The 144,179-nt window shown below is 44.1% G+C and overlaps 2 protein-coding genes across 2 annotated transcripts; both read right to left on the bottom strand.

Moving 5' to 3' along the window:
- Positions 1–7,971: 7,971 nt before the first annotated feature.
- LOC139421080 (neurabin-2-like) lies at positions 7,972–71,017 on the bottom strand. The gene is made up of 11 exons (XM_071171604.1): positions 70,839–71,017; positions 66,593–68,119; positions 24,191–24,323; positions 19,185–19,305; positions 18,967–19,071; positions 16,388–16,523; positions 14,485–14,628; positions 14,267–14,320; positions 13,621–13,850; positions 8,511–8,607; positions 7,972–8,334 (listed from the first exon to the last, which is right to left on the bottom strand). Exons 2-11 carry the CDS (start codon positions 68,054–68,056, stop codon positions 8,281–8,283), a joined length of 2,538 nt encoding a protein of 845 aa, XP_071027705.1. The 5' UTR covers positions 68,057–68,119; positions 70,839–71,017; the 3' UTR covers positions 7,972–8,280.
- A 10,248-nt stretch (positions 71,018–81,265) lies between these two features.
- Positions 81,266–103,823, bottom strand: LOC139421079 (collagen alpha-1(I) chain-like). Its single transcript, XM_071171603.1, has 47 exons — positions 103,510–103,823; positions 101,227–101,418; positions 100,686–100,708; positions 100,419–100,454; positions 99,161–99,253; positions 98,429–98,500; positions 97,872–97,916; positions 97,317–97,370; positions 96,701–96,754; positions 96,468–96,521; positions 96,224–96,277; positions 95,911–95,964; positions 95,751–95,795; positions 95,547–95,600; positions 94,915–94,959; positions 94,724–94,777; positions 94,086–94,184; positions 93,916–93,960; positions 93,640–93,738; positions 93,424–93,477; positions 93,147–93,254; positions 91,590–91,643; positions 91,321–91,419; positions 91,100–91,153; positions 90,860–90,958; positions 90,406–90,513; positions 89,500–89,553; positions 89,331–89,384; positions 89,097–89,141; positions 88,648–88,854; positions 88,269–88,430; positions 88,005–88,058; positions 87,540–87,647; positions 87,107–87,160; positions 86,920–86,973; positions 86,380–86,541; positions 86,081–86,188; positions 85,615–85,776; positions 85,296–85,403; positions 84,915–84,968; positions 84,690–84,797; positions 84,443–84,496; positions 84,197–84,304; positions 83,809–84,091; positions 83,369–83,559; positions 83,009–83,251; positions 81,266–82,602 (listed from the first exon to the last, which is right to left on the bottom strand). Exons 1-47 carry the CDS (start codon positions 103,589–103,591, stop codon positions 82,456–82,458), a joined length of 4,350 nt encoding a protein of 1,449 aa, XP_071027704.1. The 5' UTR covers positions 103,592–103,823; the 3' UTR covers positions 81,266–82,455.
- Between the last annotated feature and the right edge of the window lie 40,356 nt (positions 103,824–144,179).

The following is a 144,179-nucleotide window of genomic DNA, read 5'->3' on the forward strand; positions in this document are numbered from 1 at the left end:
GAAATCCTCTGAGACCAGGTTGGGAAAGAAGGTAAGTTAAAATGACAATAAATACTAGTTCCTTCCTGCACTGTAATATAATAATATGAATATGAATTCAATCTTAACATTTGAGTTGACTCATTATTGGAAATAGCACATTTACCCTCCTCTAATGCTCCACAATTTCAACAGGACCTATTATATCCAAGTATTTTAATGAATGTTAGTCCTGCATGGATGGCTGTCATAAAGTGAGATTTGTTTTCTTCTAGGCGACAGGAAAGTCAATTGTCAGGAAGCGCTCGGCTGAGTAGCATGGCACAAATAGGCATTTATTTATTTATTTTATTTAACCTTTTTTTAACCAGGTAGGCAAGTTGAGAACAAGTTCTCATTTACAATTGCGACCTGGCCAAGATAAAGCAAAGTAGTTCAACACATACAACAACACAGAGTCTTCACTATTATTCTACAATGTAGAATTGGTGTTAAATTATGTGTTATTTCATAGTTCATAGTTATCCAAACTTTTGACTGCTACTGTATATACAATACCGGTCAAAAGTTTTAGAATACCTACTCATTCAAGGGTTTTCTTTATTTTAACTATTTCCTACATTGTAGAGTAATAGTGAAGACATCAAAACTATGAAATAACACATATGGAATCATGTAGTAACCAAAAAGTCACGTGGCTTGATCTGTGTCTCACAAAGACACAGTGGTCGGAACCAAAAATCTCCAATTTGGACTCCAGAACAAAGGACAGATTTCCACCGGCCCAAGAAAGTCTCTTCTTCTTATTGGTGTCATTTAGAAGTGGTTTCTTTGTAGCGATTCGACCATGAAGGCCTGATTCACACGGTCTCCTCTGAACAGTTGATGTTGAGATGGGTCTGTTAGTTGAACTCTGTGAAGCATTTATTTGGGCTGCAATTTCTTAGGCTAGTAACTCTAATGAACTTATCCTCTGCAGAAGAGGTAACTCTGGGTCTTTCATTCCTGTGGCGGTCCTCATTAGTGCCAGTTTCATCATAGCTCTTGATGGTTTTTGCGACTGCACTTGAAGAAACTTCCAAAGTTCTTGAAATGTTCTGTATTGACTGACCTTCATGTCTTAAAGTAATGATGGACTGTCCTTTCTCTTTGCTTATTTGAGCTGTTCTTGCCATAATATGGACTTGGTCTTTTACCAAATAGGGCATTCTTTGGTATACCCCCCCCCCCCAACCTTGTCACAACACAACTGATTGGCTCAAATATATATTAATATATATATATATATATATATATTTTGTCAATGCTGATTCTGATGGTAGATGGTATACATTATAATACTTTCTTCTGTCAAACTGCTAATCTGTAGTTGTGTGGATTTAAAACTGTCTTGAATCTCTAACCTGATTCTGTAGGCCTATTTGTGCCATGCTACTCAGCCGAGCGCTTCCTGCCAGTTGACTTTCTTGTCGCCTAGAAGAAAACAAATCTCACTTTATGACAGACAGCCATGCAGGACTAACATCCATTCAAATACTTGGATATAATAGGTCCTGTTGAAATTGTGGACCATTAGTGTAATGTCTGGGGTGTAGTGGAGGAAGGAGTCAGACGCAAGAGACAGAGAGTTCAGAGTAGGCACGTCTTTAATACACCGACCAGGTGAAAAAGCAGACGCCACTCAACACAAATACCCCAAACCACAGGGGAACTAAACTGTATCCAAAAAACAGCTCACGTACACGAAACAGCCGTGACATACATGCGTGCACGACAAGTACACATAGAACAATCCTGCACAAAGAGCAGGCGGGCCGGCTGGCTAATAAAGCCCAACTAATAACCAAATTAACAACAGGTGTAACCAATAAACAGACAAGGAGGGGGAGGAAAAAATCAGTGGTAGGCCGGTGCGACTACCTCCGAGCCACCTTCGGTAGGAGTCGTGACAATTAGAGGAGGGTGGATGTGCTATTTCCAATAATGAGCCAACTCAAATGTTGAGATTGAGTTCATATTCATATTATTATATTACAGTGCTGGAAGGATCCAGTATTTGTTGTCATTTTAACTTAACCTCTGAGACCAGGTTGGGAAAGAAGGTAAGGTTAGGGTTTTTATTTTTATTAAAAAATGTTTTTGGTAAGGTTACAGTCAGGTGAAGGTTTAGCTAAAAGGGTTAAGGTTAGGGTTAGGGGAAGGGTTACCTAAAATGCTCAGTAGTTGCAAAGTAGCTCAAAATAGTACATTGTTGAAAAGTTGCTAATTAGCTAAAATGCTAAGGTTGTCCATGATGAGATTTGAATTCACAACATTTGGGTTGCTAGACGTTTGCGTTATACCCCCGACCAACCACCCTACTAAGTAACCACCTGTCTTATATAACCATACCAAACTTAACACATCATACTGTCAGGATTCACCTTGGGGTCATGATTTGGGGCTGTACAAATGTTTGATGTATTAGAATAATTCATTATGCTTATGTTATATTAATAGAAGAGGAGGGGTTATCAGACCACTCCCTCCTTACATTTATAGGGTCCTGAACTACAGATTAACAATAAATATTCATTATATAGTTTTAGAATTGTTCCACAGTGTCACGCCCTGACCTGAGTATTCTTTGTTTTCTTTATTGTTTTGGTTAGGTCAGGGTGTGACATGGGTGATGTATGTGTTTTTTGTACTGTCTAGGGGTTTTGTAGGTTTTTAGGGTTGTTTAATATTGGTTCTCAATTAGAGGCAGGTGTGTATCGTTGTCTCTGATTAGAAACCATATTAAGTTAGCCATCTTTTTTGGGGTATTTCGTGGGTTATTGTCTATGTTTAGTTGCCTGTGTCTGCACTATCGTTTATAGCTTCACGTTCTGTTTGTTGTTTTGTATAGTTTGTTAAGTGTTCTTCGTTTCATTAAAAGGTATGTATTGATCTCACGCTGCGCCTTGGTCTCCTCCATACATCGAACGTGACAGAATAACCCACCTTAAAAGGACCATGCAGCGTGATTGGGAGGAACAGCGCGTAATGGAGAGATGGACCTGGGAGAAGGACGAATGGGTAACAACCTGGGAGGAGATTGAGAGTTGGTAAATCGATCCAGGGAGAGTGCCAGAGCCTGCATGGGATTCTTTGGAACAGTGCGAGGAGGGATACAGGAGAATGGAGGAATGGCGAAGATATAAGGGTACACGGCCAGCACGGAAGCCCGAAAGGCAGCCCCAATATTTTTTTTTTTGGGGGGGGGGGGGGGCACAAGAGGAGATTGGCTAAGTCAGGTAGGAGACCTGAGCCAACTCCTCGTGCTTACCGTGGGGAGCGTGTAACTGGTCAGGCACCGTGTTATGCAGAGATGCACAGCATTTCTAGCCCAGTGCGCTATATTCCAGCTCCTCGCATTGGCCGGGCTAGAATGAGCATCCCGCCAGGACAGGTTGTGTCAGCTTTACACTCCAGACCTCCAGTACGCCTCCACAGCGCAGTACATCCTGTGCCTGCTAATGACGTAGTTAAAAATGTAGTCACAGGTTAATGACATAATAGGCCCACTGCTGATTATAGAATGTTATAAACTGCGTGGTTCGAGCCATGAATGCTGATTGGCTGACAGCAGTGGTATATCAGACCGTATACCACAGGTATGACAAAACATTTATTACCACTCCGCGTTGCGTCGTGCATAAAGAACAGCCCTTAGCCGTGGTATATTGGCCATACACCACACCCCCCTGTGCCTTATTGCTTAAATAGCTTACCGATTGAGGCTATAGAGGTCTAACAGTCCTTAAAACATTTGAATTATGTTCGTAAACGCTTTGCTCCACCACGATGAGAATATATAGCTAAATATGAATGATTCATGGTTTTTTATCAGCGGTCTCACTGTTAGACACAAGATGATGCCGTAAATGAATCCTGCTCTGCAATGGGCTGAGGGAGCTCGTCCCTGCCCCTGATTGTTTTAGCTACAAAACAGGAATTTGAGAAGAGAACTTATCCAAGTAAAAACAATCCAAAGGCTACAAGCCAGTAACCATACCGCTATTGCAATAGTTTAAGGCATAACAACTTATTTCCAATGCAGTCAGTCAGATTCATCTGTCATGTAGGCAACTTTTGAAATCCCTGGCCTACGTGTATTTCAAGGACTAAGCCTGTCTTTGTCATCCATAAGTGATCCACTTGAAGTGTCTGTCCTTGTACGTGTCAGCTCCACAGAAGAACAGTAATTACTAATGATGACTGACGAAAAGTAACAGACTTTATAACGGTATTATGTCACACAACCTAATGTTGTGTATGACCTCATCAAGGTAGTTTTGTTCGTGAGGAGTGCGGGGGCTGGGAACAACATGGGGGGGGTGGGGGGGGTGGTGGTGTGTGTGGTGTATAGGCATGGTGCTGTAATAAGAGCAATAATTCAAGGATGTGTTGGCTATGTTCCTTGTTATACCTTTAGGCCAACTATTAGCCTAAAGCTCCTAGAAGACACTGAGGAAATCATTTAAAAGTGAAATAGCCTCTAATCTTTAAGAACCTCTTGACTTTTGACACTAACGTTACGATACCTTTCATTTATGAAAATGATACCCCTTTCAGTGCATACAAAACAAGCCAACGTGACCCTTGAACTCTTGTTCAACACATCTGCATTTATTAACAATGACAGTAAATTATGTGAGACAAACATGATGAATTTCAGGACTTTTTCCCCTCTTACTCATTGTGTTTGCAAACCACAAGGCAAGGATAAAAAAAAAAAGAATACAAAAAGGAATGTAACCAGTTTCCTTCCACCTCAGAGGAGGGCAATGCTATTACACTTACTAATGGGCCATGGTCGATAACGCAAGATCCTCTAGTATGAAGCAGAGATCTAGAATGAGTTTCCAACAGCATTTATCTGGCATATTGAATCTCGTGCACTCGAAGTAATGGCAAAGTGTACGATGGAATGTGAAAAGATGAGACACCATACGATTAATCTGGTCTAGATCACAATATAGAGCTCCTGATTCATGCCCTCATTGGCGTGGTTTATGTGTACCTGTGGTTCCCCTTTCCTATTCTGAACTACAGATATGAACATGCATTGCCAAGCATATGTACTGTATTCTAATACTGCCTCGAGGGGTACTATCAGAACTGGAATCACAAAGATGCTAAATGTCGTGTCAAATTCAAAGATCCACTTCAGTAAACCACATCCCTTTTTCACCCAGCTATTTCATTGGTCAACTATCCCATTTCTGACACGTTTCCCATGGTCGTAACTTTACTGACAGCATAGCTAGCCATGGAATGTTCATGGATGAACATATTTCATTTAGTCCAGTTTGTAGTTAAATGATCCTTGTCCAGTGTCTGCCCGCCATCTGAGAGGTGAGAGAAGGAGTCCATTTTGTGATGCAGACTTTACAGGCAAGTCCGTTGGTTAGGTCCGTTTGAGAGTCATACATTAACAGACACAGTAGCAGCGTATCTATCTGAATGTGTTCTACGCAGTTCTCTCTCTTTTGGTTAAGTAGAGGTCAACAGTTTTGATTCACAACTGTAGGCAAGGTATTCACTATGAAGATGGATTTTTTTTAAAGTAAACATGTACTGCATATAGCCAAGAGGAAAGCGCAAAGTAGCAATAATAGCATTGGGGACAGTGGAGAAAAAAGGTATTGAGATGAGAGAGGCACTGCTTATCTCTAAGTTGGACCATGTGTGTTCCATACTGGCACACTCCCTATGTTACCGCCAGCATCCTATGCAAGCATACTGTGTGGAGTTAGTAGGCCATACAAGACAAACACAGAAAAGTCATTTTTTTGGAATGTGTTTCCTTTTGCTTAAAAAAAGGTCAAATTCCTCCATTTCATCTCAATATGAATTCATTTCTGGGTAACATCTAAGTACCTCACTGTGATTGTTTTCAAATCATCAAAAAGAAACAAAAATACTTTCTTAGCAAAGAGCAATTTCTCAAGCAATTATTTTTCTAGGACTGCCTGGGAGTGGTCTGAGTGGGCAGGTGGAAACTGAAAACTAGCTGTTTGGAATTCTATTAGCTAATTAGGGCAGGCCTAAACTCCATCCCACCAAAACAGGCAGACATTTCCAAACTCTTACACTAAAAGGGCATTATCAGAATTTTCAACATTTTACAGTATTATTCCAACCGCACAGTATGGAAATATATCATTTTACACAGGAAATCATGTTTTGACTGCACTGGGCCTTTAAGTCCTTTTAAAGTTCTGTTCAATGCCACTTCTCAGCATGTGGAAGTTGTTCACACATCGACTCCAATATTACCTAATACTGCAAAATGTGGTCATAAAACGAGCCAGCTTATTCCAGAGATGGCAAACCAGGAATTGTTCACGACCTGATGACCTAGTATGCCTTCTCTCAATCAAAACTCACTGAAAGTGTGACACCTGCTGGCTTAGAGCAGTACTGCAACATGACAGAGCTGTACAGTAACATTGGGCCCATGAAAACACTGTCAAATACATATGTTTTCATAGTTAAAATAATACAAATTTGACATTAAAACAATTCAAATGATACAAGATTAAAATAATAATAGGGCCATTTTTAAGATTAAAAAATGAATACATAGTGGGGGCAAATGAGTCTGACCTGTTTGTGCTACTAGGGGACCGTGAAGTAAGTGATGACAGGAAGTTCCAAATGCCTAGTCTTAGATAAAAAAAGACACTGTTGACAAACATGAGCAGCAAAGAGGGAGCAAGGCAGCTGACTGGTATTATTGGAGAATCAAGTGAGAGCATCACGTCTACAGACAAAGACCTTTTTACTGCACCTCAGTAGTCCACAGTGGCCTCCTCTGGTCTCCTTCATCTGCACTGACCTGAGATACACTGGACAGGTGACAAGAGCACCTCTGGTAGGAATCAGATCAGACACACTGCTTTGCTTTTACCTTCCCTGTGTTTTTCAGATCAGATGAAGTGAAGAAAAAGAGACAAGACAGGAAGCCACTTGAGACTATTGAGGCATGCTGGAGAATCCCCCCCCCCCCCCCCCCCTCCCTCCCCTGCCTCCGTCAATCTCGCTCTCTTTCATAAAGCTGCTATGTAACAACATTTCCCCATGGTTCTAGCTACCCCAACATTACACAAAGATTGACATCTAGTCCCCAAATTCGAAGGGCTACACCGTCTGGGGGCTAGATTTAACCCCCTTTGCTAATCTAGCAGTGATTCCAGATGCAAACATTAGAGCGTGAGTAAGACCTTACTGGTCGGGGCGGGAAAAACCCGGATTCTGAAACTCATATAGAGTGAAGCACAAAGTCAAATAATACTGACCCTCTACATTATCAGAACCCAAGGTGAGGCATACGCAAGTAAAACCACTAGTAACACATTGAACTGTTAACCGTACACATATTCACACCCTGTTTGCCATGTTGCTAATAGAAAAGGAAAATGCACCCACTTTGCGTGTCCTATATCCACTTGGAATTAAGACCATCTTCTGTATACCCAGTCTTCTCGATGCTTACGTCGATTCCATTCAACACCCTCCCACCCCCCCAACCCAGCCACATTGCTTAAGCTTTTTAAGCTATTTTAAATATATGTAAAGAATATATACAAAACAAGCATATCATCACTGTACAAATGAACTCGAACCCAACCTGAGTCTTTCCATCATACAAGGGGAGCAGTCTAGCAAAAAAGGTGGAAGCGGACAGTTTCCTTTGTTCAGTTAGTAGAAATCAAGAGAGATCATGCCATACAGCAGAAGCACTGTCTATCACCAGTATACTCAACAGTATCGGAGGAGAGTCTCTGTCATCAATGCAGTTTCTTCTGTCCGGTTCTGTTCCCCATATCCAGTAAGTCTAGAATAGACTAGAAGCATTCAGTCAGTAGGGGCTGTATTTCCTGGTTAGTTATTTTACAAGTGATTAGACAAAAAGAAGAGCATAGAAGACAAGCAACCTCCTTCACAGATTGATCAGTTGGGTAGTTAACTAGTTGAATGTGGTTCAATGCAACAAGGACTCCAGGTACTGAATAAGGAGCATATTGGGATTGTTGACGCGGCTCGAAGCAAATGACAGACATCAGTAAAAAAAAAAAAAGTATTCAATTTTCTCTTGCAGGTGTCTTTGACCCCCCCCCCCCCCCCTCCCCACTTAAAACTGCTGCCCGTAAAGTCTTCCTTTCTCCATTATTGTCTTCTTCTTTCATCGTTCTTACAATCCGTCAGGTGCAACGTGGATTGTAAAAGTGTGAAGGCATTGTCCCTCCTATCCCTCTCTCTGCCAGAGGTTTAGGAGGGATCAGAGGTCTTCAGAGCATCCACCTTGGTCTCCAGGTCTGTGATCTGAGGAGAGTGAGAGAAGGGGCTTTTATTACACACAAAATGTCCAGACAGAATGATCATAACTCAGTAGCATCCTCTTGCTATGCATCTTGATTAACCAAAGCAAAATGTCTTACATAATTATTGAGAATTTCATGAAATGTTTCCACATACAGTAGAACCTAAATATACAACACCTTGTCCTGGAGGTTGTCGGCCTCTTCCTTATGAGTGGCCTCTGTCTCCTCTTGGGCTCTGCGCTGAGCCGTCTCCTTCTTCAGATACTCAATCTCCCTGAGACACAATGCGTGGTTAGGCTGAATCCTGCCCATCCATCCTCCTACAAACCCGATAATCCGATTCCTCTACCTCCTACAAACCCCAGAACCTCCCATTCCTTTTCCTCCTACAAAACCCAGAAACCCCCATTCCTCTCATCCTCCTAATAGTGCTGAGCATTAGTGCTTTTTTGAGGTTGGTTCGGTTTCGGTTCGATTATACAAAAATTTTCATGGTTTTCAATTTCGTTTTCAAACCAAAAGCAGTGGGGGGGTTCAAACCAAAAGCAGTGGGGGGGTTCAAACCAAAAGCAGTGGGGGGGTTCAAACCAAAAGCAGTGGAGGGGTTCAAACCAAAAGCAGTGGAGGGGTTCAAACCAAAAGCAGTGGGGGGGTTCAAACCAAAAGCAGTGGGGGGGTTCAAACCAAAAGCAGTGGAGGGGTTCAAACCAAAAGCAGTGGGGGGGTTCAAACCAAAAGCAGTGGGGGGGTTCAAACCAAAAGCAGTGGGGGGGTTCAAACCAAAAGCAGTGGGGGGGTTCAAACCAAAAGCAGTGGGGGGGTTCAAACCAAAAGCAGTGGGGGGGTTCAAACCAAAAGCAGTGGGGGGGTTCAAACCAAAAGCAGTGGAGGGGTTCAAACCAAAAGCAGTGGGGGGGTTCAAACCAAAAGCAGTGGGGGGGTTCAAACCAAAAGCAGTGGGGGGGTTCAAACCAAAAGCAGTGGGGGGGTTCAAACCAAAAGCAGTGGGGGGGTTCAAACCAAAAGCAGTGGAGGGGTTCAAACCAAAAGCAGTGGGGGGGTTCAAACCAAAAGCAGTGGGGGGGTTCAAACCAAAAGCAGTGGGGGGGTTCAAGCCAAAAGCAGTGGGGGGGTTCAAACCAAAAGCAGTGGAGGGGTTCAAACCAAAAGCAGTGGGGGGGTTCAAACCAAAAGCAGTGGGGGGGGTTCAAACCAAAAGCAGTGGGGGGGTTCAAACCAAAAGCAGTGGGGGGGTTCAAACCAAAAGCAGTGGGGGGGTTCAAACCAAAATCAGTGGGGGGGTTCAAACCAAAAGCAGTGGGGGGGTTCAAACCAAAAGCAGTGGGGGGGTTCAAACCAAAAGCAGTGGGGGGGGTTCAAGCCAAAAGCAGTGGGGGGGTTCAAACCAAAAGCAGTGGGGGGGTTCAAACCAAAAGCAGTGGGGGGGTTCAAACCAAAAGCAGTGGGGGGGTTCAAACCAAAAGCAGTGGGGGGGTTCAAACCAAAAGCAGTGGAGGGGTTCAAACCAAAAGCAGTGGGGGGGTTCAAACCAAAAGCAGTGGGGGGGTTCAAACCAAAAGCAGTGGGGGGGTTCAAACCAAAAGCAGTGGGGGGGTTCAAACCAAAAGCAGTGGGGGGGGTTCAAACCAAAAGCAGTGGGGGGGTTCAAACCAAAAGCAGTGGGGGGGTTCAAACCAAAAGCAGTGGGGGGGTTCAAACCAAAAGCAGTGAACATTCAATTGCCAAAACATTGAAAACAATTCATTGTCTCTGTCAGGTCCACATTGAGAAGACATCAATATAATTACTATGATATATCAGTTGTGTATATTATTTGGTTTTTATTTTATGACTATTATTTTTCATTCAGTCATCTCATCTCAGGCAATAGCAGCCAGTCAGCCAAGCAAACATCCAAAGTTATCTCGGTGCTCCCCATACTGTACTGTCTGACGAACCTAGTAGCTGTAGCTGCCTAATAGCTGGCTAAGTACGCTGTCTGACAAAAAAATCCTTTTACTAGCTCCATTTCCGCCAGTCAACTTCGGTACAACATACAATGGGGGAGTCGCACTCTCGTGACTCCAGTTGAAGGATCTACAATCCCGCCTGACAAGGCCAATGAAATCTGCGCCTCGCTGGAAGCCCTGCCTTCCATAGGTGATAAGCGTGAGGGTAGGATTCATTCTTTCAATTATTCCGCTCAGTGTGAGCTGCAATGGTTCACGCTACTAAAACAAACCACCTGAAAATGAGACTTTCTTACGTTGCGCCAACTAAACTGTCCCATGGTGGTAGAGCCGGCATCTTGCCGGGGCGGCACGGGGCGGCACAGGGCGTGCGGGCGCGGCAATGTGGATATCTACATTTATTTTGCAACGCTCGCGCGACGTGTCCGGTCTGGTCAGCATTTAAGACAGAATTTGTTGCTTTATGCATGATGTATGTTACGCCATGACACGTAACGATGTAACGTACAGAGTCGGAGGGGCCAGTTTTTGTCAAATTTTCTCCAATACTATAGACCCATTACCATGTCAATCAATGCTTGAATAGAAATGTAGTTCACACCCCATATTTTGATGTCAACACGGTCGCTACAGTCCCGTTAGTCTTCTTTGCGGCCTCGTTTGAATGTCGCGGTATCGCACATTTGTACGGAATGGGGTTAGCGTACGTTACACCCTACCGCCTGTGTCTGCCTCGGTCAAGCACCGCTTGCCTCTTTTCCCAGACTTGTTGATGGAGAGTCCGGTCCCACCTCGGTTACCCAGTCGCAGAGGTGAGCTAGCTATTACTAGCTATTCCTGCCTCACCACAGTGGAGTTGCTGGGGTAGCTCTTTTGTTTAGTATATGTAGCGTTAAGTCGCTTGGTTATTCTAAAATGGACCATGCTGCGGTCAAAGAGGCTAGCTAGCCTAGCTTATGCTAAAAAAAACTCATGGCTAAGGTTGGTTAGCATGCTTAACTTCCTGCGAGTGAAACTTAATATATTTTCCCCCGGCGTTATGGTAACCTCATCCCCATTTCCCTCTGGAGTTGGAGGGAGTGAAGGAAACAGTGCCAAGGCCAAAGCCATGTCAAACGGGGTGATATGTCAGCCATTGCCAGAGCCCCCTATGCCCATAAAGGGTCCGGGCTTCCTGTAGGCTATACAGTCTCACGGAAGCACAACTCGTGTTGGAAGCGTGTTTAATGCTGCCCCCTCTGTTACACTGCGCTCCATGGGGATCAAGAGGTATATCAATTTCCCCAGGGTAACCGTGACAAGTTGGGTCACCCCTCCCCCACAGGTGGCTCATTACTGGGAATTATTGCGGATTCCTGCTTGTAGCTCACTAGTCCCTATGAGGTGTTTAGTGATACAGGTTATGGGGTCTCTAGGCGATTAGTGGGTTGTTGGTAGCAGAGTCAAGGGGACGATCAGGGTTTGACGCGATCATACTATTATCCCACATGCAGTCTCTGGTTCATATGAGCTGTCTGTCTCCAGCTCAACGCTTTTCATTCCTGGGAGTTAGATTTAATTACGAATCGCCCCCATCTGTTACAACAGAAGGGGTCTGTTTTTCAGAGCTGTCTATCCCATTCCCAGCTAGGTTACAAGGCGCTTTGGTCGCCAGACCTATGACTGGTCGGTAGGGTAACCTCCATGATAAAGTTTTCCCTGTATATGTTTTATGCGTGCGGTCCAGCGCTAGATGCCAGCCGGTTACCAGAACACATCTTACCGCCTAAACTGACAGACGCTTGGTGTGACAACAGTACCTCCAAGTGTCCCGGCCAATTAACCTTGGCACATAATCGGAGCCTGTGAACCTTGGCACATGAACACCGTTCTTTTCAACCGAGTTCCAGTGTTCACTGCTGTTAAAAGTGTTGTCTCCCATATGCGAGTTCGATGAAAAGCGTTCCTTCATGTTCAGACACACGGTTGTCAAGAGTGGTGGAAATGGAAGTACAACCAACCTCTCCAAGTCTACAAGATCTACTTCACGGGAGTCTCACTGTCTGCTCCAACCAATGGCGCAGTGTCACCCTGGATCATGCCAACAGTGACGTCAGGTTACAGGCTACAATTTGTTGTGCTACCCCCATGCTTCTGCAGCCCCATCACGTTCGACTGTTCCCGAGGCCTCAGTGCTCGTTTTGAGAGAGGAATTATCCTCCCGTCTCCAATCCGAGTGATTCCTATGTCGAAGATCCAGGACCGCTGGTACAGCTGGTATTCCTGGTTACGAAAAGGGACAAGCGTTTGAGCTCTGGTGCCAAGAGAAAGGACTTGTTTCTTTTCAGTACTCTCTGTCTCAGACGGGTCGCTAAACCCATTGCGACTACATGGGACTTGGTGTTGGTTTTGGAGGCACTATGTGCGACCCACTTTGAGCTTCTGAAGTTGGTGGACCTGAAGATCCTTTCCTACAAAACCTCCCTGCTCATGGCTTTGGCCTCGGATAAACGTGTTGTGGACCTCCCTTCCTATACTCAGTTCACCCCAGGCGACTCTAAGATGACATTGTGTAAAAATGAGTCATTTCCCCCGAAAGTCATGGCCATGTCCTACAGGTCCTTAGCTTTTGAGACATTTCCCTTTTGAGACAGAGGTTACTCTCCCACTGGATTGTGGATGCTTTCTCCCTGGCATACAGCAACAAGTGGCAAGGGTTACCTAGCAGTGTATGTGCGCACTCAACCAGGGGTCTGGTGGATGTCACTGTTCCCGGTATAGCACACAGTGTTCTTACAGCGGGGACGGGGGAAAGTCACTAGGCAGTGTGCCGTGTGCACAATACCCAGACTGCCGCATCTGGCGGGGTCAGGGGCAGTTTAATTTAGTATCCGTTGGGGTCGGCTTGGGGTGTGATTATTCTTCCCCATAGTATGTTGTACCGAAGTTGACTGACTGAAAGGGAACGTAGTGTTACGACTATAACTACTGTTCCCTGAAAGAAGGAAACGAGGTACAACACCTGTTTGGCCCAGCACCGCCCGTTCCTGGGCTCGGTGAAGAGCGGTATTAAATTGAAGGAATTAATCTGAGCCTCACGTTCATCACCTGTGGAAGGCGGGGCTTCCAGCGAGATACAGATTTCATTGGCCTCGTCAGGCATGATTGTAGATCCTTCAACCAAAGGAATTTAAGTACTTGAACCGATATAGGTCGTTTTAATAACAAAAACCTGCAATTTTGGTTAATTGCTCAGCACTACCTCCTACAAACCCCAGAATCCTCCATTCCTCTCCCTCCTACAAACCCTCAGAATCCCCCTTATTTATCAGCCTTACTTCTGCTGGTATTCCTTGATGAGGCGCTTGGCCTTGCTGTACTTGCGCTCCAGGGTCTGGTACTGGGCCTGTGTCTCCTTCAGGTGTTCGTCCACCGCTTGACACAGACTCTGGGCCTCCATCCAGTAGCCCTCCAGCTTCTCCATGCGCTCCTTGTTCTCCCGAACGCTCTGTTCCAGCTGGGCACGCTCCATGCGCCAGCGCAGCTTGTCCTGCTCTGAATGCGCCAGCTACATAAGGGAAGAAAGTGTCAAGTTTACTCCTGTATACATCTAGTTTACTCCTGTATACATCTAGTTTACTCCTGTATACTTCTAGTTTACTCCTGTATACTTCTAGTTTACTCCTGTATACTTCTAGTTTACTCCTGCATACTTCTAGTTTACTCCTGTATACTTCTAGTTTACTCCTGTATACTTCTAGTTTACTCCGGTATACTTCTAGTTTACTCCTGTATACTTCTAGTTTACTCCTGTATACTTCTAGTTTACTCCTGTATACTTCTAGTTTACTCCTGTATACTTCTAGTTTACTCCGGTATACTTCTAGTTTACTCCTGGACTGTGTGTTTTAGTCGAGGGTTAACGCGGGTCAGTGAAACCAGTCCTATTTTTTGTTGGTTAATTGATTTTGGAGCAGGTCTAACCTTTCTCTTCAGCTGTTGAATCTCAGCCTGGGTGACCGCATGCTTTATCTGTAGCTATAGAGGGAGAGAGAGGTAAAAAAAAAAATATGTAACACCGTGGTTCACTCCAGCACAATGTCTCATCTCATACGCTCTCTCAACAAGAAGTTGAATTGAATATAACTTTTTCTCCATTTCGAGATGAACATTTGCCTTTGGCATCAAGCCTCCCTGCTCACCTCTTTGAACTTGTGGGCCATTTTCTCAGGGTCCATCTCCATTGGGGAGAGCATGTCCTCATTCTCCGCCAGGTCAAACACCTCTATGGCATTGGGGAACATGGGGCTCATCTCCTCCTCCTCGTCCGTGGCATACTCACCTGTCTGGAGGACATTCAGAAGATTCAGAGTACATTCACAATATATTCAGGGAGTGCATACAGACAAATTCCTGTCATGTTTCGGTCTTGTTGTGAACCAACAATGTCACACAGTAACCATACCTGCCTATGTAACTACCATGTGAAGTAAATACATGGTTTCACCAATGGGAAACCAACGGTCCTCGCAGGATAGGCCTCCATTTCTATTTCTCATCAATGTTTTCCCTCTACCCTAAAATGGCCACTAGATGGTAAAGTTGAGCTTAAAGGAAAAAGCCATCCAGGAGTAGAATGCTAGTGGGCCAGAATTGACACCCTAGAATTGGGCAACCACCATTTTATGTTTACCAGGGAAGCCTGTCAAAAGGCAAAGCTTGTCAGGGGACTCCGTGGCTGCAGTGACGGGAATCTTTGTTGAGAAATAGTTTATACAAATTTGTCTATAATCGTTCTGTTGATTGACGCAATAAATCCCACTATACTGTACCGTCTATATGGACCTGGTGAGGTCAATAACACAAAAAACACACACACCTCTGTTTGAAAGTCCCCCTTCACACACACACACACACACACACACACAATTCCAACACACTCACTCTTAACACCTCCCAACACACAGACCGACACACAGCCATTCTAAATATTCCTTTAACAACAGCCGCCTGGGACAAGCCCCAACAAAGGCTTGTCATACCAATGAGTCACTCTCTGAGGGAATGCCCCCCCCCCCATCAACACTGGTCTGTCTGCCCGTCTGAACCCTCCCAGTTGGACTAAGCATCGAAGCCCTGAACGCGCCTGTCACAACAACACTGTCTGATGTGTCAACTCTCCAAACGTGCTGAAAATGTTTACACTGTTTGAATGTTGCATAGCCAACGAGAGTTGGGGGAGAAACAAAGCACGGAGACTGAGGGATTAGCCGGAGTCACATAGGACAATGCCATCAAACGATGCCTACCCAAAAAAACAAGACCAAATAAAAACTACTATTCATTTTTAAACGTATTAGAAAGGACTTTATGTTAACTGGTAACGCATCTTTAGCAGGAAATTACATTGACGCAGGCTAAGATCTGTTGGGACGGGGGCATGTTCTGATGGGGAGACACAGTGTGATGGAATACCAGACCTGGGTCGTAGCATCTGGTCCATACTTGTCGGTCTTTCACACCCAAGCCCAGACATCTATTGAACATGATTTAATTTAACAAGGAGACGGATTCAATTATTCAAGCATTTCCGCTCCATGGAAGAGACTGAGGGGAGACAAGGAACTAAGACAATTGCTGGGCTGGGCTTCATGCCACAACGCCTTCCCCTACCGCCTCTGTCCCTTATTCAGACCCTTTCAAAGATCTGCGATGACTGGGCAGGTATAAAGCACTATGTGCACCTAGGTTCCGTCACATTGCTTACACCTATCCCCGGTCCTGTTAGATCAGTGAAGGGGAGGTGAACAAGGAGTGTTCTGTCTAGAATTTCTAGTTGTATTATTCCATTGTGAAGGGAGCCTGATGGATCATCTGTAAGGCTTTGGGGAGGAAGTGTCAAACGCTTCATTAGCGCTATCTTGTTTTGTCATATTATTGACTGACGGAATGGGCGAATATATTTTGGATGGGCTGAAGTAATCTTTCTCATGGTGTGTGTGTGTGTGTGTGTGTGACCGGGGCCCTATGGTAACTGGTCAGAAGTAGTGCACCATAGAGGGAATCGGATGCCATTTGGGACACAGAAAATTGTGAGCCCCTCACCTCCTCGTCCTCCTCCATGTACTGGCTGTAACGCTGCTCCATCATCTCTTTCTGCCAGCGCTCCTGCTCCAGGGTCTGCTGGATCAGCTGGGCCACCTCGCTCTGCTCACCTGGCTTCTCTCGGCCAATCATGAACCTGCATGGGCAACAACGACCAACGGGGTGAGTATGGAAGGCATGTCTGTCAAGGAGCAGCCAATGGGAAACCTAGGGTAGGGTTTAAGTGGGTAGTAAGGTAAAACTAGGGTAGGGTGGTTAAGTTTGGGTCTAGTGGTTGCAACTTCAGAAGATACACAGTAGAATGTAGATAAATATGATATAATCACAGAAGTTACATTTTCCAAGAAAATAGCCCCCACAGATTACAAACAAGTGCAAGCCAGGGCAGCAACATTTGGGTGGGGAATGAAAATTACATATTGTGCCTGGAAGGAACATGACACTCACTGTACATGGATGGATGAGTTGACATTGTAACGAGTAGAAAATGTGATAAGATTATGCTGAGGGAGAAAGACAATTCAGTGAATAAGTGTAGCACGCCATCTGAAGACTGTGTCTGAAATGGAACCATATTTCCTATTTAAGTGCACTACTTTTGCCCAGAGCGCTATATAGGGAATAGATTGACATTTTAGAAACACCCTTTTTTCTATGTATCACAGAGAATAACAATGAAATAAACAAAGCATGAGAGGACATGCATGTTTTATAGAATGAGTGACTGAAGCGTCTACAGAGTTATCCTGTTGCAGATGGGACCCTTAAGACCGCGACACCAGTTCTGGCTGTCACATGTTTGTCCAATGGAATGTTCGAGCGGAAAGACCTCAACTGGACGGTTGCCTGGGGATCATTTGTCACACCCAAGCCTGTGTGCAAAGCAGCCAGATGCACAGTGACACGTAAGACAAAGGAAACCATGTCGCTGTAGCTAATACCACGTTGTGCCAAAAGGGATCCTTTCAACAGAACATCATATTCCTTGATGTTGGTGCTCTAGACAATATGATGAAAACGACCATTTCTAAATCTATTCTAACGTGATATATTTTTGTACACCCTAATATGGTTCACTGCAGAAAAAAATAAATGGCACTGATCATTACATCATAAAAATCCCTTAAGTGAGATTTGAACTAACAACCCTCTGGTCACCAATCTGTATCCCTGCCTGAGACTAGACAACCACACATGCGCAATGAGACCCCAGAGAGAGGTAGCTACATCATTCAACAAGACTGCCAGCATCACTGTGGCATTCAGTGTGGGCGGGGGTTTGGTGATGAGTGTGTGAGGGTTAAGAACCCACTAGGGTGCCCCTTTCTTGCCCGAGGAGAAATAACTCCGTGGTGGTCAAAAGGGAGGGAAGAAACGGTGACTAGGAATCTAACCACTATGTGGAAAAGCCAAGCTGTGCAGAGGAAAAAGATGTCAAGCAAATACGACACCTAACCTCTCCAGCATTTTCAAAACAAACCACGCCATCTATTTGCTGCGACTATGCTGAAGCATAATTACCAGAGAGACGGCGCTTCTAATTTTGGACCAATCAAAACATCACCACCTGTCCGTGAAACCAGTCAGCAGCCTGTGAGGGGGATCGACGGATGTGCTAAATCAATGAATATTCACAAGCTCAGAGACACGCTCCATCCAGGAAGTAGGACATGAGGCAAAGTGGAAAACAACCAGGCCTTGTCTGGAACCGTCTGTACGTGTGAATCTGCAAGTATCCCCCTGCCATCATCTGTACAAACCCATCCTACCTTGAATGAGGTCCTACATCAGCATTCTCCACAGCGAATTTTGTCTACAGACAAATCAATTTCCTGGATTTTTGATTAAACAGGGCGTACAAAACTGAACAATAGGTGGCATTCACTTTGAACAAAGGTGCTTCCACAAGGGGAGACAAGAGTCCGATTGGGCGATAACATTTCTGGGGCATCCCTCCCTCCCTCTCTTCCTCCCTCACTCCTTTGATTACTGTCCGTAGTGTCAGACAGCAACCTGGTCCGAGAATCAGGTTGGACCAGGCTGTTTTATAAATAGCTTCGCCGCTCCCTCACCGACACCGGCCTCTCCGCCATCTCCCTGGGATCCAGGCTAATGTCTTAAAATCAGGCTGTCCAATCTCTGGATGGCTGTGATGTGAAGACAATGAGAGACGTCTCTGCTCGCCTAGCTACACTACAGTCAAACTGCCCCGCCAATTAACACAAAGACCTCCACAGGCAGTTAATAATGCAGGAGAGAGGAATGAGAGCGTCAGGATGAGGGGATTAGAGGTGGGAATGGGCAGAGAGGGATTCCAATTGTGATCCAGTCTGAAGGGAGGTAGAGTTATGGTACTTGGGAGTAATAGTATGTTTGGTTCCCCATCACCAGTCTTTATACAGTTCTGTATCTAGATCCCCTTCTCTCCAATCCCATGCTTAGTTTCTCAGAACAGATTTTGTCAGGGTACTGTGGCACCATATTTGACCAGAGTGCAGTAAATACACTATAGATACTGTACCAATAGCTTGATGTTGAAACAAAGTGTTTATTGACAGCTATTGAGTGAGGGTTCTTACTTGACAGTGCCGGTGGTGTTCCTGAGGACGGAGGCAGCAAAGGCCTGGGTCACGCCCACCAGACTGGTCCCATCCACCTCCACGATCAGGTCATTCACCTGGATCCTGCAGGGAAGGGAGGAAGAGAGTGATAGTGAACAATGGGAAAAGAGGACGAGGAGCAAGCCAAAAAAAAAATCATTTTGGGATACACTGCTGAAACACAGATTGTTCAGAACCTTTCATCTCGGTGTGCAGCTCCTCCGTCAGTGACCGTCTTGACAAAGATGCCCAGTTTCTCCAGACCCATGTCCGCCCCGGCACCCATGCCAATGATGCTGATCCCCAGACCGTCCCCATCTGTGCAGACGAGGGGATAGGAGATAGGAAATGGGGAAATAACCTCATAAATATGAGTGTCTTACCAAGACAAACTTCCAAAAAGGACTAATTCAAGGTAAGTTGGAGCACTCAAACAAAAAAGAGCGGAGATTGATTTATTTTTGCTCCCTTTAATCCATTGTTGTGTCTCAATGGGCCACTAGCTAGAAATAGGAGCTAAGTGCATTGGTCACTGAGGAAGAGGTCAGCTTGACGTCGAAACGTCATTGACCTGTTTGCATCCTGTACAACGGATTATTAAAGTCAGCAATAATAAATCAGTCTCTGCTCTTTTTTTTGTTGAGTGCTCCTTTTGGAAGTTTTTCTTGGTAAGCCATTCTCATGATATTTGTCATGGTCGTTAAGCACCCCCTCCTTTCCTTTGTTTGCTGAAGCGAGAAGGCCCAACTGAACTCTACCCTCATAAATATGTTCCCTTCCCAATGTAAGGAAATAAATTGAATAAAATGGGGGACCTTGACTGGAAGATACAGTAGCTAGCTAAAGCTACTACGCCACTTTGTATAAGCAGGCATTATCCGTATTAGAACCCAATTAGCCACTGCTAATCTAGTGTAATATAAATCCAATAAGGAGATAACGGGCGACTCTGGAATCATTGGTGACCACTAAGGTGTTCGCTCGTCATGCAAATATATGTGGCTAGCAGATTTGTGAGGAAAAAGGTAAAGGTTACTTAAAGACTTCAACTAGCTAGTTGAAGCAATTCAAGCTCCCGAGTGGCGCAACGGTGAGAGGTGTCACTACGGTCCCTGGTTCAAATCCAGGCTGTGTCACATCTGGCTCTGATTGTGAGTCCCATATATTATATATATATAATTTTTTGGGGGGGGTTTAACCTCTTTGATCTCTAGGGGCGCTATTTCATTTTTGGATAAAAAACGTTCCCGTTTTAAGCGCAATATTTTGTCACGAAAAGATGCTCGACTATGCATATTCTTGACAGTTTTTGAAAGAAAACACTCTGAAGTTTCAGAATCTGCAAAGATATTGTCTGTAAGTGCCCCAGAACTCATTCTACAGGCGAAACCAAGATGATGCATCAACCAGGAAATGAGCAGAATTTCTGAAGCTCTGTTTTCCATTGTCTCCTTATATGGCTGTGATTGCGCAAGGAATGAGCCTACACTTTCTGTCGTTCCCCCAAAGTGTTAGCAGCATTGTGACGTATTTGTAGGCATATCATTGGAAGATTGACCATAAGAGACTACATTTTCCAAGTGTCCGCCTGGTGTCCCTGCGTCGAAATTGGAGCGTAAAGCCAGGTGCAATTATTTTTCCATTTGAGAGCAAGGAGAAACCAGGCTTCCACGAAGGATATATCATTGAAGAGATATGTGGAAAAACACCTTGAGGATTGATTCTAAACCACGTTTGCCATGTTTCAGTCGATATTATGGAGTTAATTTGGAAAAAAGTTTGCGTTTTGAGGGCTGAATTTTCGTTTTTTTTTTTTTTTTTTTTTTTTTTTTTTTGGTAGCCAAATGTGATGTACAAAACGGAGCTATTTCTAATACACAAAGAATCTTTTTGGAAAAACGGAGCATCTGCTATCTAACTGAGAGTCTCCTCATTGAAAACATCAGAAGTTCTTCAAAGGTAAGTTATTTTATTTGAAGGCTTTACTTGTTTTTGTGATAGTTGCCTGCTAAATGCTAACGCTAATGCTAACGCTAATGCTAACGCTAAATGCTACGCTAGCTAGCTACTGTTACACAAATGATTGTTTTCCTATGGTTGAAAAGCATATTTTGAAAATCTGAGATGACAGTGTTGTTAACAAAAGGCTAAGCTTGAGAGCTAGCATATTTATTTCATTTCATTTGCGATTTTCATGAATAGTTAACGTTGCGTTATGGTAATGAGCTTAGGTCTATAAATAGAATCCCGGATCCGGGTTTGGTCGTCGCAACAGGTTAATGGAAACTACAGACTTCACTGAAAATGTTTAGCTACTATTTGTAACTTTAATAGTTACAGTTCATTCATTCTCTGTCTTTCTGTTGTACTGGTTTATGCTATTGAACTCCAAAGCGACAGTCGTGTGCATACATTTTACGTATGCAAATCCACGGCCCTTGGTGTTGCAAGCACCATGCTCTACCGACTGAACCATGCAGGACTAACATATAGTGAGGATCAGTAGGGTTCTGTAATGCTCTAGAACACATATGTCAGAGTCAAGGCCCGCGGGCCACATCCGGCCCGCAAGAAGGTTTTTTACGGCCCCTGGGATGATCTTGATTTATTATTAGAACCGGCCCGCAGCAAGCCGGCAGCCCGCAGATCTTTTACACGCACCAATACTACATTTCCCACAATGCAAAGGTGACGCACCGAGCAGTAGGCTGCTTCATTTCAATATTTATTGGCACAGCAGTCGTCAGCATCACAGTAAAATTAACTTTCAGATACCCATCAAAAATGGCAAAACGGAAGGTGGATACTGAGAACCGGGGGTTTCAAACAAGGTGGGAGTCGGAGTATATGTTCACGAAGGTAGCTGGAAAACCTGTGTGTCTTCTGTGTGGAGAAAGTGTGGCGGTACTGAAAGAGTATAATCTGAGACGACATTATGAAACGAAACACGCGGACAAAAACAAGAATATGGACATGGAACAAAGGCTACAAAAGGCAGAGGAATTAAAACGAGGCCTCAAATCTCGACAGGCTCTGTTCAAAAAAGCCAAATCACAAGGCCAGGCTGCTGTCAAGGCCAGTTTTATTTTGGCAGAAGAGATCGCTAAATCAGCCCGGCCATTTACGGAGGGGGATTTCATCAAAAACTGCATGATTAAAGTTTGTGACGAAGTTTGCCCAGAAAAAAGGCAACTCTTTTTAAATGTGAGTCTGAGCAGAAACACCATTGCCGAGAGAGTAGACCAGTTGTCCATCAATCTAAAAGAGCAGCTTGTGAAAAAGGGAAAAGATTTTATTGCATATTCCTTGGCTGTGGATGAGAGCACCGACATTTCTGACATTGCCCAGTTGTCAATTTTCATCCGCGGAGTGGACTCCAACCTAAGCGTGACAGAGGAGTTTTTGGCTTTACGTCCTATGCATGGCACAACTACGGGGCATGATTTGTATGAAGAGGTGTCAAGATGTGTAAATGAGATGGAGCTGCCTTGGGAAAAACTCGTGGGTTTGACAACCGACGGAGCACCTGCGATGTGTGGACACAGGAGCGGACTGGTGGCGAAGATACGGGAAAAGATGCAAGAGGAAAACGCGACAGGTGAGCTGACAGCTTATCATTGTATCATACACCAGGAAGCGTTGTGCGGTAAAGCCTTGAAAATGGAGCATGTAATGAGCATCATCACGCGCACAGTTAACTTTATCAGAGCCAAAGGTTTGAATCACCGCCAGTTCAAGGCATTTCTGACGGAGTTAGAAACGGAGCATGGTGATTTGCCTTATCACACAGAGGTGCGATGGCTAAGCCAGGGAAAGGTGCTTCAAAGATGTTTCGAGCTTCGTGAGGAGATTTGTCTGTTCTTGGACAGCAAAGGGAAAGACACAACACAACTCCGAGACGAAATGTTTCTGTGTGAAATGGCTTTTCTGTGTGACATTACGAGTCATCTGAATGCAATAAACTTGCAGCTGCAGGGTCGGGATCGTGTCATCTCTGATATGTACAGTACAGTGAAGGCATTTAAAACCAAACTGACTCTGTGGGAGACGCAGATGCGGAAAGAAAATTTGAGCCACTTTCCCAGCTGCCAGACCATGAAAGAGAAGCTCTCTACCAGTGCGTTCCCGAGCACACAGTTGGCTGATAAAATAGGTATGCTTGCCGCTGACTTTCGACGCCGATTTGCTGACTTTGAAGCACAAAAAAGCAGGTTGGAACTGCTCGGTAACCCATTTGCTGTTGACGTGGAAAGCTCACCACCAAACCTCCAAATGGAGTTGATTGACCTCCAATGCAATGATGCACTGAGGGCAAAATATGCGGCAGTGGGTGCTGCGGAGTTCGCCCGTTTCCTCCCCGGCACAATGCCCCAGCTGCGCATCCAGGCTGCTCAAACGTTGTCTATGTTTGGCAGCACATACCTGTGTGAACAACTGTTTTCTTTGATGAACCTGAACAAAACATCACACAGAAGTCGACTTACTGCTGAACACCTCCACTCAATTCTGAGGATTTCTTCAGCTCAGAGCCTTACCCCGAACATTGATGAACTTGTGGAAAAGATGGGACACCACCAAGTATCACCCTCAACCTCAAACAAGTGAACATTACTGTGCAATCACATATTTAGAGTTTTTACTCAGTTCAAGTTTAAAAGTTAAAATTTAATATTTGTTTTCACTGCATGTTACTTCTCCTTAAACAAAGTGTTGTTTTTGATTAATAGATTTTTGCACTTTATTTTTTTGTATTTCAATCCAATTATATTTTAAAAATATTTCAGTTGAGTGGATGATAGAAAATTGCTATTATTGTTTTTTCTTTGAAGTAAATTTAGCCCACTTTTGCTAAAATAGAAAATATAGTCTACTGATGGTGCCTTGAATACCGGTTTCTTTCATTTAATGTTCATGTTATGGGGATATTTATATAAAGGAAATTTGTCTTTTGTGTCTGTTGAAAATTAAAGATTACTGACAGAGCCATAAGAAAATATTGCTTTATTTATCTGATCATATTGTAATATATTTGTTAGGTTTTCAGTAGGTTCAATTAGGTTCACTAGACTATATGCGTCATTTAAAAATTTTTCAATGAACATTCGAACAGTCCGGCCCTCGTCTTGTAGCTGATTTTTTTATTTGGCCCTCCGTCCATTTGACTTTGACACCCCTGCTCTAGAAGATTCCACCAGGTTTTTACCTTTCTCCAATTCCACAGGGAAGAGGTCCAGTCTCTCCACCCTCTTCTCCAGCTCGTACTCAGCCGACGCCGCCATGGGATCCACGTCATCATTACGCCGGTCGTAGTCCTCGTTGGAGTACGTGGTGAACACCTGCCGAGAGAAGACAAAAAGGTCATAGAGTTCGACACTCACCAACACGCAAGGTTTTACACCACAACAGGCTTCATAGATACATGTTTTTTTAGTTTACCTCTATTTAACCAGGCAAGTCAGTTAAGAACAAATTCTTATTTTCAATGACGGCCTAGTAACAGTAACTGCCTTGTTGAGGGGCAGAACGACACCTTGTCAGCTCGGGGGTTTGAACTTGCAACCTTCCGGTTACTAGTCCAACGCTCTAACCACTAGGCTACCCTGCCGCCCCATGTCCTCTAGAACAGTAGTGCAGCATCAGTTTTCCTCTTGTCATGTTAAGTCATTACATACCTTAGAGAGCTATTTAGAACTTGTCTGAAATGTCCAGATCAACTAGCCCATGTCAGCTAATGTTTGTTTTTTAGCCCATAGATGTTGTAATTTTTTTGTCACTCAAATATCACATGAACACATAGATGTGGCAAAATGTATAGAATTGCAAGAAAATTTGCTTTAAATCTGCATCATCTCCTTTGCATCCCAAGACAAAATGTGGAGAATTGCAGGGAATAAGCTTCAAACCTGCAAAATTCTCTCCACCCACAAGAGGGGTGGTGAACAGTTTGTCATGAACAGTGCTTGTGCCCATAGAAATAGACGTGGGGTGTGCGCAGGATGTTCCCCGATGCTGGAAGGGGGGCCCCCAGAGTGAAAAACTTTGGGAACCCTTGCAGTAGAAAATGATCTAAGGTCAGTTTAGCATGTTCACCACTAATGGTTAAGGATAAGACTACGGGAAGTGTAAGCTGATCCTAAATCTGTGCCTACAGGCCTCTACCCAGAGCTAAAAGGAGAGCCAGGCAGGCAAGGCGCTAACGGGGCGGAAGGAGACGCCTCCAACAACCAGACAGACAGGGGTGGTGTTATACGGCTCGCTGATACAAACACACACCCTCATGTCTTCTCGCTGAGCTAATGGCTTCTCATCCAACCTAATAAAGTCTATCTAGTTTCATGTGTGTGAGTGCGAGAGAGAGGAGAGCGAGCGTGTGTGTATTTAAGGCCTCTCTCCTCCCTCTGCAGCTAGCCAAATTCACTCTGGCAGCGAGGACATACTTCTGGGGGGTGTTGGAGTGCCATGTTACGCTGGCAACATGTGGGTGTGGAGAGCGGTGGTGAGGGTGCTCCAGTGAGCGGCTAGGTGGGGCGTATTTTAGTGGTACTCAGGTGATTTATATTTAACAGGGGGATGTATTTTTCATAACCTCCCCGTCCTGCATTAGTGTATTAGAGAGGTGTCCGGGCAGGTCAGGGCGTTTTTTGGTTCTGCTTTCAGTGGGATGAGGTTTAATATATGAAATGGGGTCATGCACGTGGCCGTGGCCACACACACACACACAGGTCATGGAGTTTCACGTGTATTATTCATATCATAAATTGTGAGGAATCCTTTATTCAGTTATTTGTTCTGATCCAGAGTTGCCATGACAACGTTTTTAATATGCATTTTGAATTCCATTGTAAAAAAAACAAACACCAACTAATCAGATGAACAACAACAGCTCTAACAGAGTTATCCACAAGCGTGCTAAGAGGGTCAAGTATAAATAAGGTGGATATCCTCTTGCTGAGGTTAAAGGATAAACACAACCCTCAACCTTTGTCACGCCCTGGTCTTAGTATTTTGTGTTTTCTTTATTAATTTGGTCAGGCCAGGGTGTGACATGGGTTTTTTATGTGGTGTGTTTTGTCTTGGGGTTTTTCGTAGGTATTGGGATTGTGGCTTAGTGGGGTTTTCTAGCAAAGTCTATGGCTGTCTGGAGTGGTTCTCAATCAGAGGCAGGTGTTTATCGTTGTCTCTGATTGGGAACCATATTTAGGCAGCCATATTCTTTGAGTGTTTCGTGGGTGATTGTTCCTGTCTCTGTTTGTGCTCCAGTATAGGCGGTTAGGGTTTCTCGTTACGTTTATTGTTTTGTTAGTTTGTTCATGTGTAGAGTCTTTATTAAAGTACCATGACTAGAAACCACGCTGCATTTTGGTCCGCCTCTTCTTCCGAGGAGGAGATAGAAGAAAACCGTAACAACCTTTACGATTTTGTACTGCTAGAATTCTAATGCCAAATCCCATAGTGGCCTAGTCCGGTTCTATGTTATCTAGGCCCAGTGAGCAAAATTTGCCCAAAGACATCTTTTCAATGTCTTGTGCTCATAGGAGGGGAGTACAGAAAGGTAGATGGGGGCACAGATGTGAGAAATAATTAAAAGTAGGCAACAAGGGAATTGAGTTCATCAGCTGGTCAGGGGAGAATGTAATGAGCCGTGTGTTTTTTTTTTTATACAGGAACTGGAGGTTTACTGTGTAAGAGGCAGAAGGAGAAGAAGCGAAAAGAAAACATGACAAACAAGGTTTTGGAATTCAGCATTGGTTCAAGTCCTCGAATCTCCTCTTCAAGTTTCAGCGTTCCAGAGTGACACGAACACCGTCTGCCTCATAAGCTCTTACGAAAAGAAGCTTGCAAGCCCCTCCCCAACAATGCAGGATTCAATATCAAAATAGTCAAACTTTTTTCATTCAAAAAAATTGTGTAGGAGTCACCTTATCAGCCGCTCTATTCAGGGCTGCTAGTAGGTGTTGTTGCGCCCCTCTGCTCCAAAAAGGCAGAAGCTTCATAGTTCCTGTGTGCAAGCCAGATCACTACCCCTAGTAAATACCAATACCTCTTAGCTTTCTTTCACACCAGAGACGGACTACTTATCACAAAGCCACACTGAACCAAGCCCAACCGTAAATCAACATGATTTTAACTGATGAGGGCTCAATTTACACATCATTTGCATAACACCTCCCGAATGGAATATAACCCTAAAAACTATGCCTCTGATTTTACAGCTCATTTCAGCTGGTGAAAGCCCAGCGGCGCCATCCAGATGTTTAAAAAACAGAAACATTTAGTCCTAAGACAGCTGTGGATGAGTTACTTTACACCACACCATAGCATAAGAAAAGGAACAGCCATTTCAAAGCACATAAACCAGAAGTGTTTTTTTGCATAATATCATATGATTGGCCCTGTGCAGCAGCCAGCGAAGATGATTTTCTTCTCTCCAGCTATTAGATAACTACAACCAGACAGTCTATGGATGTGTCCCAAACAGTCAGTCTATGGATGTCTATGGACAGACAGTCTATGGATGTCTATGGACAGACAGTCTATGGATGTGCCCCAAATAGCAACATTAAATCAGCCCCCCCCCCCCCCGCACCTCTGATTCAGCGGGTTTGGGTTAAAATGCAGAAGACACATTTCGGTTGAATGCATTCAGTTGTGCGACTGACTAGGTATCCCCTTTCTCTTTCAGAAAGTATTCATACCGCTTGAGTTATTACACATTTTGTTGAGTTACAGCATGAATTCAAAATGGATTAAATTGAAAAAAAATTCTTCACCCAATTACACACAATACCCCATAATGACAAAGTGAAAATGTGTGTTTAGAAATGTTTGCTAATTTATTGAATAAGAAATACAGAAATATCTAAAATCTCTGTCTGTTGGAAAGCAGGCTGATCCAGGTTTTCTTCTACGATTTACCCTGTGCTTAGCTCTATGCGCTATTCCGTTTCTTTTTATCCTAAAAAAACAAGCTAGTCCTTGCTGTTTACAAGCATACTCATGATGCAGCCACCACCATGCTTGAAAATATGAAGAGTGGCACTCAGTGATGTGTTGGATTTGCCCCAAACATAACACTTTGTGTTCAGGACAAAGTTAATTTCTTTGCCACATTTTTTGCAGTTTTAGTTTTGTTGCCTACAGGGTGCATGTTTTAGAATATTTGTATTTTGTACAAGCTTCCTTCTTTTCACTCTTACATTTAGGTTAGTATTGCGAAGTAACTACAAATCCTCAGTTCTCATATCACAGCCATTAAACTATATATTTTTTTAAAGTCACCATTGGCCTCACAGTGAAGTCACTGAGCGGTTTCCTTCCTCTCCAGCAACTGAGTTAAGAAGGACACCTATAGTATCTTTGTAGTGAATGAGTGTATCGATACACCACTGAAAGTGTACTAATAACTTCACCATGCTCAAAAGGATATTCAATATCTGTTTTAGTTGTTTTTTTTACCCATCTACCCCTAGATGGTGCCCTTCTTTGTGAGGCATTGGAAAACCTCCCTGGTCTTTGTGGTTGAACCTGTGTTTGAAATTCACTGCTCGACTGAGGGACCTTACAGACAATTGTATGTGTGAGGTATAGAGACGAGGTAGTCATTCTAAAATCATGTTAAATCAAATCAAATGTATTTATATAGCCCTTCTTACATCAGCTGATATCTCAAAGTGCTGTACAGAAACCCAGCCTAAAACCCCAAACAGCAAGCAATGCGTGTAGAAGCACGGTGGCTAGGAAAACCTCCCTAGAAAGGCCAAAACCTAGGAAGAAACCTAGAGAGGAACCAGGCAGGCTATGAGGGGTAGCCAGTCCTCTTCTGGCTGTGCCGGGTGGAGATCATAACAGAACATGGCCAAGATGTTCAAATGTTCATAAATGACCAGCACGGTCAAATAATAATAATAATCACAGTAGTTGTCGAGGGTGCAACAAGTCAACACAATTATTGCACAGTCCATGTAACTTATGTGACTTGTTAAGCACATTTTTACAGTATTTAGGCTTGAATATTTAAAGTGAGAGGGATATAGAATGATTGGGTTGGTCAGAGAAAATAAATAAAACAAGCATAAAAATCCTTAAATATCCCATAGGCCCTTTCTTTCGCAACCTTGTTTTTGACCTCTCCCTCCACACACATCGCATCAATCTAACTCTCTCTGCCTAGGAGCATCAATATTTTATCAAATGCATTGTAATCTTGACTCTGCTTTTCAAGAATATCTCACCTGAGCTCTCTCAACGGCTTCCCCACTGTGAATACCATCACCGTGGTCACGTGATGCCCGTCGCCATAGCAACCCGCAGCTTGGCAAATGTTAGTTTGACACCAGTTTCTCTCTCTTTGTCTCCTTCTCCCCAGGCGGCAGTCAGAAGGCAGTTTTTCCCCCCCAGTCTCAGCATCACTTTCGGTCTAGACTTCAGGGAATTCATTTTACAAATACACACAAACACTCACCCACGGCACACACATTTGAAAAAACCTGTGTGTTTTCAGTGTCTCCACTATCATGGCGTATTGCCCAGTTAAATTGTGAACATTGAATTAAGCTATTTGACATTTGAAAACATAATCTACAATAACTTTGACAATATGGCCGAATTAGCGGAAGCTTCAATAATCGGTCAGAACATAAAAGATACTGCCCGCGCTCACTCGATATGAAAAAGCTGACCAGCTCAATGATATCTCTCTATACTAATCTCTATCTTTCCATAGAGTCAATTATGAAATGTGCTGTACTAAAACTATAATGGACAACATCTAAGTAATGGCTTTTAGAGCTGTAACAAGAATGAACGACAGACACAGAGAGGTATGTACTGTAGCCGTTAGTAGAGCATAACACTTGCAACGCCAGTATAGTGGGTTTGATTCCTGGGACTACTCGTAGGTAAAATGTTTGCAAGCATGACTGTAAGTCGCTTTGGATAGAAGCATCTGCTGACTGGAATATATTACTGGACAAAAAATATAAACGCAAAGTGTTGGTCCCATGTTTCATGAGCTAAAATAAAAGATCCTATACATTTTCCATACGCACACAAAGCCATATTTCTCAATTTGTGCACAAATTTGTTTACTTCCCTGTTAGTGAGTATTTCTCCTTTGCCAAGATAATCCATCCACCTGACAGGTGTGGCATATCAAGAAGCTGATTAAACAGCATGATCATTACACAGGTGCACCTTGTGCTGGGGACAAATAAAGGCCACTAAAATGTGCAGTTGTGTTACACAACGCCACAGATGTTTATCTTTTCAAGTTTTTAGGGGGCATGCAATTGGCATGCTGACTAGAGGAATGTCCACCAGAGCTGCTGCCAGAGAATTTAATGTTAATTTCTCTACCATAAGCCACCTCCAACGTCATTTTAGAGAATTTGTCAGTACGTCCAACCGGCCTCACGTGTAACCAAGCCAGCCCAGGACCTCCACTTCCCAGCTTCTTCACCTGTGGGATCATCGGAGACCAGCCACCCAGACAACTGATGAAACAGAGTAGTATTTCAGTCTGTAATAAAGCCTTTTTGTGGGGAAAAACTAATTCTTATTGGCTGGGCATAAAGGTATGATTTCATTTATTTCAATTGACTGATTTCCTTATATTAACTGTAAGTCAGAGACATTGTGGCATTAGATTTCTGTTCAGTATATTGATATATAGGTCATATACTACAAACCCCCGAGGTGCCTTATTTCTATTATAAACTGGTTTGTGGTTACCAGCATGAAATACAACATGAGAATGAGGGCGGACTGAGAGAGCAGATTCCAGATGACCTCAGAGATCAGATATGACCAGTGGAAAATGAACGCAGCTGCCCAGCATGATTTCACAGCCATAAAACACCAGCCAAATGCAAACCAGTAAAAACATTTTTTTTTTAACTCTACAGCTGAGAGTGAAGTTATTCTAGTGAATAAGGGTGGCTAAGATAGTTACAGTAGCCAACAATTTTCAGATAATGTATCCATGCAGGTGTGCAGTTAGCCTGTGTGCCTGACTAGCTCTACATTCACCAATGCTATATTGTCATCTCGCCAAAGACACACAATGACACGTAGCAACATCAGGCTAGCAAACAGGCTACTGTATAGCACACAGATGTGAATAAATCATGTTGATTTATCAGGCCATCATCAGGCCCTGCTCTGGCATCATCCCTAGCTGGCAGCTTGTCATAGTTCCCTGCCCGCCCGCCCGTCCGTCCGTCTGTCCGTCCCCTGGAGCTGTGGCAGGGAGAGTGTCCGAATACCCATACTTGCGTTCTAAATAGGAGACATTTAGGGTATGCAAAAATATAACGTTTTATAGTTTGACATTTCAAACATTTAGTACGCTTTAAAATGCCTGGATGTCATACTCGTTTTGGCTTTTCATCTCGTAGAATTCCACAGCACACTATTGAGGAAGATAATCGTCTTTCGAGATCCACTTGTTTGACAACTGATAATCACATAAAGCGACGAGCTGTACCAAAATGAACGAATGGCTGGAATCAACGCAATTGTGCATTCGATTACGCATTCCCAGTAGGAGGAGCCTAATATGGTGATGTGTGTTGCTTACGGCATTCGTTCTTACTAAACAGTGTGTTCTAAATAGTATGAAGTAGGATTAGCACACCGTACGTAGCTTTAGTAGGGAAGACAGACTTCTTACACTTCCATGGACTAACCCGATTCAGGGGGAGACCGAGAGAAAGAAAGGAAAAAGAGAGCGAGAGGGAGGATAAAACAGATGCTCTGGTTGTTTTCAGTTTGTGGGAGCTGTTCTTAATAATTTATACAGGATCAGCTATTATTCCATCAATCTCCCATCTGGTTGAGATGAAGAACGAGGGTAAATCTCAACCTAGATATGTTAAGGGCAACCCCTACCTTCAGCGGGTTACTTAGGGAGATGGGTAGAACATTTTGCATCCCAAACGGTCCTATGTATAGGGAATAGGGTGCAATTTGGGACGCAAACAGAGACAGTGAGGAATGTGGCTGGGCTGACCACTGTGTTTACCCATCTCCTGGTTCCTGCCTCAGCCATTCCACAGGATTTAGCTGGCATGCGGCTGGCACTACGCTAGCACGTTGCTAATGCTAACAGCATAGCAATAACAACCCTAGCATAGCCTGTTACTTCTCTCTAGGCACTGCCCAGCTAGCTGTATGTGCACTTCAGTGGGGTGGAGGGGTTATGATGGCTGGCTGGGGTGGGAGTGGTGGAGGGAGAGTGAGACATGAGGTAACATTCAGAAGGCGAACACAATGGACAAATGTATGTAGAAGCTCTGGCACAGTCAGCAGTTTAGACTCCAATGAGGCGGGGCAGAGTTTGTGCGTAGGTTGTATTTCACTAGCAGTTTTTCCTTTAAAAAAAATAAGCATATGGTTTCATGCGCCTTAAGAGCGATGAAAATTGGGCATGCGGGCCCATGTTTGACACTGTTGGCCTGGTTACCATGGAACACACACACACACACACACACACACACACACACACACACACACACACACACACACACACACACACACACACACACACACACACACACACACACACACACACACACACACACACACACACACACACACACACACCATAGCTCTCAGCCAGGCCTGTGTACACAGGAAATGTGACTAGAGTATTTTCAGCATCCCTCACAGAGGAACGCCATATAAATGCAATCAGTTTGGGCAATAGGCTCATGCATGTGATTAAAGCATGAGGCAACCCGCAGAGAGAGAGAGAGACAATCCCGGAGAAGGCCAGCATCCCGGAGTCGCCTCTTCACTGTTGACGTTGAGACTGGTGTTTTGCGGGTACTATTTAATGAAGCTGCAAGTTGAGGACTTGTGAGGCGTCTGTTTCTCAAATCAGATACTCTAATGCACTTGTCCTCTTGCTCAATTGTGCACCGGGGCCTCCCACTCCTCTTTCTATTCTGGTTAGAGACAGTTTGCGCTTTTCTGTGAAGGGAGTAGTACACAACATTGTACGAGATCTTCAGTTTCTTGGCAATTTCTCGCATGGAATAGCCTTCATTTCTCAGAACAAGAATAGACTGACGAGTTTCAGAAGAAAGTTATTTGTTTCTGGACAATTTGAGCCTGTAATCAAACCCACAAATGCTGATGCTCCAGATACTCAACTAGTCTAAAGAAGGCCAGTGTTATTGCTTCTTTAATCAGAACAACAGTTTTCAGCTGTGCTAACATAATTGCAAAAGGAGTTTCTAATGATCAATTAGCCTTCTAAAATGATTAGCTTGATTAACTTGAATTAGCTAACACAGCGTGCCATTGGAACTCAGGACTAATGTTTGCTGATAATGGGCCTCTGTACGCCTATGTAGATATTCCATTAACTTCTTAGGCTAGGGGTCCTGCTAGCGGGACAACTTCCAGTGAAACTGGAGGGCGCGCAATTCAAATAAATAATATGGATTTTAAACATTTTATGTACATATGTGTATTATATCATCTGAAAGCTTAAATTCTTGTTAATCTAACTGCACTGTCCAATTTACAGTAGCTATTACAGCGAAAACGTGCCATGCAATTGTTTGAGGATGGCGCCCCACATCAAAATATTTTTCCACCGGCACGTTTCATACATTCACAAATAACGATTAAATATTCACTTACTTTTTGAAAATCTTCCTCTGATTTGTCATCCAAAGGGTCCCAGCTATAACATGTAGTGTCGTTTTAGTGTCGTTGATAGATAAAATCTTTCTTTGTATCCCAAAAAGTCTGTTTAGTTGGTGCCATTGATTTGACTAATAATTTCTACAAACTTCAGTGCTTGTGTGTGTTTTCTTTCCAATGGTACCAATTATATGCACATCCTGGCTTCAGGGCCTGAGCTACAGGCAGTTTACTTTGGGCACGTCATTCAGACAGGAAGTGGAGAAAAAAAGGGGCCTAGCCCTAAGTTAACAATCAGCAATTTCCAGCTACAATGGTCATTTACAACATTAACAATGTCTACACTATATTTCTGATCAATTTGATGTTATTTTAAATGGACAAAAAAATGTGCGTATCTTTCAAAAACAAGGACATTTATAAGTGACCCCAAACTTTTGAACGGTAGTGTACATTTAGAGTATCTGATTGATTTAGCTTAGCAACCAAATAGTTCCTTTTGGAAACAGTTAAAAAATTATTAATAATTGAGATTCAGATTTTTTTTTTAAATACATTCTCAAGGTGAAAACTGCAGCCTTTAATTCAAAGCCCGAATCCCACATTATAACACCAACGTTGTCCCAGCCACTATTTTACATTGCTGCCTTAGGCCTAAAAATGTTAGCATAGCGTGCGAACAGCTACCACAGCAGGGGCAGGAGGATGCAGAGGAGGGTGTTTGCCTAGCTAAATAATCCACTTGGTGATCTGATAATGAACCTAAGGAGACATGCTGGTTTTAACAGTGGAGGGGAGAGGGACCACACTGCTGGGGTTTAGAGAGGGAGGAAGGGAGGGAGGAAGGGGGGAGTGGGGAGAGAATAATTTGTTGAAGATGTTTTCCTGTCTAGATGTGCAGGTTTAGAGAAAGAGGGGAGAGAGAGAGAGAGAGAGAGAGCTAGGTGGTTTTGAGGGTTGGTTGATTTCCTTGTTGACTTGATGTGACGATGTGCTGGGGATGCAGTCTGACAGTGCCCGCACACATGCGCACACCCGCGCATCATTAGCCTCAATCTGTCTGTATGTCTCTAGGGGGTTCATGTGTCACTACATCTGACAGCTAAGGGTGCTGGGTAAAAAATAAAAACAAATCTTTGTCGCTAAGGAGTTGCTATGGTGTCTGCCACGTTGTGGCGCAATCGCTGTATCGTAGGGCGATATTCAGCAGAATACGCTCAAGACGGACTCTGCGACAGTGTCAGACACTACTGGGGAATGACAGGAAGCACAACATGGTGACAGGAAGTGGTAGATACAGATCGAGCTTGTGTTCCACCTCCCCTGTGCTGGCCTGTGTGTGTGTGCACGTCGGTGTGTGTTTCCACTGTCAGACTTGGCGGGGGGGTATTCTCTTCCTGTGGGTGTGTGTGTGTGTTTTCAAACGTATCTTCAATAGAGCTTTTGGGTGTTTTCCTGAAAATATAAGCCACAAATAAAGCAAAAGCATATAGCCAGTGCCCAGTCTTATGACTCAACCCAAAGAAATCCGCAGGAACCCACCATTTGGGAAACACTGGTCTGAATCACTGTACATTGTAGCCTGTATAGTAGGCCTAAGCCTACAGATAAACAGTGCACTATTCTAGTCAATGAAACCATTCAGAAGATGCACACACACCAGTTGGTGTTTGAAACGACCGTTCACAGTTGAAACACAATACATGCTTCGTATGCCGTTCTGCAAATGACTTGGGTTGGAAGTAGAAACACAACCCTGCAAGATACTTTATAGCCGACAGTATACGCCTCTGCATGTCAGTCCGATCTATGCCCATTAAAACGTAGCAACTAGCTATGTAGCTAGCCATCACTGAGATGGCACATTAATGTAGCTAGCATGGCTATCCTTGGCTATCAATAGCACTGACACTAGCACAGACTATTCATTAGCTCCGTTACCATCAGATGGCATTGTAAAGTGTTAGATTAGCAGTAGGACATGTAGTCGTGGTAGAACACTGCAGGCACTACAGCAGTTTCCTATGTAACAGCGGGGATATGTGTCAGAAGATGTGTATGAGGTCATAGTGTGTTAAAGCCTGGCAGGGTAGCAGCTACGAGCTATTAAATCGTGTGTTGTTAACACTAGGTCAACGCTCAGCAAGCGAAACCATTCATTAGATCCATTTCTATCGTACAGCATGTCAAACGGTTAGATTAACAGGAAGCGTACGAAACACAACATGTTAAATCACATATTAGAAATATATATAGTAGCAGTTTTGAAAAAACGACGGACAGAGACAGCTTTGATCTCCTAAAAGGGATGGAATCCACATGGAGATGAGAAAATCTCACGTTCCCTTTCTCCTCGCTCTGCACCGCTCTGTCCACTTCCCTGACCCCAGGCTCATTAGCATGGATAACCGAGGAAGTAGTGAAGGGAGGGATAGACGCTCCTCTTTCTGTGAATGGAGGAGCAGAGGAGGAGGAAGGGGAGAGGGAGCAGACTAGCTGCAGGGCTTCTGGCTGTCATCGTCATCAACACATCGAGCTAGCCAGGGCAGGGTACCAGGTTTGAGACCAGACCAGGGTTGAAGACGAAATCAGACTTTGGGCAAGATTCAAACCAAAACAACAACGTGGCTTGTGTGCAGCACGTAAACAACATTTCTTTTTTTGAGCTGAAGGAAATCATTCATATAAATAACGTGTTGAGTTAATTACTGTATATGATATTGGCTGACTTGAATATCGACTCATACCAGGGCTCAAACCAGATAAACGCATGACACCTAGTAGCTAAACCGCAGTAGCTAAGGACTGTGTCTGAGGCCATTGAGCTGAAGCGACGCTCAATTTCCTGTTCAATTAACCTTCTTTGGTTTTTTGTTTTACATTACACAAAAGGTCATTTGTCACAGAGTGCTTAGCCAACCCCCCCCCCCCCCCCCCCAAAAAAAAAGCCTGGAGGCCTCAAACGACAACAGATCTCCCAATGTTCCAAACACCATTTGGGGTTAAAAGATCAAAGCTTAAATAAATGTTATTGATCCCATGATGTATGGCTGCTTTTAGTGGTCACCAATCAATAAAGCAATCACATTTCATTACGGTGTACACCCCAGCTGTAGCCAACTCAGTGGCCTTGTGTTTAGAGTGTCTGCCCTGAAAGAATCATAACAAAGACTGTAAAAATGGGACCCAATTTGCTTGGCACTCAGCATTAATCAGATAGATTGGGGGCAAAGCCCTGTGATAGACTAGCATCCTGTCTGGGGAGGGGTGTGGGGGGTGTACTGGTACATCAAGCTGCCTCACGCTACAGAAACAGGAGATGGGCTCCTGCTCCTACGAGGCATACTTACTTACAACCCAGCTGTATGAGGAGGAGAGACGGCAGGGGTGGAAGCTTATCCCCTCATCATGTCCCTGTAATTTCACTGTGTCTCGGGTTGACAGAGAACCACTCTGTTGATGGATAAGGTGATGCAGCCGAATATGAGACTCGGTAACGCGAGGCAACACAATCACCGTCGTGTGAAAATTGTCAAGCCCGTCACAAAACAACTATCACACTAGTCAGCATACCGACAAGCGCCGTCATCTCTGTCACATAATCAATGCATGTCCAATCAACATTCAATATGATACATATCCAATATAACAGTGTTCAATTGTGGATTTGGGGCTTTGCACTGTTAGCACACTGCACTCTCTCATCTCTGCAGGGAGAGACACACTGGAGATTGACAAGCGAATCCTCGGTGTTCTGTCCGTTTAACCCTTCCAGGGCACACAGATAGACAGACGACGACTAGAAATGATTGAACCGATACAAAACGTGCTGAGGGAGGGACAAAAGGAGTGAGAGGAAAGACGGGGGTGGGGGGTGCTGAGGGAGGGAGAGACAGGAGGAGGGGAAAGACAGGTGTGGGGGTGGTGAAGGAGGGAGAGAGAGGAGGAGGGGAAAGACGAGAGTGGGGGGTGCTGAGGGAGGGAGGGAGGGAGGAGGAGAGGATAGACACGGGTGGGGGGTGCTGAGGGAGGGAGGGAGGGAGGAGGAGAGGATAGACACGGGTGGGGGGTGCTGAGGGAGGGAGAGAGAGGAGGAGGGGAAAGACAGGGGTGGGGGTGCTGAGGGAGGGAGAGAGAGGAGGAGAGGATAGACAAGGGGTGGGGGTGCTGAGGGAGGGAGAGAGAGGAGGAGGGGAAAGACAGGGGTGGGGGGTGCTGAGGGAGGGAGAGAGAGAGAGGAGGGGGGAAAGACAGGAGTGGGGGTGCTGAGGGAGGGAGAGAGGAGGAGGGGAAAGACAGGAGTGGGGGGTGATGAGGGAGGGAGAGAGAGGAGGAGAGCAATAGAAGAAGTGACGCTCTCCTTCCCGCTAATCAACAATGAGGAGAGAGAGAGAGAGAGAGAGAGAGAGAGAGATGGCGAGTGGAATGCAGCATTCCCTCTGTCCTAATAACCCCCTACCTCTCCCCAGAAGGAGTGAGGGAGAAAATGAAGGATCTTCATTTCTGTTATTGGCCCTGTACATAATGAGAAACAGAGCGAGCCGTAGGAGAGAGCGAGCGAGCCATAAGAGAGAGCGAGCGAGCCGTAAGAGAGAGCGAGCCAGCCGTAAGAGAGAGCGAGCCAGCCGTGAGAGAGAGCGAGCCAGCCGTGAGAGAGAGAGCGAGCGAGCCAGCCGCGAGAGAGAGCGAGCGAGCCAGCCGCGAGAGAGAGCGAGCGAGCCAGCCGCGAGAGAGAGCGAGCGAGCCTGCCGCGAGAGAGAGCGAGCGAGCCAGCCGCGAGAGAGAGCGAGCGAGCGAGCCGCAAGAGAGAGCGAGCGAGCCAGCCGCAAGAGAGCGCGAGCGAGCCAGCCGCAAGAGAGAGCGAGCGAGCCAGCCGCAAGAGAGAGCGAGCGAGCCAGCCGCAAGAGAGAGCGAGCGAGCCAGCCGTAAGAGAGAGCGAGCGAGCCAGCCGTAAGAGAGAGCGAGCGAGCCAGCCGTAAGAGAGAGAGAACGGGCCATAAGAGAGACAGCGAGCGAGAACTAGGATGTGGATAGGGAGAAAGAGAGCAATACAACAGGAGGGAACTAGGTAGTGGATAGGAAGAAAGAGAAAACTACAATGAGAGAGCGTATCTGGATGTAAACGGCATGGTACTTGAGGTGTTTGTTCCTGGTCCCTCCACCATGATGAATGGGGACAGTACTGCAGGTCAGAGCGATCCACCATCGATTTTACAAATAATAAATGACAAGTCAACACGCAGAGTTGAACACTCTCCGTTTAGAGTTTAAAAAACAATTAAGTGTTTTACTGGCAGGCCCGGTTATCCATCTTTCTAATGGTGTGAGCCTTGCTTACACCTTAACGTTTCCCACATTCTATCTTTGATGGCATCTTTTGAAATGACAAGCCTTGCCCACCAAGAATCCAACATTGCAGAAGCCACAATAGTCAAATGCCTCCCCAAAATTGCCCCCACGCCTTCTGCACAACCGCCATTGAAAATAGTAGGCCCTCGACGCACTACTACCAGCAGTAGTGTCACTGCAGAGAGAGAGAGAGAGAGAGTGTATATGAATGTCTCCTCTCTTCTCTCCATCTTTCCTCCTCCAACCTGGTAAGAAAAAAACCATCCGTCCTTGTACTGGAGGGGTTCTGAATGCTGCAGTGTCCCCTCCCTCCTGCTCCTCCATCATCCACCCTCTTTCTCTCCTCCCTTCTCGCCATGGTGACCCAGTGAGCAGTACTGACGTCAAACTCCCCCCCCCCCCCCCCCCCCCCCCCCCCCCCCATTGGGACAGCCCCCGCCACTGGAGCAGCTGGACCAATCACAGCACTCCTACTGCTGCCACAGAGCACACTGGCTGTCAGAGACCGTCCAATCAGCTTAGAGAGAATGGAGGAGGGCTTACACACACGCTCACCAATATAACTACACACGCACGCGTGCATAAAGATACGAACACTCTCTCCTACATACTGGCCAGATGGCCACAGCTACACATTAAGAATGCACAAATGGTCTCCCCCTTTCTCACACACACACACACACACACACACACACACACACACACACACACACACACACACACACACACACACACACACACACACACCAGGGCAATCATTGAGCTATGTCTGACGAGGAAGCAGGGGCATGTCTCTCTCACTCTTTTAGAGGTCGTGTCCTTCTCAGCCTGCATCCTTTTAATGACGAACACCCATAAATACCCCTGCTGCTGGTGTACTGTACCGCTGGTAGGGGACTACTACTGCACATTATGTCACAGGGAAACACTAGCTGTAGAACCGTCCACACATTGGGTTACTACAATGCATGTGTGTTTCCAGACAGTATACACTTCCATCTCAGCCTGAGCAGCTGTAAAAGCCTGATTATGCCCTTTTGATCCTCACAGGTCCTTTATTTCTCTCTGGCCACTGGACCGAGGCCGATAACGGGCGCATTACACTGGCCAAAATGGCTGTCCTTTGGCCACACAAAAGAGGCTCAGTAGGGTGGAGGGAAAAGGGTCAGGGGTCAAAAGGCATGACGCCCAGCCTACCACCCGCCTAGGGCACTGTCTCCGTCTCAGCCCCTCTGTCCCATTGACTGAGACTGGCTACTGCCTCCGAGGTCACGGCTGCTAGTAGCTACTACTGTTGTGTTCACTGTAAACTCTGCACAGTTACAATTAAGTTAGTGAGACAACTGCCAGTGCTTCTAGCCTACCGCTACTAGCAACAATACAGCTACTTTAACTGAACTACCAAATGCCAGACGGAGAGAAAGACCGACCCCAAAGCTTCTACCAGTTACAACAAACAAACCAATCATGATATCTCTCCCCAAACCAATGCATCTCTACTTCCCCATCCCTCCCTCCTTCCTCTCTCCCTCCTTCCTCTCCACAACCACCCAGCCGGTTGCTAAATGTGTGGCTCCAGGAATCCCATTTACAAAACAGCTAACCTAGCACACACAAACAGACAGACATAGACATAGACACACTTAGTGGCAAAATGGTCCCTCCTGTACAGTGTGGATCGGGACCCCCCCAAAGAAACAGGACCCACCAGGCACACACAGCGGAGGGACAATAACAAAACAACGCATACATAATGCAGGAGCAGTGAGTAGGCTTTCTAGGCTGGATGAGTTTGACACCCAGAGGCAGGGTGGCAGCTTTTACAATGAGACCGTTTCTTTAAATGGCTGCTTTGAGCGGATACGCAGTGAGGTGGATGCAGGAGGGGTGGAGAAAAGACAGAGAGAGATCAAGCGAGAGGAGGACAGCGCAAAAGGAGGAGGGTCGAGGGGTGAGAGAGGGGTGACAGAAAGCGAGAGGGGAGACAGTGGCACTAACTGACAAGAGAGCTCGGGAGGTTGACAGAGAGACGGCAGACAGAGAAAGATGGAAGGAGAGGAAGAAAAGAGAGAGGCAGTGGGAGAGAGTGGCAGGGAGAGGCACAGATCTCATGAGCAAAAGAGGGAAGGAGACAGAGAGTGAAAGAGAACAAAGATGGCAGTGTGCTCTCTCTCTCTCCCTCACACTCTCTCTTTCTTTCTAACCCTTCCACAGGCTTCTAGCCAGTGGAAGACTATCAAAGGGACGTGAACAGAAAGCGAGAGAGCGAAAGACAGAAAAGCTCCCTCTCTCTCTCGTTTTTCTGTCTCTTTCCACTTCAGCCTGACCCGTTGTGGCCCTCTTCACAACCAACCCCCTGTGTTTCCAGCCAAAGACCGGCGCCATTTTCTCCCAGGCGGAGGAGGAGAAGGGGAGGAAAATAGCCTGTGTGTCAGCAGCCTTAGCACTTCCTCTCCGAGACCAAAACAACCCTCTGGGACCATCCTGCAGTAAAACAAGAACAATAACAAGACAAACAGAAGAACCGCAAAAAGTCTATTCAAAGTCTGCCCGTCGCGTGAAGAGATGCACCTCGCGTAAATAATTAGCATAACACAGGAAAAAAACTAAAAACGGCAAAGATCGGCTGTCATCGGAGAAGAGATACTTAGTGGAAGTTAAAAGGTAGGAAAACAGGACAGGAAAACAGGACACGCACACACGGTGAAAGCTCGTCTTAAAAAGGTCCTCTTCACCGTCCCCTCTCCTCCTCTCTGTCTTTTAGCCACGCCACGTGAGAGCAAAAACAGCCCTGGAGGCCACCGAGCCAGAGTGACATTCCTCGCTGACGACAGCCATTTTGGGGCCAAACAATCACAATGCCGTCCAGAAAAGCCGCTCTTCGGGCGGAAGCGGTCTTAAAAAGTGTTGCACAGAAACTAAATGACAGAGAAATAGGTCTCAGTCTACCAGTGCTAATGGGGGTCATTGCTATGGAACAGACTTTACATGTCACAATGGAGTGTGTGTGGCGCGCACACACACACACACTATTTATCTGCTACTCAGTATATATATATTTTTTAAAGACACTGACAGTAATGTGAAAAGAATGAGGCGAAAGTCAGCTATGCCCCCTAACACAATTCACTTTTAGGGTAACGCATTTGTAGAATTTGACATTTGTAGAACAGAGTAGGCATTACAACTGCCAAACAATTCAGGAAGTAAGAACAAAGCACCAAACATGATTTCAGATCATATCTACATTGTTTGAAGAAGAGACAGTGTTGGGTGACATCAGGGCACTGAGGGCGACAGTATCACTTTCCATACAAACCTCTTCTATAGAATAAACTGTATAAAAAAAAAAATGAAAAATAGACCAGATAGACACATAGATCTACAATTACCAACAACAAAAAGACCAATCAGTCAATGGAGCTATTTCTACTTGGAAGCAATTACCACACGTTGGTTGCGGTAATACCCAAGCTATTACTTATACATCTATGTTTAGCGCTGCCTGTTGCGAAAGCCGAAACACCTTGGTTTCAGTGCACTTCCTCCTCCTCCTCCCGGGGCCTCTTGTAGCCCAGCTAGCTAAGTGACAGTAAAAGCTGTGCGTCACTAGCGCAACATGAACACAGCCCTCTCTCCCTTCAGCTCTAACTGCTGTTTCCTGCCTGCCCTCGGCTCTCGTAAACAAGTTTATATTGCTAAGTCTTTCATGACCTCGGCCCCCACAAGGCGTGATTAGACCTTGAAGTCAGCAGGTTCCTGTTGGATTGGCTTTTGAAATGGCTGTCGTGTTGTCACAATCTGTAACATGGTGATAATGGTAACAAATGGTTACAGTAACCGCCCAGTGAAAATCCCCCTTCTAAAAGTTCACAACAAACACTTTACTGTTTGTTGACCGTTTCCACACTGGCCCATAGGGCTCTGGCCAAAAGTGGTGCACTACATAGGGAATAGGGTGCCATTTTGGGACTTTGTCACATTACGTGCTGTGATTCCAGTGGATGTCATGTCTAGCGGGCCCACTTCCAGAGAACATTCTTGTTGGAAATAGTGTTCCTCGTTGCTGTGAAACTGGAAGGAAACTGCGGAACCATAAAAGCAACAGAGATGCCAGGGCAGTGGGAGGACGGATGGGAGGATGCAGCATGTTTTTATAGACATGATTACTTATGCAGGAGCATTTTCTTCACGTCTTAGTTACATTTAGTGCACATAGGCTTTTTTTTTTTCTTTCTTTTTTTGAGATCGCGGCCTATGAAACTAGACATGCAGAACTAAGACGTGCAACAATAGGTTTGATATGCGGTGATATCAACGGTGGTCATATTCAGTGTTCATCGACAAGGTGATCACTAAGCAGGGAGCAGGGACAGCCTGCTACAAGCCATGACATGACAGCCATCCATTGTAAGGATCACACACACGTGTCACATACTGTATGCCCCCCTCTTACACAAGAGTCCAAATATAAGTACAGGGAAGCTGATTGAAGAGGGTTGTGTAAGAACGAGAGCCAGCCACACCAGAGAGCCACACTAGATCATCAGACATTTGAGTTCTTACTGTGAGCTCACGGACCAAACCAACAACTCTCCTCAAGTTTTGTTTGCACACCGCCAGAGGTGTTGGGAACACTTTTAAAGGAAAGTTTCAATTAAAAAATAAAAAGCATAATAATTACTGTTCACTTTAAACTTCAAACACAACAAATGTTTGAGACTTCAACAGAAGCTCTGGCAGCGACAAATACAATCCCAGGCTTGTCTGTAGTTTACTAAGGGCACGTCGAATAGGCAAAGATATGTCAAAAACGACCAAAAGTGGGGTGCAACAGGGATGGTATTTACTCTAGTTTAGAAATGAAAGGCCTTGCCTCGAAATACCAGGTTGAGACAGACGTCGAAAAGTCAAGAAAAGTCAACGTTTGCTCCTATTCAAGGGATGCACTGTGGCCCTAAGCGTTGCGGGATTGCATTCGTAATAAAGCGAGCATAAACTGACCCAGCAGCGGTACCGCTGACGCGTAGCTACGGCGTCACGGAGAGAGCAGAGGAGTTGTAGTGACAGGCGGTGGAGACGGTGCAGACAGCTTGAGGACAAGTGGAGAAAATAATAAGCGCTTTCTAAAAAACGGAGGATGTGGGAGTTCCAGGCCGCCACACCACAACCTCGCCATCAGAGTCGGTCTATGGAGGGGAAGTGGGCTGAGAGAAGCTGGAAAGGGGAATGGGGGTGAGTGTGGATGTTGGGGGGGGGCATCCTGAATCAGAGAGATTCAGGAGGACAACCTCTCTCTTTCTCTCCTTTTCTTTCTCTCCTCTCCTATATATATATCGACCTCCCTCCCTCCCTCCCACCGACTTCTCCTCCTCGCCTTTCCCCCTTTATCACGGCGGGCGCGGTTCACACTTCCCCGTGCCCTCGTAGGCGTCTCTCCCAATCACCAGGAAAACAGGTCGGAGAGAAAACACAATAACACTAACAGCAGACTCTAGCCTAGCTTCTTTGTGTGTCTGAGAAAGTCATTAACTAAGCCTGTATCCAAAAGGGCTAAAAGTCTCCATGTGCCGTCCACAAAAAAGACAAATCCCCCACAATGCACTGTAACTGTAACATTGGAGTGTTGACTGCATGGTATCTTTCAGGGCTGGGCTCAATTCCATTTCAATTCAGTCGATTCGTGGCACATTTCTTCTTTTTGTGACTTTTGAATTGACTCAAGAGGGAAGAGTAAGAAAGATAAAGAAAGACACACAGAGAGAGAGAGAGACAACACGATAAAGAAAGAGAGAAAGCAGTCAGTCAGAGCCAGGTAAAGAGCTAGAAAGAGAGGACAAAAAAAAAACGGAGCAAAAATAAAGAGAGCTTTAGAGAAAGGAAAAATGAATGAAAGCAGCAGGATTGAGTCATGGCTCAGGAGCATGTTGAGACAGAGACCAGGGTGTGAGTCATAACTAGTGAGAGGGTTGCCAGTTGTTCCCCTACTGTGACCTTCCTTGGACAGCCTCTATAAGAACTAGGCTAAATCAAACCCAAGCGCTTTACAAATGGTGGATTGAAAGGTTCAGTACTGGCAACCCTGCTCATTGCTTTGAGGAAGGAAGAAAAAAAAAAAAAGTGAGACATAAGCAAGTCCTGCTTTAGATGGCATTGGTGTTGACATCTTGGTAAAGAGGCAGCTTAAGCATGGGGGTATTGTGCAGGAACGCATTGACAGACAGACAGGTGAATATGGTGTCAGAGAGAAGGTGTGTGTGTACAGGGGAGAGGGAGAAGAAGCTATGGCTCCACCGCAGACAGCAATTCTTAATATAAATGTGTGAGTAGGAAAACGGCTGCCACGGTTTAGACTGACAGGCAGAAGCCATTCTCCAGGAGAGAGAGAGAGAGAGAGAGAGAGAGACGAGGACGAGAACAAGACAATTATTCACATTCATGGGAGAATGTCCTTGAAGTCGATTCATTTGCAGTGGATTGTTCTGCTTGTTAGCTCATAATGGTCATGGCCTTTGGTAGAAATCTGATCCTGAAACAGATGTCAGAGGCTGAAAGTAAGAAGGGCAGCAGCGATTGGAGTTGCCTGGGCAACAATCACATCGACAACCATTAGACCTTCTCTGAGTGCGATGGCTTGATTCACTGTGTTCACATGATCATCAAACTACAACGGAAACCCATGCTGGTGTAATGCTATGAACCCAGACTTCATGGTTCACAATTAGGTTACTTAAACAGTCGCATTAACGCAGAGGGGAGACAGAAGAGCCACATGCAAGGTTCAAGGTTCCACTGTAACCAACACGCAAATGCAGAATGGAAACAATGACTAGCGTTGAACAGGTCACGACAGGGCTAGGTTGTTTATTGAAAAGACCACCATAACAAAGTTTGGTTACTGATCAGCTACGCTTGAATCAAAGTGCTCCATCTTGTTGATCTTGGTTCATAGTGTATTTCTGAATCTCGGATTCCAACATGGCCACCCTTCCCTGTATACACTAGTAAGTGTCGTTGTTATCGAACGGAGACATAGCAGTAATCCTATTATGACGGTTACCATGTGGCTAGCGTCGCATCGCGGCGCGGTAAGGGTGGGGTTCAGGTTGAATGGGTTTACACGAGGGCTAGTCATTAACCAACATACGTAGCTCACTGCAGAGGTGTTCTATAAGGTTAGGTGCTTTCATGGGTCACTTGGAGTGAATGTAAGCCAATCACATTGTCATACTTCCTTGACCAGTTACATTTAACTCAAATGTGAGAAAGTTGCTAGATTTTGAGGTTTCAGGGCTAGCTATTTTAAGGAGAAAATACAAGAAAAAAACTTTACAGGGAATAACTATTTTTCGCTACAATGAGAGACAATAGGCGCTGGGTAGTCTATTAATCATTATTACACAATCGTCTCATTGTAACCTTATGATGACAGGGATGTAAATGGTGACAAACTTACATCCCAGCTCAATTCAGACCCCCGCAATGCACAATATGGCACTCCAGCCTCTTAAATCGATGTGGCACAAACAATCCATTCTCACCATTCTCCGTCTCTACAAGTTAGACTCCGCTGACTGGGAGAAAACACTGAGAAGAGATCACTGTGGAGGTTACACACAAGATACAACAAGTCATGGCTAAGACACTGCCTATACCTGGGGCTATAAAATAAACACTGCCTTGGATTGAAAGTCCACCGTCATATGGTTAAATGCTGTTCTCATCTCACCCTGACGGCAAGGCACTCAGACGCACACACACACACACACACACGCACACACGCACACACACGCACACACGCACACACGCACACACGCACACACACACACACACGGATGGAGAGCATGTTAAGAGACTTGCTCAAGGGGCCTAACAGTAGGGGCAATGTCTTTTAGGATGTGTTGAACCCATCAATTCCCTCATTTTTGCAGTGCCCAGCCCAGGGTTCAATCCGGCCACCTTTCGGCTACAGGTCCAAGTCCTTAGTAGCTGGGCTACCTACTGCCCATGATACATGTACAAAAGCTGTGTGTGCTTTACAATGTTTACCTGTGACCTGGCTTTGTGTCAGGCTTCTGACTGCGACAGCACCTGAAAGAAGGTTTGTTTGGTGGGGCACATACTGAGGTAGAAGAGATTGAAGTAGGCCTATGTAGAACTGCAGAACTCCCTGTTTTGGGTTGTGATTTAACCAAGTCAGTATGCCAGGTCGCAGTTGTAAATGAGAACTTGTCCTCAACCGGCCTACCTGGTTAAATGAAGGTGAAATGAAAAAATATTTCATAACACCATATTCAATAACCGCTGCTTTAAATCAGATGAGTTACTGTACCATTACAGTCAGCAGCGGAATGAATCCTGGGAGAAGTAGGATGTTAATCTCATTGATGGCTGAAGCACAGCCAAGACCAGTTCATACGGCCGCACACACTGACTGGGGGTACAGTACACGCTATCGCTGAAGTTAACCTCACAAACAATCTATGTCATGTACAGTAAGAATGCCTCTACTTCCATAAATGGGGCATGTCACATCGGCCTACATCACTACCAAGATGGCCGCCTCACGGCCAGGAAAAAACAAACAAACACTCTTCCTCCCTCATTCTAAGCATGTTCCAGTTCATGGGCATCTACAGAGGAGTAGGTTCTCTCTAACACGAGGGCACAAGACAAAGACGATATAGTAACAACGGACGAGGAGCGTCATAAACTTGTGATTTTCCAGTTGGCAGAAACAAACACTGGGGTCGAATTACATTGGCTTTTACTGGTAATGTTGAAGTCATGCTATACCCCCCCCACCCAATTCTGTAATGGGGGATTGCAACAGCAGGCAATTCCGAAGGCATCGGAGGGATGGAATGAGGTTCGGAGATAATTAGGATCATTAGGAGCTTTCGTTCACACAGGCAGAACACTGTTAGCAGGCTGGAGAGAGACTCCCAAGGTTAGGCTAATGGACCAGAACAAATACAATAGCATGTTTAAATTGAGTTAAGACCATTGGTAATACAGTAACTGTTCTGTATCAGTAAAATTGTCTAGAAGTGGCATAGAAAGAGTTCAAGACAAACCAGCGTGGATGGTGGAGAACAATATTGCAGAGGCAAACCAATTGAAATAAATGGAACATGCGCTCTGTCCGATTCCTGTTCTCAGAGGTTCTACTCGGAACTCAGAAGCAGTCTTCAAAGATTCTGCTCACGAGTCCTGCCCTTTGGATGCAAACCGCCGTCGGCAAAAGAGCAAACATGCCAGATGGCAACACAAAATGTCTGTTGAGGCAAAATCTGGGGAAATGATAATAGGTCATGTGAGGTTGTTTTCAAAACCAAAAAAAAACACAGTGTGGAATCAAAGACTTAAAAGCTACGTTGAAATTCGGAGGTGTATTGGGTGCATACTGGCACAATGAGGCTCACGGCATAGCCTATTTCCTGTTGAGGATTTGGGAGAAAGAAAGAAAGAAAGAAAGGGAGAGACAGGTTTTTTTATTAATCCTTCTCTCCAGGGAGAGGGGAATGGCAGACTGAGGCGAGGGAGGGAAAGAGAGGGAGGTCTGCTGTGCTGCTCAGGCATGCCATTGGTATTGTTCTCCTTCCTCTCTTTAATATGATACACCCAGTTTCTCCAAACTCACTGACACAAAATGCACACAGATCACCATTCCAACTCCATCACACAGTCCAGCCATAGACATATAAACAATAGATTTAGACCACAAGTGTCAAACTCAAGGCCCGCGGGCCGGAACTGGCCAGTGACACATTACTATCTGGCCCGCTGAATGATTTAGGTTGTCAATTTATTTTTGGCCCGCGTTGCACTGCACTACAAGTCACAGCAAGCACTGTCAACGTGCTGCACGCCAAACGGCAGTGCATTGCCACACACACACACACCTTTCTTTCTAGACACACACACACACACACACACACACACACGCCAGCCAGTGCACTGTATTATATCATCACTGACCAAATCTTCTACCAGACCGAAATGTTTAAAGGTGTTGTGGCTAAATGTCCATGCCAAGTTATGGTTCCAACGGGTCATTGCCATAGCCTACAGAAGATGTAATCTTGGTTGTCAGAAACATATTGATACAACAGTAGCTAAGATGGCGAGAAGTCTGTCCACAATAAAGTGCTGCTTTACCTTCTTAACAGCAATGTCAACAAGGCAGGTCCTACACAGTCGTGTGGTCAGGAGCCACAAAAAGGTACTTAGGAAAATTGCAATTGGCTCAGAACAGGGCAGCACAGCTGGCACTTGGATGTACACAGTGAGCTAATATTAATCATATGCATTTCAATCTCTCCTGGATCAAAGTGGAGGAGAGATTGACTTCATCACTACTGGTAGTTAGGAGAGGTATTGACATGATGAATGCACCGAGCTGTCGGTTTGAACTACTGGCGCACATCCATGCATACCCCAAAATACATGCCATAAGACGGCGCCTAAGAAGAGAGGCAGACGTTTTACATGCCCCCAGCCGATTGTGTTTTTTTCTTTGCTTATAACTTCTTTTTTTTTAAAACTTTTTTTGTACATAATGTTGCCGCTACCCTTTCTTATGACCGAAAATAATTTCTAGACATCAGGACTGCGATTACTCACCATGGACTAGCATAATCACTTTTTTCCTATCATGACTCTGATGAGCCCGACGTGAAGGATATACTGCTTCCTTGGGAAAAGGCCCCAAATCCCGGTGATCTGTTTGAAGAGGCGGTGGAGAAAGAGGGGCCGAAGTTCAGGCTGCCTTCTGAGAATTCGTAGGCGATCGAATAAACCCCCACTTCCCTTCATTCTGCTAGCAAATGTGCAATCTTTGGACAATAAAATCGAGGAGTTATGTGGAAGATTAAACTACCAACGGGACATTAAAAACTGTAACATCTTATGCTTCACGGAGTCGTGGCAGAATGACGACAATATCAACATACAGCTGGCTGGTTATACGATGTACCGGCAGGATAGAACAGCGGTATCTGGTAAGACAAGGGGCAGTGGTCTATGTATTTTTGTAAACAACAGCTGGTGCACGATATCTCAGGAAGTCTCAAGTTATTGCTCGCCTGAGGTATAGTATATCATGATAAGCTGTAGACCACACTACCTACCGAGGGAGTTTTCATCTGTATTCTTTGTATTCTGTTTACATACCATCACAGTCAGAGGATGGCACTAAGCCAGCATTGAATGAGCTGTATTCCGCCATAAGCAAACAAGAAAATGCTAACCCAGAGGTGGCGGGCCTAGAAGCCGGCTGACATTAATGCAGGGAATCTTAAATCCGTTTTACCAAATTTCTATCAGCATGTTAAAATGTGCAGAAAAAGAACTCTGGACCACCTATACTCCACACACAGAGACACATAGAATGCTCTCCCTCGCCCCCCGTTTGGCAAATCTTACCATAATTCTATCCTTCTAATTCCTGCTTACAAGCAAAAATTAAAGCAGGAAACACCAGTGACTTGATCAATAAAAAAGTGGTCAGATGAAGCCGATGCTAAGATACAAAACTGTTTTGCTAGCACAGACTGGAATATGTTTCGGAATTCCTCTGATGGCATTGAGGAGTACACCACATCAGTCATTGTCTTCATCAATAAGTGCATCGATGACGTTGTCCCCACAGTGACCGTACATACCCCAACCAGAAGCCATGGATTACAAGCAGCATCCGCACAGAGCTAAAGGCTAGAGCTGTCGCTTTCAAGGAGCGGGACTCTAACCTGGAAGCTTATAAGAAATCCCAATATGCCCTCTGACGAACAGGCAAAGCATCAATACAGGACTAAGATTGAATCGTACTACACCAACTCGGATGATCGTCAGATGTGGCAGGGCTTACAAACTGTCAGACTACAACGGGAAGCACAGCCGAGAGCTGCCCAGTGACATAAGCCTACCAAACATGCTAAATAACTTCTGTGCTTGATCTGAGGCAAATAACACCGAAACATGCATGAGAGCGCCATCTGTTCCGGAAGAATGTGTGATCACGCGCTCCGTAGCCGATGTTAGTAAGACCTTTAAACAGGTCAACATCCACAAGGCCGCAGGGACAGACGGATTAACAGGACGTGTACTGCGAGCATGCACTGAACAACTGGCAAGTGTCTTCACTGACATTTCCAACCTCGCCCTGTCTGGATCTGTAATACCAACATGTTTTAAGCAGACCACCATAGTCCCTGTGCCCAAGAACACTAAGGTAACCTGCCTAAATGACTACCAACCCATAGCACTCATGTCTGTAGCCATAAAGTGCTTGAAAGGGTGGTCGTGGCTCACATCAACACCATCATCCCAGAAACCCTAGACCCACTCCAATTTGCATAGCGCCCCAACAGATCCACAGACGATGCAATCTCTATTGCACTCCACACTGCCCTTTCCCACCTGAACAAAATGAGCACCTATGTGAGAATACTATTCATTGACTACAGCTCAGCATTCAACACTTTAGGGCCCTCAAAGCTCATCAATAAGCTAAGGACCCTGGGACTGAACACCTCCCTCTGCAACTAGATCCTGGACTTCCTGGCAGGCCACCCCCAGGTGGCAAGGGTAAGTAACATCACATCACCATGCTGATCCTCAACACAGGGACCCGTCAGAGGTGCGTGCTCAGTCCCCTCCGGGACTTCCTGTTCACTCATGAATGCACGGCCAGGCACGACTCCAACACCAACATTACATTTGCAGATGACAACAGTGGTTGGACTGATCACCGACAACGACGGGACAGCCTATAGGGAGGTGGTCAAAGACCTGGCCGTGTGGTGCCAGGACGACAACCTTGTTCTCTCAACATGATCAAGCACGCCCCCATTCTCATCAACGGGACTGTAGCAGAGCAAGTTGAAAGCTTCAAGTTCCTTGGTGTTCACATCAGTAACATGGTCCAAGTCGGGAAGAGGACACGACAAAACCTCTGCCCCCTCAGGAGACTGAAAAGATTTTGCATGGGTCCTCAGATCCTCAAAAGGTTCTACAGCTGCACCATTGAGAGCATCCTGACTGATTGCATCACTGCAGAGGAAGGAAGGTGTCAGAGGAAGGCTCTAAAAATTGTCAAAGACTCCAGCCAAACAAGTCATAGACTGTTCTCTCTGCTACTACATGGCAAGCGGTACCGGAGCCCCAAGTCTAGGTCCAAGAGGCTTCTAAACAGCTTCTACCCCCAAGCCATAAGAATCCTGAACATCTAGTCAAATGGCTACACCACCCCCCCCCCCCCCCCCTTACCCCCCTGTATATAGTCTCGCTATTGTTATTTTACTGCTGCTCTTTAATTACTTGTTACTTTTATCTCTTATTCTTATCTGTATTTTTTTGAAACTGCATTGTTGGTTAGGGGCTCCTAAGTAAACATTTCACTGTAAGATCTACACCTGTTGTATTCGGCAAATGTGACTAATAAAATTTGATTTGATTTGAAGAGGTCTCTTCACAGTCGCCAAGTCCAGAACAGACTATGGGAGGCGCACAGTACTACATAGAGCCATGACTATATGGAATAACTAGATTTAAAAAACAGATTAAAAACACATTATGGAACAGCGGCGACTGTGAAGTAACACAAACACATGCATACACACTACACATACACATGGATTTTGTACTGTAGATATGTGGTAGTGGTGGAGTAGGGGCCTGAGGGCACACAGTGTGTTGTGAAATCTGTGAATGTATTGTAATGCTCTTTTAAATTGTATAAAGTGCCTTAATTTTGCTGGACCCCAGCAAGGCAGCAGCTAATGTGGATCCATAATAAATACCAATAAGATAAAGGATTCACACGTGGGTACACATTACTACTAAAGTACAATAGGACACAAGCAAGTATAAATTAGTTATCTACTTTATGAAATAACAGCCTGATGAGGAGCTGGCATCTGTGAATTCAAAGTCAATTGCGCTGCTTCGCGTGTCCTGTTTACCTCGCGCGCAGTGGAGGGAAAGTGTACAGACGCATGTCACAGTCAGAGCTAGGGTACTAAAATGTTGCAGTCTGGCTTCAGTTTTTAAAGCTTGACAATGAATAATCCCACCCCCCCCCCCCCCAAAAAAACTGCAACAAAACACCATGCAAAGGAGAAACACGTAGGCCTATTACAGCAACATATGAGCAGTAGCCTAGACTGGCTACTTAGGGTTGCAAAGGGTCGGAAACTTTCCGGTAAATTTACGGAATGTTTCCAGGTAATTTTCCATGGGAAGTTAAGCCAGGGAGTTTTGCTTAAATTCATCACAAAAGTTAGCTTATAACAGTGAACCTTTTCTTTGTGGGATACACAAGGCAATTCTAGGTATTGTGGCATATTTTGGTTAAACCAGACCCAATTCAATGGAATTGCAACCCTCTGCATGCACAGTGCATTCTTTCATCACACTCTTCCATCACATGTACAGCTGATTCACAAGATCTTGCACACTAATAAGGTGATATTAAGCCCACGCTACTACACTGTCTGAGCCAAGGACAACATGCTTTCTGCTAAGTTTTGATTACAATACTCGGTGGGGTGATTATATTTTATAGGACATACATTATTTTTTTGTTAACTAGTAAATAGTAGCCTACAGCAAAGTGTGTTTAAATCCTTTCTAACTGGATAACAATTTCTGCTAGTTAGTTTTTGCTACCATGTGGGTTTTAGCTTAAAACTTTTTGGGGATCGGTGTCCAGTCCACGGGACGGTTGAGCTAACGTAGGCTAATGCAATTAGCATGAAGTTGTAAGTAAGAAGAACATTTCCCAAGACATATCTGACATTGGCAGAAAGCTTAAATTCTTGTTAATCTCACTGCATTTCCAATTTACAGTAGCTATTACAGTGAAAGAATACCATGCTATTGTTTGAGGAGAGTGCACCGTTTTGAACATGAAATGTTATTAAGAAACAAATTAGACACATTAGGGCATTCTTGATACAAAATGTGGAACAGAAATTCAATGGTTCATTGGATCAATATAAAACTTTGCACATACACTGCTGCCATTTAGTGGCCAAAATCTAAATTGCAGCTGGGCTGGAATAATACATTATGGCCTTTCTCTTGCATTTCATAGATGGTACAAAAAAAATACAAAAGAACGGTCGTTTTTTTCTCTGTATTATCTTTAACCAGATCTAATGTGTTATATTCTCCTACGTTCCTTTCACATTTCCACAAACTTCAAAGTGTTTCCAAATGGTACCAAGAATATGCATTTTCTTGCTTCAGGGCCTGAGCTACAGGCAGTTAGATTTGGGTATGTCATTTCGGGGGAAAATTTAAAAATAGGGTGGGTTAAGAGGTTTTTTAAGCTTGCTAAACTGAGGAGTGTTAATTCACCTGATTCCATACATGTTTGATTTTAAAAGATTTATCTCACAAAGGAGTTGTTTAAGTTTAAATGTTACAAAAGCTACGTTTTTGTTATTTGGAGTTAAATACCTTTGGATTAGGTGCACATCTGCAAGCATAGCCGCAATTGCTGGACAAATATTATTTCTCTCAAAGTTTGTTTTAATATGTAAAAATGCTACATACAAGCATCCTGAGTGGACATTTAGACAGTAGCCTAGGCTATGAGTGGATTTGGAACTTTGAATAGCCGCCTATATGTCACAAACACAGAACTTCAGGTCCTGTCTGGTGAGTGGTCTTATAGGCTACTAACTAGCTTAACCCAAACAATGAGTCATGAGAGTGTCACCCTTTTGACATTCGTATACAAATGACATTATCAGTGTCATTATCAGATGGTGATGAGGGGACAGGAACTGGAGACGTTAAAACTTCCTGTCTACTGACATTATTGACCTTCTCCCCCCTCCTAAGCCTTAGGCAACATTGTAGCCATGGCTGCCCGTTTAAGACTATAAAAAAGCACTGTCATGGAATGCAGAAACTTTGATAACAATCGAAACGTGAACAGAAAGGCTGCTGACTGCAGAGCAGTCTGTATCGGAAAGATAAGGGCCTCTGCATAACGGGGAGAGAAACAGAAGAAAAGATCCACGGTATGGCGGCGTTACTCTCTCATTTATGGTACAGTGCGTCTACCTAACCTAAGTGGCTTCCAGACCTGCCCCCCCTGCAGCGCCACCCTAGCATTCTGACACAGGGAGATGTCTTTAAATAACCCGCACGGCAGTACAGAGGCTCTAAGAACCAAGCAGTGGATTATGGGAACGTTCAGAGCAGTAGACTTCTATTTATAACCACTAGGGCATTCCGCTAATCTGTTTCAATACTTAGACTGTGGCACTGTACAAGGCCTGGGCAAGACAATGGACCAGGTTATGGTACTATATACTGCTTATACCCCGATGCTATGGATAGATGTTGATGAGAAGGTAATTTGTTCAAATAAGTCATTTCCTTTGGAATGCTAGATCTACCCACCGGGGCGACTTAGATGATGCATCAAAAACAGTACTGTTTACTAACGCAATTACATGGTAGCTGGTGGTTAGTTGGACACATATAATCTACCAGATGCATTGAAGGATGTCAGCTTGTAATACTACGGATGGCAGGCAGTTGTTATTCAATGTGAGCAAGGTGAAACTAACCGCTAATGGACAAGACAGTGTCTGCCGGTTCAGATCCCTGGTCAGAGACACAAGCCCAGCTGGCTCTGGTGATGGCAGACTCATCAAGGCGCTACCCCAGCAGTGAGCCAGGTGTCAACACACTGAAATGTGATCTCTTTCTCTCCCTCCCACCTTCCTCTCGAAATTGGACTATATCCTTCTCTGAGACATGCCCCCACCTAGGGCTGTTACGGTGACCGGATTACCACCACACCGGCGGTCACGAGTCATTATGGCAGTCAAATTCCACGTGACCGTTTAGTCACGGTAACTAGGCTTCTCCAAGCTCTGATGCTGCTGAGGGTCATTAGTAGCCTACAAAGCTCACTAACTGCTTGGTACTCAGCACTCTATTGTCCCTCTGACATCAATGCAAATGTAATCGAAAATCTAATCAAACACTTCATGAGAGCCCATGAGCCCACGTTGCGCAACATTTCTTCAGGCTATGCAATTGTGTGATAAACAGAGTGATGGCCTCTGGTTGTATCACAACTAAAGTGGTCAAATAACGTCATCAAATTAAATACATTAAATCAGCATTACAATGGGTTTAGAGCCTAACTGGCATACATAATCAGCACGTGTTAATCAAATTTGGGGAAGATAATTTTCACCATAAAAACGCACCTTTATAATGAAAGCTTTACATGCATAATCACATTTGTGGTCACGTTTGAGAATGGCGTTTTCCCGCTATTGTTAAATTTGCGCCTACAGCCTACTGCCATGTGGGCATTGCTGCGCTTATAATGTGAAGAAATAGCCTAATAGTTTCTCAAAATTGTAAGCTAAAAGTTCTGATCTGTTATGTCAGTCTCATTGCTTACAGTTTTTTATATGCTAGTGGTTGTATTAATTTGGGATCTATCCCATCCTACAACTGTCCCAGACTGTGTTTGGAATACTTCTTTCTCGCACAGAATAGGTCAAATTTTGTACTATGAGGGACAGTAGATTGACATAGCCTAGTGCTTTTGCTGTTCATTAGGCCTACTCATCTTGTTGGCTGACAAAAAGTACATGTCGACAGTTCTTCCAATATCCACCTCGGAATTGGATAAGGACACGTGCAGTTGCGTCCCCAATGTGTCGGTCTTCACTTGTAGCCTGTGAGAAATACCTGATCATCCTGATGGAGAGCCATGTAAGTGAGGGTTGCTATGGAGCATGCAGCAGGGAATTATAATTATAATATTCAGCCCAAAGGCAAAACGGCCACTGGCCACAAAAGGCCTAGATTTTTTTAGGGAGCATTACGGCCACACTAAGGGGATGCCACCAGGAAATGTGAGGCATTATTAAGTGCTTGGCAAATTGTGAATGATAGACTGATAAAGTATGAGCAGCCTGTGCAAAAAAACAAAGCAGAGTTCATGCATTTTATGCAACTTTAAAAAAATATCGTTAGAGTCGCATCATGCAGCCTTAGAATGTATTAAGGATCAAACCATATATAGTGTTTATTATCACAACTAAAGTTACATAAATAACTCTAAATGAAGCATATAGGAGGTCCTGTTTCCTTATTAACTGCTCAACACAGAAAAGCTGCTTTTGCGCCATTTATTCAGCTATGCTCAATTGTATTTTCACACTATGAAATAATATCACGGAATTCCAAGCAAACTTTGTCTGCTGAATGAACTAGTGTAGCCCAAACCATATGGCACAGCCAGATCCGGGACTAACATAAGGACAACTCAGACTATGCTATTCTGTTCATCTGAAATAGATGACATTTTCTACATATTATGTTCTAGACCTGTCTACAATAAATAATGGATTTATTGTGAGGGTGTAGGCTACATTACATGGATGTATTAGACTTTTTAAAAATGTGATGTTCCAAAGGCCTGCATCAGTGGCTTATAGGCTATGCGTGGAACGCAGGAGATGCTAAATGTGTTCATGTTAATTAACCGTCAATTACTGCGAGAGTGGCAGTTATTTGCTTGACAATCACTGGCTGATTCAATTTCATGATCACCACAGCCCTAGCCCCACCCAGCCCTACTTCCCCCTAAACTGCCCCCACACTCCCAGCCCTCCTTCCCTCTCTACTGCTTCCTCCCTTTGAGAGGATAAGAGGGGCCGCCCAAGTCTGTCTGGGATCAGGAAAAAAACTTAACGGGGTCACAGACCCACTGGCTCCAGGTCATCTACAAGTCCATGCTAGGTAAAGCTCAGCCTTATCTCAGTTCACTGGTCACGATGGCAACACCCACCCGTAGCACGCGCTCCTGCAGGTGTATCTCACTGATCATCCCTAAAGCCAACCCCTCATTTGGCCGCCTTTCCTTCCAGTTCTCTGCTGCCTGTGACTGGAACAAATTGCAAAAATCGCTGAAGTTGGAGACTTTTATCTCCCTCACCAACTTTAAACATCTGCTATCTGAGCAGCTATCGCTGCAGCTGTACATAGTCCATCGGTAAATAGCCCACTCAATTTGCCTACCTCATCCCCATACTGTGTTTATTTATTTACTTTTCTGCTCTTTTGCACACCAGTATCTCTACCTGCACATGACCATCTGATCATTTATCACTCCAGTGTTAATCTGCTAAATTGTAATTATTCGCCTACCTCCTCATGCCTTTTGCACACAATGTATATAGACTCTTTTTTTCTTTTTTTTCTACTGTGTTATTGACTTGTTTATTGTTTACTCCATGTGTAACTCTGTGTTGTGGTCTGTTCACACTGCTATGCTTTATCTTGGCCAGGTCACAGTTGTAAATGAGAACTTGTTCTCAACTAGCCTACCTGGTTAAATAAAGGTGAAATAAAATAATTAAATTAAAAACTCTCACAATCACACAAGGATGGACAGATACAAACTCTCTCATCACATACAAATACTCAACCACACTTGAGTAGGCATACACACAACAAACATGAGTGGGCATATAAACACACAGTTGGGACCATCTCACAGAGCTGTCAGCAAATTATTTTACAAGGTAAGTTGACTGAGAACACATTTTAATTTACAGCAAAGACCTTGGGAATAGTTACAGGGGAGATGAGGGGGGGGGGGGGGGGTGAATGAGCCCATTTGAAGCTGGGGATGATTAGGTGGCCCTGATGGTATGAGGGTCAGATGGGGAATTTAGCCAGGACACAGGGGTTAACACCCCTACTCTTAGGATAAGTGCCATATGATCTTTAGTGAGCACAGAGTGTCAAAGAAAGAAAGAAAGAAAGAAAGAAAGAAAGAAAAAAAGAAAGAAAAAAAAAAGAAAAAAGAAAGAAAAAAGAAAGAAAAAAAGAAAGAAAAAAAGAAAGAAAAAAAAAAGAAAAAAGAAAGAAAAAAAGAAAAAAAGAAAGAAAAAAAGAAAGAAAGAAAAAAGAAAGAAAGAAAGTGCAGGGTCTAGCTTGCTCTAAATGCAGAGAGACGGTGTTTATTCTCAGCTCTCCACCATGGAAAGTAAAACACTTGTCTGATAAGAGTGACAGCATGCCTGCTTAGAAGAAAGAGATGGAGAACATATTACGTTTTCATGTCATATCACTGTGCTTTCACTGTCATTGAGGTATGAATGCCATATTAGTCTGAAAAAATCTAATGAATCAATCACTGAGAAGAAAAAGCAAAGGCAGGGTTGAACAGGTTAATGGTTTTGAGTGTAACAAAGGAAGCACTACAGTTTCCCTTGGAGATTTCAGGGACTGAAAAGCCCATTCCAGTCATTGGAGCACAACAGCAGAGCTGAACTGGTTTGACACGTCCTTCTCTGGAAACCCTAAAGCACTAAGCCTTTGGTCTGCCAGATCACCAGCTGATAGTAGCTACCCCTTTTTCACAAGGCTCCTGTCCTTAAACTGTCACATATTATCCATGTGTCTTCATATAACGATAGAAAAGTACCTTTTCACAGAGGACTTAAGGTAGCAAATCCTGTATTACCCGAACTGAACAAAATATGATTCAGAATAGCAAGTCACCGACATGGAATGTGTAAGTTAGTGTAAAAAAACGTGAAGGCAGACTCAAGTGTCATAACCTATAATCCTTACAAATAGCCCCCAAAATGCCTTATGACCCTCACCTCGACTTCTGAACACTGTATAGCACAAACAAGGACTCTTCCACTACATACTACTACCCTATGGTTTGCACAATGCCACACATATAATTAGAGGCCTATCAGGGCTCCCTCTCTCTCTTTAGACATAAAGGTCCTCCTACACCAGGCATTCGTCCACCAGATTAAAATAATCTTGGCCTTACTTGAAGTAATTGCAGCACATCCCTTTCCCTGTTGTACTGTTATTATTATTATAATTATGAAAAGCTGGTGAATTACAGCAGGCCTCCACAATAACACATATATATATATATATATATATATATATGTATGTGCGTTTTTTTTTAATATATATATATATATATATATATATATATATATATATATATATATATATATATATATACACACACAACCCGCACATATATATACATATATATACAGTGCCTTGCGAAAGTATTCGGCCCCCTTGAACTTTGCGACCTTTTGCCACATTTCAGGCTTCAAACATAAAGATATAAAACTGTATTTTTTTGTGAAGAATCAACAACAAGTGGGACACAATCATGAAGTGGAACGACATTTATTGGATATTTAAAACTTTTTTAACAAATCAAAAACTGAAAAATTGGGCGTGCAAAATTATTCAGCCCCCTTAAGTTAATACTTTGTAGCGCCACCTTTTGCTGCGATTACAGCTGTAAGTCGCTTGGGGTATGTCTCTATCAGTTTTGCACATCGAGAGACTGAATTTTTTTCCCATTCCTCCTTGCAAAATAGCTCGAGCTCAGTGAGGTTGGATGGAGAGCATTTGTGAACAGCAGTTTTCAGTTCTTTCCACAGATTCTCGATTGGATTCAGGTCTGGACTTTGACTTGGCCATTCTAACACCTGGATATGTTTATTTTTGAACCATTCCAATGTAGATTTTGCTTTATGTTTTGGATCATTGTCTTGTTGGAAGACAAATCTCCGTCCCAGTCTCAGGTCTTTTGCAGACTCCATCAGGTTTTCTTCCAGAATGGTCCTGTATTTGGCTCCATCCATCGTCCCATCAATTTTAACCATCTTCCCTGTCCCTGCTGAAGAAAAGCAGGCCCAAACCATGATGCTGCCACCACCATGTTTGACAGTGGGGATGGTGTGTTTGCTTTTACGCCAAACATAACGTTTTGCATTGTTGCCAAAAAGTTCAATTTTGGTTTCATCTGACCAGAACACCTTCTTCCACATGTTTGGTGTGTCTCCCAGGTGGCTTGTGGCAAACTTTAAACGACACTTTTGATGGATATCTTTAAGAAATTGCTTTCTTCTTGCCACTCTTCCATAAAGGCCAGATTTGTGCAATATACGACTGATTGTTGTCCTATGGACAGAGTCTCCCACCTCAGCTGTAGATCTCTGCAGTTCATCCAGAGTGATCATGGGCCTCTTGGCTGCATCTCTGATCAGTCTTCTCCTTGTATGAGCTGAAAGTTTAGAGGGACGGCCAGGTCTTGGTAGATTTGCAGTGGTCTGATACTCCTTCCATTTCAATATTATCGCTTGCACAGTGCTTCTTGGGATGTTTAAAGCTTGGGAAATCTTTTTTGTATCCAAATCCGGCTTTAAACTTCTTCACAACAGTATCTCGGACCTGCCTGGTGTGTTCCTTGTTCTTCATGATGCTCTCTGCGCTTTTAACGGACCTCTGAGACTATCACAGTGTAGGTGCATTTATACAGAGACTTGATTACACACAGGTGGATTGTATTTATCATCATTAGTCATTTAGGTCAACATTGGATCATTCAGAGATCCTCACTGAACTTCTGGAGAGAGTTTGCTGCACTGAAAGTAAAGGGGCTGAATAATTTTGCACGCCCAATTTTTCAGTTTTTGATTTGTTAAAAAAGTTTGAAATATCCAATAAATGTCGTTCCACTTCATGATTGTGTCCCACTTGTTGTTGATTCTTCAAAAAAAAATACAGTTTTATATCTTTATGTTTGAAGCCTGAAATGTGGCAAAAGGTCGCAAAGTTCAAGGGGGCTGAATACTTTCGCAAGGCACTGTATATATATAAAAGTTAGGCTAGTCCATCACACACACAATAATATATATATATATATATATATATATATATATATATATATATATTTTTTTTTTATTTATTGTGTGTGTGTGTATATATATATAAAAAACACACACACACACACACACACAAAAAAGTCAAATACTGATGCTTCAGATACTCAACTAGCCTAAAGGCCAGTTTTTTATTGCTTCTTTAAAATCAGTACTACAGTTTTCAGCTGTGCTAACATAATTGGAAAAGGGTTTTCTAATGAACATTTAGCCTTTTAAAATGATAGACTTGAATTAGCTAACACAAAGTGCCAGTGGAACACATGAGTGATGGTTGCTGATAATGGGCCTCTGTACACCTATGCAGATATTCCATTAAAAATCAGCCGTTTCCAGCTACAATAGTCATTTAACATATTAACAATGTCTACACTGTATTTCTGATCAATTTTATGTTATTTTAAATGGACAAAATGTTTTGCTTTTCTTTCAAAAACAAGGACATTTCTAAGTGACCCCAAACTTTTGAACGGTGGTGTGTGTGACACACACACACACGGTAAGCACAAATAAAATCACATATCACCCAGAAAACCAGTTACATTCCTCAACAAATAAGTTCCCAGCCAATAACTTACAATGCCCGGATGGCACCAGAACATCAAGATGAAATGTAATTTTGATGTATTCTATACGTCAACAGCAAAGTTAGGTAAGAAGGAAGTTGATGAATTAGGGCCTTGTAAACAAAAAGGGAGTAATATACAGGTCTTTAGGGAAGTCCAGCCAACCTTTTGATGCAGGATGCGGTGACGAGTCTCAAATCTGTCACCTGTAACACAATGAAGGCCACTATGGTAGATGGCATCCAACGATTTAAGAGTAGTGGCAGCTGCACTTTGATAAATAATATCACCATAATCAAGAACAGATAAAATGGTTGACTGAATACTCAGCTTCCTACTGCTTAGAGAAAGGCACAATCGGTTTCGGTCAAAAAAACAACAAATTTAAGTCTTAACTCCTTAACCGGCTCATCTATTTGTTTTAATTGTTTTAAACGTCAAATCCACTATCAATCCAAACACGGGAACACGTTCGATTGGAGAACCATCTAATGAGTGAACATGTATTTCATCCGAAACATTTTTTGCACGAGTTTAAAAACAACATGTATTTCGTTTTGCCCGTATTAAGCACACGTTTTAAAATCAGCAAGGGATTCCTGCATAGCTACAACATCCGACTGTAGTTTTGAAAATGCCAGATCAACAGTCTGGTCAATAGCATACAGAGTAGTATCATCCGCATACAGATGAAGTTACCATTTTATACACCTTCATGTACTTCAAGAAATTCAGACTAAACCCCATCAAATCACGATAGCCTGAGTTCTGTCACTAAGATAATCATCAACCCAGGAACAGGTGTCAGAGCTCAGGCCTATCGAGGACAACTTATTAAATGAAATAGCATGATCAACAGTATTAACGTCTTTTGACAGGTCCAAAGCGGCTCATTCCATTTCAATGTCTAAAGCATTGACAAGATCATTAACAACTAAAATGCTTGCTGTAATAGTGCTGTGCCCAGGCCTAAACCCTGATTGGTATACATTCGTAAATACATTTCTCAGATGGAAAAAAAAGAGCAAAGCTGTACATTTACCAAGGATTCAAGAATCTTAGCTAGACCAGGAAACCTAGAAATGGGGCAATAATGATTAAGATCACTACTATGCCCATCCTTATGGAGTGGCAGCACAAGAGCTGATTTACATACTTTTAGAAAAAAAAATGTGGGTTTGAACCAACAATAATGGGTGCTGCACACTTAAGCAGACCAGGATCCAATTGGTCGGCCCATGTGGATTTCTTGTTGTCTAACGCTAGCAAAGCATCCAGGACTTCATTTTCGGTAAATAGCCTAAAAGAAAAGCTTTGAATATCATTTCTCTGATCATTCGGCAAGTTTCTCCAATCAGCATCCAGCCCAACACCATTGTGAATAGGCTTGGAATAAGTTATTTCAAAGAGATACCCTGCTGAAGTCAAATGGTGATTAAATGTATCAATGATGAGATTTGTTCCGTAATGAGGCCAATGTCTGAATATAATTTGCTACAATGCACTACTTTTGACCAGGTCAGTGCACTATCTAGGAAATATGGTGCAATTTGGGATGCAGCCCTCCTGTGACCCAGAAACTCTGGAGCTGACCGAGTGGACAATGTACCTGTGCCTGTTCTGTCCTCATCTCTGCAAAGAGGACAACACGGGTGATTCACCAAGTCATCCCCATGGCCTGCTGAATGCCTAACTGACATTCATTCTCTTCACCGAGTGCCATCACCTTGGCTAAGAGAGGGAGTCAGTCAGTCACGGTACGGGAATATGCGTAAGTATCAGGCACTACTGCAGACAAAACAAGACACTCATATACAGCACAGTTTATCAACAATGGAAGCTGACTGCAGAATGAACTCCCAGGTGCAGTGAATGAATCATGGTTAAGCCACACCCTTGGTTGAGTTAAAGCCATGACATTATAACAGGTGTCGATAGGTCAGAAAGGTCAAATAAGATGCTGAACTGTCATCTCCAGCTCTTGAAAAGGTCAGATCAAGACAGTGCAACAGCAATGGCTATGCAGAGATAGGTCTAGTAGATTTAACAGCTTCAAACCTTCCACTCTACACCATGATGGACTAGCCTAAATGCTAGCTTCTATCCTCCGCCACTGAGGAATAAAGGGACATTGCTTGCTGTGACAGCAAAGTCGTGGCATGCCACTACACGTGTCACAAGTGGCTGCGCTTAAGGGTGGCCCACTGCGAAGCAGTCAATGCTTTACAAGGATTACAAGGCTATGCAGCAAATATATTGTGCCCTAATCACAATCATGAAATCTCAGACACTCACTGACTGAGAAGAGGTGAGGATATATTGTATAGGCAAAAATTGCTACTGAAAATCCATCTCACATAGTTACAGTGATAGGGTGGCTGTCCGGTTGGTTAGCATGCTGTGCATGGTGGGGAGACAAAATCCTTGCTGGTGGCATTTAATGGCAAGTCACCAAGGGACAGGAGAGAAAGGCCACTGGCATATTCATCTGACATTTCATAATGACAATATAAAGAAGCGTAGAGCTAATATCTACCTACCTACATAATTTCACATTTGATGTAAACTATGTGCTTGTGGTTCAGGCTGAAGCCCCTGAGAACACCTAGCCTATACCTGGCTGCAAAATATATATCATTGGAGCAGGAGTCAGCATTAGGAATTGAATTCTTTGCCCCAGCTTTTTTAAGGTCCCTTGATACAGCATACAGATCTTAGAGTAACTAAGCTGTTGAAGAGGGATTTCTACATTGGTTTTCACCACAATAATTATTGCTGGTGCAAGCTGAAACGATTAATCTGACTGGCGTCAAGGCAGGTGGAACAAGTCTATCTTGCTGTCAGGACTACTGAGTAGGCCCTCAGTGTCAAGCAAACGAATGAATGCTGACCACGCCAAAGAGAGATTTCACACGTTGTCAGTCACTTAGTCATACATAGAGCAGCTCACACAGTAGTGCTGAATGTGTTCTGCAGTAAACACACGCTGAAGCTGCTGTGTTGAAACAGCTAAACCAATAAGTGGGCCTGATATCCAGAAGTCTAAACCTAGCTATTAGCTTCTATCTCTGAAGCACTCCGTAGAAGAGTTGGGAAGTATCCAGATTTTCATACCGTTTCTGTACCATACCGGGGTATATGGTTATACCGGCAGTGCACACAATTGAATGATTTAAAAAAAATAAATGCAAAAAAAAAAATACATGGCAAATTCACATAGCGAACACTAGCTAAATGCTAGCAAGCGCATGATAACATTAAACTAATTGCAAGGACAAAGACACCACAGGTCATGAGGTTGTACAATTATCTCAAAAAGGTTGCACGCACAAAACAAATACTAGACAGCAGGGATCTTGATCCAGGGGATTGATTGTCTCTGCTCTAACCGAGAAGCTTGATCTCGCAACCTATCTAGAAAGTTAACAAACCAAATGCATAGCTGGAGCCCTGAGCTGGAGAGAATGTATTTGGCACATCTTAGATAGGTAAACCTACAGTTAGTTATAAGATACTTACCTGGCAAACACTAGTAGAGAGTTTCAAATGTAGCTTGATCACCTCTTAAAAGGTTAATTAAATAGTTAACCCAAATAGTTACCCGGACTATCTGCATTAACTATTTAGACTCATCACATACACTGCTGCTACTGTTTTTATCTGTTACTTTATTCCTAGTTATATGTACATATCTACCTCAATTACTTCGTACCCCTGCACATCCACTCGGTACTGGTACCCCTTATAGCCAATTTATGGTTGAATATTGTGTATCTATTATTACATGTTTTACTTTTCGATTATTTCTCTATTTTCTTTCTCTCTGCATTGTTGGAAAGGGCCCCTAAGTAAGCATTTCACTGTTAGTACACACCTGTTGTTTGCAAAGCATGTGACTAATAATAACATTTGATTTGAAGGTGGAAGGAAGTATGTGGATGCTGATCTTTGCACAGGCTTTCACAAGATGTTTTCACCAATACAGGAAATGCAAAGTCATTCAAATGTGTAAAACGTGTAGAGGCGTGGGCCAATGTAAACTGTGTGGTAGCGTCAACAAACAACTATTATAACTTCTACACAAATGAGTCATAGAGCTTAGTCTTCTGAATACTACTGTAAAACAAAAAATAAAATGAAGTACTACGCCTAAGGGTAAAAATAATAGTCTACCACTAGATAGCTTCTGATCTCCACTTCAGACCAGTCTCTTCCCTTATCTCCTGATAAACTGTTCCTCATTTCTGCCCACCTGAACCAGAGACTCACCTTTATAGGTCCAGTGCTAAAGCAGATCTTCCTGTTCTCCGGCGGTGCTTCCTCCTCAGCAGGCAGTCCCGGGATCTCAGAGCAGCTCGACTCTGGCTCGTAGGGCTCATCTTCCTCCTCCTCATCCTCATCCAGCTGGCTGCCGCCGGAGTCCTCTCCGATGCCGCTGTATGCGCTGATGTCCACCAGGTCGCCCTCCGAGTAATCATCCTTACGAGACTCCTCCTCCAGGCCATCCTCTTTCTGTCCCTCACATTGGGGTCCTTCCCCTGGCTCCTCCCTGTGGCCCCTCTCTCCCTCCTGCCGCCCTACCATGTCACTGGGGCCCCCAGAGGCCTCTCCATTTTCCAGTGAGGCGTGGATCTCGGCCTGCACCAGCCGGCTTCCTGCCTCGGGTGCGGAGGAGTCCTCTTGGTCCTTGGGTATTGGTTCCCTGCCAGGCTCGCCTCCGGTACTTGAGCCCCTGGCTTCCTTCCCTCTCTCCCTCTCAGGCTTGGCTTCGGTAGAAGCAGAAGAGGTCCTGTCCCCTGTTTGTGGACTTCCTGAGGAGCCGTTGTCGTTTTGGGGAGCTGCTCTGTTCCTGGGGCTTCTGGGGGAAGCCTCCTGGTCCAAGGGTTGGCTGCTCCCATCCCCCTGACTTCCTGGGGGCAAGACTTGCACCTTCCTGGCGATGATTTTGGAGTTGAGGCATTCCGCTGTTTTCGCCGGAGTGGGGCTTTCTCCTCGGGAGGGCAATGGGGACGTGGAGGAGGGCCGGTTCAGGTTGTTCCTCAGGTCACCCTTCTCGAAGACAGCGCTTAGCTGGCTAACGGTGGGCGACACCGCCTCACCGGCTCCCCCTACCATATCCAGGCAGTCCAGAGACTCAGTGCTGCCATTGAAGCGCACTACCACATCCAGCCGACTGTCCTGGACCGCGGATGAAACCGGACGCTCCTTTTTGAGCAGGATGCGGTTGGTGGCCGACTGCTTCTCCTGCAGCTGGCGCTGCTCGAAGATCTTCCTCGTCTCCTGCAGCTTGGAGTATCCCGCTGAGGCCCCTCGGGACCCGCCGACTTCGCCGCCCTTGGGGTCGAAGCGGTTGACGCGCTCAGAGACAGTGGCGCCCAGCTTGAGCAGGGCGCTGTGGTTCACGTCCTCATTGAGGCTGCTGGCCCTGGGCAGGGACAGCCGCACCGCCTGGTCATTGGCCTTGGACGGGTCATCCTCATCGCCAGGCGACTGCATCTGCATGAACATGTTCTTGATGCGGTGGACATTGGAGCCGTACTGCCGGTGGCCCCTGCCGGTAGGCCGTGGCGGCTTTCCATCCTTGGCAGCATCGTCCCCATTGGCGGCATTATTCAGGGCGTCGTGGGCCTGCTTCAGAGCCTGGATGCCCGCCTCATAGGCGTTCCTGTGGGGGGACGGGCTCCGGAGGGTGGAGCTGGCACTGCCCGCCGATGGGGGTTCAGTCTTCATCATGGTTAATCAAACTGAGCCACTGAGACTTGGAAGTAACAGCATAGCTCCTCTGTCTTCCTCCCCCTGGATGAGAAAAACAAACAAAACCACTCAATTTCACCTGAGGGAGTCTGCCTGCCACATAAGGTAGACAGACACAAATGCAATAACCGCATTGAGTGATAGTGGGGAAGAGAGAGTGGGTTAGTGAAAATGAAAGGAAGATAGATAGAGATCTTGCACACAAGAAAGGAAAGGAAGGATGGATAGAAGCTTGAAAAGGAGCAAGTTAGAGAAATCCAAGAGAGAGAAAAAATAGAAAGCTACACACGTGGGTGTGAGGGAAGTTTGGGCTGATGTAAATAGGAGATTTGCAACGCCCCAGGCTGTAACCTACCTATTCACCTACACTTAGAAAGGAGAACTGCAGTGAATGATATGAGATAAATATGATATGACTAGTCTAGGGTTTACAACAATAACACACAGATAGCAAATTGGAGTAGGCCTGGCAGAAGTTCAACTTGTGACGGATTGCTTGTGCTGTATCCCTTAGTCATTATATCATTTTGATCGCTAGGATTTCTCTCAGCTGCCTCAAGATTTCTGGTCTCACCACCGACAGCAAAAGCTGCTGCAAAGTAGAAAGACACCACAGGGTCTTAAAGCTAACTGTATAACAATAATCCTCATTCATGTAATCAGAGCCATGAGTCTGTTTGAGAGAGGACTACAAATCCAATGTCTTTACGGTCACTCAAATACAGTATATAACCAACAGTAGTCTTCTGGGAAGGCGTTCCACTAGATGTTGGAATTTTGCTGTGGGCACTTGCTTCCATTCAGCCACAAGAGCATTAGTGAGCTCGGGCACTGATGTTGGGCGATTAGGCTTGTCTCACAGTCGGCGTTCCAATTCATCCCAAATGTGTTATATGGAGTTGAGGTCAGGGCTCTGTGCAGGCAGTCAAGTTTTTACACAGCGATCCTGACAAACCATTTCTCTACGGACCTCACTTTGTGCACATGGGCATTGTCATGCTGCAATTGGAAAGGGCCTTCCCCAAACTGTTTCCATAAAGTTGGAAACACAGAATTGTTTAGAAGGTAAATTGTGTGTTGTAGCGTTAAGATTTTTTGCGTTGCTTCCAGTGGCAGTTTGGAACTCGGTAGTGAGTGTTGCAACAAAGGACAGGGGATTTTTACACGTTATGCGCTTTAGCACTCTGCAGTCCTGTTCTGTGGGCTTGTGTGGCCTACCACTTTATGGCTGAGCCAATGTTGCTCCTAGACACTTCCCAATAACAGGACCTACAGTTGACCGGGGCAGCTCTAGCAGGGCAGAAATTTGACAAACTGACTTGTTGTAAAGGTGGCATCCTATCACAGTGCCATGTTGAAAGTCACTGAGCTCTTCAGTAAGGCCATGTATCTGCCAATGGTTGTGTGCTCAATTTGATACACATTTCACCAACAGGTGTCGCTGAAATAGCCAAATCCACTCATTTGAAAGGATGTCCATTACTTTTGTATATATTTTTATTTATTTAACTAGGCAAGTCAGTTAAGAACAAATTCTTATTTTCAATGATGGCCTAGGAACAGTGGGTTAACTGCCTTGTTCAGGGGCAGAACGACAGGTTTTTACCTTGTCAGCTCAGGGATTCAATCTTGCAAACTTTTGGTTACTAGTTCAACGTTCTTACCACTAGTCTACCCTGCCGCACTCAGACCATGTAATAGACTAAATATGCCTAAATGTTGTTGAAAATCACGTACAACATACCAGGCTGGACCATAATTATGCAAATACCTGCCACAATGCCTTTATTCTTCAAATCAGCAGCACTGTATTGATCCAGTTTCCTGTTATCGTATATTACCATGGCGACACCTTATCCCATGAACGTTCTAATTGTATTTACAAAGAAAGCACAGTATCCTGCTACCACTACACATAGGCCTATTGTATGTAAACGGATGTAGTCTACATGTCATGTATGATGTCAGTTGGATTTAAATATGATATACATAATGCCTTTGATGAGAATCTATCCAACATTGGGCCTAATTGAAATCGGACAGAGAATCCATATATCCGCATTTGATCAGTGCCACTTCAATGAATGGAATAAGCTATTGCAACAGCCTATGCAGACAGCACAAAGGACATCCTATACAAAACACGAACACAATCTACCCTAAATTCTTTAGTCATGGAGCACGCTATTTTGTCAGTGACTCATCTTCTCAGCGTATAGACCATTCCGCAATTTTTGACAAAAAATATATATTTTCTCAGCTACAGTCCAACAATCGTACGATACATTGTATCAGGAAACGACACGTTCCAAATAGGTGGTCTGTAAAATGTAGCAACGTGTGTCTGATGTGCAACGGAGCATCTAAAATAAACACATGTCATGTTATGATAGGTTTTTGTTGTGACTAATAGACTACCAGGCAGACAGTCAGTTAGGATTACGGAGCGCTATAATTTAGTCTGTTCGCTATAAACGCTAGCACGCTCAACAAACTATATATATACAGGACATGTATTGTGGAATACACTTTCATGAAACATCCCCGACAATACCCTATGTGCGTCCGTCAAAACGCCGTGTTGTCAAAAACATTAGGACCCTGCGGAAATTAAGGGCCTCGAACACCTCGCTTGCATGATGGCTGTACATCGCTTCCTGCATCTTCTGCAGTTGGAATAGCAGTTATTTTCTCTACAAGAGCAAGATAAAAGCAAAAACATGTAATGTCGTTACATCTTTACTAGGTTTGGTTACCGTACCTTGCTCACAGTGTTTCGTTCAAGTTACAATCCGTCTATTATAGAATCCATTGTGTCCACGTTCTGTTTTCGCTTCTGATTCCCTTGCGAGCGTAGCGAACTGATGCCTTTGCTCGTTCTCTCTCTCCCTCTCTCTCTCTCTCTCTCCCTCTCTCTCCCTCTCTCTCTCTCCCTCTCTCTCTCTCCCTCTCTCTCTCTCTCCAACCTCCCCCTCCTCACCACCAACAGCATATGGCATCACAGGCAACTTTAACCCTTGATGTAGAGCAAAACAAAATAGACTTGAAGATTCCCCCCTAATTTATCTTGCAAAAGACATGCCTCTCGTAGGGCTATTGGCTACAATACATTCGGGCCAATAATCGAACAGGCCTATAGATGATTTATTATCCCACTGAACCGGCTGCTAGACCTATGGGTTTATAGCCGATTAAACGTCACATAAAATTACGTTTTTATACAAATTACTAATTTCAGCACCTAAATAATTACAAATGACATTGTATTTGCGTGTATAGCCCATTATAGCCCAAAACCATTAGACCGACTGGTGACCAAACGCCAAAAGCTGTTACAGTTAGCTCGATCTGAAATACATTAAGTCAAAGTATAGCTCAATGAAATGTTACACACATAATTAAAAAATGTAATATAATGAACAGTAATATATATATATCGAAGTGGTAGTGGTTGTTACATTGTTAGGCTGTTCCTTGGAATGGAACAAAAATGTGTGAGTCGGCAGCGACCTCGTGAGTTAAATCTGTGAAGACACAAGAAGAACAATGGTTAATGCTCACGATTCAAAAGCAATCACAACATCTTCCAAAAACACGATTAACTATTTTTGACGGGGTGGTATGCTAGGCCTGTTTTACTATTTGTCTGTTTGTACAGTGCACAGCAGTGTAACAACAGCCAGTGGAACCTCCAAATGACACCAGTTTCCTTTTGACACTTCATCATAGGATTATCCAAACCCAATGAGGTTTTGTTAGATCGTTTATCGCGATGGTGATAAGTGTGACGAGTTTCTGTTCTTGGTTTGTGGTAAAAATTGAAACAATCCTTTGCAGAATGTCCCACTTCCATTGAAACACCATTTGCCACGGGCAGTTGCTCTTTAAATGCAGGGACAAATAGGATTTCTCTTGAGCCTAATACAGTTATTCATATATTACAAAAAAAATATATATCTTTATCGTTTATGGGTTTAGGGGGTTTAAGAATGCCTAATCTAGATGAGATCCTTGTCGAGTTTATCAGATAGGCTACAGGCATTATAGTGCCTTTTCATTACATTAAACATATGTTGTCTAAAAGTGTTTACATTTCCTTTATCAATGTATACTGAACACAAATATGAATGCAACATCCAACAATTTCAACGATTTTAATCAGTCAACTGAAATAATTTAAATTAAATTAGATTAAGCCCTAATCTATGGATTTCTCATGACTGGGCAGGAGCGCAACCATGGGTGGGCCTGGGAAGGCATAGGCCCACCCACTGGGGAGCTAGGCCCAGACAATCAGAATTTGTTTTTTTCCACACAAAAGTGCTTTGTTACAGACAGAAATACTCCTCAGTTTCATCCGCTGTCCGTGTGGCTAGTCTCAGACGATCCCGCATGTAAAGAAGCCAGATATGGAGGTCCTGGGATGGCTTGGTTACACGTCATCTGCGGTTGTGAGGACGGTTGGACATACTGCCAAATTGTCAAAAATTATGTAGTAGGCGGCTTTTGATAGAGAAATTAACATTACATTATCTAGCAACAGCTCTGGTGGACATTCAGCATGCCAATTGCACGCTCTCTCAAAACTTGATACATCTGTGGCATTTTGTTCTGTGAAAAAACTGCACATTCTAGAGTGGCCTTTTATTGTCCCCAGCCCAAGGTGCGCCTGCATAATTATCATGCGTTTTAATCAGTTTCTTGATATGTCATACCTGTCAGGTGGATGGATTATCTTGGCAAAGGATAAATGCTCACTAACAGGGAAGATGTCTTATAGTAGCCTATACCACTGACCACATCAGGGAGCATGACGTTGTTAATTACCAGCCCTTTTTGGTTCGAGGTAGAACTCTTTTGGGTCCCATGTAGAATCCTCTGGGGAAACCCTTTTGGGTTCTAGATAGCGTATTTTATCCAACGTGTGTAGGTTACTACTAGGCTAGTTGCACATATGGACTGGAAAGCTGAATATACATGGTAGAAATGTATATAAATGAAGGTCTCTCTTGAAAAAAAATGATTTTTATCTCAATGAGACTAACCTGGAAAAAAATGAATGACAAATAGGGAATAAACCAAGCCATCTCTTAAAATGCAAGCCTATCCCACTGTTTTGTAAATTGATAGAGTCATCATTTTTGCACTTAGAGACACTTTGCCACCATTCTCTGGGCACCGCAGGTGGAAAGTGGCATGTTAAAGATATTTTTTAAGATTAAATTATAGGCATCTTTTTATAGGCTCATACCCATGTGATTTGCTCACTCGCCCTCTATAGAAAGAATACCATAGGCTATATACTGAATTATAAAGGCATTGCAAAAGTGTCAGTATTTTGTATTCCTTTTGTGTTGTTTATTTAAAGAACAAACACTGTCTTCATGTTCAGTCTTTCCCTAGCCTCTTATACGTGTTGCCCTTGCCTTTCTTTCTGTTCGGTTAAGGTTAGGTGGTTCCTCCTGTCAGTGTCACCACAATGGTCCTTGGGCATGTAAAACACTGTGTGTACATTTGTTTTTACCTTACAGTTTATAGTGGGATTCCATCTGTCTAGTCTCCACAGAGAGAGATCATTTCCTTCTACCACCAGGTTCTAACGTGCAGTGGCAGAATTATCATCCTTTGGGGTTAACCATGGGTCAACACAGCAGAGGAAAGTCTCAAATGGCACCCTATTCCCGACATAGCACACTACTTTTGAACATGGCCCATAGGGCTCTGGCAAAAGAAGTGCACTATTTAGGGTATAGTGTGACATTTGGGATGCAGGCCCAGCTGTCTAAACCAATGACTCAACACTGCAGACTTACTGCAGAGAGAAGAGGCGGGATGGTAAGTGATGTTGCCTTGACGGAACCCTATATATCCCTACATATCAGCACATTCACTATATACTATGAACATATTAAAGATGACTTGTATCATTCCTACCTATTGATAATAGGACTAGTGGTAACAGTAAATACAGGTAGTGGCAATATTGTTATCTTCAACCTACTCAAATGTAAAGATGCATTTCTACTGACCATATGTAGCCAGCAGATGGCAGAGCAACAAACCTCACACCCCTACTCTTCTCCAGCTTGGATAACAAAAGAGAACTGTGTTCCTACAGTGTGAGTCTGTGAGAAAATGCACATTATTATTAATATTGATGGGCTTAAATGATTTATATGTAACATCCTCGAATATCCACATCCACATTATATAATAAAATGAGTATTTAGCTGCAAAGCGAGTTGTTTTATCAAACATATTCTGTATATGTGGCCCCATTCAAGATTCAAAGCCACACCTCTGGTGGTGTTACAAGCAGCATGCTGCAGCCAAGTGCCACCAGAACCAAATTATGTAGGGTCCAGACCACTGTACCTGCAGCAGGTTGGCTCACAGCAGGCACTAGTTCTCAGGGAGATTCATTGCAGCTGAGGCCGTGAATCTCTCAACTCGAGTGCGGCCCTCACACACACACACACACACACACACACACACAACTGTGGTGGAGTCTCCATGGCAACGCCTCCCCTGCCTGTGGTCATGTGGCTGCACAGACACACACACACCGCAGTAATGACCCACATTTGTGCTGCCTGTTGTCTCTCTCTGTCTGGAGACTCACTGTGGTGAACGACTGGAGCCTACCCAGGCAACATGTGATGCATGTGACAGACAGCCAAAGGGACTCAATAGCGACTGCGGGCGATGGTGGTGCACATTTTGTCAGGCATCACGCCAAAATACTGTAATGACCCTGGGTTTATACGCGCGGATATCGACTCTGCCACTTGAGCATGCTTTTTGGGGCACAGTCGATAGCGCGCTGGACTTCGGGTTTAGTAGTTCGAGAGTTCGAGGCCTGCTCCCTGCCTGTTTCATTACAATACGTTTAATCTCACGGCTGTGATCCACAAGCAGCGATGCTTTGCCAAGCCACGCTAGCATTGTCCAGCGTGGCTCGTCATGTGGTTGCTAGCAAGCCGACAGCATGCCCGGTAGTGCTAGGTATCAACAGCCTATCCAGTAGGGTCTGGAAGTTATATTGGTAAATTGCGCTGCGATATCGCAGAGACTTTTGCATGAAGTTAATCTTTCCCCAATATAAGTCCCTCCCAAGACTAGAAGTCTCCATTCTTTCTATTCCTTTAGCTTTGCTTTCTATTGCCTCAGGGCAGTGGTTCCCAAACTGTTCATATGCCCCTACCCCTTCAAACATTCAACGTCCAGCTGCGTAACCCCTCTAGCACCAGGGTCAGCGCACTCTCAAATGTTGTTTTTGCCATCATTGTAAGCCTGCCACTACGATATATTTATTAAACATAAGAATGAGTGTGAGTTTTTGTCACAACCCGGCTTGTGGGAGGTGACAAAGAGCTCTTATAGGACCAGGGCACAAATAATAATATTATAATAATATATTATTTAGCTCATGAATATCCCTTCTTACATATAAAACCTTAATGTTAATTTAAAATTGTGAATAACTCACCACAGGTTAATGAGAAGGGTGTGCTTGAAAGGATGCACATAACTCAATATTGGGTTGTATAGGAGAGAGTCTCAGTCTTAAATAATTTTACACACACAGTCTGTGCCTGTATTTAGTTGTCATGCTATTAAGGGCCGAGAATCTACTCTCACATAGGTACGTGGTTGCAAAGGGCATCAGTGTCTTAACAGCGCGATTTGACAAGGCGGGATACTCTGCAATTCACAGAACCGCTTGTTGCAATTTCGATGAGGCTTTCTTGTTCAGATGTCGGTAAGTGGACTGGAGGCAGGGCATGAAAGGTAAAACGAATCCAGTTGTTTGTGTCATCCGTTTCAGTGAGGTACCTGTGTAATTGCGCATCCAACTCACTCAAGTGCTTCGCTATATCACATTTGACATTGTCCGTAGGCTTGAGTTCATTTGCACACACAAAATCATACAATGATGGAAGGACCTGTGTGTTCCTTGTTAATGCAGACAGGGGAGAGCTCCAATTTCTTTATCATAGTCTCAATTTTGTCCCGCACATTGAATATAGTTGCGGAGAGTTCCTGTAATCCTAGATTCAGATCATTCAGTCAAGAAAAAACATCACCCAGAGGCCAGTCGTGTGAGAAACTTGTCATCAAACAAGCGGTCAGACGTGAAAATGATGGTCAGTAATAGTGATGGGCATTCCAGCTCTTTTCACTGAGCCGGCTCGTTCGGCTCAGCTCACCAAAAAGAGCTGGCTCTTTTGGCTCTTTTGGCTCCCAAACAGCTCTTTAAAAAATGTATGTTTTGTATTTTTTCAAGTCAAACAGTTTGCGATAGTTTGACTATGATTGGTGTTAAAACAATTCTAATTAAATTATTAAATGAAATCATACTCTCCCTTAACAAACCAATCCATTGTTAAATACATTTGGTTATGAAAAAGAAGGCTATTAAACATTTGCATTTAAAGTATAACTTTTTAATGTACATAAACAAACTGCATATAAATCTAACAATACAAAACGAATACAATCTGAACAGCAGAATAGAATATTGCACCATATCAAAGAAGAATAAATAACAATGTGCAAAACTGCAGCATCCCACTTAAAACATGAATCTGTTCCCTCTTTCCTCTCCTTTATTGCCTTGTTATAACCAGCAGCACACAGCAACGCTGACCATATTCTGCTTTTATGAGAGATTTGCATTCAGAAATGCAAGCTGCCTCACTTTCGAGGGGCTGATGCGGGTTTCTTCTCTCAGTAATTATTTGTCCCGTTTTCGAGAAGACCCTTTAAGAGGGAACAGATGTGGCCACTATGCACTATGAGTATCTCTGTCATGACTTTAGTAAGCCGTGGGTAGGCAGAGGTCTTGTTCTTCCACAAGCTCAGAGGATCTGCAGATAATGCAGGAGGCATCCATTATGGCATCTCCTGAGGGATTCCTTCGTGCCGCATCCCCAGTTACTCTCTCGTCAAACAGCATCCAAACAGCAAATGTTTGTGGCACTACTGCTGGTGCTTCTGCTCCATCTGATCCCTCTTCTTCCTGTTGCCCTGGTGCCTGAGCCAGCTGACTGCTGGGGCTGTCCCTCCCTACTGCTGAGGTTATTATTTGAAGAGCCTCATCAACCACTCTGGCATCACTGAAGGCTAACTTCTTAAACCTGGGGTCAAGTGCAGCGGTTTCTGATAGCACGTGATTATATTCCATTCTGTGGAACTTTCTGTCCATTGATGAACATAGGGTGTCCATCAACTCTGTCACTTGTCCTGTAGTTACATTTGCTTCTCTCTGGCGGCTGGCTGTGATTCGCCGCAGACCCTTACACAGGAGTATCATTTTTGAGGCTGTCACGTAGCTGAAAAGTGAGAACAGTAACTTATTAGTTCAGGTTCATGTTTTGTTTACTGATACTACATTATCATCTACTGCTCATGTACATATATAATGTATATAGCTGCATTGTCGCTAACACAACAGACCACTTTTCCATCTACTTGCTCAAAAGCAGTCCAGAACTCAAAGCAGTCCAGAAGACAGCTAGACATCGAAAAATCTTCAATGAAGTGACATGTAACCGATATGTAAGAAGTGGTTACCCTTGATGTCCAGCAGTCAGTGGTAAGGTAAACTGCAATAGCTTTTTGGACTCTTTCCAGCGCTGAAGCCTGTGTGCTCTCATACAGTTGTGGAATAAGTGATTTTGAAAGGGTTTTCCTGCTTGGAACTGTGTACATTGGATTTAGACTATTGCTATAATTTCTAAAAACCTCTGTCCTCCACGATCGAAAATGGCTGGAAATCAGTGGCAATCATTTTAGCCAATGCAATATCAATTTGGCCTTGTTTTGCTACAGACATGGACTTTGGTATAAACTGATCCATAGAAGACTGCGTTGCTGTGGGTCGCGGAGTAGGCCTACTTGACTGAGTGAATACATCTCCATGTCTGGAGGTGCTGGCTCCACCACTATCACTAGCAGGCCCGCTAGTTTCTTGAAGCTCCGCTACAGCTAGCTTCACAGTTGGGTGCACAGTTCGCATATGCCGGTGTAGGTTGTGCGTAGAACCGGCTTCATATGAGATTTTGTTTTGGCAAATTCTACACTGTGCTCTAACATTGTCTACATTGTTAAAAATGCATCCAAATGCTACTGTGCTTCCAACTCATTTTCCAGCTGTTGTTTTCACAACTGTCCTTCCTCTCTCTCCTCGGCTGCTAAGTGTGTGACTTTGAGTGAGTTGGCTCGGTCCTTCCTCACACATCTTCGGTTCATTGGTCGACCCTGCGTGCCTGATAGACAGGAACAACAGGTGAGGCTGTTAGTCTGAGCAGACAGTCAGAACGAATGTGTGTGTGTGCTTGAGCATTTAGGCCTATATTATTTCATTTCTCTTTTTCGTTCTTTTGAATTAGCTAATTCTATTCATTTAAATATTTTGATTATTCATATCTTAATTTTTCCTGTGTTTTTATCAATAGATTTGGCTCTTCTGATATGCGAGCCGGGTTCACGAACAACCACTTCTGTATGCTCTAAAGCATTGCATGGTCGCTGCCCATATAATTGCACAGTGCAGAAAATACAGGAGAGTTCAGGGGCCTTGCTTTAACAAAGTTAAACCATCTTCACTGTAGTGCCCAAAACGTCTTTCAAGCTGTCAGGCATTCCCTTGGCTGCAAGAGCCTCTCGGTGGATGCTGCAGTGTACCCAAGTGGCGTCGGGAGCAACTGCTTGCACACGTTACCACTCCACTACGTCTCCCAGTCTTTGCTTTTGCGCCATCAGTACAGAGAGCAACATGAGCAGCAGCTACAGTTTGGAATTCCTGCGGGAGAGTAACGGTTAATGTGATTGGATGTTCATTATTTGACTAGGCTACCTGTATTTGACGGTCTGTTGTTATTTCGCTGAACGCTAGATGGTTTAATTTTTTCGGGCAGTGAAACGAGAAACGAGGCTACTCAGGTGAGAGAAGAAAAACCTCGCCCAAGTGTACAGTATAGCCCAATTGGAAAACATAAATGGACTGTTACTGTTATAAATGGATTTGTATTTTTATTTTACACATTTTTGTTTAGCGCACCCCTGACGGCATTGCGTCGGGGTACGCAACGCCATTCTCAGTTTGGGTATACCTGCCTCAGGGGATATATACATCTACTGTTTTTAGAGTGCTGCTAGGCCTACTCTATATGACCCGAGCCACCTGGTTCCACAAGATGGCAGTATTTCCTCTGTTGACATTATAAAAAAACCTGCGCTCTACAAGCAAACGGCACAAAAACAATATGCCCACCGTGAATCAAAGAGTTGGTCACTAACAAAAATGGAAACAACAGAGCAAATGCAAATTCATGCAATGCAAATAGTTGATCTACTTCATTTCTATGGCTAATATACAGTATCTGGGCCTGGTGCATGACATGTAATGAAAGCAACACAACTTACTAAAACAAGCATGGTTTGTGATAAAACAAGACAGTAATAATCTAATCAATTCCAATGACTGGAATTTTACATACAGAATGTGGCTTTAACGATCTGAGTGTGTGTGTTTGTGCGTGTGCATGTGTGTGTGTGTGTGTTTTACTAGCCTTATGGGGACCAGAAATCCTCACAGTGATTTGGGGACATTTCACCAGTCTCCCCATGGAAAAGGCTATTTTAGGCTTACGGGTTAGATTTAGGGTTAGGGTTACCATTAAGTTTATAGTTAGGTAAGGTTAGGTATTAGAGTTAGGGTTATAATTAGGGTTAGGGCTTAGGTTTAGGGTTAGATGTTATAGTTAGGGTTATGGTTAGGTGTAGGGGTTTGAGTTACAGTTAGGGGTTAGGAAAAATAGGATTTTTAAATGGGAATCAATTATTTGGTCCCCACAAGGATAGTAAAACAAACGTGTGTGTTGCTATGTGTGTGCTTGTGCCTGCGTACCTGCATGTTGTCACATTTTTCTTGACTTGAAGTCCAGATTGAGACAGGGTATAGAGAATATCAACAATATAGGAGAAAAATAACCTAATTATCTTTTATTGAACAATGATTATAACATTGTTATAAAGATCCTTCTAGAGCGAAATTACAAGGGCATTCATTTACGGAATGAATTATCCAATTTCACAATATTCCTTCATGAATCTTCACCCCCTCTCAAAATCTTTACGTACCCCATCCCCAGGCCACCACTCCGTCTACAAAATTGAGTACAAGCAGGAAAACCAAAACAGACTAGCCTACCCGAACTATATTATTTAGTCAAAAAAGCTGTTATTTGTGTTTAGTATTGATGTTGCATATCCGAGAAATGTGAGTCCAAAAGTTGGAATTTACTGACTAAATAAAACCCTTATAGTCCTCCGGAATTTGGGGGTAGCCGCCTACTATGCTGCTGCCTGCTGACACAACAGGGTGGACAATCGGTCCCTTTGTAAAGCCAACTCAGGACTGACTAACTGTTAGAGTAGAGCCCATCTGAATAGTGTGCCTCTGAAAGGCAGAGATGGTTAGACTATGGTGCTGGGTCTCCACAACCGAATGCTTATCAGAGAGAATGTCTTACGGATGGCTATCCTCTTGTATTTTTTTTCTATTTCAGATCAACTTTGCTTGAAACAAATTGGATTCCAATTGTGACGCGGTTTTGCTTTTGCCGACGGATGCGTAAACATCAATGCGTAAACTGTGACCACTGCATACAGAGGTGTCGTCTCCAAGGGAGCGCCAATGTGGATGGTTATCACGGGTGGATATACTTGACAGAACAGAATGGAACATCTATTTCAATTAACCCCGTCGAAAGGAGACGAACAGCGTGGGGGAACTGAGGTCAAATGTCTTGGATATTCATCTTCAAACTGGATTTTGCCCAGAGCGGATTTAAGTTCGAAAAAAGGATTAAACCATTTAGCCTATGTTGTAAAGGTAGAGTATTGAAGTATCCATCTTCTGTGCTGTGTTTGTACTATTGAACTGTCTTTAACACTAACAATGGCCACCACGTGTTTTTACTTTAGCCTAATTGTTGACTTGGACACGGTTCCACCTTAAATGTTACCTGGTTCTGAGGAGCATATCATTTTCAGAGGCAAACATTTCTGAGATTTTCTTTAATCTTCCTTTCAGTCAAAACAACTGTAACAGGTGCAAGCTGTGCCTCATTCAAGTCCATTGGGCAGTCAGGAAATAGTCAAGATCATGTCTGACAAACATAAGGTAGAACACTTAACATGCTTTATTTCAGCATCCAAAATAATTAAAAACATCTCAAATTTTTATACATATACAAAATAGGTACAGATCCTCTTGTTTTAATCCCCCAACGGTGTGTCTGCTTCGCTCATAATTTGATATTTCCATTTTTTCTGTGTTCAATTTATTCCAAAACCCTTCGCATAAAATAAGAAAACAAAACAAAAAAACTAAAACAATGGGGGGTGAAAGAGGGGTACTGCTAGAAGCAATTGGACAACAAAAGGGGGGATTTCAAAACGAAACAAACAACAACCAAAAAGTGTCAAAAGATGTTAAAAACAAAAGACAACAAATCCACCTGCTCATTCTACACTAGACAGGACCGTGTGCATCCTAACTACAGTATACCTCTTGCTACGCCTCTGTTGCAGAGATCTTAGCCAACACTTGAAACACATCTGTTATGACTGACATCAAGATAATCTGCTAATTTAGCACCTAAGGTCCTGCAAGCAAGAATGACAACATAGTAGCACAATTTTGATCACCCTCCATTGTCAGGACCTCTTGAAGAATAGCACCTTTTGCAGCTGTTGCTTTCAACCATACTTCTGCCGTGTAAAATCTAACCTGGGCTTCACTAACACTGGGTAACGTGGATTTCCTTTTTGAGGTAGCCATAAGATTAAAAAAGAAGTTGAACCCATGTCTCTAATGCTGCTTTCGTGTGACTTCAGAAGGAACAACTGCTTCTCCAGGTGGGTACAACAACAAGACACTTCACTGTCATTTTTAAGATTTATTTGACATCACCTGAAAGTGGTACAAAGCATTTGGTTTTCTTTTTCATTGTCCTTCCGCAGTGGTAAAAAAAAAGTCACCTGTATCTGGGATGTTTTTTTTCTGTCAAACTCCAGGGGGGATTTTAGACTTTACAAGTATATATTATTTTCTTTTTGCCAGTAAAACCATTGAGTCTTCTAAAGTATCCTCGGTGTTGATGGTGGTGGTAATAGTGGTCTCAAAAAAAGCTTGATGACACACAACCACTGTCTTCAGAAGTGCAGTTTTAAGCAAGTGGACCATTTTTGAACGGCCAAATGAAACTCTAGGGTTTTTTAAAAATGCATAGAAAAGGGTTGAGAGGGATGACTGCTAGAAAAAAAACATACACACACACAAACAATTTCAAGTCCAGATTTCTTTTTTACAAGAAGCAGACTGGGCCAACTTCAATGCCAAATTCCTGATTGGGTGCACCAACGTCCATAGGAGCGATGTCAATAATAGGCAGACGGGATGTTTTCGTTGTCTTGTAGTCGATGACTGTCTTGCCCCATGCACCGGTGTGCGACTGTGATGAGAAAGAAGATGAAAAAGGCACAATCAGAATGCATAGTTGCATTTCCCAATCCATTTAAAATCATTCCCTCCCTTCCCCCTTTCAAAAAACGGCTCCTGAAAAAGCCCTTTATACCAAGTGATGGAAGAATATCATCCCAGATCACAAAGCCCCTCACATCAAACCCTTATCTGCTTCCAACCAGTGACCCTTGTCCTACATTAACACCATAATCCCAAAAGCCCTTTCCAAGACGACTGCTGCTCATGCCCACAGTCTTACACCAACTACCTCTTTTAGAGGCGAGAATTCTCTCTCCAACCATCCCTGAGAGGAAGGATTCTTTCGAGAGAAGTTCCTGAGCGGACACAGCCTAAGATACAGCAGAGAGTAGGTAACAGGCGGAAGGAGGACTCACCGTGCAGCCGTCCTCGGTGACGCTGTATGTGAAGCGGCTGTTGCCCTCGGCTCTGATCTCGATCTCGTTGGAGCCCTGGAGAAGCAGGGACTTCTTCAGGTTGCCGGACTGCTGGTCCATGTAGGCGATGCTGTTCTTGCAGTGGTATGTGATGTTCTGGCTGGCCTCGGTGGCCATAAGGCGCAGGAAGGTCAGCTGGATGTTAACATCCTTAGCGTTGGAGCCCTCACTGCCATACTCGAACTGTGAGGGAAAGGAGAACGAGATAAGAGTTAGCATCAAGGACTCGTCATCCGAGAGAATGGTGCGATTAGGGTCCTCTTTTCCCAACGGCCCAGGTTGTCACGCCGAGGTTCTCACCTGGAAGCCATCGGTCATTGCCTCGCCGAACCAGACGTGCTTCTTCTCCTTGATGTTCTTACTGGTGTACCAGCTCTTCTTGGGGATATCAGCCTCGGTGGGGTAGACGCAGGTCTCGCCGGTCTCCATGTTGCAGTACACCTTGATGGCGTCCTGGGTGCAGCCCTGGTCGGGGTCGATCCAGTACTCGCCTGCATGGAGAAGAGAGTGGATTGCGTCAAGAACATCCACTGTGATTCTGGTCGTTTTGAGACTCCACAGACAGCAGGACTCAACAGAAACTAAAAGAGCTTGTGTCTACTGAAGATGTCTTTACACACTACGCCAAAACTTGTCCGAACCAATACAGCTCCATTCTTTCCTCAAAGCCCAAGCAATTTCTTGACTAATGAGGAGCGAGCAACCGTAGTCTAGAGAGGGGTTATGACTCTCCAACTCACCGCTCTTCCAGTCGGGGTGGCACATCTTCAGGTCTCTGCAGGTGCGGGCGGGGTTCTTCTTGGTGCCCTCGGGAGAGCGGATGTTCTCAATCTGCTGGCTCAGGCTCTTGAGGGTGGTGTCTACCTCCAGGTCGCGGTCGCGCATCACGTTGGCGTCGTCGGCGCGGAAGTGACGGAAGGGATCGGGGGCCTTCTCCTGAGCGGGCTGAGCAATGAAGCCCATGTCGAATCCACCGCCGGGAGGTCCGGGGGGGCCAGGGGGACCGGGAGGGCCAGGGGGTCCCTATATGTGGAGGAAGCAAAGGCCAACCAAGTTAGGATGTGATGAAGAATAAGAGGAGTACAAGGAGCAAAATATTTTGATTTTGAAGTGGTTGAAGTGACTTACGGAGGGTCCCATCTCTCCAGAGCGACCACGGGGTCCGGGAGGTCCGATGGGGCCGGGCAGACCGCTCATACCATCCTTACCGGCGGCACCAGCTGATCCAGAAGGTCCCTAGTGTAGGGAGAGCCATAGCTTAATACGACAGTGTAGACTATCCACATCATGTTGTCACCAGAGAAGTGATCCACAGTCATAACGTTGCTGTGCTGATAGTTGTGTGACGGTTGTCATAGTGTGGGTCATACTCACTCTAGGTCCAGCGGGGCCAGAGGCTCCAGCAGGTCCTGACTCTCCAGATTGTCCCTATGGGCAGAAACAACATATTTAGGTGCCTGTTGTATCAAACGACAATATTACAGGGAGAAGGTTGATTTTTCCCACTTGCTAGGTTTTGTGTTATCTCTTCCTTGTGTGTAGCGATCCATTTCCCTTGATTCTGCTGGAGTCACTTGTGTGTTGTTATTATTGTTGATTTGTAATCAGTAGGGATACTCACAGAGGGGCCAGGGGGTCCCTGCATGCCAGTGAATCCTCTGTGTCCCTTCATGCCTCGCTCTCCAGCCTCGCCAGACTCTCCCTTGTCTCCACGAGCTCCAGCGGGTCCCTGGGTGGGAATAGGACAGGTGTGTTCAGTATACCCTTTCCTCAGACTCAGAGTGGAAGAGCAAACATTGTATTCATTGTGATGGTTTTATGAATCTGTGATGGAGCATATACGTACAGATGGGCCACGGGGACCAGCAGGGCCAGCAATACCAGCGGGGCCAGCAGGACCCTGAAGAAGAGAGAAAGGGAAAGAGAGAGAAAAAGATTATGACAATCAATTCAGTTGATAAACCCAACTCGATGGCATGTCATAAAGACTACGTAGCACAACTACTAGGAGCTCCAGTATATGCTGTATTCTAACAGGACTACAAACTAAGACATCAACCCCTTCTAGAGCCTTAAAACTAGTTACTGTGCGACGGGCGGCCATTTTGAGGCAACAACCGCTTTCGACATACAGCAAGGTCTCTGAACATCATCAAGTCTGAATTGCTCCCAGTTATGTATTCCTCGCCAGTCTAAGGGAGGAATGGCTGAGAATCTGGACACTTACAGACTCTCCACGGTCACCGGACTTTCCAGCAGGGCCGACGGATCCAGGGGCACCAGGGGGCCCGGGGGCACCGGAAGCACCGGCAACACCAGACTCACCACGTTCTCCCTATAGGCAAGACAGAGGGGAACAGAGACGGGCCAAGAGAAGATCAAACTCCTGACATAATCCCAATACTTTACAGTATGTGATGCCTATTTCAGCCATGCAAGTGTAATGGTGCCCAGTGTAGATTGTCTTACAGTATGGCAACAGGCTGGTTCCCAAAGTGAAGGGATTGACTCTGTCTTGAGGACATGTGTACGAGCATAGCTCTCACCTTGGGTCCAGCAGCACCATCACGACCAGAAGATCCCTCGTTACCAGGAGTTCCCTCGCGACCAGGCTCACCAGGTGCGCCAGCCAGTCCAGGGGGCCCCATGGGTCCGGGGGGTCCACGCTCACCAGAGGGGCCACCAGGTCCCTGTTTGCCAGGCTCTCCCTAAAGCAGGAAACAAGAGAACAGGGTTAGACCTCAACCATAACACCGGAGTACCACTACTGAAGTAGCGCAATGACAACTGCACTTTATGAATAAGCTACTGCAAGAGCGTTGCACTTGTCGGCTGCCATCTTGACAGAGATAGCACAGAGGGCCTTTGGCATCATTGCGGCAGGCTTATACACCACCTAGCCACTGCCTTATTGAAAACGAGGGATATCCACCGTGAACGCTGCCTCCTCTTGCAAAAGCCTAACGCCCTTTAACGTGAAGTTCTAGAACTATAGCACTCCGAGGCACTGACCAGTTGTCCGGCGAGGCCGGGGAAACCGCGCTCGCCTCTCTGTCCGGGCAGACCAACAATACCACGCTGTCCACCGATACCCTGAGGTCCGGGAGTTCCAGAGGGTCCCTGTAGGAGAGAAAGAGAGAATGGGTCATTGAGGCGTCCCTTTTCTAAAGCGTCAGATCTCAACTCCAGCGGCGTGTGTTACAGGTGCACTCCAAACGGAGTATTTGTATTGTTCTCTCTTGTCAGTTTAGGGGTCAGAGTGTTACTTTGTTAGGGTGACAGTGACAGCCCCCCCAAAAAAGGGTACTTACATTGGGACCATCTCCACCAGGCTGTCCCTTCTCTCCCTGGGCACCAGGGGGTCCGGCAGCTCCAAGCTCACCAGGACGACCGGCGGGGCCAGTCTCACCACGGTTACCCTTCTGTCCTTCCTTTCCACCAGGGCCTGGGGGTCCGGGGGGTCCGTTGTTGCCCTGAAAGAAAGAGGAGAGGATGGTTGAGTACGAGACGAGGCTGAAGTTGACCGAATAAACCTGTATCAATGGCTGTTAACGATGACAGTATTGGGATCAACCAAATGCTGAGCTAACGCCTAGCTAGATGCTTGTTTGGGCATTGGGCAATGCCGTTGTGTCTTGGGTTGGTTGCACAATAACATGTTGTATTGATAGTTGTGCCGTTGTGTTGTGGGATTGCTGTCTTAAGCTATAATTGAGCTGTTTGCTTGCTTAGTGTTAGCCTACGGTTAAATCTGGAACCCATGGCCAGATCCGGGGTATTGACTGGTATATTGATGGAGGATGGACATGGTTCAGTTCGAATGGAATGGTGGTAGAGAAAGAAGTACTTACCGATGGGCCGGGAGGTCCAACTCTACCAGCGGCACCGGGGAAACCAGTGGCACCCTAAGGAGAGAAAAGAGAGGCCCTGGTCAACCTAGCGTATCAGAGTGGGAAGCATGATTCTACTTTGCAAATGCTACCTTGTACAGTCAGACAGATGAGAGATGTTGGGAGGATAAGATACAAAGCTACTTACAGGGGGACCAGCAGCACCACGGGCGCCCTTAGCTCCGGTGTTCCCAGCGGGACCCTGTGTGGATACAGCAGTGCTTCAGTCAGTAAGCAAGAGCAATACAAGAGCATACTCTGTGATACTGTGGTCTTACCGGGTAGACCAATGTAACAGCCCTCCAGCTGAGAGCACCGCTGTAGGGCTATGATAGTGGAATTCATTTGAATGCCTTTAATGCGTATCAACAAAGAACTACTAATAATATATTGCCATTTAGCAGATGCTTTTATCTAAAGTGACTTACAGTCACGCGTGCATACATTTTACATGTGGGTGGTCCCGGGAATCAAACCCACTATCCTGGCGTTGCAACTGCCGTGCTCTACCAACTGAGCAACAGAGAACCATTTAAAATGGGTCAGGGTGGGTACCCAGTGGTCAGTCCCACGTGTTATACCTGAGGTCCAGGGGCTCCAGTAGGTCCAGCGGGTCCTTGGGCACCACCGTCACCCTTGGCACCGTTATCTCCAGCCTCTCCCTTAGCACCAGGCTGGCCATCACCACCCTGAAGGAGACGAGAGAAAAATAAGTGATTGAGTGAATGTAGAGCAGATTAGTGTGGAGGTCCCGTCTAGACTGGATGCTATGATAAGATAAGCCTGTCTCATTTAATGCCAGCGAATTTAGATTTGTCATAGTGTGCAAGGTGTTAGGAGCCATCATCTTGATTGACAATCGATGTCTGTTTGAACTGGCAACGGATTTCTGAGTGAATTGAGAAGTGTTTTCTGTGTGGATTGAGAAGTGATTTCTGTGTGGATTGAGAAGTGTTTTCTGTGTGGATTGAGAAGTGTTTTCTGTGTGGATTGAGAAGTGATTTCGGTGTGAAATGAGGACAGGTAAAATAGGTGTGTGTACTTACAGGAGGCCCAGCGAATCCGGCGGGTCCGGGGGCACCAGACTCACCGCGCTCACCCTGGGAGAGAAGGTTAGGGTTAGTCAGGTCAGGAGTGCGTTCCAAGTCAGGGACTAGCATCACATGAGTGTGGGTAAGTTCATTCTTCTATATGCCTTTATAACTCCCATAGAGCGATGCCCGTGGTATGGGTGCATGTGGAGCTATGTTTTTAGGTCTTTGTGTCATGTCTGTGGTGAGATGGTGACAGGGTGGGCCTGAGGTACTCACAGGTGCACCACGGGCACCAGAAGGTCCAACAGCTCCAGGAGCGCCAGTCTCTCCCTTATCACCAGGAGAGCCAGCAGGGCCGTTGGGTCCAATCGGGCCAGTCATACCACGGACGCCATCCTTACCACCGGCGCCATCAGCACCCTTGACTCCTTGGTCACCCTGTCAAACACAAGAGTAGCTGAGTTAGTATTGTAAGCTGTGGGTTATTCAGATACAGAGACGAATGGACTCAGTCAAGTCCACTGTAATGCAAGTGGAAGTTTGGATGGATGGAGGGTATGCCACCGAGTGCCACAGAAGTATGAAGTCGAGGCCTACTGATGAACATGAATTTAGGCATGGCGGATGACAAGTGAAGGGCAGCATCGGTACTCACTCTGTCTCCCTTCAGGCCTGGCAGACCACCAGCACCACGCTCTCCGGGCATTCCTTGCAGGCCAGGGGGTCCCTGGCCACCGGGGGCTCCTGCGGCTCCAGCCTCTCCCTTAGCACCATCGTTACCAGCAGAGCCAGGAGAGCCACGGGCACCAGCGGGTCCAGATGGGCCGGGGGCACCACGCTCACCGGGGAAACCTCTGTCACCCTGGGGCATGGAGAGAAGAGAGGGCATCAGCTTTGGTTCCGGAGCATCACATCACATGTATATAAAATTAAGGAGGTTATCGATGTCAATGCTAATGTCTTTAGCCTGGGTCGGCTGGGTGCTAGTCTGTTGCTGCTTTAGCTGTTAGCCGTTGTCTTGTTTGGCTAGGCCGCTAGGCTACAGTGTAGCTGTAGCAGTCTACCACCCAGGAAGTGATGTCATTATTATTCTGGGATACTCACTCTGGATCCAGCGGAACCAGGGGCACCACCCTCACCGGGCAGACCCTAGACAGGAGAGAGAGAGAGAGAGAGAGAGAGAGAGAGAGAGAGAGATCGCAATTAGAGATTTGAGATTAGCATTGTCAAGTCACAAATCTTGTCAGGAAGTCAAGTGTCATGTAGTGATGAGTACCAAGGACAAGGCATGGGGAAGTGAGTGACACCAAAGATGCTGTACTCCTGTAGTATTCTTACCTGCTCTCCGGGCTTGCCAGTCTCACCAATAGCACCTTGGGGTCCTGAAAGTCCCTGTTATACAAAGAGACAAGTGAGAGACAGGTGAGGCAAGGGCCAGAGGTCCTGAAGTAGGTGGAGATCTGTGATTGGTCAGATGCTGATAATTTCCCATAGTTCAGTGCTGTACCTGGAATCCAGGGGGGCCACCGGCTCCCTGCTCGCCTCGCTCTCCAGAAGGTCCCTATGAGGAGGAGAAGAAGGAGGAGGAGAGTCGGTTAGGAAAATCAGTGTGACCGGCTTAATGGTGGGTGCTACACCTTGGTAGTGGATGGAGTTACCCCTCCTGTCTCAGCCTCCAGTATTTATGCTGCAGTAGTTTATGTGTCGGGGGGCTAGGGTCAGTTTGTTGTATCTGGAGTACTTCTCCTGTCCTATTTGGTGTCCTGTGGGAATTTAAATGTGCTCTCTCTAATTCTCTCTTTCTTTCTCTCTTTCTTTCTCTCTCTCTGAGGACCTGAGCCCTAGGACCATGCCTCAGGACTACCTGACATGATGACTCCTTGCTGTCCCCAGTCCACCTGGCCGTGCTGCTGCTCCAGTTTAAACTGTTCTGCCTTATTATTATTGGACCATGCTGGTCATTTATGAACATTTGAACATCTTGGCCATGTTCTGTTATAATCTCCACCCGGCACAGCCAGAAGAGGACTGGCCACCCCACATAGCCTGGTTCCTCTCTAGGTTTCTTCCTAGGTTTTGGCCTTTCTAGGGAGTTTTTCCTAGCCACCGTGCTTCTACACCTGCATTGCTTGCTGTTTGGGGTTTTAAGCTGGGTTTCTGTACAGCACTTTGAGATATCAGCTGATGTACGAAGGGCTATATAAATACATTTGATTTGATTTGATTTACCCCCATATAATGTAAGCAAAAACAAACTGAGTGGTTTTGCAGTCTCCTAGGAGATTCCATGCTGGCTTGTATTAGTGATAGTGTGTTTGCTTGTGTGCAAGTGTGACACAGTGCAGGTAATGCTGAAGAATGAAGAACTGTGTGTGAAGCACTGTGGGATGCTGGAGGGTGGAAGTGTACTTACGGCAACACCGGGGGCACCAGGAGCACCAACATCACCATCTTTGCCGGGAGCGCCAACAGCGCCACCGGGTCCCATGACTCCTCTCTCACCAGGCTTGCCACCCTCACCCTACAGGGGAAGACAAATACCCATTAGCTCATTTCCCATCACAGAGCAATACTGTATACTGAAAGCTAGGTTTTAGGCTATGGACAACTATATCATACATTGTAGTGAAGGCTGCTGAGGTGAGAACGGCTCATAGTAATGGCTGGAATGGAGTCAATGGAATGGTATCAACCACATGGAATCCATATGTTTGATACCATTCCATTGACTCCATTCTACCCATTGTTACGAGCCTTCCTCCCCCCCAGCAGCCTCCACTGATACATTGTTTCCTAGCAATTTCAGATCTAATTTCTCGAATTAGCCCGTAAAATATTGCGCCCGAGTGAGAGCAGCAGTTACTCACAGCGGCTCCCTTAGGTCCGGGGAATCCCATGACTCCGGGCTGGCCTCTGGCTCCAACGGGGCCGGGAGGTCCGGGGCGACCATCTTGACCGCCGGCACCCTGTCACAGGAGAGGGTAGAGAGTCAGTGACCAGAGTGATATCGGGCTACATAAGTAGCCATAGGTCTTTGTCTTTATCAGTGTCTTTCAGTGTCGTTGAATTGGTGTCGTGAGGGTCAGGTGAATAGCTGAGGAACTTACAGAGGGGCCAGTCTTGCCATCGGGACCAGGGCTGCCAGGGCTACCAGTCATACCCTAGAGATGGGGGGGGGGGCAAAGGTGAGAGGGCAAAGGTCAGGTACATAACATATCTTGATATGCCATATTAACATGAATATATGAGTTTCATTCATCTAGTATCTATTAGTTGTTGAGTATAACAAAGGTCCTGTGATCTGAGACCGATCCCCTGTCTAACTCACCTTGGATCCAGGCATACCAGGCTCGCCGTTGCGGCCAGGCTCACCAGTGTTACCCTTAGCTCCAGCAACTCCGGCGCCACCACGCTCACCTGGGCCACCCTGTGATGGAGGGAGAGAGAGAGATGGAGAGATGAGTTTGCTGTACTTAGCTAGTGACCATAGCATGTAGCAACGTTTGGTGGTGCACTGTAGTATATACATTTGAACAAGTGGGTGGGTGTTGCAGGTGTGGATGTGTGTCTGTTCCAGGTGTGTGTGTGTGTAGTCACCTTGGGGCCAGCAGCTCCATCAGAACCAGGGAAACCGCGGCTACCAGGGCCACCCTGTAGGGAGCGACAAACACAACACAGGTCAATACCTCAACACCGTCACTCAGTCAGTACCAGAACATTACTGCTACCTCAGCAGCACCATAACACAACCATTCAGTAACACTACATTACTGCTCAGCGCTCACAGCCCTCTGGTGGCCAAATGAGGTGAAACATCAGGGAGAGGGCGACAGTTACATGTAGCTGACTGGGAACCAGAGAGGTTGTTAGCTAGGTATTGGTTCCAACGAGCTAAGCATTCATGAGTCAAAATGTGATTATTTATGTGATGGAATAGTCATAGAGATATCATCTTTGTGAATGCGTGTGCCAACACTAGCTGTACTGTGAGGAAGTAAGCAATGTATGAAAAGACTAAAAAAAGACTATAAAAAGACTAAACAGTTTATTGAGGCAGGGGGAGGGTAATCTAAAACTAAAAGATTGGAGGACATGTGGTGTAAGAGGACAGTGAAACTGGCTGTCCTAAGTGTAAGGGGTAAGAGGACAGTGAAACTGGCTATCCTAATAGTAAGGGGTAAGAGGACAGTGAAACTGGCTATCCTAAGAGTAAGGGGTAAGAGGACAGTGAAACTGGCTGTCCTAAGAGTAAGGGGTAAGAGGACAGTGAAACTGGCTGTCCTAAGAGTAAGGGGTAAGAGGACAGTGAAACTGGCTGTCCTAAGAGTAAGGGGTAAGAGGACAGTGAAACTGGCTGTCCTAAGAGTAAGGGGTAAGAGGACAGTGAAACTGGCTGTCCTAAGAGTAAGGGGTAAGAGGACAGTGAAACTGGCTGTCCTAAGTGTAAGGGGTAAGAGGACAGTGAAACTGGCTATCCTAAGAGTAAGGGGTAAGAGGACAGTGAAACTGGCTGTCCTAAGAGTAAGGGGTAAGAGGACAGTGAAACTGGCTGTCCTAAGAGTAAGGGGAAGAGGACAGAGAAACTGGCTGTCCTAAGAGTAAGGGGTAAGCGGACAGTGAAACTGGCTGTCCTAAGAGTAAGGGGTAAGAGGACAGTGAAACTGGCTATCCTAAGAGTAAGGGGTAAGAGGACAGTGAAACTGGCTGTCCTAAGAGTAAGGGGTAAGAGGACAGTGAAACTGGCTGTCCTAAGAGTAAGGGGTAAGAGGACAGTGAAACTGGCTGTCCTAAGAGTAAGGGGTAAGAGGACAGTGAAACTGGCTGTCCTAAGAGTAAGGGGTAAGAGGACAGTGAAACTGGCTGTCCTAAGAGTAAGGGGTAAGAGGACAGTGAAACTGGCTGTCCTAAGAGTAAGGGGTAAGAGGACAGTGAAACTGGCTGTCCTAAGAGTAAGGGGTAAGAGGACAGTGAAACTGGCTGTCCTAACAGTAAGGGGTAAGAGGACAGTGAAACTGGCTGTCCTAAGAGTAAGGGGTAAGAGGACAGTGAAACTGGCTGTCCTAAGTGTAAGAGAAGGGAGGGATTCCTACATGTAAAGAACAGGAGAACAGCATGATGAAGAGTGGACAGTGTGTGACCATCTGGGTTACTTACGCGCTCGCCGGGGGCTCCACGGGCACCAGCAGCACCGGGCTCACCACGGGACCCTCTCTTGCCTTCCTCACCAGCAGGGCCGGCGGGTCCCTGGACTCCAGCGGGGCCCTGGGTAATGGAGAAACAAGATGGAGGTCAGAGAAATTGAGGGTGGCAAGGCATTGTGTTGAGATGTGGATCAGACACATATAGGCTGCTGACAGAGTATGTGTGTACAGTGTACATGGTATGGGCGACTTGGTGGATCATATTTGAGTAAGTCAAAAGGTGTACTTACAGACTCTCCCTTAGCACCAGCCTCTCCCTTGGCTCCATTAGCACCAACCTCACCCTAGGTTGAAGAAATAACAAACATCATTATCATTATTATTATCGTCGTTATAGAAACACTCAATGGTCTATGTATTATGTATTATAACAACAACTTTAGATAAGATATCATTATATATATTTACAATATTTAGTGATAGAAGTCAGAGAGAGCTGGACTTACAGTGTTACCCTTGGGTCCGGGAGCTCCACCAGCGCCCTGGGGTCCGGGGGGTCCACGGGGTCCAGGGAAGCCAGGAGCGCCAGCAATACCAGCAGAACCCTAAAGGAGGCAGCAGAGAGACAATTAATATACTTCCTGGATTCATCATCACTGAGAGACCAGTCAGTGACAACAATCTTGGTTATTTCCAAAGTTGAACTCAAACAAATACCAAGACAAACCAATGACAACTAAAATGGCTAGTTCACTGAGGAGTGAGGTGAGGTGTATACTTACAGGGGCACCCTTGGTACCGGGGTTTCCGTCAGCACCGTTGTTTCCCTACAAGAGACACAAACCAATGGGTTAGAGGGGAAAGTCTCTCACAAGGATAACAAATGTAACTTCAAGTCTCCCACACAGTCCAGAGGTGTATTTCACTAGAGGTTTCTGAGGGTGAAACTCACAGCAGGGCCAGCAGCGCCAGCGGGTCCTGGGTTACCAGCCTCTCCACGGGATCCCTGGGGTCCCTCGCCACCACGAGCTCCCTGGGCACCAACCTCTCCCTGTTGGGGTGAAGATAGATATGGTCAGGGCAAGAACAGAAAGAACATGGAACTAGTATTGTACTAGTACTACCCTGCACAAGTACTACTCAAGTAGTACTACTGCTACCAAGTGAAGTACTAGTGTACTATACTACCCTACTCCCTAGTACTCCCCTATGGTAGTTCTGTACTAATACTCAACTATGCTGCCATTCAATAGAATCATATCCACATATACATCAATGTGACCTCTGAAAGTCACAAGGTCACATGGCATGGCACAATCACAATAGTGAAGCTGGATATACTTTCAACTGGCAGCCAACTACACACGGTTTCATGCGTGGTGCAAATGGATACCACTATCTTGCCATTGTTGTTTTTTTGTTTTCTTTTGTGCTAGAATGGATGTACTGTATGTTTTATCTCATCTACCTCTCCAAATACGGCCCCCTGGGAAAGAACTAGAGGTGAGGGTAGAGGGTGGAGGATAGAGGACAGAAGGTAGAAGGTATACAGGTGTGTGAACACGGATTAGGTGCAAGTTGACATCTTACCTTGGCTCCGGGGCCACCGGGGAAACCGGAGGCACCAGCGGGGCCAGTGGGGCCCTAAAATACAAGAAAACAAGAGAGAGAGAGGATTAAGTTACAGTCTAAATCATGAATATGGCATAAGTGTGCTTGTGTACCAATATGTTTCTGTTGATGGTTGTGTATGTGTATAGACAGCTGGCATTAGTACTTACAGGAGGACCAGCAGCACCAGCAGCACCATCGTTACCACGAGCACCCTGCAGGAGAGAAAGAGAGAGAGAGAGGCACAACTGGGTCAGATGCAACCAGCTACCACCCTTCAGGGTCCAATTCCAATATGGCTGAACTGTAAACATCAATTGTAAACAAACAAAATGGCTGACCCTTCAATGTCAGAATCCAACATGACACTGTAAAACGAATGAACTGACATACTGCATTTTTTAGAACATATAAAATATGGCTTCCTACTGAGGCCAGTATGCAAAGCTGTACAAGGCTTATGTTCAACAATATAGGACATTCAGGTAAGTCAGTTTGTGAGGCATTTTGTAGATTGAGAGTAAGAATGTTTGTTTCCAACAAGTTAGCCCTGGACTGACATACAAAATGACTTGGGAAATGTGATGACCTTTGAGCTACGGGAACAGGGTCTCTGTCAATAGGACTATGTTGTGATGATGATATTGCACCCCTTGTTTATTGTTACAGGGGGTGGTGTAAAGTACTTAAGTAAAAATACTTTAAAGTACTACTATTTAGGTATTTTTACTTTCCCTCCAGTATGACAATTGGATACTTTTTCCACAACTGGTTACAGGGGGAGGGGGGGGGGTTGACTTACAGCAGCTCCGTTGGGACCAGCACGGCCTCTCTCGCCAGGCAGACCACGGGGTCCCTAAAAGAGAGGGAGAGGTATTGGCACGGTAAGTAATCATGGCTGCCATTCACATTGCTACTGCTGCAGAATGCTAAAAATGCTAGTGATCCTCTCTCTACACTCATATTATTTTGTAGGTCTGCTGACAAAATGGAGGGTGGGACTCACCATGGCTCCAGCGGCTCCGTTCTCACCGGATGCACCACCCTCTCCCTGAGGAAGGACAAACAGACACAGACAGGTCAGTGAATGGGGGATGAGAGAGGGGAAAGGGGGATTGTGTGTGATTTCAACATCCGTAGGAGAGGTGGAGGAGAAGGAGTCTCACCTTGGGTCCAGCAGGGCCAGACTCTCCCTTAGCTCCATCAAGACCGCTGAATCCCTAGAGAAGGAAGTAGAAATGGAGAGAGAGGGAGGAAAAGAGGGAGAGAGGACAAGATTAGAGGAAAGGAAAATAGGGCAGATTGTATTGCTGCTATTTCGGAAGTATAGGCTGATGTTGCCACCAGTCACTGAACCAAGATCAGTTTAAAGTGCATCCCCTTCATGATTAAGGTTAGACATGGGGACGTTTAGCTGATCCTGGATCTGTTCTGGAGAGCAACTACTACCAGGACAGTTTGGGAGTGCATGTGACTCACTCTGTGTCCCTTGATGCCGGGAAGGCCGGGGGTTCCGGGGAATCCACGAGCTCCCTGGAGGGAAAGAAAGAGAGAGAAAAAAAGAAAGCGTGTTATGATGGCTTAACATCCCTTCAAGTATATGAGATGTCTCATGGTGTCTGACCATTAGGTGCTATTGCTCTTGAAACTAACGTTCTAGAGTGAGTGTATGGATGGAGTATGGAATGGCATAAGGTGACATTAGAATGACATTGCGACTCACCTGTGGGCCGGAAGCGCCACGCTCACCGGGGCGACCAGGCTTGCCAGACTCACCCTGGATGGGAAGAGGGTAGGAAGGAGGGAAGGAAGGAGAGAGGGATGGAGAGGAGGAGACAATGTGAGGAATAAATGATGCTCCAAATCCATCCCCCTTATGAATATCTTACCCAGAAATTGTCCTGGGACATAGATGTTTAATGGTCGATTTTAATGATGGATATCTTGGTGACTTACATCATCTCCGTTCTTGCCAGGGGGACCAGCAGGACCACGGGGACCCATGGGACCCTGTAAGAAATAAACCACTTGGTGAGAAGGCTGTGTGTGTGTGCGTGTGTCTGTGTGTGTGTGTGTGTGTGTGTGTGTGTGCGTGTGTGTGTGAGATATCTTGATATGAGAAATATCATTACAATTTGTCAGTAATGGAAATAATCTAGGATCATTTGTCATTAATCTAGAAACTATAATTAATAGGTAGGTCAGCCAAAATACTATTGGAAGGTGGTGATGTGTGTGTGTGTGAGTGGGGGGGGGGGGGGGGGGGGGCTACATTAACAAACATTGGTGACCCTGTGACCTTAGTGGAGTCCATTCCAAGCATCAGGCTAGGGCGAGGCCTATGCAGCAGGTAATGGGGTGGCTTAGTATTCTGGAGATTGTTTGGAAGTTGTTTTTTTTACGTGTAGTTATTGTATATTGATTTATTTTTCTGCTTTTTGACATTGTATTGCCCTGCAGAATATGGTGTAGAATTAGCTCAAAGTGCGTGTTTGTGAGGGACTCAGATACTGAGGTGATATTGAGATGGTGGTGTATCATTTTGTGGAAGATTCCGGAACGAGATACTCACAGAAGAACCAGCCTCACCAGGCTCACCAGGGGGGCCAGTGAAACCCTGAGGTCCCTGTAGGGGGAGACAAAGAGACAATGTCAGACTATGACGTTCATCCATCTAAAAAACAACATTGTTTAGTTCTGTTGTCAATGGGCTATGAGCATATGGGAGAATGAGTCCTGTGGGTAAAACATTCCCACGATCATTATAGTTATCGAAGACTGAAACTGAATGTAACAGCAACAAAAAAAATGAACAAAAAAGCAACACAAATAAGTCTAAAAGTAAAGCCAATGACAGACACTAAAACTGAAATCAAATGACAAGAACTAAACAGATACTAAATAGAAATGGTCAGGAACCTATCAAATTAAACTAAGTTTACATACAGCCATATATGCTTTAAAAAACACACCTACAATTAAACAACTCGAGAGTGACTTCCACTCCCATCATGCAATTCAGCTAGGGTCATAAACTGACCTTTTTTTGACAGTTGACCCGAGGTCTTTCCTCCTACATGACAAATGTCACTTAAACAGCTAGAACACAAAGGGAAGGGATACTTACACTTGAGCCAGGAGGTCCTGGGGGACCACGGGGACCCATGGGGCCCTGTCAATCAAAAGGAAGAGAAACAATCAGTCAATTATTGACCAATCACATCAGTCTTCCTATTAGAATATATCTTTGAGAAGGAGCCAACTGACCAAAGGATCAACCAAAGGGTGGGCGGGCGAGGGTTAAAGTCCTCCCAAAGTATACATTCTAATGCCCAAAAGTCATACCAGGAAGAGTGATATTTGAATAGTGGTATCAGTAAACTTTTCAAGGCATCTAAACAGTGGTAACAGGGAGATTATGAGTCAAAGATTATGCAGATATCTCAAACATGTACATTAGCTGTTTATGGAATATGGAGGTACATAAGACATGAAAATATCTTATTTTTTAAGGGATAGTATTTGCTGTGACCTATGGAGTACCACAGAGGTCAATTTGTGTGACTTATGCTGAGTAAAAGTGTCTCATGGCCATAGTTTTTGGTAGTGCCTATACATCAAACAGATTCCATGAGTGAGTGATACTACTGGGCCAACAGGCTCTATGTAGTTGTATGTCCGTACCATGGGGCCGGGCATGGACATGCCACCACCGCTCTTCTCATCAAAACCACCAGACATCTGAGGGGAGAAGTTCTGTAGGGGAGACACAAGGGAGAGATGTGTTACAGTCAGTCAGTATTGGAAATCAGGAGAACAGTGCTGTGATCTCTACATACAGTATATGGATGGGCCTAACACGGCTAGAGAATGCAAGGCACTAGGCCTGTCCATATCAATGACATATCTGTTCATATCCATTACATATCTCTCTGGCGTTCCCTAGCTGTGTTAGGCATGACCTCCCTGTCCACTCCTGGCTGGGCGCTGTCCACCAGCCCTGGTGCTGAAATACAGACTGCACTGCACTCTAACCAGGATAGCTTAACATTACACATCCCGTGCTCTTGCCTGTACTCTTTTTGGAGGTTTATCATTCTGAATAGACAATAGTTTCTGTTGTATTTACTGCGCTAACTGCATTTGGAGCCTGTCCAGACTACATGGAGATCAGTGAAGTTAAGATAAGTGACATCATAAGAGGGCGTTGCTGTGTTCTCCTACCAGTTAGCCACTTTCTCCCATTTCTTTAAATCTAAGTTACTAACCCCCAACAGAAGCTGCCCCTAATCACTGATCTAGGATCAGTTTCCTCTGTCTAACGCATAACCGTTTAACCTTTCCACCTGGGTCAAAAAGCTGACACCGGGTCATTACTAAGTGGGCTAAACGTCCATCTTGGCCTGAGCTACTTACTCCGCCGAGGCCAGGGGGTCCAGGGGGGCCTGGGGGTCCAGGAAGGCCGGGCTGGCCGGGAATACCATCGTTGCCGGGGAAACCAGCAGGTCCCTATAGAGATGAGAGAGAGAAGCTGGTTAGTGATGAACTATCAGAGACATAGTAGTAGTCATTGAATATAGAAAAGGGCTTCATCGCTAACTATGGGGGATAAGGCATCAGTGAAGAGTGACAAGGGAAAAGCTAACATAGGCTTGGGTTTGGGGTGAACTCAAGGCATAAGGGCCCCTGGTATATTAGGAGCAAATTGATGGGTCAAATCTATGATACCTTCAGATTACTTGTACATTAGTCTAGCTATCTATCTGTCCTTCCATACATCAATCTCTCTCTTTGTTCATCAAACTCTATAAGTATCTACCAGTCTGTCCATCCATCCATCCATCCATCCATCCATCCATCCATCCATCCATCCAACTGTCTCAGTTATAAGACAATCCCAAGTGACTTGAGTCAGAAAGATTGTAACACTACACTGTATCCACTTAAAAGTATTTGGTTAGGGCCAACCGGTCACTGTCCCGGATATTGTGAGAACTACATTATTCTTCAAATGAATTTGAAATGGAGTAGAACTATTCAAGTTAAGAAATGGTATTTCTATTTCAATAAATGTGCAATATATCTGCATATGCAGCAAATCCGCACATATCTCAAAATGCTAGTCACCAAATGGGTATCTAGACAGGTTAGGTTTTGGAGTAAGTATAGCATCTATGCCAATTGAAGAATATGAATTGAGATTTAAATAATGAAGGTAGTGGTCGACTATTTAGCCATTTAGCTCCACCAGTAAACTCCGAAGACTCTGGATGTACATGTCTATCCATTGCCATCGATAATAATCTAACCTCATGTCAGACATTACCAATATAAAAGCAGAATCTACTAATGGCTAATATCTTATAGGCCAAAACTCCGCTATGGGTATTACGAGATAATACAACAGTCATTATGAGTGATATGTGCAAGATGCTAGGCCTGTCGTTGAAAACAGAGACAAGAGGCACCACAAGTACAAAAATACACCAGAACACAATGGCCAAATCCTAACTTGGGATACAGGTGCAAACCTTAAAACGTCCACACACCTCCGTCAAAGGAGGATTGGTGAAAGACTGTGACTTGAGGTTTTACATGCAGCTCATGTTTGTTAGGTTTTGGCCCCCCAGGAAGTGAATACAAGGCATGATAGGAATAAGGAAGTGGAACGTACTGGCTCTCCCTTGGCTCCACGATCACCCTGGGGTCCCTATTTGATGGGAAAATAGTAGCATTAGGTTATGATTGTAAATGAGGATGTGGTTCTTATTTTTACTCGTTTTGCAGTCAAGATCAATTAGTTTTGTTGCAATGATGTGTTTATAATCAATCAACAATAAAGAATACATGTAAAGTACACTTTAAACGTTAACAATAATAGCAAATCTAATGATACGTTTTATCTAATAGATAATAACAGTAAGGATCATATCATATTTACCTCAACCTTTGGCTCCTGGAAGCCTATGATAGCAACAAAAAAACAACAATTAGATTAAAATGTGAAATATCTGAAATAGTCTGAACAGTAAACAACTGAAATATTTGTAGGGTGTATTCAAATTGTACATTAGGCCTATGTTATTAGATTTAGAACTAATCGGGGCCTACAATCTCTGAACTAGGCCTAACGAAAATGTACACAAAATGCCTAATTTGAGACTAGTTCAAAGTTGAAAGGAAGGCCAAAGGTAGTTAGGAGGTGGCAGTGGCACCAGACTGGTCATGCGCATAATATGTGCCTGGAGCACTGAGTATCCCATCACATTTCGGAGGAAAAGGGAAAAAAAAGTGACTGGTGTGTTTGGAATAAAGGTAAATCCAAGTTTATTCCTCGTTGGCCATCCATAAAATGCTGTCCAACCCCTTAAAAGTAAAAGCACATAGTCCCTCTGAGGCCTCGAAAAACGTTTCAAAATTGACTCTGGAAGCGCCTGTAACGTAAACTCCGTGAACGTTGCGTCGGGAGGAAATCGGCGTACCGTCATCGGGGCAGATGGGGCAGCATTCATCGTGGGGGATCACTGGATTGGGGCAGTCGGATGTGTCCTCGCAGATAACTTCGTCGCACATGACCGTGCCACTGTCGCACACGCAGATCTGGCATGGCTCGGGTTTCCAGACATCTCTGTCGTTGTAGGATTGACCGTCCAACGTACAGCTGCCGGCGGTGCCTGAGAAAGATGCAGAGAGGAAATAGGTCAGAACGCTGCCTTCAATGTCGACTTGGAAGGCAAGGATGCCCATGTGATGACGCCTTGACCAGGTGATGTATATGAAAATGTATGCACTCACCAAGTCACTCTGGATAAGTGTCTGCTAAATCAACTCCAGTCCTCGAGTACCCCCACAGTACACATTTTCTTCTAGCCCCAGACAAACTGACCTGATTCAACTTGTCAACTAGCATTAATCCCCAACAAGTTCATTCAGGTGAGTTTGTCAGGGGCAACAACAAAAATGTGTGCTGTTGGGGGTACTCAAGGACTTGGGTTAAGAAACACTGTGCTAAAGGACAAATGTATTTGTAATGCCTTGATTGGAATGAACAACCGGACAGAAGGCCTGGAAAACGATTCAAGTAAGGCCTATATCCTACATTTATATTAACAAATATTATTGAAATGTAAAATAGCAATCCCTGAGGGGTATACTACAAAGTAGGCTCAATTAGTTACCCGGATAACTTGCCTAAATCTGAAACAACTTATTTTCTTAATGAACCAGAAAATGAATAACGTTAAGTATTTCAGTTTATTTTATTCAAATTAGCTGGTTAACTAATTGATCCTGCTTTGTAGTATACTCAGCAGGCTTGACTACCTCAAAATTCGTTTTGAGCTTGTTTATTTATTGTTAGATATCCAACCAGACATTGCATTTCCAAAGTAAGCCCAACTAGCGCTCGAACTAGGCCTAAATAGCCTATATTATATATTGTATTGATGGCTAATTTGTGGTCTTCGTTTAGCCGTGGGCCCGCCTGCCTACCTGTGTCCAAACCAACAATGTTGGTCCACTGGAGTTACTACAATTTGACTGTAGAGGGCGAAACAGTCAGTGGAAAAGGTCCACGTCGTCAATGCTGTCCTCCAAACGCCGCTGAAATAATTGAAAACTATCGGCTTGGCAAGAACAAGCGTTTATCCCTCAGTGGAAAGTTTCCGAAGTCTCAATGTGTTTTCAATTATCATAAAAAAATGAAAGGGGATGGTAGGTGGCGCGTCTAAAGCATTCCATTGTTGGAGTTGCATGTCAGAACCACATGGTGGCGCTACTGGGCCGTAGAGCGAATTTGCACATCTGTCCGCCCCATATGCAACTAGAAACCCTATACTCAACCAGTCTAGACAAGTTGACACCATAATCCAATACATTAAAACGGATTATGTAGTTTGTCTATAGGTAATGCATTCGGTTCTTATCCTTTATCTCTATTATAATAAACTTTTTGTAAGTGGCTACCTAGGCCAAATAACTGAGCTTGAAACTCTTCAAGGGAATTTGCGCATGATGATGCTTTGTCCTCTCCTTCAATGTTTAGGTCAATGTATTCTTTCCACAAAAGTAAAACAATTATTTTTGAAAATATATTGCCTACGTGTGATGAATGACTGTATCCTAGGCCATATGCCACTTAGAAAAACCCGAGGTTCAAGATTTCCATCGTTCAGGAATGACCCTGTTATTTTTCTACTTGGCTGACATTTAGCCTCAGGCAACAAATGATTGTTTAATAACCAACTGAACACCTGTATCCTTTATTTCCAGACTGTTGAGCCATACAGGCCTATTCAATTCCACTCAATCCAATGGGCAGAGAGTTGGCATGCCTTGTGGCTTTCCCCTCTATCCCTTACGTGCATTCCAATATTTCCCGCTGTTAAAATGTACCTCCAGGGTATCAAATAAGGAGTGGAAGGGAAAGCCTTGGAACCTGTACCAACTCGTTCCAAAAGCACGTGCCAAAGCGTGAGAAGGCCAACGAGCAATGATGCGCATACACTCTGCTCAAGTTGCAAGAGGTAGGCTATCCTTATTAATGCCACACAACAACAAAAAACAAACAGGGAACCAATAAACACTTACCACAGCTAAAGAATAGAAATGTATCCCAATATGCATATGTATCGGACTGGCTCAGTCATCAGCAAACCTTGTCTCTATGAAAACCACTTTTCTCCATCAACCCACTGTCTTTCCATATCGATTTCGTTAAGACAACACATACCAGAGGCAAGGATAGACTTAAAAGTGACACTTACGATCGTCCTCGCCTTGTCCTCTTGCCAAAAGCACTGTTGCGCTGAGCAACAGCGCTAACCGAATATCCACAAAGCTGAACATGGCTAAATATTAGACATGTAGACTCTTTGAGGCGAGGGGGAAGTTTTTTTTCCGTTAGACTCCAATCATACAAGTAGGGTCCGGTCCTCTGTATTTCCAATCCAGACCCCGCAGAAAACTCCCTACTGCCTACAGAAACTTTTTGCCCTGCCTTTTATATTCCAAACTTTTGGGGAGGTGCTGGCTTCACCAGAAAGCTATAGCATGGTCATGTTCATTAAAAAAAGTCCCTCCTACCATCAGTGCAAATGGGATGTCTTATGCACTTTTTTCACCTTAAAGTCTCAGGAAACTTGATATTTCTAGAAAAGGTGGAGGCTTTGTTAAAAACCATCTCATCCTGGCTTAGACAGGCGACAGGCCATGAAATCTCCAAAAGTCGATTGGCGAGGAGGGCCCGGATACCTAGCTCACTTTCGGTAGATTCTTCAGGGTTGCAATTAAATAGAAACGAGCTGTGCACAGGAAATGGACTTAAATGATGTTCCTTACCTCGCTTGTGTGTTTCCAGGCAGACGTTATTTTGTTGTCAATAATGCTTTGCAGTTGTAGCACAGTGTTACTTTTACGAGTAAAAGTGCCACATCAACTTGGGAACTAAATTGGGCATGCACTGTAAGCTCAGGAGCTGTGGTTTCGTTGCCATGTATTATTCTGTGGGGGTGGATTGGCTGTTGCTTAGCAGGCCTATACATCTGTGTCCAGGCCAATAATATTTCTGACCGAAATGTATCTATCGGAAACGTTTGCCTACATTTTTGTGTACGGTGAAATTGCTCATCTATTGAATCCAGATGTGGGGCACTATCGAATGTATTTCTAAGATTATTTTCGTGTTTGTAGTAAATGTGGTTTGAAGGTCTATGACCGATCATATTGGGAGAGGTGTGCAGGCTTTCGATAACCTATTGCATGTAGCCCATCATCATATCGATAAGGATCTTGATTTCTGAAAGTATGGCTGCTAGGCCTTACTGAGCTACAGTTTAGGGGAGGACTGTCGTTATGTGGCACAATGGAACGCCACAGTTTAGGCTCTAGTATTATTTTGGCTGTAATTTTACGTTTTTGTTTCAAATTTGTTCATAGTATTATTGTTCATGCGATATGGGCTCGGCTTCGGAAGGTACGTGGAATGAGAGGTCGGAAAATTGAATGCCTGTGGATTGCCAGCTCATCTTTCATCTTGGCATCAACCCCAAGACAGGTCGCCTGAGGAGAATACCGTCAATTAACTCCCGGTTATAGCCTGTTTGAAGAATATATACCTGATTCTCTCTGTGAATGGAAACCGTCAATTACTCTACTTCTACTGGTCATATGTATGCTGCAGAACCTCTGTGCACAGCCATAAACACGCAAAAAATGTTAGCATGACAGAAACAGATGTGGAATTTTAGGGGACTTTCCAAAATGGAAACGAATTATTCAGAACGAAAAATAATGTTTATTTAGGACGTTTGTCTCTCTCAAGTTTATTAAAAATCAAAACAAAAAGCATCCCAACTCCCCAGATGAAGGAATCATACAGTACCCATGCACATATAGCAAATCAATACAACGAGATATCAGTGAATAAAGTGTAATTGTAGGTCGTCGGAGGCACTGCTCCGTAACGCCCAAACTGTAATTATTACGCGCAGAACGACAGCTCTCCATAGACGCGCCTGCGTCTTCCTTATGAAAAATATAAAAAAATTGGCATCAATCGTCTTTTCTCTGCACTGCAGACACGTTGCAGCTTTGAGCAGAACTACCCAATCCCACCCCTGCTCTTTCCCCTTCACTTCTGAGCCTCTCTCACATGCCTTCACATTATCAAGAGATGCGTATGTCTTTGTTTTACGAGGATGACGATGGAATGCTTTCTCTGAGATGGAAAGCGCCACCTCATCATTTCGAGTTCTGAATCAGGTGTAGTTGGGACTAAATTACAGGTGCATTGTACAATTATAAACACATAACGGGGCATGATTGGCTTCTCATTATGATGGAAATTCAGTGAGAAAATGAAGCTTGCTTTGCGTGAATGCACCCTCCATTTGGATAGGTAGCATTTAGGATGGATTGCTGTACAGTCCAATGGCAGTCTGCCAGGACCAATGGCGAGCCACCTGGCAATTGTGTGAATGAGATAGATTGCGGTTACGACCAAATCATCCGTCCTAAAGATACTTTCACTCAGATCAGCCGCATGTTTGATAGGATGTATATCTACAATGATCAATGCAATTCATCGTCGTTTTGTGATTTTTCTTTACGAGCGTAAAATACCCTACCTTTTGTAAATGTAAGCCTTCTTGCTTTATTTTTGATGATGCAATTTTAAGCATCACTTGTCGATCAGCAGATTAAAATAGAAACGTAATTTGATGGAAGAGTGTATATTTATGTTGAATGTTTAACAACAATGACTGAACTGCAACTTCGCATTGGTTACTGCAATTACGTATTGGGCACTTTTTCCTAGATTGGCTTGTATAGGCCTAGACTACTAAGTAAAACAAAAAAAATTGACAGGCCGCAGGGTCGTGTAAAAGTAATGTCAGTCATAAATTGAGGTTATGCGGAAAGGCGTTCGCCCAAACTCTCCAGATCGAATCGTCCCTAAAATGTCAAATTGACCGTGCAGTAAGAATGTCAAGTGAAACAGCAAAAGCCACAGTGTTGTCTGCTGTGATGGACACCAATGTCTCCAGAGGGAAATGCATACACATTTTTTTGCCTACACTAAACAAATACATAAGCATGGTCACGCTGAATGGTTTGCTAAAAAAGGAGTTGTGTGTATAACTTTAGTCTGTCCCCTCGCCGGGCTCGAACCAGGGACCCTCTGCACACATCAACAGTCACCCACGAAGCTAGTTACCCATTGCTCCACAAAAGCCAAAGCAAGGGGACCACTAGTTCAAGGTGGTCACGCGAGTGACGTCACCAATTGAAACGCTATTAGTGCACACCACCGCTAACTAGCTAGCCATTTCATATCAGTTACACTCACTCCCATTTTGACCTCCTTTTCCAAAGCAACCAGTGATCCGGGTCAACAGCATCAATGTACGTCCATCCCTTCGCCCCGACCTGGCCGCGAACCAGGGATGCGCTGCACACATCAACAAGTCAGTCACCCTCGAAGCATCGTTACCCATCGCTCCACAAAAGCCACAGCCCTTGCAGAGTAAGGGGAACCACTACTTCAAGGTCTCAAAGCGAGTGAAGTCACCGATTGAAACGCTATTAGCGCGCACCACCGCTAACTAGCTAGCCATTTCACATCCATTACATGTGCAGGGCTACTTTTGACAAGCAAAAGTGTCAGATATATCAAATTAAAAAGTCAAACTACAAGCCTGTAATTCAAGACCCTGTCCTTGGCTTAGTTCTTAGTATATCAAATCAAATTTGATTTGTTACATGCATCAAATACAACAAGTGTAGACCTTACCGGGAAATGCTTAGTTACAAGCCCTTATCAATGCAGTTCAAGAAATAGAGTTAAGAAAATATTTACTAAATAAACTAAAGTAATAAAAAAATAACACAATAAAATAACAATAATGAGGCTATATACAGGTGGTACCAGTACAGAGTCAATGTACAGGTTAGTCAAGGTAATTTGTACATGTAGTTTGGCGTAAAGTGACTATGCATAGATAATAAACAGCGAGTAGCAGCAGTGGAAAAACAAAGGGTGTGTGTGTGTGTCAATGTAAATAGTCTGGGTGGTCATTTGATTAATTGTTCAGCAGTCTTATGGCTTGCGGGTAGAAGCTGTTAAGTAGCCTTTTGGTCCTAGGCTTGGCGCTCTGGTACCACTTACCGTGCAGTAGCAGAGAGAACAGTCTATGACTTGGTGACTAGACCATTTTGTTGGCCCTTGCTCTGACACCGCCTAGTATATAGGTCCTGGATAGCAGGAAGCTTGGCCCCAGTGATATACTGGGCCGTACGCACTACCATCTGTAGCACCTTACGGTCAGATGCTGAGCAGTTGCCATACCAGGCGGTGATGAAACCTGTCAGGATGCTCTCGATGGTGCAGCAGTAGAACTTTTTGAGGATCTGAGGACCCACGACAAATCTTTTCCGTCTCCTGAGGCAGGAAAGGTGTTGTTGTGCTCTCTTCCCATCATTCTTGGTGTGTTTCGACCATGATAGTTCGTTGGTGATGTGAACACCAAGGAACTTGAAACTCTCAACCTGCTCCACTACATCCCCGTCAATGTTAATGGGGGCATGCTCGGTCCGCCTTTTCCTGTAGTCCACAACCATCTCATTTGTCTTGATCACGTTGAGGGAGAGGTTGTTGTCCTTGCACCACACAGTCAGGTTTCTGACCTCCTCCTTATAGGCTCTCTCATCGTTGTCGGTGATCAGTCCTTCCACTGTTGTGTCATCAGCAAACCTAATGATGGTGTTGGAGTCGTGCCTGGCCATGCAGTCGTGCGTGAACAGGGAGTATAGGAGGGGACCGAGCACATACCCTTGAGGGGCCCCAGTGTTGAGGATCAGCATGGCAGATGTGTTGTTGCCTACCCTTACCAACTGGGTGCGGCCCGTCAGGAAGTCCACGATCCAGTTGCAGAGGGAGGTGTTTAATTCCAGGGTCCTTAGCTTAGTGATGAGCTTTGTGGGCACTTTGGTGTTGAAAGCTAAGCTGTAGTCAATCAACAGAATTCTCACATAGATGTTCCTTTTGTCTAGGTGGGAAAGCGCAGTGTGGAGTGCGATTGATATTGCATCATCTGTGAATCTGTTGGGGCAGTATGCGAATTGGAGTGGATCTATGGTTTCCGGGTTGATGGTGTTGATGTGAGCCATGACCAGCCTTTCAAAGCACTTCATAGCTACCGACGTGAGTGCTAATGGCCGGTAATAATTTAGGCAGGTTCATTTCGCTTTCTTGGGCACAGGGACAATGGTGGTCTGCTTGAAACATGTAGGTATTACAGACTTGGTCAGGGATAGGTTTAAAACGGCAGTGAAGACACTTGTCACTTGGTCCGCACATGGTTTGAGTACACGTCCTGTTAATCTGTCTTGCCCTGCAGCTTTTTGAATGTTGATCAGTTTAAAGGTCTTGCTCACATCGGTTACGGTGAACGCGATCACACAGTCGTCCGGAACAGCTGGTGCTCTCATGCATGCTTTAGGCATTTAGTTCGTCTGGTAGGCAGGCGTCACTGGGCAGCTCGCGGCTGGGTTTCCCTTTGTAGTCCGTAATAGTTTGCAAGCTCTGCCACATCCGACGAGTGCCAGAGCCAGTGTAGTAGTATTCAATCTTAGTCCTGTATTGAAGCTTTGCCTGTTTGTTGGTTCATCTGGGGGTGTAGCAGGATTTCTTATAAGAGTCCGGATTAGAGACCCGCTCCTTGAATGCCTTTATCTCGGTGCGGATGTTGCCTATATTCCATGGCTTCTGGTTGGGATATGCACGTAGGGTCACTGTGGGGACGACATCATCAATGCACTTATTGATGAAGCCAGTGATTGTGGTGGTATACTCCTTAATGCAATTGGATGAATCATGGAACATATTCAAGTCTGTACTCGCAAAACAGTCCTGTAGCGTAGCATCTTCGTTATCTGATCGCTTCCATATTGAGTCACTGGTACTTTCTGCTTTAGTTTTTACTTGTAAAGATGAATCAGGAAGATAGAATTATGGTCAGATTTGCCAAATGGAGAGTGAGGAAGAGCTTTGTATGCGTCTCTGTGTGTGGAGTGAAGGTGGTCTAGAGTTATTTAAAAAAAATCTCTGTTGCACATGTGACATGCTGGTAGAAATGAGATAACAGATTTAAGTTTGCCTGCATTAAAGTCCCTGGCCACTAGGAGTGCTGCTTCTGGATGAGCATTTTATTGTTTGCTTATGGCCTTGTACATCTCATTGGGTGCAGTCTTAGTGCCAGCATCAGTTTGTGGTGGTAAATAGATGGCTACGAATAATATATATAGTGTGGTCTACAGCTTATCATGGGGTACTCTACCTCAGGCGAGCAATACCTCAAGACTTCTTTAATATTAGACATCACGCAGCAGCTGTAATTGACAAATAGACACACACCCCCTCCCCTCAGAAGTGGGGCAACATTGCCATATGCTCCTAACGATATATGAATGTGTAAAAGCAGTGTGATGGAAATCTCCGCTGCTATAGCTGGTGGCTGCAGCAGCCATATTGCTCTCACCTCAGGAAGGAAGGGATAAAGAAAACTAGGAAGCAAAGTCATTTAGGCCTATGAGTGTTTGGACATGGACTGTTGATGGTGGGAAGACCGCATGAAGAGAGATGGGAAGCTGCAACGAAAAAGACTGTAGTTTTGATCATTCAGTCGGAGGGCGAGATCGAGGCCGAGAGAACGCAGAGACTTCAATGATCTCGCCATTGTCTAGAACCAGCATTGAGAAAGGATCTTCATCTCTTTGCCAACCAAAACACCTCACATGTGGCTTATTAAGAGCTGCAGAGCTTCACTTAGATATGCAATGCCAGTGATAGAATTGAGATGCCATTGACCCCAAGCCTACATGATAAAGTCAAAAACCACAGTGGAGCACATTAGGTAAAAATGGTATGTTAATGGAGTACAGTAATTGAGTAAAGGGAGTTTACACATGCATGCCAATTTACATATAGGCAATTCCACTGTGCAGATGCAAAGTTTGGTAACAGAATTATAGTTTGTGCTGTTTGTGTCATCATTCTGTTACCAAACTTTGCATCTGCACTGTTCTTCAAGTAAATGTGTTTTTGTACAAAATAATCTGTAGAAATTGATACAAATGATCTGTGTGTGTGTATAGAGTTGGTTTGTTTAACTTTGCAACCATTGGTTTTAGTTTGACATATAGTACATTTTAAAGTGAAAAATCTGAGTCTCAGTATCACTCTGTTACCGTGGAATTACCCATTACCCAATTACCCAACCTTTCAAGGTAGAGCTCCCATCTACAAATTAACTAATGATCAGCTTCCTATGAGTGTCATTCTTTGCTGTGTTATGCCAAGTGGCCCTCTGATGCTGGGTTTACACAGGCAGCCCAATTCTGGTATTTTTTTCACTAAGTGGTCTTTTGACCAATCAGGTCAGCTCTGAAAAATATCTGATGTGAAAAGATCTGTTGTGATTGGTCAAAAAGCCGTTAGTGGAACAACTATCCAAATTGGGCTGCCTATGTAAACGCAGCACATGACAAGCCTTGAGCCCTGACCAATGATGCACAGCCACGTACCCTCTCATTAATCTGTTTTAGAGAGTTGCCTAATTAATCTAATCAACGACTACTGGCACTGCTTGTTGAAGGAAAATACAAGGAGACTGGTTGATGGGTGGGTGTCAGTCTTGTGCAAAACAGGTGTTGGGACCCTCCTTGCCCTTTCTGAGGGGATGCCTCTGAAAACACCAGCTTCACGCAGGTTGGTGTTTCACCGCAGCTGTTCCCTCTTGGAAAGGGTCCCATCCTCTTTGTGGTTCCCTGCAACATCATAAAAACAGAAAATGAGTAGGAATCTCTGCAAACCTGGAAAGAAGGAGAGGAATGCAAGATGGACCCAATGGCACTGCAAGACCTCAATTATCGTCAGTAAATCATGGAAAGAAAAGTGTACGCTGCTCATTCATAAAAAAATACATGGTTCTATTCTGTCTATAGTAATAATAGCTTTGTTTTGCAGAAACTTATCTTAATCACTTTCTGTTCTAGACTAGAGAAATGTGCATTTGGAAAGTACACCTAGACGTATTCTGTGTGAGCATAGTTCAAACACAACATCATATGGACATCTATGGACACACTGGATGCAGTACATAGGTCCTCAAACAGCCTCCACCCACACACACACTGTACAAACAAAACTAATCTCTCTAAAAAATGACTTGAGAAAAATAGAAATGACTGACATAGTTCTCGGGAATGAGCCAATCAAAGGCCTCAAACTGTGACTCGATTGGCTCGTAGAAAACCATTGGCTCATTTTGAGAGGAAGTCGTTGCTTACAAAATATTTGGGTCCTCTCGTTTCATTCCAAGTCACTGAAATTGTAGCACTCAACGTGATTTCTGACAACAACGGCCAAACCACCACGTCTGAAATGGAACAAAAGACGAACTGACTTAATCTGAGAGGTACAAATATTTAGTCATGGGTTTTTAACTATCTGGACTACAAATATGAAGACATTTGAGGTTCCATCACACCCATACTACATACCACTACTGTCTATTCATCTAAGGTTGAAGATAAGTAACATATATTATGAACTCGATGAAGCCTGGACATACAACATGCGAGACTTCAGATCTGTCTCATCGTGTTACTATGCTGTAACTCTTGACAATACCATTATCATATTGACTTTGCTGCATGCTCCAACCAATTGTATGCAAAGGAGATGGATTCTTGGTGTCAGATTGGGTAAGACGGAGATCTATCGTTCCATACCCCACCACCACACCCTTTTGTTACACTGTGACCGAGTGAGGGTTTATGATGATGTCGTTACCATTTCAGTAGGCCTGCTAGGGGTAGAATGCAACCCACTATCACTTACTATGACTCATCGCCTCATACTGTATAATTTCTGTTATGCTGTAGTTGAATACTGTATTTTTATTGTCTGCACTGCAGTGAAACTGTATTTTATTATTAACAAAGAATACAATGAAATCGGGAATTAAGAAATTTGATCACTTTTGTTGCTGAGAATTAAAAAGGCTTTTGAAGTTTGCCATTTCAGACTTGATTTGCCCTTACGGAAAATGTATCAACCCCTACAAACATTTCCATGAAATTAATTATAATCCACATAATAATTCACATTTCCTGTTGCTGGAGGATTATTCTTGCTGTAGTGAACTGGCTGAAATTAAGATCCTGTATATTTTAGCAGAGGAGTCAAATAGATGTATTGTACAGTGCATTTATAGTATTCTGGCCCCTCAACTTTCTTTCACATTCTGTTACATTACAGCCTTATTCTAAAATGTATTAAATTGCCCCCCCCCCCCCCCACCAATCAATCTATACACATTATCTCATAATGACACAGCAAAAACAGGTTTTTGAAATGTTTGCAAATGAAATGTATTAAAATTATAGCCTCAAGTCTTCTTGGGTATGACGCTACAAGCTTGGCACACCTGTATTTGGTGAGTTTCTCCCATTCTTCTCTGCAGATCCTCTCAAGCTTTGTCAGGTTGGATGGGGAGCGTCACTGCACAGCTATTTTCAGGTCTCTTCAGAGATGTTTGAACAGGCTCAAGTCCGGGCTCTGGCTGGGCCACTCAAGGACAGTCAGAAACTTGTCCCGAAGCCACTCCTGCGATGTCTTGGCTGTGTGCTTAGGGCCGTTGTCCTGTTGGAAGGTGAACCTTCACCCGAGCCTGAGGTCCTGCGCACTCTGGAGCAGGTTTTCATTAAGGATCTCTCTGTACTTTGCTCCATTCGTCTCTCCCTCGACCCTGACAAGTCTCCCAGTCCCTGCCGCTGAAAAACATCCCACAGCATGATGCTGCCACCACCATGCTTCACTGTAGGGATGGGGCCAGGTTTCCTCCAGACTCAAAGCTTGGCATTCAGGCGAATGAGTTCAATCTTGGTTTCATCAGACCAGAGAATCTTGTTTGTCATGGTCGCTGAGTCCTTTTTCTGCCTTTTGGCAAACTCCAAGCGTGATGTCATGTGCCCTTTACTGAGGAGTTGTTCCGTCTGGCCAATCTACGATAAAGGCCTGATTGGTGGAGTGCTGCAGAGATGGTTGTCCTTCTAGAAGGTTCTCCCATCTCCACAGAGGAACTGTGGAGCTCTGTCAGAGTTACCATCGGGTTCTTGGTTACCTCCCTGACCAAGGACCTTCTCCCCCGATTTCTCAGTTAGGCCGGGTGGCCAGATCTAGGAAGAGATTTAGTGGTTCCAAATTTCTTCCATTTTAGAATGATGGAGGCCACTGTGTTCTTGGGAACCTTCAATGCTGCAGACATTCTTTGTTACCCTTCCGCCAGATCTGTGCCTCGACAAAATCCTGTCTCGGAGCTCTACGAACAATTCCTTTGACCTCATGGCTTGGTTTTTGCTCTGACATGCACTGTCAACTGTGGGACCTTATATAGACAGATGAGTCCCTTTCCAAATCATGTCCAATCTATTGAATTTACCACAGGCGGCTCCAAGTTGTAGAAACATCTCAAGGATGATAATTGGAAACAGGATGCAACTAAGCTCAATTTCAAGTCATATCAAAGGGTCTGAAAACTTACATAACTAAGGTATTTGTTTTTTATTTTCAATACATTTGCCTACCCCCAAAAAATATTTTCGCTTTGTCATTGATGTATTGTGTGTAGATTGATGAGATTTTATATTTAATCCATTTTAGAATAAAGCTGTAACGTAACAAAATGTGGAAAAAGTCAAGGGGTCTGAATTCTTTCAGAATGCACTGTATGTGAGTGTTGATCAATGTGCTGGTTGAAGCCAGACGGAGCAGAGAAACTTTCTCTTGTTGAGCGTGGCCCTGCCAGCAGACTGACCGGGAGCTTTCCTGGAATGGAAACACAGGATCAGGGAGGAATTGAAGTTCTGAAGAAAGGAGGAGACACTGCAGAACCAGTTGAACCTTTCTGTCCTATATATGATTGTTGTCTTTGTTGCTTTTCATTTCAATGGCTTCATTACTCTCAAGGAGCCTGTGGAATTCAAAGGGTTGTACTGCATTTCTCACTCGAATTTGTCATTTCTAACACATTCATTCTTTCGTGAGTTTATGTAAAGTGCAGTGAAGGCCACAAGTGGTCAAATACCTTTATTTTTCACTTAAAATGGCTGAAAGTATGCAAAATGTTGTATATGCTAAATGGATTACAAACTAAATGTATTACTGCAGTACCACAAAGTCACGCACCAGTTAGTCACCTACTCTTACCCATCTCCATTTGTTAGAGGTTCAGCTATCCTGAGAGAACCGCTGGTGCCTTGCATTGGCCAAAGGGCAAACAGCGTCTGAAATAGAAACATTAATTTACTGGTCCGGCTAGCCTGACAGGACTCTTTGTAATCTACTGTTCTGCGGTCAGTGTCTTGTACAGTTCAAACTGGTGGTTAAGAAGGGTGGAGTCCCACTGGGTCGGCTCAGACTCTTAGAGAGATGGAAAGAGGGAGAGGATGAACTGTCACGGTGTATATTTCTTCTGCAGACCGCAGCGCAGAAAGGTTACTACTCCTCCCGCAGTTGACACGAGACAATAGCCCCCCATAGCGATAGCAGACGTCAGGCTCTTGAGTTAAGTTGGACACAAGATAATGGAAAAGTTGTGAGACTGGATGCAGTTGAGTGCCAGAGAAGCACATAAAATTAACATTAGTCTTAATTGGGGAAAAATACTATCATTGTTTTTACAACAGAAAGAAACAAAGGGCAATGGGATGTTTGATTTACACACATTGTTAACCTTTTACTGTAGTGGGCTAAACAGGTGTTTCTTGGCGTCGTTCTTGGTAGTCTTTTTGATAATGTTTATTAATTTAAATTAAAATATGAAAAATATGATCATTCCACCAATGAGGCCACTAGGTCATTTCACTGCAGGAAAGGGTTTTAAAGAAGGACAGATTATTACATTTGGGGCCTCTAAGGACAAACCATAAGAGCAGGGTTGGTTATGCCAAGCTACTAGTAACATTTAGGGGTTTAGTTTGCCAACTGCCATATGTGCGCACAGACACAGACACAGACACACACACACACACACACACACACACACACACACACCCTTCTATAGCTTGCCATTTACCCCAAAGTTGAAGACGCATGTTTGTTCAGACCTAGGTGGTCGACTCCTTTATATCGCTCAGACTTATTCTTGGTCAGCACAAGGTTTTAGAGCCAAATTCATCTAAATATAATTTTTAAGTACATGTATATAGTACAATAGAAAGATGATCAAGTGCACAGTAGAAAGATGATCAAGTGCCTCCTTTATTGTAGTACTTTTGTCTTACTCATGAAAGACTTGACTGAGCAAGTATGTAAGCGAACACATTTCAATGAAGCAACAGAGGCTACAGGTATATCAAGAATATTAGCATGGCTGGGGCTAGAGTTTAGGCACAAGGTTTATCTTTACTTATCAGGAGTTGACTGCACTGTGTAAGTGTACAGCAGCTCCTTGCTACCATAAAACACACCGATGTAGCTTGATGTTCCGTTTGGTCTACCTTGCACTTCAGAGCAGCTTGAGGTAAAGAAAATGATTTGATGGTTATTATTTATTATGTACCATTTTCCACTAGGGAGACCAAAGACTTGCAGAACAGAGCAAGCCAGCACAGCAAGTGATGAAAAGATGACTGTTGCTTTTTCATTACCTCCATAAGAGGCCTTTAATGAATACACCGATGCAGCTTTTCCCTCACGACCCACAACCCTAAAGGTGCCTCTCTCTTTAAAGCATGTCGTTTTTATGAACGGAAGCCTTGCCGTTTGAAGTCTTGCAGGAGCCATGTGTTTGCCAAAAGCAGCGAGTGGATGTCAGTGGGGAGGAGGTGGGTGAAAAAAAAACGCATTACTGGGGGGCTAATAATCATATATTTAAACACACAACATGTGGTTTACGAACATCTGCAAGACAGGAACCAGGGCACCAGTAAATTGGGCATTCTGTGTCTGTTTGAGGAGCGCGGTTACCTAAGATTTATTTTCTTTGCGTCTGCAGAGGGGTTCAAGCTCCACGTCAATGGCTACATGGACGTTTCTACTGACTGTCTCATGTTTAAAAATGAAACACACCTGTACAGTAACGTGAACCTGGAATTACCCAATGAGGAATAGTTGCTCATCTCAGAAGATGGCAAGTAACCACATGAAAGGTGTCATCAGAGCAGTGGCGGCCTCTGATTGGCTGAATATCCGGGTTGCGGGGTGGTTGGAGTTCTCAACAAAGCAGCAGGACAGGAATATAATACCAAGTGTTTGAACTACCAAGGGTTTGTTTGAGAAGATAAAGTGATCTGTGCAATTTACAACAGCATAAATACAGTTGGAAGTTTACATACACTTAGGTTGGAGTCATTAAAACTCGTTTTTCAACCACTCCACTAATTTCTTGTTAACAAACTATAGTTTTGGCAAGTCGGTTAGGTCATCTACTTTGTGCATGACACAAGTCATTTTTCCAACAATTGTTTACAGACAGATTATTTCACTTGTAATTCACTGTATCACAATTCCAGTGGGTCAGAACTTTACATACACTAAGTTGACTGTGCCTTTTAAACAGCTTGGAAAATTCCAGAAAATTGTGTCATGGCTTTAGAAGCTTCTGATAGGATAATTTACATAATTTGAGTCAATTGTAGGTGTACCTGTGGATGTATTTCAAGGCCTACCTTAAAACTCAGTGTCTCTTTGCTTAACATAATGGGAAAATCAAAAGAAATCAGCCAAGACCTCAGAAAATAAATGGTAGACCTCCACAAGTCTGGTTCATCCTTGGGAGTAATTTCCAAATGCCCGAAGGTACCACGTTCATCTGTAAAACACAACGCAAGTATAAACACCATGGGACCACGCAGCCGTCATACCGCTCAGAGAGGAGACACGTTCTGTCTCCTAGAGATGAACGTACTTTTGTGCGAAAAGTGCAAATCAATCCCAGAACAACAGCACAGGACCATGTGAAGATGCTGGAGGAAACGGGTACAAAGGTATCTATATCCACAGTAAAACGAGTCCTATATCGACATAACCTGAATGGCCACTCAGCAAGGAAGAAGCCACTGCTCCAAAACTGCCATAAAAAAAGCCAGACTACATTTTGCAACTGCACATGGGGACAGAGATCGTGCTTTTTGGAGAAATGTCCTCTGTTCTGATGAAACAAAAATATAACTGTTTGGCCATAATGACCATCGTTATGTTTGGAGGAAAAAGGGGGAGGCTTGCAAGCCGAAGAACACCATCCCAACCGTGAAGCACGGGGATAGCAGCATCATGTTGTGGGGGTGCTTTGCTGCAGGAGGGACTGGTGCACTTCACAAAATAGATGGCATCATGAGGTAGGAAAAGTATGTGGATATATTGAAGCAACATCTCAAGACATCAGTCAGGAAGTTAAAGCTTGGTCGTAAATGGGTCTTCCAAATGGACAATGACCCCAAGCATACATCCAAAGTTGTGGCAAAATGGCTTAAGGACCACAAAGTCAAGGTATTGGAGTGGCCATCAATCACATAGCCCTGACCTCAATCCTATAGAACATTTGTGGGCAGAACTGAAAAAGCATGTGCGAGCAAGGAGGCCTACAAACCTGACTCAGTTACACCAGCTCTATCAGGAGGAATGGGCCAAAAGTCGCCCAACTTATTGTGGGAAGCTTGTGGAAGGCTACCCGAAATGTTTGACCCAAGTTAAACAATTTAAAGGCAATGCTACCAAATACTAATTGAGTGAATGTAAACTTCCGACACACTGGGAATGTGATGAAAGAAATAAAAGCTGAAATAAATCATTCTCTCCACTATTATTCTTACATTTCACATTCTTAAAATAAAATAATGATCCTAACTGACCTAAGACAGGGAATTTTTACTTGGATTAAATGTCAAGAATAGTGAAAAACTGAGTTTAAATGTACTTTGCTAAGGTGTATGTAAACTTCTGACTTCAACTGTATTTTACTTTTGCATGTCAAAAACTGAATGAATGCTGCACAAAATGCCACTTGCTAAAAAAGATTAGACTATTGGTGCGGCTGGCTTCCGGGTTAAGTGGGCATTGTGTCAAGAAGCAGTGCGGCTTGGTTGGGTTGTGTTTCTGAGGACGCACAGCTCTTGACCTTTGTCTCTCCCGAATCCGTATGGGAGTTGCAGCGATGAGGCAAGACTAACTACCAATCTGGATATCATGAAATTAGGGGAGAAAAAGGGGTGATACATTTTTTAAAATTGAATCTAAAAAAGATTAGACTATACTAATTAGAACAAGCAGCCAACTCACAAACTAACGAGCGCACCAGGGAGAACGCAACAAGCATTTTGATGCAATAAGTAAAAGCACATTATCCTTAACTGCAAACATCATGTTAAAAAGCATGATGCGCTATCCAGTTAACTTTCGCTCTGACATAACTTCATATTTTCGGGTTAATCAGATATTACTTTAGAAAGACTTCAAATTGGCGTGGTAAGTTAAAGCAGCTAGTAAGCTACCAGCTAGCTGCTTATCAAAGGTAGATAACTGGTTCATTTGACCCCAAAGACTTGACACATTTTTCTCAAAATGACTCTAGCACGCTAATTCATTTGATCATGCTTTGTGATAGGCCCGGTTGTATGCTGTTTTAGTCCACACAGCATGTCGACCTGTCACCCACAGTAGAACCTGATGAATAATAAAATTGGCCAGCCACCGTCATGCTTCTTGTCCTACCAGATCTGCGATGAGAAGGATCGAGCTAGTGTATCCTTCTGCCCTTCGACTCTTGTTCAATGTAGATGTCCAGTTCATCAGGTTTCCAGGCTCCCATGACTGTTATGATTATTTATTTCAAGTTAATTACAATTTACTTTTTAATTTAGCGCCATCTGTACCTGATAGAGCAGATCTCGTCTCAAAATCGGAAGTAAGTCGTTTGGCTCGAGAGACTTATTGGGAGGGAGAGAAGACCCAGAAGTTCTGACGGGACTCACATTTGAGCGCCCCCATGACGATCCATTTACTTTGTGCTGTTATTATTTACTACGAAATCCTGTGATTTCATTGGGGCAGTTCCCCCTCATAGCAAATAGCTGGAAAAACAATCAAAACATTTTTTTTTGCGCGGCCTATGCGCCTGCGGAGCTGCTGCTGCTGGCAGTCACTGAGGGGCAGAGTAGTAAGTAACTGAACAGCTTGTTTTGAACATTTATGAGTATTTAAAGCAATCTATTAAGTGTGTGTGTATGTATGTATGTGTATATATATATATGTACTGTATTGTATATATATGTGTATGTTTGTCTGTTTGTTTTTGCATAACCTCACTCATGCTACTCATAATGATTTTCGTACCAGGAAGTGGTGTCCTGTACATTGGAGCATTTTTCTGAAGGTTTTGGATACAAAGCACAATGTTGAAATAGGCATCCATTTCAACTGATACAGTACATGTTTCTTCACAGATTAGAGTCTATTTATACAACAAAATATCTGTAAGGTTTAATAGATATCCTGTCATTTAGCCTTTTTAGTACCCTCCCTAAATACTAATTGTATACAGTATATTCCTCCTCATTAAGTTGTCCCCAATTTAGCAGAAATCCCAGCTGCTCAAAAAGAACACCCTCAAGTGTCACTTGTTGGAGCTTTTTAGCAGATATTTGAACCTGAATTATTTCCTTTACTCAGCCCTGTAAGGAAAGTGTGAATTTAGAACAGGCACTGTGCAGCCACCTCATCACATTGGGGGCCTGCATAGTTACAGTTAGCGTGTGGCGTCACTTAGAGCTTCCTTCGTACCCCAGTAATGACCCTGCATCGTTAGTCCAGCGCAGGCTCTTATGTTCTCTGCTCATGCCCTTTGTAATTGAGTTACGTTGCCTCTCATGAGCCCTCGTCTAGATTGAGAACAGAATCCATAGAAGGGAAAATGTACAGCATTGGTTGGCAGGATCCCTGTTATTTCCAAGGTGAAATAAAACTAGTTGAAAGGTAGCAATCAGGCCTTTTATACCTATAGAGTGTTCATGCCGATTCATCACAAGTAATGATTTTCCATCTTCGCCTTTTCAGTGCCCGTCTGCCCATAGATATGGGTGTGTTTTATAGGAACCATTACTGAAATGCTTAGCAACCTCACAAGAGGCAAAACATCTGAAACTGTCTCACTCGCCATTTCCCTTCTTGGTGTCAGAAGTGGGATATTTGACCAAGGTGACGCCATCAGAAGTGTGCCCAGAGAAATAAGTGAGGGACTTGTGAAAGTGATGCACCGGGGTATGACTTGCAGAGGTTAATGTTCAAACGTCCATTTAGCCGATGCTTAGCCATCTCACAAGTCTGAACGTCATGGCGCAATGGCTTCATGCGATAGTTTACCAATGTATCGTTTCACTGGCGGCAATTCATGTTTTGTGTGAATGTTCTCGTTTCTGAGTCTGCATGCGTGCATAAGTGTGTGTTTTTTCCATGAGTATTTGATTATATGCTTAGGTGTGTGAGTGTGTGTGTGCGCGCACCTCCGGGGCAAGGAAGGCAGCAGATACTAGCTGTGAGACACACTTCACAAGCCTCTGTTAAGAGGTAAGGGGCAGGAGAGGCGCAGTCATTCGGCGCCTGCTTCCAACCAGGGCTTCTGTTTCACAGCAGGTGTTCTGGCTGCGATTAGGCTACTACCAGACGCCACTTTTTTTACTGTGTCAGGACTCTACGCTACTCCACAAAGCACAGTGAACCACTACCGGGCTGTAAGGTACAAGTCCTACATTTGGAGTAGCACTCCTACACATGCTAGACACAGGATTTTTCAAATCGGTATCCAAGGCATAACGTTGTCTCCTACAGCCTAATTTCGGCTGACTATTTTCAACTTGTCCAAGTAGATTTTGGTTTTACACCCCAATGTAGCCAATACGATTCTTTGGAAAGGTCCCCGTCTCGGCACTGACCATTTTCTGCCGCGTCGCATATGGCCTCGTGGGCCGCGAGCACTGAATCGAATCAAATCCCTTGTTCCGTCAGTAGCTGACGTGGATGGTCAGGTGAGGTAGAGGTAGAGCAGAGCCCCCGCCCCCTCCCCCAGCCAGCTGCTGAGAATTCAGTCCATGGCTGTTTTGTGTGCAGGTCTAAACTCGCAGGCAGGCACCCCGCTAGACAGGCATACTATTCCATAAGGTTCACTGGTACTACTGGAAAGACGGCGCAGGAGGGACCGCTGCTGTATTGTCTATATTTAACTTGTCATATATAGCTAGGTGATGGGAAGCCTTACCTAGTAATAATCATCCTTTCAGACTACACAGATGTGCTAGTGAGCTACTGTATATTTAGAGGCGTGGGTGGATGATATCTAAGGGCACAGAATTGTGCAGAGAGACACTTGCTTGGGGCTATGGAGACTGAGGCGACAGTATGTGTTTTGAGCTATGGGCTGTTTATATATGTAGTGACAGGGGTGTTATGAGGAGACCTACTGGTAGTATAGATGAGCAGGGAGGCCAGAGTGAGACACCGGAGACTTGGCTAATATGACAACACACGAGCGTAGAATCCTATTTCTGCGCTCATGGGGTTACAATGTAATCAAGTGTTTGTTGAAGTGACATGGCGACAACTTTGAGGAAACCAGGTCGTGCCCCAGTGGGATGAGATGAGACAGAAAGGTTTGTTAATGTGGAGATGATACCCTCTCTCCTCTTTCCCTTCACAGACCGTCTGTTGTTTTTTTTAAATCCCCGCCAGGCGCAGCGGCGGTAGTGGATCCTCTTTGATTGGTCCTCGCGTTCCAGACAAATTATAGGCCGGGGGGGAGAACGGGGCCAAAATCGCACCACTTCAATTTGGGAGTTAAAAATAATCTGCTCCAATTACAGGTAACCTGCCACTGTCTTTCCCAATGTTGCAGACACACTCGGACCGGGATGAAGGAGAGAGAGAAAGGGTGAAAGGGTGTCTTGAGTCTTAATTTGTTCAATGACGTCATTATGTTGACAAACAAAATGTCCAGAAAGTATTCTTGCATTGGTTGCCATGGTAAATGGAACTGGATGACCTGAATGGGACATAAGGTCATGTACAACATCTTTACAGCTTCCTTACCCTGTCATTAACCTTGGGCTTGTCCTATTGCAACTCCGAGTTGACTCGGCGCCACTCAGTTACCAAATTCATTTTTATTTTATTTCACCTTTTATTTAACCAGGTAGGCCAGTTGAGAACAAGTTCTCATTTACAACTGCGACCCGGCCTAGACAAAGCCAAGCAGTGCTACACAAACAACACAGAGTTACACATGGGATAAACAAACGTACAATCGATAACACAATAGAATAGTCTATGTACAGTGTGTGCAAATGTAGTAAGATTAGGGAGGTAAGGCAATAAATAGGCCATAGTGGCGAAATAATGACAATTTAGCAATTGAACAATGGAGTGATAGATGTGCAGAAGACGAATGTGCAAGTAGAGATACTGGGGTACAAAGGAGCAAAAAATAAATAACAATACGGGGATGAGGCAGTTGGCTGAACTGATGGTCAACTACGTCCTTGCTCATTACCGAAAGCATTCCCCGTTGCTTAGTTTTATAAAAGACACCTCAGGTTGGCTCTAACACAGCTTAGGCAGCTCAACTCAGACATTAGGGGTCTATGTAAGGCTATATTCAGGAGACATGAAAAGCACCAAAATAAATAATGGACAGAAAAAAAAGCATAAAAAATGTCATAGTCCTAACAGAGAGAATTGCGTTAAGATGATTTGAAGAAAAATGTATAACTGCAGGTATAGATGTGCTTAGACCAAACACTGAGGGGGAAAAAGCAACTTAACCTTCTATAAGTAGAGCATTAAATCCTGGCTTCCAATGCCATTAGCAGGCAGGTCTGTGACTATGGGCAGCAGTGTCTGTCTACACACGGCTGAGGTGTGAACAACCATGTCACCAGCACCATTCACACCACAGCGCTAGGTGCTCATTGACCTCTGTGAGCTCTTGCTCTCTCTCTGATGCAGGGTTGTGGGTGTGAGTCCTGCTTGAGCTACCCCCCAAGTTAACTGCATTTCCTGAAAACATTGGATATGTTTTACCACGGTACAGTGATTTGTCAGTCATTCGTTAGCAGGGAACTGTAGAACTCTCATGGTTTACGGTTGAAAGTAAGGTAAGCTTTAGCTCTGTAGCTTACGAACTACTTTTGTCCCCACACAGTGGGTTTTCAACATTCCCAAACTGAATAATTTCTGTGTGTACTTTTCTGCCTTTGTTTTTGCTGGTCAGGGAAGACACTGGAGTAGCACGGAGAGGGAGAATATGAAGCCAAAACCAGGGATAGCCACATCGACATGGAGCAATTTGATGACGTGTCTGTAGATGCTAGAGTTGTTCGTTTCAGGGTTGGAGTCAATTCCATGTTGATTCAGTCAATCCAGGAACTAGATTTGAAATTTTGTTTCATGAATAAAAAAGTGACATTTGACAGTAGCTTTTTTAAAATATATTTTTGTAATATATGTTTTTTATTTAATGTCAGTTTACTTCTCTGTTCCCTCCAGAGAGAAACCCAGGGATAGAGTGTGGTTGGCCACACTAAGCTTCCATTGAGAAATGTTAAAGTGATGATCATCTGGTCTCAGATCTATTATAAGCGTCTTAACCTAATTGGCATGGCTCTTAATCCTCTGACCTCAGATGAGTGTGAGTAAACATCACTCGCCCTACAAACACTTGACAGTGTGTGGCACACCTGCCGCATACAGCCAGTGCCACACACCCAGACGGGCTGTTTCTCTCAAACCCAACATAAACACAGACAGGGCCTGAGGACTGGTGTCTGGCACCAGGCTGTGTGTGTGTGTGTGTGTGTGTGTGTGTGTGTGTGTGTGTGTGTGTGTGTGTGTGTGTGTGTGTGTGTGTGTGTGTGAGAGAGAGGCCACAGGTATAGTAGGCCATGCCAAAGAGGGAATGGGCGAGAGAGAGAGCCCACTGGGCACAGACGTCAGTTCAACATCTTGTTTTGATTTACATTTGCTTGATTTGTCAACTAACCTGAATTCAATGTGGAATCAACAACAAATGTCACCATGTCATTGGATTTAGGTTCAAAGTTGGGTGAATGAAATGACAAAATGTGTAAACATTAAGTACTTTTTAAAAATCCAATCAGTTTTCCTCTCTCTCATTTAGAAAAAACAGGTCATCACATTGATTTTTGTTGTTGTTGAAATAACGTGGAAACAACGTTGATTCAACCAGTTTTTGCCCAGAGGGAAGGGCAAATACACCAAAGAAGAGGGAGATAGAGAGCACCAAAAGCAGTGTTTTTACTAAATGAGAGCGAGGACGAACCCGAGCATGGGAGGGGTTCAATTACAGGGTGGAATTACATCATTGTCAGCTACAGTATAGCAACGTGGAGCGGAGTCGGCATGGACACCAATTTACCGATCATCTGTATGCCGGGCCTAAGACTCTCACATTAGCATAGGCAGGCTGCCATTGAAACCTAGGGCAGGCTCTTTCCTTCTTTCTTTTGTTCTTTTCTATGACTTTTTCAGATCCACGGTCCGAATACCCGTATCTGCGTTATAAATAGTAGGCATTTTGGGTATGAGAAAAAAACGTTTTATATTACGTGACATTTTGAAAAAAAATGGTGTATGCATGCTATAAATGCCAGGATGTCGTACTCATTCGGCTTTTCATCTAGGAGAATTCGCTGCACACTATGGAAGAAGAGAATCGTCTTTCAAGACTCACGCGTGTTTGACAACAGCTGATAATCAGCCGAGGGGACGCAGCTGTACCAAAATGAACGAATGGCTGGAATCAACATAATTCTCAGTAGGAGGAGCCTAGTATGCTGATATTTGTTGCTTGCCGCGTTTGTTTTTACTAAACAGTATATTCTAAACAGTATGCCGTACGATTAGTACACAGTATGCAGTTTAAGTAAGTAGTAGGCAAGACAGACTTCTGTCACATAATATAACACTTTATTTTTATATATACATGACTCTTTCACTTCTAAAGCACTGATATCACTTTGCAGTTGGAAGATGCCAACATGGGTTTCTGAGTCCAAGCGCCCAAAGAAGTGTATATTTTTCTACTATCTGATTATGCCTTTTAGATCCAAGCACTACCTTTTGCTTGACTCTAATTCAAGAACAGGGTGCTTCATGGGATAGCTATGAGTGTGCTCCCGCAGTAGATTCTGCCTCCAGGGTGGCTAGTCACGGCTGACGTGGACCCCCACGGATGAAAAACAGAAATAGTGCTAGGCTTTCTTACTGGGCCAGATGCGGTGACCTCACCATTGCTTCCTGCCTGTGTAAGCTTCCCACTTTGATCATCTGTGAAACCACATCACTGTGGCAGCCATTTTGGTTCAGACCAGAAGGAAACACCCTACAGGAAACGTAATTCGCTCTGGATGAAAGAGAGTGGTCCACTCATAAAATGAAGAATGAGAACACTCATAGTTAAAGGATCTCTATGGGTCCACTGCCTTTTCAAGACATAACAATACATGCTATATAGATTCCTTAGGGGTAAATACTTTGGCATTTTCTTAGTGGTAAATACTCTGGTAAGTACTCTGACCTGAGGGGGAGACATTGCTATCTCCATTCAATATTCAATCCTTTCCTTTTCACTCTTACTGATGCCACAGAGGCAACATATATAGTGGTATTTTCTCACTAGTAGAAACATCTGAATTTTCAGTGGAGCCATTGTTCTCCCCACATGCTCTATGACAGACAGTCCAGAACTTGGTTAGACCATTGCACATTGTTCAATGGGGGTCGGCCAAAGAGAGGGGTGTGTAATGGAACATTCCTGGCTGAATAACAAAAGTGAAAACAGATGATGAAATTGACAATGTGGAGATATATTTCCAAATTGAATTCATGTGTTTTCCTGGTCTTGAGAAAGCCCTACTCACTCTGTACAGTATTCACTGAAAAGAACTACCTTTTTAAAACCGTTTAGAGTCATATTTACTTTCACAATATAATTACACTAGTTAATTCAACTCCTATGGAGACTATTTTGGGGTTTGTATGGTCTCATTTGAGATGGGAGTGTAAAGTCTAATTTACATAATGTGTCATTTAAGAGGGAGGATGTCCAGCAATTTTACATCCACAATGTACATTCAGAATGCATGTCAGAGTAAGGAGGAGGGTACCATCTTTTGAGACTACATCATCTACATCATGTAACCTGGAACAGCCTTCTCAGTAATGGTTACCATAAATCCAACTATTTACAGATGAGATTAGTTTTGGAAAATGTATGTTACATATAATTGTGTAGTACAAGATCAAAATGAATCAATGTACATGCGAAAACAGATATTGAAACAAACAATTTAAAAAAAATCAACCTTCAACAGTGCATGCTGGGAAGTAGGAGACATTTGTGGTTACTCCATAGTTTTAACTCCCTGTCTCTGGTTGCTCTTAATGGAGTTAAAAGTACTCAGTCTCAAATCAACTCCAGTTATCAACACTAACTCCGGGAGCGTATAACTCTGTCGAGGGTTAAGATAACTCCAGTAGAGTCAATTTTGTTTGTTTTACTCTGTGATTTCAACTCTCCTTGATTTACTGTGTAGCTAACTATAACGGACACCAACACAATTGCATATATATCACACCTGGAATTTCTGAAGATACACTGACATTGGGACGACTGGTAAACACTTAAACGGTAAGCCAACTGACAGAAACCACCTAGCAAAGCTACAGTAGCCTAGCATTCTTTGAAAAATGTTGATATTTGAATAAATGTCCCATAAATATTCCCCGGATTTTTTAAATTATATTGCTAATTTTGGTGTCTTTTCAGCATTAAAGGGGAAAGTATGTTTTGTGACCTCAGACTGTGATTGTCTGAACTAGGAGTTGATTTAATTACCTTTTAAATAAACTAGAATGGGCCTAAGGGGACATCCATGGTTTAGCAACAGATTATGACTGCACACACACTGAATGTTAATGCACCTATAGCATGCATCACGGCGTGTTCCCTAGAAAATAATACATTGGGAAACCAGCTGTTAGATAATTATTCTAGCCTTATTTTATCTAAAGGGATTCTTGATTGAATATCACTGCAGTCAGTCTAGAGGCCTTTTTCTCCAGCTTGGCTGGAAATACTGTCCAGACCTGCGCAGCCTTGGAAAAACAGCTCTTGGAGCAGCGATTAGGTTTACCCTTCCCCCCATCGTACAGCGTTCCAGTATGGGAAAATGAGTCAGAGATTGAGCTCAGCTGCCTGTCTGGAGACGACATTAACTCCCTGTCTTCTATCTGGGTCTCTGGTCCTCTGGTTCAGTTCTGCACAGACACCGGGAGGAACTGAGGAAAGAGAACGGGTGAAATAAAGAGAAAAGGAGAGAGTGAAAGAGAAGTGGATTAAAGAGGATATATTTAGAGAGGGAGTACAGGGAAAGGAGAGGAACAGAATGTGTTGGAGAGATTGCTACAGCGGTTATAGAGAAAAAAAAACTATTGTTTTTAAGGAATATTAAATATAGAATTTATCATTCTCTTTAATGTTGTAGATATATCAAGATGTGTGTACCTTGTGTACAACACTTAAATACAACTTGTGTGAAGAGCTACAGGCTTTTAATGGAACTAAAGCAACAACAAAAAAGCCCAGGAAATGTCTCCTGTAGATGATGAGGCCTACGTGATGTAATGGGGAAAGAATGCTCTCAGTAGTGCAGCCTGCCTGTTGAGAGCTGGAACTTACAATCCTCTCTCCATTAGAAGGCAGCGACAGGGCAGTACAGCACCTACCAAGCAGCGCTGTGTAAACAATCAGTATTTCCCCTTACATCACACACTCGGCACCCACGGTCCAATTAACTGCTGCAAAGGATCATGGGTAGAGGTCGGACCCATAGCCATGTCACTTCCTCTTCCATGCTTTCGTTATGTTATGGTAAAGAAAAAATGATTAGTAAAACCAGTCATGGCCAACATTTGGTGTAATGTCTGTCATTTGTTCTAAAATAAAGAATTAGAACATGTCCCTGTTGGGCAAGCTGCACGTCTGGAGTTTTGACTTTACTTGGTGTGTGTCTGTGTGTGAAAACTCTCAAGGTTAACGAATGCCGTTAACAACATCCTGTAAACCAGAGTCGCCCACAGTTTCCTTTGTGATATAGCATTTTTCACCATTCACGAGAGGGCCTGCTGCTCAGCATCCTGGACATCATGAAACACAACATCGGCGGAGGTATTAGTAGTCAGGACTGTAAGGTGAGGTTAGAGAAGGCCTGTGAAGGAGAGTAACAGGTGCACTGCTTCTTGGAAAATGCCTTTGGGGAAAGGTCATCAGAAAGAGGCCTCAAAGCTGAAATCCACAGTTGGTGAAACGGCCACGTCCATTTTGCGATATTACAACAACCAAGGAGCTATTTCAAACACCAAACAGTTTTTTTCCCCCTTGGACATCATTGCACGATGGAACAGCAGAATTTGTACTGAAACTTTTTGTTTTACCACGATTCTGGATTTTCCTCTCCTCCCGTTTCATCAACAAAACATAAACAATGACCAAGTCGCTGGGGTGAACAGTGGCGCTGTTTCCCCATTTACCAGAAGGGGAAAATATGCACCCAATATACATATTTTGCTCCAGAAATATTCCAAAAGGTTTCACCATGGCGCATTTGGACTTTATAACGCGCCAAAGGGTTTTTACACGCTTGTCTCTCGTCTGCCATCTTTCTCTCTCGTCTTCTCCCTGCCTCTAGTGACCACAAATGATACCGTGGCATGTGGAGTGAAGTGTCACCTTCCCAACCTCATCCCCGTGTTGACGGTAAATTAATCTCCCAAACCACTGAGTGAGTTAGCAGTTCTAGCGGGTTCAGTTGTATAATGATGCCACAGTAGAAGCGTTTGAACTGAACTTTTACTCAGACAAACTGGCACGGAACACATTTGCAGCACGTTGCTGAAAAGTAGTAGAGAGACAATAGGCCTATTTCGATGTAAGGAGAAATACTTTTACATATCATTTACAAAAAAATTTTGCCTGCCAATTCAAATCCCATCACAGCATGCAGGTATGTTACAAAGGGGGACACAGCTACCACATCAATCATAAAATGTTTTATTTGAGCTCAAATCAACAGGGAACTGTTTTTTTGGGGGGAGAGAGAGAGAGATTTCGGGATGACATTTGAGAAATCTGGTTTCTTGTGTTTGACAGATTGTCCTCAAACAACACTGTGACCCTGCCCGACCTCTCACAGCGCTGTCCAGCAGGGAGCTAGGAAATGAAGGGCGACTGGGTTGATGTTTCAAACAAATACTGTATCTGGAGCTCGAGTCAAGTCAAGGGTCAGATTTCTACATATAAAGGGGAACCATTCAAGGTTCATGCAGATGACAACAAAGGGTCTTCTAAACACTGAAATATAACATTTAACATACTGGATCATATTTAAGCGTAATGTGCACAGATGCACACAGAGCTTTAATGTATGCTTTACCTGTGTCACCGTTTTGAGAGAATGGGTAAGTCTACCTCTGGTCTGTGTGTAGGTGTATCGTATTCCCCCATGGCCTGATTTCCAAGGCAGGAAAGAACGGTCGGGGTAGTCAAATGTTTCCAAGTTAAGTAAAGAGAGATTAAGAGAGGGAGGGAATTGGGAGAAGGAAGGATTCCTACAGCTGACTAGAAATGACCATGGTGGTCCCAGTTTGATCACGGTAAAGCATACTGAACCCAATCCTTCAAGATCATTGTAGTCAAAGCTGGACTTTAGGGACAACTTCTCATGACCACTGCTGTGCTGTTTATTTAAATGATAAATGCTCCTCTATGAAAACATAATGATTATTCTTGAATGATTAATCCATCTTCCTCCCTACTCATTCATGTCCTGCCATTGTCTATTGTCAACATTGGAAAGTAGCATAAAAGCCAGCACCATCCTCTTTCTGAATCCTCAATTTAAATGACACCCTATTGGGGGACAAGTTCTCAATGAACTTGCTAGCTTGAAGAATAGTTAACATGCAGTGCTTCCTCTTAATAACGTGTCACACAAAGGGAAGGGAAATCCCAGCAAAATCCTAGAAATCGCAATGTGTCGAGGGGTTAACCACCTTTTGATCCAGCGTATCCTGTACAAGACGGGCCTGTGGGTCAGTGGGACGGGGCTAGCGCCAGACTCTTGGCAGTATGTCCTAACTCCTAACCCTTCGATGGGCTTCTCAGACAGACCGCCCCCATCCCGTCCTTGTTCTTCATCACGGCCTCTGGCATGTGCTGAGTAGGAGGCTCTCTGGGATCAGCTTGCTCCCTGCAGCTACGTTTAGGTTGGCAGCTAGCCAGGAGACAACAGAACGTTTTATTTGAAATGCCATTGCTAGCACCCTCACTGAGCGGTTGTGGGAATGAGAGAAATACCTGTCATGCTGTGTCTCACATCAAACCTTGGTTGGCAACATCAGATACATTGCTGTTACAAGGCATGGCATTATTATGTTAATAGAGTCCAAACGACATGCACTGAACAAAAATAGCCATGCAACAAGTTCAAAGATTTTACTGAGTTACAGTTCATATAAGGAAATCAGTCAATGGAAATAAATGAATTAGGCCACAATCTATGGATTTCACATGGCTGGGCAGGGGCGCAGCCATGGGTGGACCTGGGATGGGTGGACCTGGGAGGGCATAGGCCTACCCACTTGGGAGCCAGGCCCAGCCAATCAGAATATATTTTTTCCCCACAAAAGGGCTTTATTACACACAGAAATACAATCCAACAGGTGAAGAAGCCAGATGTGGAGGTCCTGGGGTGGAGTGGTTACACGTGGTCTGCGCTTGTAAGGCCGGTTGGATGCACCGCCAAATTCTCTAAAATTACGTTGGAGTCTGCTTACGTTAGAGAAATTAACATTAAATTCTCTGGCAACAGCTCTGGTGGACATTCCTGCTGTCAGCATACCAATTACACGCTCCCTCAAAACTTGAGACATCTGTGGCGTTGTGTGACAAAACTACACATTTTAGAGTGGCTTTTTATTGTCCCCAGCACAAGGTGCACCTCTGTAACGCTCATGCTGTTTAATCAGTTTCTTGATATGCTACACCTGTTAGGTGGATGGATTGTCTTGGCAAAGGATAAATACTCACTAACAGGGATGTAAACACATTTGTGCACAACATTTTAGATAAATAATATTTTGGTGTGCATGGAACATTTCAGGGATCTTTTATTTCAGTTCGTGAAACATGGGACCAACACTTTACATGCTGTGTTTATATTTTTGTTCCATATAGAAAGGGTGGTAAGTCATAGCCAAATCTCTCTCATTCTGCATTTGACGGTAACGCCTATAGATAGGCATGTATCACAGACAGAACATTGTAGTAGGTAGTTCATGAAAAGGTTTGTTAAATGTACACTTCCTCCCTTGGTTGTCCCAAAGCTCTGTGCTTAGAACTTATCCCCTGTACACACCATATTAGCAAAACAACACAACAAGAACCACATTTGACCGACATCTGGTAACGTTTAGTGCCAGGTTTCCATGGGGACTCCTCCAAGCTGCGAAACGGTGTAAATCTCTCTCCTCCTCAGCTTTACATGTGAACACTGCCTGATGGGTGTCTGGGTTTAATGGACCTGCAAACTCAAAGATAGGGAGGGTAACCTAGGGGGAGGACTGCTCATCCCTATGAAAGGTCAACGTTCAGGTTATAGGTTAGGTCCCTGGAGGCCATCTGACGTGTCTGCTTCCGTAGACATGGCCCAAGTTCTAAAATGGCCAACTTTCAGTAATACTTCATTTTACGGGGTCCTTATTACAGTGTAATTACATACGTAATTACACCCACAAGTATTGTAATTCATTGTAATAATTCATAGTTACACTGTAATAACATGTAAATGCGGTCTGCAATTGCAGGGGTCTAACATAATGCCACATTTCAGCCTGAACAAACCACATAAGTGTCAGCCAATTGAAAACCGACCACCTCATTGACACAACTCTGCATTAAAGATCTGGCGTCTGATGCCCACACCCAATGGCAAAAATGGGTTCACAAATGGTTCACATAAAAAAATACACTTTCAATTGTTAAATCATTTAACAGAGCATCTGGCCACGAGTCAATTACTTTAACCATTTTTTTTAGAAACATTAAATAAACAGCTATGGTTAATAGTGTGTATCATTCGTGCTTGCCAAATTGTAAACCTAACAATGGTTTATAAATGCACTTAAAGTGGTCATTATAACGCTTAACTCCATCGTGTAACCTTGCAAGGGTTTCACTGTTGAGGAACATTCTCACTTTTGGAAGGGATGCATTGGTGCAATTATTTATTTATCCCAGGAATTAAGGCGTAATGTCAAGATCTGCCCATCTGGGCAACACCATCAAAATAACGACAAACTCGAACGTGCCCACGTGTTGACACTGACATCATGTAACAGTGGGCAAAGACCGGGTCGAGAAGGTCAGTGGGCAAAGACCAGATCGAGAAGGTCAGTGGGCAAAATTCTGACATCAATGAATGCCGCGAAATAAACCGTGTTGTAAGTCAGAAACGTCAACACAGGACAGAGAGTACTTTTCCATGCAATTTGTTTGAGCTTTTTTGGATACATGCATTCTGCTGGACGAGTTAGCAAACTAGCTAACTGGAGTTAGCTAGCTAGTAAATGTTAGCTACCGCTTTTGTTGGGGATACCAACTAGGCTAGCGAACTACAATAGTTACTATCTGCAGCAGTCGTCACCAACCTATTCTGACTCGCAGTCAAAAAGCAAGCCAAGATCTACCAACAAATAAATAAAGGATGACTTCAAAAAATGTATCATTAACCTAATAAAAACAGTTCTGTAGGAATAAGGTTTGTGAAGTAGGCCTAATACAGTATCACAGCATATTGGCTATATGCCTGGCAATATTTATCTTCTCAAATCTAAAAAATAAATAATTCTATATTTAAAATTGAGCTTTGATAGCAAAATAGATTAGTTGGTGGAGCACTTGCGAGGCTCAGCTGAGCATAAATTGAAATAGTTTGCAAATAATTAGCTTTTTTATTTTACTGGACTGATGGTACTTGCATCTGCCATGGTGCTTTCAAGACAACTGGGTAATCGGGGACGAATAAAATGAGGTCAAATCATGACGTCAGTGATTTTCAGGTCGGAAAGTCTGAGTTCTAGAATGCCCAATTTCCGACATGGAATTCCGAGTTGGAGTTCCCAGTTGTCTTGAACGCACTGAAGTCAGAAGTCTGAGATTTCCGAGTTCCCTGTTGTTTTGAGCATTACTCTCAGTGGGGGAGGGGGGGGGGGGGGGGAGTGCAACAGAGGGTCCACCTCTCACGGTCCCATCTCTCTCCATCCTTTCCTCCGGTGAGGCTGACCAGAGAGAGGGGATACCTTGTTCCACCTGATGGCGAAAATCGAGTCTCACCACATCTGCCTCATACATTAATTCATGTTGTTCCTACTACCAGAGAAAGTGAAATATTCCTTGATATTAAAATGGACACGACAAGCTGCGAATAATAATAAAAACTCAGAACTATATATACACTTGGCTCCTCATTCATTGTAGCTGCAACACATGTGGAAGTAGGGAGAAGTGTTTTTTGTTTTGTAAAAGTGTTGAATAAAAACAGTGCTGAATAAAGCAAGCATGAACTCACTCATAAAATGTAACGGTTTTCTTCATCTGAAGGAGAGGCGGACCAAAATGCAGCGTGGTGTTTATTCATGCTTTTAATAAAGACAACTATACATGAAATAACTAACAAAACAAGAAATGTGAAAACTCAAAACTGCCCTATCTGGTGCAAAACACAGAGACAGGAACAATCACCCACAAACACACAGTGAAACTCAGGCTACCTAAATATGGTTCCCAATCAGAGACAATGACTAACACCTGCCTCTGATTGAGAACCATATCAGGCCAGACATAGAAATAGACAAACAAGACATCCAACATAGAATGCCCACTCAGATCACACCCTGACCAACCAAAACATAGAAACATACAAAGCAAACTATGGTCAGGGTGTGACATAAAAACAGCAGCTCTTTGCTGTATTCTATGACAGTCTCTTTCTGGTCATGGTTTTAAAAGTTCTGTAATCTCATGTAGACTAGTATAAAACTTTGCTGTGGCCGGGGTCATGGAAGCTGGTGATTTAAGCTATCCGATTGGCCAGCGCAGTAGGCACACTCAATTTAGCCACAGATCTCCCAGTCGGCCGGGTAGACGGAGTTTGTCTTTTCAGACAAATTAAATGGTTCAAAATGGGAACACTTGGCCTACCCGGTGCGCAGGGCTTCTGAATCAAGTGCACCTACCGCCAACAGCACAACAGAAATAAAAAAAAGAGCCCAAGCCTTTATAATGGGCTTTTCTACAGAAATGTTTGATGATAAACTAGGAATATCTGGAAGATCGACCAGTTGATTGCGATCGACCGGTTGGTGACCACTGATCTACAGATCAGATCAGTTCCATGGAATCTGTTTCTTTTCCATTTTGATTAGCTAGCATGCTAGCTAGTTTTCTAGCCTTGACTTGCTAGCTAGCTACCTAAAGCTGGAAAATATGCTATGGTCGCTACTCGCTAGCTAACTAGCTAGCTAACGTTAGCTGGGCTCAATGGTCTTATCTTCCCTGAACCTAGTGGCCTATGCCTATATCTTTGTTTAATCCACTTTTTTTAAAATCTAACAATACAAATCCTTATTATTTTGTAAGAAATGGAAGGTCTTTTAACATGTAATAAAGTTGACTAAAGTAGAAGCTCATCTTTTATTTGTAAGTATTTTCACTTGGTAATGAGTAATAAGAAATTATATAGAAATGACTCATAGGTAACTTTAAAGTTGCACTTCACTTTAAATAGTTAAATGCTGTGTAACAACTAGCGACAATCTTGTACTTATGCAGATATTACAGATATGTACTCTGATGTATTAGTGTGTTTGTATTTATTTTCAGAAGCTGACGATTTTAGATTTTCTGAATGTGTAACGTACTTTGTAGGTACACAATTACAAGTAAGTACACTTCAAGATACACTTAATTTTAACGAGCTAAATCCTGTGTAACACCTAGTAATTACATTGTACTTATGCAGATATTGCATGAACTCTTGTGTACTAGTTTATTTATTTTCTCACTTGGATGGTGCTTCCAGAAGCTTTAAGATTAAGCCCAGGTTGTCAGGATGGGTAACGTACTACAGTATATAAGTACACATTAATTACACTTAAATACACTTAATTTGAAATAATCCTGTTTTAAAACCTAGCAATTGCATTGCATTTATGTAGATAGTACATGCACTCTGTGCTGTACATGTGGGTTTATCCTCTCACTTGACAAGGTATCCCTTTCCTTTTCCCTTTCAGGTTGCCATAATGGGAAACGTACACATGAATTGTACGTAAATACGTCAAATTAAAATCTGGAATGACACCCGTATGGTTGACCCCAGTCAGTGTGGTTGTCCTATATCTGATCTGTTTTTGTAAACTCAACCAAGGTAACCCAGATTTTAGACTTCGTGGGCTAGTGATAGCAACAACAGTGAGTGGAGATTTTGAAGAGTGCGCATTCACAGGTAGGTAATTAGAGCCTATTGATCCTCCAACCTTTAATCTCGGACACCCAGTGCATCTGTCCACAAAAGATTACAACCTTGTGACAGTTATTACTGATAGGATTAGCCTGAACAAACTAAACACAAAATTGGTGAATTAAGTGGAAACTTGCCCATTTTGTAACAAGCATTTGTTGCTACACCTCTGAAATTACAGACTGCAATTACCACCAAATACATGTGGTTATTACAGTGTAACTATCAGTTTACCACAATACTTGTTACATGTAACTACACTGTAACAAGGACCCCTTAAAATGTTTATTTAAAAAATATATATATTTCACCTTTATTTAACCAGGTAGGCAAGTGGAGAACAAGTTCTCATTTACAATTGCGACCTGGCCCAGATAAAGCAAAGCAGTTCGACACATACAACGACACAGAGTTACACATGGAGTAAAACAAACATACAGTCAATAATACAGTAGAAACAAGTCTATATATACGATGTGAGCAAATGAGGTGAGATAAGGGAGGTAAAGGCAAAAAAGGCAATGGTGGCAAAGTAAATACAATATAGCAAGTAAAACTCTGGAATGGTAGATTTGCAGTGGAAGAATGTGCAAAGTAGAAATACAAATAATGGGATGCAAAGGAGCAAAATAAATGAATAAAATAAAATAAAATAAATACAGTAGGGAAAGAGGTAGTTGTTTGGGCTAAATTATAGATGGGCTATGTACAGGTGCAGTAATCTGTGAGCTGCTCTAACAGCTGGTGCTTAATGCTAGTGAGGGAGATATGTGTTTCCAGTTTCAGATATTTTTGTAGTTCGTTCCAGTCATTGGCAGCAGAGAACTGGAAGGAGAGGCGGCCAAAGGAAGAATTGGTTTTGGGGGTGACCACAGAGATATACCTGCTGGAGCGCGTGCTACAGGTGGGTGATGCTATGGTGACCAGCGAGCTGAGATAAGGGGGGACTTGACCTAGCAGGGTCTTGTAGATGACCTGGAGCCAGTGGGTTTGGCGACGAGTATGAAGCGAGGGCCAGCCAACGAGAGCATGCAGGTTGCAATGGTGGGTAGTATATGGGGATTTGGTGACAAAACGGATAGCACTGTGATAGACTGCATCCAATTTGTTGAGTAGGGTATTGGAGGCTATTTTGTAAATGACATAGCCGAAGGCGAGGATTGGTAGGATGGTCAGTTTTACAAGGGTATGTTTGGCAGCATGAGTGAAGGATGCTTTGTTGAAAAATAGGAAGCCAATTCTAGACTTAACTTTGGATTGGAGATGTTTGATGTGGGTCTGGAAGGAGAGTTTACAGTCTCACCAGACACCTAGGTATTTGTAGTTGTCCACGTATTCTAAGTCAGAGCCGTCCAGAGTAGTGAAGTTGGACAGGCGGACAGGTGCAGGCAGCGATCGGTTGAAGAGCATGCATTTAGTTTTACTTGTATTTAAGAGCAATTGGAGGCCACGGAAGGAGAGTTGTACAGCATTGAAGCTTGCCTGGAGGGTTGTTAACACAGTGTCCAAAGAAGGGCCAGAAGTATACAGAATGGTGTTGTCTGTGTAGAGGTGGATCAGAGACTCACCAGCAGCAAGAGCGACATCATTGATGTATACAGAGAAGAGAGTCGGTCCAAGAATTGAACCCTGTGGCACCCCCATAGAGACTGCCAGAGGTCCAGACAACAGACCCTTCGATTTGACACACTGAACTCTATCAGAGAAGTAGTTGGTGAACCAGGCGAGGCAATCATTTGAGAAACCAAGGCTGTCGAGTCTGCCGATGAGGATGTGGTGATTGACAGAGTCGAAAGCCTTGGCCAGATCAATGAATACGGCTGCACAGTAATGTTTCTTATCGATGGCGGTTAAGATATCGTTTAGGACCTTGAGCGTGGCTGAGGTGCACCCATGACCAGCTCTGAAACCAGATTGCATAGCAGAGAGGGTATGGTGAGATTCGAAATGGTCGGTAATCTGTTTGTTGACTTGGCTTTCAAAGACCTTAGAAAGGTAGGGTAGGATAGATATAGGTCTGTAGCAGTTTGGGTCAAGAGTGTGTGTCCCTTTGAAGAGGGGGATGACCACAGCTGCTTTCCAATCTTTGGGATTCTCAGACAACACGAAAGAGAGGTTGAACAGACTAGTAATAGGGGTTGCAACAATTTCGGCAGATCATTTTAGAAAGAAAGGGTCCAGATTGTCTAGCCCGGCTGATTTGTAGGGGTCCAGATTTTGCAGCTCTTTCAGAACATCAGCTGACTGGATTTGGGAGAAGGAGAAATGGGGAAGGTTTGGGCGAGTTGCTGTGTGGGGTGCAGTGCTGTTGACCGGGGTAGGGGTAGCCAGGTGGAAATCATGGCCAGCCGTAGAAAAATGCTTATTGAAATTCTCAATTATAGTGGATTTATCAGTGGTGACAGTGTTTCCTATCTTCAGTGCAGTGGGCAGCTGGGAGGAGGTGTTCTTATTCTCCATGGACTTTACAGTGTCCCAGAACTTTTTTGAGTTAGTGTTGCAGGAAGTAAATTTCTGCTTGAAAAAGCTAGCCTTGGCTTTTCTAACTGCCTGTGTATATTGGTTTCTAACTTCCCTGAAAAGCTGCATATCACAGGGGCTGTTCGATGATAATGCAGAACGCCATAGAATGTTTTTGTGTTGGTTAAGGGCAGTCAGGTCTGGAGAGAACCACGGGCTATATCTGTTGGTTCTAAATTTGGTTCTACATTTCTTGAATGGGGCATGCTTATTTAAGATGGTTAGGAAGGCCTTTAAAAAAAAAACAGGCATCCTCTACTGACGGGATGAGATCAATATCCTTCCAGGATACCCCGGCCAGGTCGATTAGAAAGGCCTGCTCGCTGAAGTGTTTCAGGGAGCGTTTGACAGTGATGAGTGGAGGTCGTTTGACCGCTGACCCATTACGGATGCAGGCAATGAGGCAACGATCGCTGAGATTTTGGTTGAAGACAGCAGAGGTGTATTTAGAGGGCAAGTTGGTTAGGATGATATCTATGAGGGTGCCCGTGTTTATGGCTTTGGGGAGGTACCTGTTAGGTTCATTGATAATTTGTGTGAGATTGAGGGCATCAAGCTTAGATTGTAGGATGGCTGGGGTGTTAAGCATGTTCCAGTTTAGGTTGCCTAGCAGCACGAGCTCTGAAGATAGGGCACAGCTGGGGGCAGAGGGTGGTCTATAGCAGGCGGCAACGGTGAGAGACTTGTTTTTAGAGAGGTGGATTTTTAAAAGTAGAAGTTCAAATTGTTTGGGTACAGACCTGGATAGTAGGAAAGAACTCTGCAGGCTATCTTTGCAGTAGATTGCAACACTGCCCCCTTTTGCAGTTCTATCTTGCCTGAAAATGTTGTAGTTAGGGATGAAGATTTCAGAATTTTTGGTGGTCTTCCTAAGCCAGGATTCAGACACAGCTAGAACATCCGGGTTGGCAGAGTGTGCTAAAGCAGTGAATAAAACAAACTTAGGGAGGAGGCTTCTAATGTTAACATGCATGAAACCAAGGCTATCACGGTTACAGAAGTCATCAAAAGAGAGCGCCTGGGGAATAGGAGTGGAGCTAGGCACTGCAGGGCCTGGATTCAAAAATGAAATGTTACCCAACTTTCCTCAGCTAGTTTCCTTCTTTGTTGACCTGGAGTTGCATGTCCTTTTACATTAAGTGAAAAAATAAATATAATCCACAAGGCAGTTAACCCACTGTTCCTAGGTCGTCATTGAAAATAAGAATGTGTTCTTAACTGACTTGCCTAGTTAAATAAAGGTCAAATAAAACATGTAATCCATTTGAATGGATAAGGTGCTAGTTTTAGCAGTTGGCAGTGAGGTACAGCAAGTCCATGGCAAGAGCCTCCTGGCAAGAGGTGAAAAATCCAGCGCCTTCCATTTTGACCCCAGATGTTTTCCCCATCAGCGCAAACTCAGTGGCTGCTGTGCCTCATTGGCTCTGGGAGTAAAGTTCTGAATGCACAGGTCGACGGCGTAAGAGCTCCATGGTTGCGTTTGAGCTTTTTTCATAGGTTGATTCAATTTACCTGTAAACACTTAATGAAAAAACAAAATGAAAAATAAGCCCTGTATGTTACATGAATTATAGTAGGGAAACAATGAGAATTCTTTGCATATTACAAACAATTCTTATAGACTTCATGAATGTAATATCACACGTAAAAACAACGCAGGAACATGTTGACAAGAATTGCATTTTGTGTACTCTCACAAAAATACAGGGCCTCTCCAGTCATAGTAGGAGCATTCCCCCATCTCTTCCTTCTATGTCATCCAAGTGATACTGAAGGCTGTCTTACCACAGGATAGAAACCAGATGACCCATGCCAGCCAGCTGTAGGATAATGCTTGGCTTAACTCCTAGTGTTGCCTTTCTCAAAACCCTCCCTTGATTTCGCCTTGACCAGCTTTGGTTCTGGACCATAACAATCCGATGTTGATGTAACCTCTAAATAGCCGCATTTTGGACTGAAAGACACAATAGTGGAGTGTTAAAAGGGGTATTGTTTTGAAAATCTATCTAGTAATTTTTGCTCACGTTCTGGCGTATAGCTAACGTTGGAAGAGGCAAGCAGCAGCACCCTCCATGACCGGGCCAGGACCACAGAAATGTATGGAACGACCCAGCCCAGGGCTTTGAATAGCTGCCACCACTGCCCTCTTCTTAATTTCACTCTCCCCCTCTCTCAGTTAGAGCCAGTCTAAAATAGCAGAGTCAATTGATTTAATAAGCACATGAACCAGAGATATTTGAAAATTCACTCCCTACTGGAAAGCAGCAGAACGGCTTTTACAAGAGAAATGGGTCTTTTGCATAAGTGGATAGAGTTTTCTTGAGTTGGTGATGGAGGCCAGCGATGAATACAGGCCATCTATATCTGAACTCCATTGAAGGGCAATCAAATGAGATCATGAAGAACACTTTTAATCTTTCTAAAGTGACAACCCTTAGAAATGGTACAGTGCTAACTTCCCACCTGTGTTGGAGCAAGTGATGAGAAAAGCATCAGGAAAGTATTCTGAGCCTCCACCCGCCCAGCTAAAAAATGCTACACAAGTCAAATTGAATTGGACGTTATGATGTGTCTTTTATGATGTGTCTTGGGATCAGATATTGTGTGTTGGGTATGGGTAACCTGAGAGCATCCCTCTACCAAACGTTTTTAGGAGGGGCTGGTAGTGAGGCCTAGGATCACAGGAAGGATGACCTATGGAACTCCGGGTCAATACAGGTCTGCAATAAATCACCCGAAATGTGCAAAAACAAAACCCGCTCAACACAAACTCCTAAAGCCCTGCTTCTCTTCTCCCAAGCTAAGCATACACTTTGCGTTTGCAAAATCTGGAACAACTGTATTCGGGTTACTAAATTAGAGCCTTGACTTGGACTGTTTGGGGTTTGTTTTCCCAAGGCAGAGTTCTGGCCATGAGGCGATGTGGAGATGGAAAGAGAAGAGCTTTCCGACGTGGCACTGTGACGTACCGACCAACCAAGCCCAGAAGACAATCACCAACCCGCCACAAGACAAATGAGAGGGGGAGGGAAAGAGGCAGGGAAAGTGAGTGAGGGAGGGAGGAGGAGAAAAACAGTGAGAGCAATGGAGAAAGCAAGAACTAAATAGGAGGCGAAGGGGAGAGAGAGGGGATCAGATGGGGGGGGGAGTGTTCTCTTCTCGCTGCAGAAGACGAGAGTTACCAACGGCACATATTGCTTGAATTAAATTGCAGGGGAGGGGAAGGGGGAAAAAAGAAAAAGGATTTGCATTCTTTTCCATTGAGGTCAGTGTTTTGCTACCTCCCTGACCGAGTTGCCTGGCCTGAACGGGGAGCAGTGGCTTCCACATCAGAGCTGAGATCCTGCACACCCCCAGCTGATGACGTGACCACACCTTCCCCGTCAAATAGATTGCTTATGCCATATTCAGCATCACAAGGGTGTCGACCCTAAAAGTCCCTGCTCTGGTACTGTGATGGTGGTCTTGAGCTGATGATATTTAGCTATATATTTCAGTGTACCTTCTCTGTGTCTTACGTCGTTGCCTTAACTTATCCGGAAGGGCTGGATAGGTGGAAGCAATAACAAACCATGGCTACAACCCCCATCGCTCCTCAGTCAACTTTATCCACATTGAGTTTGTTGTATATTTTTGGAGAACAAATAAACAAACAGATGAAATAGACCCAGTGATTGCTTCGCCACTAGATGGAAGATATTTATGTGTATTTAAGTGCCAAACAGCTAAAAAAAGCGAAGCTTTTGTGCATGTACAGTATTCTCTATTTTCCACACAGATTGATTTACGCAGCCTTTCATAGATCTTTTCCCTCAAAAGCTCCACATTTATTGGGCACAATCATAACAGATGGTTATCGTTCCCTTTTTTGAAGAATTGAAGTGAAGTAATTTGTCTTTTGTTTGAACTCCACACATTTATTGGGCAATACAGTTTTTATTATTCATATCCTACAAGTTTGTTTTTAGCCATGGCGAGTATGGATGGATTGAGTTGGAATGTGTCATAGATGAGGTAGGTAGCTGTATGTGGCAGGTCTTCACTTACCTGATAACAGTACTAGCTTCTGCGTACCCCTTACATTCGGGGTGCCAAAGTGATTGATGAACATCAGATGGATGCCCCCCACCCACCTACCACATATACCAGGGTGCACCCCTCCCCCCACATAAAAAAAATTGATATACCCCAACACCATTCTCATAGACTGGAACTCCACCTGGATTTGGTAGTTTCTGGCAAACAGAATGGGGCAGCAGTACAGTCCCAGAGCTCAGTACCTTACACTCTTAATCCCCCATGTTAGATCTTTCCATTAGACCCAACCCCCACAATCTTTAAATGTACACAGTCAACCATCTGGGTTCATCCTCTTCTTTCCACCCCCCCCCCCCCCCCTCCCCCCCATCTCTTTTCTCTCCCTGCCAGACTCCTCCTCTCGCTCGCTCTCCCTCTCTCTCACTGTCTGCCTTTCTGAACCCCTCCCTCCCTCACTCTGTCGCTCTGAACCTTGGTCCAACTATTCACACACTTTAAAAAATTCGTTACCCCTCTCTCTTTCTTTCTTTTTCTCTCTCTCGCTCTCAATTCAATTCAAAGGGCTTTTCTCTCTCTCTCTCCCTCCTTCCTCCTCCTTCTCTGCACTATTGTATTCCCCCCCTCTGATTCCTCTTTTTATTATGAACTCATTTTCTTCCCTTCGTTTTGTGCTATTACTTCCAGACTGCACCTCTTGTTCAGTCTTTCCATTACGCTTCCCTTCCCCAATCTCCATATTTTACGACTGTAACTGCGTTCTGACTGTAACTGCGTTCTGACTGTAACTGCATTCTGACTGTAACTGCGTTCTGACTGTAACTGCATTCTGACTGTAACTGCATTCTGACTGTAACTGCATTCTGACTGTAACTGCATTCTGACTGTAATTGCATTCTGACTGTTATTGCCTTGCTCGTTTCTCTTAATCTGCCATATTCTCCTCTTTGAGTTAATTTGAGTAATTTCACCCCAATCTTTCTTCCTCACTCTATACCATTCCCCTCTCTCACACTCATGACTACATGTATAAGCCAATAGTCAAGTCAATCATGAATCCCCTCCCCCTCTCCATTTCCCAAATGCTCAGCACCACCCCCATCAGAATGAGTTATAGCCTGATACGTTACAGTGGTGTGTGTGTGGCATGTGGTCCACAGTCCCTGTGACTCAGAGGCACACTGCAGTGGGTACCTCCTATCTCCAAGCCCTCTCTCCCAAGGTCCTCCCCTACACCGCAGGCAGGCAGCAGTATGGGTTCCGGAGGAAGCCTCCCCCTTAAGAACTGATCCATGGTCAGATTTGGGATGTATATCTCATGGTCGCCGTTACGTCTGAGTTAGATCTGAGGTTATAGGGACGATGTGTAACCCGGGGCCAGACACACGTACAAGGCACAATGGACACTCCCCCGGGCTCATCTATGACAACTCCCAGTGGGCTTTGACAGTTTATAAAGACAGAGAGGGATGCATGGGGTTAGTGTTACAAAGCAGAAGATCCAAACAATTCTCGGAGGAAAAAGACTAGGCTTACGTGTATGGCCACACAATTCAAACGTTCTGTTTGTGATTGGCTGGATGTGTTTTTAAATTTGTTTAACTCACACTGAAAGAAAGGTTAAGCACAGAACAGAGTCTGAGATTCAGTTCTGCTACTAGAGCAATCTCAA

The sequence above is a fragment of the Oncorhynchus clarkii genome, chromosome 12 (assembly GCF_045791955.1).
Source record: "Oncorhynchus clarkii lewisi isolate Uvic-CL-2024 chromosome 12, UVic_Ocla_1.0, whole genome shotgun sequence".
Lineage (NCBI taxonomy): Eukaryota > Metazoa > Chordata > Actinopteri > Salmoniformes > Salmonidae > Oncorhynchus > Oncorhynchus clarkii.

Excerpts from the sequence above, each read along its gene's own strand:
- LOC139421080 (XM_071171604.1), bottom strand. The coding sequence starts at position 68,056 with ATGATGAAGACTGAACCCCCATCGGCGGGCAGTGCCAGCTCCACCCTC. Across the intron at positions 24,324-66,592 it reads TTAGCACTGGACCTATAAAG|GTGTTCACCACGTACTCCAA; the intron begins GTGAGTCTCTGG and ends TTCTCTCGGCAG. Across the intron at positions 19,072-19,184 it reads GCTGCACACCGAGATGAAAG|GATCCAGGTGAATGACCTGA; the intron begins GTTCTGAACAAT and ends CCTTCCCTGCAG.
- LOC139421079 (XM_071171603.1), bottom strand. The coding sequence starts at position 103,591 with ATGTTCAGCTTTGTGGATATTCGGTTAGCGCTGTTGCTCAGCGCAACA. Across the intron at positions 94,778-94,914 it reads CTGGTGCTGCTGGTCCTCCT|GGCCCCACTGGCCCCGCTGG; the intron begins GTAAGTACTAAT and ends CTTGTATTTTAG. Across the intron at positions 93,739-93,915 it reads CCGGTACCAAGGGTGCCCCT|GGTTCTGCTGGTATTGCTGG; the intron begins GTAAGTATACAC and ends TGCCTCCTTTAG.